The 144179-nt window shown below is 42.4% G+C and overlaps 3 protein-coding genes across 3 annotated transcripts; all 3 read left to right on the forward strand.

Annotated features, from left to right (window-relative positions):
* Nucleotides 1–2549: 2549 nt before the first annotated feature.
* Nucleotides 2550–95461, forward strand: lyst (lysosomal trafficking regulator). The gene is made up of 55 exons (XM_080741197.1): nucleotides 2550–2641; nucleotides 12391–12589; nucleotides 20001–20091; nucleotides 22360–23843; nucleotides 24291–24571; nucleotides 24987–25346; nucleotides 29441–30425; nucleotides 30901–31065; nucleotides 35314–35473; nucleotides 37955–38169; nucleotides 39779–39845; nucleotides 40628–40737; nucleotides 43785–44166; nucleotides 44787–44943; nucleotides 45495–45668; nucleotides 46198–46358; nucleotides 50128–50318; nucleotides 50633–50878; nucleotides 51564–51737; nucleotides 55487–55636; nucleotides 56499–56636; nucleotides 57227–57425; nucleotides 58757–58888; nucleotides 60121–60544; nucleotides 60722–60967; nucleotides 61510–61690; nucleotides 64074–64243; nucleotides 64597–64827; nucleotides 65399–65565; nucleotides 65887–66039; nucleotides 68851–69042; nucleotides 69863–70092; nucleotides 71121–71330; nucleotides 72200–72376; nucleotides 73028–73104; nucleotides 73252–73440; nucleotides 73919–74064; nucleotides 74186–74282; nucleotides 74692–74753; nucleotides 75360–75415; nucleotides 75695–75847; nucleotides 76794–77038; nucleotides 78597–78663; nucleotides 79082–79238; nucleotides 81121–81261; nucleotides 81572–81789; nucleotides 82478–82708; nucleotides 85133–85322; nucleotides 85922–86058; nucleotides 86693–86791; nucleotides 88714–88853; nucleotides 89304–89401; nucleotides 89802–89958; nucleotides 90775–90846; nucleotides 92201–95461. Exons 2-55 carry the CDS (start codon nucleotides 12398–12400, stop codon nucleotides 92337–92339), a joined length of 11466 nt encoding a protein of 3821 aa, XP_080597323.1. The 5' UTR covers nucleotides 2550–2641; nucleotides 12391–12397; the 3' UTR covers nucleotides 92340–95461.
* A 4637-nt stretch (nucleotides 95462–100098) lies between these two features.
* gng4 (G protein subunit gamma 4) lies at nucleotides 100099–113764 on the forward strand (the record flags this gene model as incomplete). The annotated part of the gene is made up of 2 exons (XM_080740394.1): nucleotides 100099–100197; nucleotides 113636–113764. The coding sequence occupies 2 exons, from the start codon at nucleotides 100099–100101 to the stop codon at nucleotides 113762–113764; spliced, it is 228 nt and encodes a 75-aa protein (XP_080596520.1).
* A 5264-nt stretch (nucleotides 113765–119028) lies between these two features.
* b3galnt2 (beta-1,3-N-acetylgalactosaminyltransferase 2) lies at nucleotides 119029–133406 on the forward strand. Its single transcript, XM_080739975.1, has 12 exons — nucleotides 119029–119319; nucleotides 120238–120352; nucleotides 120906–121006; nucleotides 124156–124355; nucleotides 124889–124984; nucleotides 125584–125694; nucleotides 125803–125881; nucleotides 126603–126786; nucleotides 127120–127245; nucleotides 127425–127584; nucleotides 128963–129019; nucleotides 131836–133406. The coding sequence occupies exons 1-12, from the start codon at nucleotides 119193–119195 to the stop codon at nucleotides 131962–131964; spliced, it is 1485 nt and encodes a 494-aa protein (XP_080596101.1). The 5' UTR covers nucleotides 119029–119192; the 3' UTR covers nucleotides 131965–133406.
* The last annotated feature ends 10773 nt before the right edge of the window (nucleotides 133407–144179 follow it).

The raw sequence follows: 144179 nt of genomic DNA on the forward strand, positions 1-144179 counted from the left end.
GTATTAACAAGAGTTTGTTGTGACTAAATATTAACTACATTGGATCCATTTGAAGCTCAACACATGCAGGTTAGTTTTTCCATTTTTTTTAAAACGATTTTACTTAATGTAAGGTATCCACCCCAAGGCCAATGATGTAAAATGCATCGGAGTTGGTAACCCTGGTTAGTAATGTTACTGGGTCTGGGTGTCTATATTTGTTTGAACTAGGCAAATACACCAAAGAAAAGAACAGCATCACACATACAGTACACACACAAAGCCTGTATAAAACTCATTTGGATGTATTGATTTTACAGCCCAACGCTAACGCTGAATTGCCATACAAACACAGGAAATCAAATTAGTTGATCTTCCACCGTGTGTGGTTACACAGAGGAAGGAAGCTGACTCACTCAAACTCACTCAAATGCTAAACAGTTCTGACATGAGAGCTGTTGTGCCCTTATAGTCCAGTCAATCTGAGGTTTGACCCAAAAGAAATTGCAATAGTAATGGTTCAAGGTTTTTTATGATCCTTAGGGTCATCCAAAACACAAAATCTTCCAAAATATTCTTAGTGGATCAAGGTAAATTCAGGGGGTTCAAGTTTGGGTCCCTTCACTTACTATACAGGAAAACGATGCCTAAAACAAATCTTCTTTAAGTAGCATGTGAGGGGTCTAACTAGGGGTTTTTCATGATCCTGAATCCATTGCAAGCATTTGTTTTGCACGAAAAACATTCCTCGGGCTAAAAATGGACCCACAAAAGTGTGAAAAGTGATGACTCGTCACTAAACCATGACTATACCATAGTGTTGTGGGTCCGTTTTTGGCCAGAGGAATGTTTTTCGTGCAAAACAAATGCTTGCAATGGATTCAGGATCATGAAAACCCCCTAGTTAGACCCCTCACATGCTACTTAAAGAAGATTTCTGGGGGGGTATTTTTTCCTGTATAGTAAGTGAAGGGACCCAAACCTGAACCCCCTGAATTTACCTTGATCCACTAAGAATATTTTGGAAGATTTTTAATATGTGCTCATCAATATGTACTCATCACTGTGATGACTGTGAAAAGTGATGACTCATCACTTTTCACACTTTTGTTGGTTAGTTTTCTTGCCCAAGGAATGTTTTTTTGTGCAAAACAAATGCTTGCAATGGATTCACAATCATGAAAACTCTCCATTTTGACCCCTCACATGCTACTTAAAGCAGAATTCTTCTTTTTTATAATATATTTCCTTTCCTGTGTAGTGGAGTCAATGGGACAGTGAATATACAAATGGCCATAACTTTTTTTCGCGATGTTTCCGGCAGAGCAGGCCTCTCATTCTGTGGACCTTAATGACCAAACTAATAGATAAAACAGAAATAAAAAGTGCGGCAGAACATCACAGGTTCAACCCTATTCCTTGAGCTTTAGGGCATGTGGATCCCCGACTATTGTATTTTTGTATTTGTTTTACTGAATATAAGGTTAGAAATAACTTCAGGGTTAGCCTAGGCATAGTTTACTTTCTGGTATTCTGACCATAATCTCCTGTTTCTGTAGCGTGAGGCAGCTTGATGTAGAAGTGCACCCGCTGGACATGACGCTAATATGTCTCAGGGACTTACCCCCATTCCAACCCTTGATGCTGAGTGCCAATCTGGGAAGCATTGGGTCCCTTTATTTGTTTGAATAGTTTTTGGTATGACCCAGATGGGTCTTTTTGGTTTTTGCTTTGCATTTATTTTAATATACCTAGGTGATGTCACCTGTGTTGCAGCCAGCCTGCCTTGACTGGCCACACGTTTTTGGTTACCTACATATACTGTACATAACTCCATGAATGATGGGGTTATTGTAGAACAGACTACGTCCGTGTAACGTGTCTGGTAGTATTGTCTCCTCTCCTCCTCGACTTTGTGACCCAGACGGACAATGCAGACGGATCAGCGAGGGAGAGGCGTGGGTTGAATGAATCCAGTCAGTGGTGTCAGATTAGCAGTGACACAGAGCTCAGTAGACCCTCCTGTCCAGCATATCTCTAGGGGATAAGGGGAAGGGATGGCTGGACAAGGGCTTGTCACTGACTCGAGATCCCATTATGCCCCCGGGAAGGTATTAACTATTGCACTTAAAAGGGCTTTCCCCAATGTTCAGGGAAGGCCCTAACTAAGCACGTGTTTGTGTTGGGGAAGTTTTGTGTGTGATCTAGAAATTAAGGACATTTGAATCGTTAGCCTGGGGTCATTAGACAGCAGGGACTTTCTAGATCTCAGAAAGGTGAAGAAATGAAAACATGCCATCATAATTTTGCTTTCACATTTAATATATTGCGCAAGGTCAGAAATTATGTATGTATTTTCCTCTTGAATTATTTGTATATAAGACTGTGTGTGTGTGTGTGTGTGTGTGTGTGTGTGTGTGTGTGTGTGTGTGTGTGTGTGTGTGTGTGTGTGTGTGTGTGTGTGTGTGTGTGTGTGTGTGTGTGTGTGTGTGTGTGTGTACACTGTATATTTCATAGATTTTTCTGCTACTCCTCGTGTAACATTGCTGTGGTTCCTTGTCTCTCATCAGGTCAGCTTGCAGTGTCTGGAGAACTTTCTCTGTCTCTTCCACTGCGTGCGGCAGCTCCACGGCCATGGCAGTAAGGCCACTCTGAAGTTCTGGTAGGTGTTCACTTCAATTGATACCTTAGGGACCTCTGTGCTCTTTAACTCATTCGTAGTTTACGGCCGTAAAGCCCGTTAATTTCTCTATGTCTTTCACTGCCGGCTTCTCCAAGTCCTACCTGTTAACGTGGGCGCTCGTCCAGTTCCCATCGTGCGTGATCGGACACTGCTCGTGTGTTCGCGTATTCCATCAGCTTCTCAAATCCGTTGAAACTTTTTCAATTGATCAATAACTTCTCCATCTGTAAGCCGCTGAGCTCAGACAGTAAGCTGGGCCAAAATAGAGGACGGACTTCCGCTTCCGGTTCAGGGACTCCAATGTTAAAGTGGTCCGCTCAATAATGTGTCCGTGTAGAAACCGATCACGGAGCATTAGTTCCGGCCTATTTTAGTTGCGCTTCGATAAAAAAAAATGTTTTAATTAATTTTTATTACATTTACGGGTTCTACGGGCATGGCAGAGAAGGGGTACAAAGGGGTATTTTGATGGCAGAGTTTGTGTTAAGGTTATTGATAAAGCACAATTTTATTACGATTATTTATAAAGAACTTTAGAATGTTATTAGACCGTACAGCGGATAACCACGCCTACATTTTAGATTTCTTTTCATCTCTGAATTCTGATCAAATAAATAAATAGGCGGGTGTCCTGACGCTTTCAGTTCAGTAAATGCAATAAATTAATTTGATTGGCTAATATGATTGATTGATGTAAAGTTAGGAATAGGCCCAACATCAATAATATTAGCTAATCAGATTGCCTGATTTACTCTTTTTTTTTTTTGGATGACATACGGTCTTAAAAGTATTGAAAACTGCATTGCGAATATCATTCAGTATACCACATGTTTTCCAGGGGAGTTGATTGGAAGAGAGAAAAATGTAAAATACATTTGTAAACTAGAAAGAAATTGCAAGTGTGGTTGTGTAACGGAGGTGATCCAAACCTCCCCACCCGGCCTCGAACCCGGGTCTCCCGCGTGAAAGTCCAATATCTTAACCATTACTCCAAAGGGACATCCCTATGGAACGAGAGCAGATACTAGACTTTTGAGGCTTCAGGCTGGGGTTGCGACTCTCTCCGCCACACTTGCATTGACTCGAGTCGTGAGGAATCCACTGGAAAATGAATTCCGTCTTACCATTTATATTATATATTGTGATTTCCTTTTTGGGAGACTCCTCTGAGTACCATCAGAGGGGGGCTCAAGTACCACCAGTGGTACATGTACCACAGGTTGAGAATCATTGACCTATAGCAACCACACTAATAATAATATTCACATCTAGAGATCATTATGTTGCAGCAGTGATCCCACTAATATATGGTGATCTGTATCTATCAGTCCAACCTCTCCAAGTTCCCACATGTCCCTAGTGGCCAGTTGTCCAGGTGCCCAGCTCTCCAAGTGCCCACACGTCCCTAGTGCACAGATGGTTTTGATGCCCAGTTGTCCAGGTGCCCACTTCTCCAAGTGCCCCCATGTCCCTTGTGCCCAGATGGTTTTGGTGGCCAGTTGTCCAGGTGGCTACTTCTCCAAGTGCCCAGGTCCTTAGTGGCCAGTTGTCCAGGTGCCCACATGACCCTAGTGGCATGGTGCCCACATGTCCCTAGTTGTCCAGGTGCCCACATGTCCCTAGTTGTCCAGGTGCCCACATGTCCCTAGTTGTCCAGGTGGCCACCTCTCCAAGTGCCCACATGTCCCTTGTGCCCAGTTGTCCAGATGCCCACGTCTCCAAGTGCCCACATGTCTCTAGTGCCCAGTTGTCCAGGTGCCCACCTCTCAAAGTGCCGATTGTCCCTAGTTCACAGTTGTCCAGGTGCCCACCTATTTAAAAAAATCAAACCTCGGTTCGAAGTGGAGCGGTGAATCTGAGCAGCTTGCTAAATGCCTAAACTGTAAACTGTGCCTGTGAGTGAGTGGTGACTGGTGAGTGTGCCTGGCCTGCACAAAACAGCGCCCCTCCTTTAACTAGTGTGTTGTGTGTGGCCACTCAAGGTATTGCCAGGCTACGGACACGGCCAGCCAGCCACCCACCCACCCACCCACGGACATACCCACGGACATACCTGTCTATTGGGAGCGCTTTCACCGCTCCAAAAATTGGGGTGAAACTAATATTTGTTGGTCTGTGTTTCCACCAGACGTTTATAACAGACGTACCTGACCTCAAATGTTGCGAATATAAAATGTTGTTTGGTACAACTGTACATCGTGCAAGTACAGTAACGGCAGGCGAAGCAGCTAGGAATATAGGCAAAAAACTGAGCTACCGGTATCCGTGTGCAAAGGTTGGAGTCTGTAGAACCAGCCGTGCACGGTCATACCTCATCCATGCTGACTCCATAGTGAGCCCAGTGGCCTCCAACTAAAGGGACAATTACATGTTTAATGACATGTCCTTACATTAGTTGTGTTGATTGGTTCAATGGTTTAAACATTTGAGCTTCTGTCAATAGAGATGCACATGGGACCGGGCCTGGAGGGAAGGTCATCTCCTCACCTGTGACATCTGTCTGTCAATGTTGTGTTGTGATCTGACAATCTTTTTCTGGTGTTGGGAACCACAAGATCTGGAATTCATAATCAAGGTTGCTTCTCTAAATCAGTGGTACCCAAATATTTTCAGCTGAGACACAAAATACAATCACACAAAGTGATGTCATCAACATGGATCTGTCCCATTTCCCATATATCTTCCTGATTCGCTACGACTGCCTTCTAAAGTTTGTGTATGCAACATATTTTTGGTTGCTTATCTCCCGATTAGGGAGTCTTACTGGTTTTCTAACTATCACAATACAGTCTTTTGTCTTGACAATGCATATGAGGCGGGTCCCCTTATTCAATGCTCTGGCACTGTAATGTTATTAACAATTGGCTTGTGAGTGGACAGTGTGGTGAGCTTCACAAACATAACATCCAGATTTGATTGGACGAATCTGGTAACAAACTTGACATTCAGGATTTGATTGGTCAAGCGTTAGAAATTCCGTTTCAGGATAGCACAGAATCTCCTTTAGATATTTGGTTCCCTTTTGTTTCCTACACAGAAAAGAGAGGCATTGTGCAACATAACTGAGAAATTGTAGCTCTGTGGAAGAGAGATTCCTTGGTGTGATTGCCTTTTAATCATCATCTCGATCACAGTCATACCTGTGTGTGATTATTGCACAGCAGAGCGTGCTGCAAGGTATTTTCTATTAAATAGTTACATAACGACGCCTTCCAAAATATCTTCATGCACAAAATATAAACCTACCGGTAGCCTGCTGCCTTCTTTTGGTGTTTGTCTGCATATTTTATTTTTCAAGTGCAACATTTCTCAAAAACCTCATTAGCTGATCAAGTGTGTGGTTGAGACTCTAGGCGTAGCACAGCTATTTGAATGATCAAAGCTTATCTGTTGATAGTGGTTTGTGTGGGTGGCTCATGAAATATTCTATGGACAACACACACCCTAGTTCTACCTTTAAGCGGGCACCAGATAGCTTTTTATGTTTTTTGAAAAAAAAAATGTTTTTTGAAAAAAAACGTTTTGTTTTTTTGAAAAAAAAAATGTTTTTTGAAAAAAAAAAAGGTTTTTTTGGGGGGAAACTATTGTGGCGGAACTATTGTGCCGCAGCACGTTTCCGGTCGGACATATTTGACGGCCGGACGCACTTCCGGTTAAGAACTCCGCGAATTAAAAAGACTAACGTTACGTTGCTGTAATGGGATACATACATGAAGATTATGTAAATGTGATCGGGACTTGCCTAAATCATGGAATGTACTGGAATGTGGACAGTAGTGCTATTGACTATGCAAACGTGAGTACATCATTTGTTTAGCTAACTGTTAGCCTTGTGTTGACTTTACGTCTGCACGTATGGCGCTGGTGTGACGTGAGGACGTCGGCACGTGTGCCACGTGATCAGTCCTAGCCAATTGGACTGCATCCAGAGGGTCGGTCGTATGCACCGCTGCAGCCAGTTTTCGTTTGTAATAGTTAGGATGTAAAAGGAAAATATATTTTGAAAATAGCAGAACTACAAGCTCACAATGCTTCCCATCGAGACACATTGTGAGCTTGTAGATCAGCTATTTCCAAATGGCCGAAATGTATATAGGGCTCAAGTGGGCTCAAGTTATGTTTTGTAATACTAAAAGAAATCTACAAAGTAATAGTAACTAAGGTTTTCAAATAATTGTAAAAGTAAAAGTATGATATTTGCCTCTGAGATGTAGTGGAGTAGAAGTAAAAGTATTGAAAATTGTAAAGTAAATATGCCTGAAAATGTTACTTACTGTAAGTACAGTACTTGAGTAAATGTACTTAGTTACTTTACACCACTTGTCAGAACATGGGATATTGGGATTACATCAAGATAATGAGTAATCGTTGTGGTCACAGTGTTGCTCAACCTTGGACACAATGCTGCCTGCTTAAAACTCGGTTGGGCTTTTTACCAAGTATCTCTAAACTTTGTCTGTCCCACAACTTTCTCTCACAAATTTTCATAAAGTGTAAATATGTAAGAGGGATTGAAAATTAGGGATACACAGAAACGTGTAGCTTTGCTACTATGTGGTAGCATGTCTAAGCCTCTTAGCTGTGCCTCTGAACTCTTTAAGTGTGAACTGTGAACAAAAATATGTTCATTCAATTCAAGCATGTGGGACATATTTTGTTAAGTGAAAAGACTATGTAAGATTCAATGGATACACATTTATGGATGTACATGAGGTTAATGTCTATATTGTTATTGACGCCTTCCTGGAAGGTGCTACTGTAACTATTTTTGTGGATACTAGCTTAGTATTGCTTGGAGCTCCATGTAGTCTATTTAAAGAAGTTAATACTAATGTATTTGTTGACTGGGGATCTGGTGTAACGTACTCAGATCCACAAATGATAACAACTGTGGAATCAATATGCATAATAAAATGAAATTTACAGTTCACACACAGGTACACGGTCACCTAAAAGGATAAGAAAAACACAAGAAAGCTTTTGGTTTGTTTAAATTCACAGTCAGGAGCCATGCTTCTGTTGAGATCTGGGATCTCATCCTATGATTTTCAAAGTATGGTTCAGGGTCCTTGAGTTCATCACAAGAAGGCTCAAAGAAGGAGAAGACAGCATAAGTCACGCCCACACCACGGTCCATGCACCATGACACTTTGGGTGGCGGAAGTGGCACCGGAGGTTCGGTGAATAACATTAGCGTCTATGAGCTTCGGCTGGGACAGCTCATGAACAAAAAATAATTCTGAACGATAGAGACCTTTGTTGTATAATCGCTCCAGGAATATAAAAGAAGACATATCACAGGTATTTTTACAATCACTTGCTTTTCGATGTGCACAGTACATAATGTTATTGAGGCACCTAAACAGCGGCAAGTATAGTTTCTGTCTCGGAGCTATCGCGAGATTTGGATTCCAGACAGGGAATGGTGGAGAGTCTCGCGATACTATCTAGTTCAGAAACGTAAATTGTGCTCTTTAGATGCCTCTATAATGTTATACAGTGTACTCACCGAAAAGCAACACAGCACAAAACAATGTGTGACATGTTTTCTTTTATATTCCTGAGCTGAGTGTTTTATAAAGGTCTCTATCGTTCAGAATTATTTTTTGTTCATGAGCTGTCCCAGCCGAAGCTCATAGACGCTAATGTTATTCACCGAACCTCCGGTGCCACTTCCGCCACCCAAAGTGTCATGGCGGATGGCCATGGAGCCTAAAATGACGTCGGTGTCCATTCCTTCTTTGATCTTCCTTGGTTCATCACAGGAAGTCTCCATAAAAGGAAGAACTTGCACCCTTAGCACAGCCCTAGCCCTTGGTATTAAGGTGCCCAGCAGACATGGTTGTCACCAGTGGTGTAAAGTAACTAAGTACATTTACTTAAGTACTGTACTCAGTACTTTTTTTTACTTGAGTATTTCCAATTTCCCTTACTTTTACTTCTACTCCACTACGTCTCAGAGGCAAATATTGTACTTTCACTCCACTACAATGGAAACTTTATTTACTTGTTACTTTACAGATATAAATTATAATATTATAAAACTTTAGCCCTATTTTATACATAGGATATTTGAATATAGCCGATCTACAATCATTGTGATGCTTTGTGAGCTTGTATATTTTGATGCCAATACTTTCGTACTTTTACTCAAGTAAATTTTGTTCCAGACTTGTACTTTTAACAGAGTACTTCTACATTGCAGACAGTATTTATACTTTTTTTTAAGTACAAAATGTGAGTACGTTTTCCACCACTGGGTGTCCATATTTTTTATAGAAAGGCCATTGTTGTGGTGTTGGAGTGTGGAGGTCTTGTTGTGGTGTTGGAATGTGGAGGTCTTGTTGTGGTGTTGGAGTGTTAGTGGGTTGGCTTAACACAATTATCGAGACGAAGCGGATAAAAGCGCCAAACTTTTTTTGAGGCTTCTTTAGGACCTAATGATGGATCTTAGCCTTGGGTTCCAAACTTTATTTTGAAAATTACCCATAGAATTATCCATATCAAGTCGGGCTCCCATCGACTTTCTATAAAGGAGGAAAATACCCAGAAAAGATCTGCTTTAAGTAGCATGTGAGGGGTCTAACTAGGGGTTTGTCATGATTTTGAATCCATTGCAAGCATTTGTTTTGCACAAAAAAACTTTCCTTGGGCTAGAAATGGCCACACAAACGATGGTTTAGTGATGAGTCATCACTTTTCACAGTTTTTTGGGTGTTTTGGGGGGCCATTTCTAGCCCAAGGAAAGTTTTTTGTGCAAAACAAATGCTTGCAATGGATTCAGAATCATGACAAACCCCTAGTTAGACCCCTCACATGCTACTTAAAGCAGATTTATTTTCTGGGTATTTTCCTCCTTTATAGAAAGTCGATGGGAGCCCAACTTGATATGGATAATTCTATGGGTAATTTTCAAAATAAAGTTTGGTATCCAAGGCTAAAATCCATCGTTAGGTCCTAAAGAAGCCTCAAACTAGTTTGGCGCTTTTATCCGCTTCGTTTCAATAATGTCAATTACCAGGGTTAAGCAACCACACTATGTGGAGGTCTTGTTGTGGTGTTTGAGTGAGGAGGTCTTGCAGAGGGCAATGGGGGCTTGTCCATAACGCCCGAGGCCAGTCCCAGTTAAACATGTGACATCACATGCTTTCATGTGATACGCTGATCAACTCCGAAGCTGGAAAGCTTCCATTTGAAATTCCAATTTAATGGAATTTGTGCTGCAGAACAGCAAATGCAGTCATCGCTCTTGTGAGGAGGTATGCGGACAACACAGCCAGTAGAGCTACAGTTAAACTTGGACTGTACACAGCAAAATGAATGGAATAAAAGTGCTGGTGGTTCCAATATTTGGTGAGATGATGATAACTGTATTATAGAGGAACTATTGTTGTGTTTTGCTGATTATGGCCTATGGTTTGTACTGTTTTTAAAGTCTTAATTAATTCCTGTTACACTGGCAATGAAATGTAGCTTTTTCTATTTTAGGAAGGCTTGTTTATCATTGGGCAATGCTAGAGATGTAAATGTATTGTGTGTTTATTCTTAGTAGCCACTGTGTGACTTGGGTATCTTGTTTTGTAATAAAGGGGTGTGTGTAAGCAAACCAATAAACCCTTTTGCAAATCCCGCCCCATTCTGCCCTGTTACTATGATGGGACATTAACCCTGGGCAGATTGTTTTTATAGTGGAAGTGGATGGGATTTTTTTTCCCTTCATAGCCTCATTACAGCTATATAAAGTACCAAAGGAAAAACACCTAGGTGATATTAATAAAAAGGGAAGACAAAGGTACAGTAGTTACATTGCAAAACAGGGGATTTACCCGAAAATATATGTTTTAATTTGTTTAATCCCAGTGGGACAGAATCCTCTTTGCAGATTCTTTTATAGTGGTAGTGGATGCGATTTTTTTTCCCTTCATAGCCTCATTACAGCTATATAAAGTACCACAAAAAACACATCTACGTGATATTAATAAAAAGGGAAGAAAAAGGTACAGTAATTACATAGCAAAACAGTAGTTTTCCCCCGAAAAATAAATGTTTTAATTAGTTTAATCCTCTGGATCAGAGATAGAAAGAGAAGCGCATTGCATCTTGGGTACTAGGAAGAGGACAGAGAGAATGTTTCTCCTCACATAATAGGCTGGCTTTTCGTAATTCTGCCCATTTAAATTATATGTACCCAATCGTGACTCTTAGACCATTGATAAGGTACATGTGAACTAGTTTGTTGAAGCTTATTCGTTATGATGAGCGAGATCGCTTGACGCTTGCCGTCGCTATCACCGTACCGGCCGATCTCCGTGTCGCGCACTGCGGACAGTTTTTGAAAGGCTGAAGCAACATTCTCCACTGCACAAACTCCACCCCCGATAGCAAAAAGTGAATGTTTTTTTCTGGTTGGCCAGTCAGGGAGTCTCAGGGACCAATCAGAAGGCTGACAAACGGTCTATTGAAAGGGGACTGGGGAGGTGACTGAGGCGTGTGTAACACATGATTATGTTTCAAATACTCTAAGCCTTTGCTCGGATGGTTTAGATATGGATAAATGAACACTGAGGAGGATTTTACTGTACATTAGTAAATTCAGGACTTAGTTTTTCTTGACATTGTTCATACTACAATACATCTCTGCACAATATAGGCTGCAGTAATTTCTTGTTTAGCCCACATGATTGGTGTAAGATTGGTGTCGGGTCTTTTATGTAGTCACCTCACAAATTCCAAAACCATTCCTTAAAATGTTTCTTTCTTTCTAGATAGCCGATCTGCAAGGTCGCGATGTGTTACGTTGTGCGTATGAGCTTGTAGATCGGCTACCTTTCACACTTTTCTGCCCCACAGCGACGATATACTCTCAAACTATTTGTGTACTTGTTAGTGTCCTAGCATGTCCAAAACATTGGCCCGTACTGGAACATCAAGCGTAATTATCTTCACATGGTCCAACTTTGTACGTTTCTAAATGAACTTAAATGAAATGGGCCGTGGAACACTGCGTCGTTTGCAGGACATTTGGGAATGATGAATCCCAGCATAGGCCAGATTTGGTGCTGATAATGTACGTCAGAAGAATAACTGTTTTAATCCCCAATTTGCATGCAAATTAAAGGGATTGTTCACCCCCAAAATGAATTTATATCTATTGATTATTTCCCAGTAATTTGAGAGATTCATAGGGGCTCAGCGTCTTGCTCAAGGACACTTCAACACTAACTCTGGGGGAGCCCGGGATCGAACTGGGAACCTTCCCAAGTGGCCACTCTATCTCCTGAGTCATTGCCGCCCCACATCTTAATGCTTTTGTTTCTTTTTTTAGTTTTTAGTTTTTAGTTTTTTTTTTTGCTCAGACATGAGTGGTGCCAGTGTTGCTGGCACCACTCATGTCTGAGCAAAAAATGTTAAAGGGATGGATTAGATAAGGTTACATTTTCATCATTCAGCCCGAGATGGTTAACCACTTAACCCTTTAAAACCTGGAACGCATCCGTGTCGCTCAAGATTTTAACCACTTCAACCATTATTTGATGCTTTAACTATTAGAAAATAGCAGATATGATCTGCTCTTTTTGAAAAATCGTTAAAACTTGTGCAAGTCTTTGAATATTTTTGACCCCATTCCATAAATGTCTTGTAAATCCTTTCTAAGGTTTTTGAAAAATGCATGTGTTTTTCTCCTCAACTCTTTGTTTTGTTTTTTCCTTTCTCTTTTTTTTTTTTAGCTCAGACATGAGTGGTGCCAGCAACACCCTGGCCAGGGAGTTCCTGACGGACGTCCACCAGCTGTGCAGCGCGGTGGCCCAGAGGGCCGAGGCGCGAGAGGAGGACGAGGAGGAGAGTCACATGGTGGCCCTGGGGGAGTACCTGGTCCGGGGGCGGGGCTTCCTGCTGCTCAGCACCCTGGACTCCATCATTGACCAGGTCAGAGGAAGGGCTGTGTAGGGCAGGGGTTCCCAAAGCTTTTTGTCTCAGGGCACCCCATAAATATGTTTTTTAATCCGAGGCACCCCTACATTATAATAATTTTCACTCCCAGCACCTTATATTTATAGCATATCGTCATTGTTGGGTGGAAACCTTGTATGTCCAAAACTGTTCATTTTGTATTTATCATCTATAAAATGTACTAAACTAGCAGATCTACAAGCACACAACACCTCGCATCGCGAGGCGTTGTGTGCTTGTAGATCGGCTGTTTTCACTAGTTTTGTGAGACAGAGGTTTCTGCCCGACAGTGACGATATTTTAGTGATTATGTTGCGAGGAAAACGTTGAGATAATAGCCATTTTGGTTAGAACTTACTGAAAATTACTTTGTACTTCAAGTTTAAAATGATACTAAATATTTTTTCAAGTGTCCAAATAAATTCCAAATATTATCAAATTATCTCGCGGCACCCCTGGAAAACCCTCCACTTTGAAAACCCCTGGTGTAGGGATGGGAAAATATGAAAATTTCATATCAAGATTATTGTGACCACAAACATTTTGATTTATGATATGATGATAATCCATTATCCTGGGGCAGAACATTTGCCAAACAAAATTGCAGATCTACAAGCTCACAACGCATCGCAGCATGCGTTGTGAGCTTGTAGATTGGCTATTTTTTTGCAAAGTTTTGGTAGAGAGTGAAAATAAATCAAGTATAAATCGTATCAAGTACGTTATTTACAGGTCAGTTTTACCATTTATAGAGGGTTTAAGTGGTACTGGATATGCAGCTCAGCAAATGAAAGGTGAATTGATGACGGAGGATGATTTCACGATAAATTAAATCTCCATGATACGATTATCATGAGTGTTTTTTATCACGATAAACGATAATGGGGATTATCGTCCCATCCCTAGGGCTGTGTCACAGATCATGACATCTCAGTTGTGATTTTAGTCACAATTAGCTATTTTTAAATTGTGTTTTTGTTTTTGTTATCAAATTTAGATTTGCATTTACGTTCACATATTAGGCTCACAGTGACTGGTACTAATGTACTGTGGCCAAAACCGGCCATGCATTGAATCATTTTTCACTTTAAAAAATGTTGAATTTAGGGCTGTCACAATATGCATAATCCACGATTGGATTCAACTTTAGATTCTAAGGTCACGATTCGTTCCGATTCGATTTCTTTATACAATATAGGACATTCTATTTTTGAACCTCCTTTTCAGCACTGAGAGCTATTTAGGCTATCGTCTTGAAAAACACTTTGACAATAAGTCATTTCATTTGAATAATAACAAATGAGATTGAGAATAACAAAAGGTTTAGCATAAACAATATAAACTTTGGGTTGTATGCCCTAACAACTGACATTTTCATGCGCAGAAGTGAATCGCGATTCGGGTTGTGATTTCGATTCCCTGAATCGAGCGTCAGTTTCGGTTTGATTAGAAATCGTGACAACCCTAGTAGAATTTAGGCATTTACTTAGCCTAAATTGTACGTCGCTCTTATCGTCGTTATAGAACGATTTACAATAAACAAGGTAAACAATCACATGAATAGTCAGTCTAACACCACATGTTGTGATCTGTACAAGCTCACAACGGTTCAATTTGTGACATTGTTATTATTTTAGATCGACTATCTTCGCTATTTTTCAACAGATTATTTCTGTACAGATACATACAGATGAGTGGAAACAATTCTGACGATTATGCAAACATAATTGCGATTAATTACCGCAACTAACTGTGATCTGGCAATTTTGTAATAATTGTGACAAGCCTAGTCGGATGCTCCAGAAATCTGTACTACTATGACAGTTTTACAGTTTTCTTTCTTGGTGCTCTGTCAATACTGAAGTCATAGTTAAATGTGCTCTACTGAAGCACCAGGGCTGCTGCTGCCGTAAATTAAAAAAATAAATGTTCATTTTGTGAGTGCGGACTGTTCCTTAAGACTGCTGTCAAACAGTCCTTGGGAACAGATACTGATTCATTTATAATCTGAGGAAGAATTATGCCGAAATGCTTAATAAGTCTTATGTGGCTGTAATAATAAATGAAGTCAGTAAAGACTGAGATCTTGCATTGTTTTAAGTTTTATCTTTTTACAGCACCTCCACTAAGTATTCCATAGACTGTTTCAATGACTGCTATCAACTCTATATCTGAAAGGCTCTCCATGGCAATCATCCAAGCTTAACAGATTGATTCTTCACACTTATGGTCTTATGCACATTAAAGGGATGGATTACATAAGGTTACATTTTCATCATTCAATCTGCGATGGTCAGCCACTTAAACCCCATATGCTTCATTGACCGGTGTCCCCCAGGGCTCTGTCTATATATGCATGGCCCAACTCCTCTACACCAAATCTCTTTGCCGAAAATAGTCGTATCTACAAGCTCACAATGAGTCACATTGCAGCGCTTTGCGAGCCTGTAGACCTGCTATTTCTGCAGAATGTTTGCCTATTATGACACGCCAAAGAAAAGGGACACTATGGTTAATGTGGATAATGCATTTACAGTATTTCCTTCTTGCTGGTACAGTAGCTAGTCATTGCGTGGGGGAATTTACTCCTGGGACTGATGCCAACAGTTCCAGTTAACGTGATACAAAGCTACAGTATTAGTGACCGTCCTTACCAGACAAGGGCTGCCTCACATGCAAGAGGAGGTGATAGACAGGCTGTGGCCATCTGTGCAAACATTGACCTTTGCACCAAATACAGAGAGTTAGGGAGGGCTAGGTAATATATAGATATTGTATCGATATCGTGACGTGAGACTTGATATCGTGTGGACTGGGAATTTTGGATGTTGTCATATCTTGCTTGCTATGTCAAAAGTGTATTTTCCTTGAGCCCTATTTTATGCTTTCAAAACAAAACTTAAACTAAAACAGGCAAGTCTACAAGTTCTGTAAGCGTTGTGAGCTTGTTTGAAAAAAATATTACGATATTATCCCCACAATATCGCTATCAAGTGCAGATCTGCAAAAAATATATAAATTAGGGGGAGGTGTGCTGCGGCGTGAATGACAAAGTCCGCAAAACGCTAGTCAAGTGATCTCCAAACTAAAAAGCAGTTATAATTTCAACATATGAGTATTTGAATTGGCCAGACTCGTATTAGAATACAACAGAACTTCAGAAGATACTTCTATAAAATGAAGCATGGCTTAGCAACACACACATTTCAGTGAAGGCAGTTCAGAACTTCAGGAAAACACCCCAAATATTGGTGTGCACTGCACGTGCCATGTTTCTAAAATCACATATTGGGACATGGTCTGAAAATAAATTTCAGTCATGGGATTCTTTTTGACTTTTCTTTTTGACCCCTGTATTCAAAGCACATGGCACGTTGTTTTTTTCTTCCATGATAGCAACATTCTTGTACACTGTACAGTATATTTTGCGCTTGTTTTACCAGGAATTGAAACGACTATGTAGGGCAAAAAGGCAGCCATTAATTATTATTATTTTTTATTTTTTTTAACATTTGTTTTGGGGCTTTTTATGCCTTTATTTGATAGGACAGTAGACTGACAGGAAATGGGGAGAGAAATGGGGAATGACATGTGGAAAAGGTTGTCCGGATTGGGAATCGAACTGGCGACGCCAGCAGGCATCATAGCCTAGTATGTGGTATGCGCCTTGACCACTAGGCCAGCGGGCGCCCCGCCATTACATTTCTTAACATTCATTTCTATTTGTCCGTCTGTGACATTGTGTTGTAAAAAGCATGCTATTTAGGTGACCATCTTAACTGGTAGGCATGGGTTCATCCACAGAGGCAGGTATTGTTCCATGTCTTAATTGGGGACAGGCTCTGACTGACCCCAGTGTTACGCAGACAGATCTCTGTCTACTCCACATACTGACACCGACGCCTCTGCCTACACAGCTTCACCAGCACAGCACACACCAAAGCCTGTGTGCACGGCCTGCTTGTAGGGCTGCAACTGTCCTTTATCTTCTTAGTAATTATTCTGTTGGTTACTTTTTCTGATCAATCAAATAGTTAAGAACCACGATTTTTGTTTCTGATAGTATTTTATTTTTTATTTTTTTTATTGCTTTTATGCTTTATTGATAGGGATTGGCTGTAGGCTGACAGGAAACAAATCAGCAAATCAACTTTAAGAAAATCTTGTTGATTTTGTTTAAATCGACTAAATTGATTAGTCTGGCTATTCACTTAAGTTCTTTTTAGTTGGATTAACCGTTACACTACCCTAACTGTCATGTGTCTAACCATGCCAATTAGCTTGTACATTTTGGTATAAATCTGAGTCTAATCCGATCAGACAGCTAATGTAAGGAAGATGGATGTTTGGGCGAGGAATCAGTCCTGCTGCCTGCCTGCCTGCCAGCACTTAAAAGCATATATCATTAATATATGTATAATTAATTCTAAGCATTCTCTTGAGAGTGTACAGTTTTAACCATTTTGTTAAATTTAATTCTCAAATGGATTAATGAAGACTGATTTTACTGTGTAGCTTCCAGGGGGAAACAAGCACTTTTTAACCATCAAGTATTATTATGACCTTGTGAGTTTAAAACGAAATGGAGGGATTTTCCTCAGACCTGATGCCAAGGCTTAAACATGCTGTCTCTAAGGGTTTTCATCATTTCTCAAACTTTGTTAGACATGCTGGTAATTGTGGCAGTTAGTACAACCCAAAGTTACAAATGTCAGTTACTTACATGTGTGACTGAAATATACAGTATATAGAATCAGAATATCAAAATGACAGAGTTTGTCTTTTGTTTTCTGAAACAATCTTTTAGAAGGGAATCTTGCTCGCTTCTCAGTACACACAGTGTGTCATCGTTAATGGGAACAATATATGTCACCTTCTGACAGTGGCTGACATTATGTAATTCTGTCTGTCAACTAAACTCCCACATGGCCAATAATGGTGGAATAGCTTAATTTATTTATGTAGAGCTGAGTTTGCACAAAGCTCCAATTATGTGTCATTACAGCTGTGATTTGAATAAAGACTTCGTCCTTTGTACAGTGTTTGAACAAGTATCAGGGTCAGTTCACTTTAAACTGAACCAATTGAAATTGTAAGTAACAAATACTTTAATTTATCGTGTGGGGATCTTTCATTGCATAAGATATGAGTGGAAAGAAAATAATCTCACAGCAAATATATCCTCACAAGGGATTATTTTCCCCACTCATCTGTGGACCACTATTGTATTATATAATTGTATTCTGTATTGTATATTGTAGAGCACTCACAGATGGATGGATGTGCATAATCTACGGCTATGCTGTACATTTCAGCAGCATTAAAGCATGAATCCAGTCAATCCACATGCTCATGAGTGAGCTTGTTATATAGGGTTTTAGTCCAGGGTTTCATGCCATTGTGGTGAGGAGTCCTTGTGCTTCCTGTCTGGCAGCCATGTGTCTGACCACGGCTGGCTGTGATTGGATGACTAAGGGCCGCCTGTCTCTTTACGGTTTCCCGTCAGTAAGGGGTGACATGACACTTCATCATTTCATCAGCCTCGCGACACACAGTAAACTCTGGAGTGTTAGATTTAATTTGGAACGTGTCAAAATGAACCCGTATGGGAACATCTTTTTACTCCCGAGTTCTGGTTAATTCATACTCTTGTCACACTGACTCACACAATGATGTCCTGTGCCGAAAATAGGGGATCATCTACAAGCTAGAGCTTGTAAATTTGCCTATTTTCAGCAGGCGAGACACCATCATACGACTTGAGTATAAATTAAGGCTTTAAAGAACACTCTGGATTTGAATGTGTATCAGACACTTGAGGGTCATGGCCCATGGAGCAGCTGGTTCCGCGTTGCATTTCAATACACACGTTTTGCACACGCATGCAGTGATGGAAAAAGTACTCACTTTTTACTTAAGTAAAAGTATCAATGCTGCATTGTAGAAATACTATGTTACAAGTAAAAGTCTGGAATAAAAAATGTACTTGAGTAAAAGTACAAAAGTATTGGTATCAAAATGTACCAAATGTCGAAATGACTCGTCAAACTGTACTTTACATTAATCCTGAACAAACAGTCAACCGATCAGCCATGACGCATGATTCATCACCATCATGGATTAATTTGGCATGTGTGTTGTTGTTGTGTGGATACAGGACATACGTTATGGCGATAAAGTTTATTTTTAATTCACGCGTGAAGGAACAAATTGTCTCTCCCGTGTGAGGAATGCCCTGGACCACAGCGGTGTCCTGAAGGACGTTAGAAGTTGATTCAGGGAAGCGCTGTGTCGTGTAGATGTTACATTGAACACACAGTGCTCGCTGACACAGCTCTTTTCATTTGCATATGGGGTAAATCCAGGAAACCGTATTTTGTGTAGAGCAGCAAGGGTCACAGAAGGCCGGGAAATTGACAAACTATATATATATATATATTTTTTTTTTAGGTCTCGAGCAAATCTCGAAAAATGATTAAAAAAAAGTATTTTTAAAGCTCAATCCATAACTTTAATGTCCTACCTGAAATGTCTCCCGCTCTTCCAAGACGTCATCCCTGCTTTGGTCAGGGGAGATGTTTCACTGTGAGCTTCAGGCTGTGCCAAAACCAGTAGGTTTCCCATAACAATACAACACCAGGGTCGAACCTCCATGGAAGCATATCGAGACCACTCCCAACCACTGCAGATGTACCACATAATTATATTACCACACAGATTGATTAAAATGTTTTATTCATTGAAATGGGTTCCTGATTTGCAGCTTTATACAAACATGTAACCACTCGACCTCACCAGCATCCATATTCTGGCGGAGAACATTGGCCAAAAATAACAGATATATAAGCCCCGCAGCACATCTCTAAACGATGCCTTGTTAACTTGTGGATCAGTTATTTTTGGCGAAGAGATTTGTTGTAGATGGAAATAAGCCTGTCCCAGAGGGCCAACTGGGGCCCAGTTTACTAGGTCTAGAAGAGGGAAATAAGCCTGTCCCAGTAGAGGGCCAACTGGGGCCCAGTTTACTAGGTCTAGAAGAGGGTTTAAGTGGTTAAAATGACTGATGTGTTCTACTGTAGATGGCGGTAGCAAAACACTAAGTGAAGTTTGTATTGCGAACGGTCTTGGTGTCTGGGGGCTATAAACGGTCAAATTCCTCAGTGTTAATTGAACTCTGAGCGTATACAAGTGGAACCAAATGGACCCATAAAGGGTTCCATTTGCATTACTCTCAGACTTAGAGCGTGTGTGCTGAGTGGGAGTGGTGTGCGCGGCGTGACGCGGGAGTGTGACTAGAGAGAGAGAGTGAAGCCGGGGGTATGGGATGGAAAGGGTGTGTGTGGGCATTCTAGAGATAACGTCAGTATGTTTTGAACCCATTCTTCAGGAGCTGACCTGCAGGGAGGAGCTGCTTACCTTGCTGCTGTCTCTACTGCCGCTGGTGTGGAAGATCCCCGTACAGGAGGAGAAAGCCCCAGGTAAAGGACGCTTCACCCACCACAACATCATTATACTGTATCGGAAATAGCTCGATTTTAATGTGTTTAGTAACACAGGGTGTCTTATCCCATTAAAACTGGGAAAGCATCAGTGTAATTTTAGATTTTTACGTTGGCTATTCAAAAATAGCAGATATACTGCACAGAGCTCACTTTTACTTTGGCTTTTGGAGATTTTGTTTTTTAATCTTGAAAGTGTGAGAACTACTGATTTAGAAGGCATTTGTAGAATCTGCCTCAGGTCTTAATGGGTTAAGTGATGAACATGACTTTTGCAGTGGTTCATAATAACATGAGCACTGCAGCCCAGACCCTAGGCAAGAATAACATAAACCTTTGTCACATCCCTATCATTCTATTGAGCTTTTATCACACTCTGTTTTTTAGTTCTTTGTTCTTTTTCTTTTTGAATGTTAAAATAATCAACATCATTTACAACGTCTTTGACAAAATGATTACAGTCGAGCAACTTCCCTTCCCACTATTAAGATTGATACGAATGCTGCAACTGTGTTGTTGGCAGTGATGTTGTTTTTTTTTCTCCGCCTTGGCTGAACAGTGCATGTGATGCTCCTTATCAAACGACTCTCACTTAATGAAATCCCACTGTTTAATTCAGCGTGGAAATTTAATTAACACCATGAACAACATACATAGTTAAATCAGTCAGTGTTAATTTAAGGCTTCTTTTCGTTCCGTTTGTAGGATGGTCAGCTGTAGTGTTTTTGTGAATCCCGATTTAATTGAAGATGTGTAGTTCAATTGAAGATTTGTAGTTTAACTGAATAAATGATCTTTGGTTTAATTGAAGCTCTGTTCTTGCAAAACAGAATAAGACCCTTGGTTGCAGTTCTCTGTGACCTTAGGATGACACCGGCATTTAGTGTAGAAGTGTTAATCCTTTCTAACACGGACCCTAGACATTTCTACCTTTATTAATTTGTATATGTGTGTACTGATTGTGTTTTTAACAAGCTGGGAATAGCTACTCTTATGTAAATGAACCTTACAATACTCCTCTAGCATACTCACATGTTTTACTTAAGTAAAAGTATCAATACTGCAGTGTAGAAATACTCTTGTTACAAGTAAAAGTCCGGAGTTAAAAATTTAGGAAAAGTACAAAAGTATTGGTGTCAAAATGTACTTAAAGGAGTAGTTCACATGTTTTTTTTCCCTATCGATTACTCACCCCATGGAGACTTGAGTTCAATAATATTTTTTGGTTCATGTCGAGTTCCTAAGCCAATAATTTGATTTTAATAAATGTACCCCCATTGAATCCGGAATCAATGGGCCTACAAAGAGTCTCAAATTATTGGCTTCGGAATGCGGCAAAAAAACAAAAAATATTATTTAACTCAAGTCAAAGTCAATAGAAAAAAAGTAATTTTGGGGGTGAAGTTTTCAAATGCATAATTTGTATAAAAATTGCAGATCTACAAGCTCACAGTGCGTTGCGATGCGACACATTGTGAGCTTGTAGATCGCCTATTTTCAAATGGCTGAAACGTAGGTTTGAAGTGGTTAATGTTTTGTAATTATAATAAAAATCTACAAAGTAAATAAAGTTTTCAAATAATTGTAGTGCAGTAAAAGTGGTAGTGTTTGCCTCTGAGATGTAGTGGAGTAGAAGTAAAAGTACCTCAAGATTGTACTTATTTACAGTACTTACTGTAAGTAAATGTATTTAGTTTGAAGGTTTTGAAAATCCAGTGTCTATGAGGCCGTTGCTAATCATGCGTTAACATAAACGTGATATGACTTTACAGTGTGCTATTTAAATCTGGTGCGCTTTTTGACCAGATAATGAATAAATGTTGTGTTTGTGGAAACATCAATTGATTTAGTCAAAGGCATTGGTTTAATTTATCATTCAAATCATTTTTCTCTGGTTGGCCTTTATTCAACCGCAAATAGAAAGATTCACTTGAGAACAAACATGACATCAAGTACCTTTTAAGATAGATTTGACAGCAATGCAAGGGTTGAGAGAGATGCAATGAATTCCAGCAAAGGTCATGACTTGGACCTAAACACATTTTTACTGTCAGTTACTTATGGTCAGTACTTGCATGTACACTACTGTATAACCTGAGCTATATTTATTTGCACGTGGGTGTTGCACACAATCTACAACCTTTTTAGGTGAGCTATTTTTAGCTGCTTCCCTTCTTGAAGCACTTCTAGAGCAACATACCTTCAGGTTTTGTAATGCTGCTGACTGAAATGTTTGTTTGTCAACAGATTTCACCCTGCCGTCCTTGTTGGAAGTGTTCCTTAGCCGGGAAGTGAAGGCTATCCCTTGCAGAGAAGGACAGAAGACGGGTACAGATGCTCAGAACTCTGACAAGAGGTCACGCACCAGCAGCGGCTCATGGAAGTCACGGCGCTCGCGCCGGACTGCGCAGAAATACTCGGTGAGAGATGCACGCAAGTCCCAGCTTTCTTCTACCTCGGATTCAGACGGCAACTCTGAAGACAAAGCTGCACCAGGTCAGGGTGGGGCGCGGAACCGAAGGTCTCACGGTTCCACCATCCGTGTGAGCTGTCAGCATCATCGTTCAGAAGCAACGCAAGAACCGCCCGCCGCCCCAGAAACCATGAGCGCGCCCTATCCCCATCCACGAGCCCCGGCCGGCTCTCCGATGCTGGACACCGAAACACTGACTGACCCGGCCGCAATGTCCATTTTCAATCGGATGGAGAACTCTCCTTTTGACCTCTGTCACGTGCTGCTTTCTTTACTTGAGAAGGTCTGTAAGTTTGACATGAGCATCAACCACAACCCTGGCCTGGCAGTCAGTGTGGTGCCCACTCTGACTGAGATCCTGACTGAGTTTGGAGACTGTTGTGGGCCTGGGGCTGGAGGAGGAGGAGGTGGCGGAGGAGGTGTAGCCGGGGCAGAGGAACTGGCAGGAGGCTGGACAGAGGAGCCCATTGCCCTGGTTCAGAGGATGCTCTTGCGTACTATCTTGCACCTGATGTCTGTGGATGTTGGACAGAGTGAGACGCTGCCGGACAGCCTCAGACGCAGTCTCACGGACCTCCTCCGAGCCACCTTGAAAATCCGCAGCTGCCTAGAGAGGCAAGCCGACCCGTTCGCCCCGCGGCCCAAGAAAACCCTACAGGAGGTCCAGGACGACTTCTCCTTCTCCCGCTATCGCCACCGGGCCCTGCTGCTGCCAGAGCTGCTGGAGGGGGTGCTGCAAGTCCTGCTGGGTTGCCTGCAGGCCTCCACCCCAAACCCTTTCTTCTTCAGCCAGGCCCTGGAGCTCATCCACGAGTTCGTGCAGCACCGCGGCCTGGAGTTGTTCGAGGCAACCGCGCTGCGCCTGGAGGGGCTCGGCCGGGCCAAGGACTCAGAGGTGGGGGGCGAGGCCGCCGAGAGGCTGCGCGGCCTCATCGCCGGCGTCCTCAAGATCGTCAGCGCTGTCAAGAAGGCCAAGTCGGAGCAGCTGCACCAGTCGGTGTGCGCCCGGCGGCGCCACCGCCGCTGCGAGTACTCCCACTTCCTGCATCACCACAGAGACCTCTCCGGCCTGCCCGTCTCCGCCTTCAAGCAGGCCGCCCGACGGAACCCCTTCGAGGAGGAGGGCGAGGGGAAAGAGGGCAAGGAGGGCGACGGTACGGTGCGGTACCCCGAGCGCTGCTGCTGCCTGGCGGCGTGTGCCCACCAGTGCTTGCGACTGCTGCAGCGTCTCTCCCCAAGCGGACCGGCAGTTCTCCAGGTCAGTGATGTAAAGTAACTAAATACATTTACTTGAGTACTGGAGTATTTCCAATTTTCTGTACTTTTACTACTCCACTACATCTCAGAGGCAAATATTATTCTTTTACTCCACTACTTTATTTGAAACCTTTAGTTACTACTTAGTTACTTTGTAGATTTTGATTATAATGCCAAAACATACCACTTCAGCCCTAACAAGTCACACCAATAATAAACACAAATACCGTCAAATCAAATACAAAATAAATTAAACAAAAATTAAACAAAAATGTACGGGGGTTCAGAGTACTTAAACTTTTGCTACTTTAAGTACATTTTGATGCCAATACTTTTATACTTAACAACAATTTAGAATTCCGGACTTTTACTTGTCATAGAGTATTTCTACATTGCAGTATTGATACTGTACAAAAATCTAAGTACTTTTTCCCACCTTTTGCTTCAGGTGCTGGCCGGGGTGCAGGCGGTGGGGATCTGCTGCTGCATGGACCCCCGCTCGGTGGTGGGCCCACTGCTGCATGCCTTCCAGGCGCCGGGCCTGCGCAGCTACCAGTCCCACGTGCTGAGCGTCCTGGCCAGGCTGATCCTGGACCAGCTGGGCGGGGGGCGGCCCTCGGAGAGGGCCAAGCTGGCCTCCTGCAACATCTGCACCCTGGACAGCAGCCAGCTGCCCCCCGGCCTGGAGGAGACCCTGCAGCAGCAAGGGGAGCCCTCCTCTGCCTCAAGGTTGGATTACTTTGCGACTTTGACATTATAGTTTATGTTTGATTTTTTTTTTTTTTTTTTTCAGTTAGTTTGAATTGTTTTTTAGAGTGGGTGTGCTAATGTTAGTTTTAGTTTTTTGGGTTATTTCTCATGTGCAGGATTCAAAAAGGGTAAGTGGGCCTAAAAAATAAAAACATTTAAAAATATATATTATTCAGTTACAGTTGGTAACGAGAAATACTCAAACTAAGGGCATTTTTTCTATAATTTCAGTTCATTTCAGTTGGTAACACACAATACAGTTTCAGTTGGTTATCTTTTATCTTTTTATTATTATAGTTTTTATTTAGTTCAGTTAACTTTTGGGGTAATTTTGGGGTGAACTACTCCTTTAAGTTTCAGTTAACTAATTGCATAATGACCTTGCCTCCCTCAGCTTCTCGTACCGCTCCCAGGGCATCCTGCCGAGCGGGGGCGGCGCGGAGGACATGCTGTGGAAGTGGGACGCCCTGGAGGCGTACCAGGAGCTGGTGTTCGGCGAGGACCGCCAGCTGAGTCAGCAGATCGCCGGCCACGTGTGCCACCTGACGCTGCGGGGCAACGCCGTGGTGCAGTGGCAGCTCTACACGCACATCTTCAACCCCGTGCTGCAGAGAGGCGTGGAGCTGGCCCACCACGCGCAGCAGCTTGGCGTGTCCACCGTCTGCAGCCAGGTGTGCAGCTACCACACAGAGTGCCTGCCCGTGGAGACGCTGCTCATATACCTGCAGACGTTACCGGCGCTGCTCAAGTCAAAGTAAGTGGGTTCACACATAGTGAGTGTGCCTGTATGTGCCTGAAAAACCATCTCTCCGTGTATTAGTCATTTCCGTAGGTCATTGGAATGCTGGCTTGAGGTGGACATTTTTTCGGACGCACACAATTAGTGGACGATAATATTTCCAGAAAAGCATAAAGAGCTAGCCCTGAATGACCATAATGGGTCTGTACACTCGAGAGTTATTGCGACCTGACTATCAAAACCTTCACCGGCTGTCAGTCAGTCTGTCTTTCTGTCAGTCAGTCACGTCACACTTTTGCCCTACTCATATCTCCGCCACCGTTGCCCCTATCCATGCCAAACTTTGCACACACACTCCTTGGCTGCCAAACCATTTCAAATCATTTCTCACCTGGCCCTCTTCTAGCGCCACCATGAGGCCGATTCTTGCAAAACACATCTTTGGACACTGCTACAGATTTTGCCCTAAAATCACGCAAAGTGGTACACACTCTCTAAAGTCATGTCATCATCTTGCATCTGTCCCATTTCCCATATTCCCTCCTGATTGGCTACCATTGCCTTCTAAAGTTTGTGTATGCGACCTGACGGTCGCTTATCTCCCGATTAGGGAGTCTTACAAATAAAACGTTTGAGGACCACTTGTACTAGTGGACTCATAATGTGCCATAGTATCATAGTAAATCATTGTCATACATATTCTGAAGAAAACCTGGAGACTGACATTCAGTAATTGGGTCTTATGATCAAGTCTTTGCCACGGACAAATTTGTCCATGTACGGACATATTGATGACCCAGCTGGTCACTTCATCCAATTTTACTTACTGTAACTACCTCCGACCATTTGGCAGTTACGTTCCCATCAACTTTGTTAATACTTTGTTAACGTTAACACTTTAACGTTTAAAATAATGATGATGAAATTGAGTGTATTTGCACTTTTCTAAACAAAGTTACAAAGCGCCTTACAGACATGTTTAAAATGACAAACAACTAAGCAATACAAACAGCAACACATTATCAACACTTAACAGAATAAACAATTTACAGCAATAGAGGTGCCAATTAAAGGCAAATAGTCCTAAGGTGTTTATAAAGGTGTTTGTAGGAACTCAATTGCTGGTCCCTGGTTAGCCAGCACAAACACATCCTACAACTACAATATTTTCTCAGAATTATTTGGAACTAATAAGTAACTGGGCAGTGTCAACTCAAGGCAGACATTTACAAGCAGCCTGATTTAGCCTCTGTGTATGAACGGCAAGTAGCATGTGAGCTAAGAATGGTGATGTGCAGTCGTGGAAGTGGAAAAACTACTTTTACTTAAGTAAAAGTATCAATACTGCAATTTAGAAATACTTTATTACAAGTAAAAGTTTTTAATTAAAAATGTACTGAGTAAAAGTACAAAAGTATTGGTATACTTTACCAAAAGTAGAAAGTACTCATTATGCAGAATGTCCCATTTCAAGTCTTTTGAAAATAGCAGGCCCATTGTGAGCTTATCCACAACTTTCCAACATCCCATCGTGCATTGCGCAGAAGTTGAACGGAGCTTCCGGCGCCGCAGCCGAGTGTGATCTACAAGCTCACAACGGTTGCATCTGCGACGCGACGTGATGTCTGCTGTTAACCGGAAGTGTGATGCAAAGAATTCTCCAGTAAATTCCCGCGGAAAGAGGTGGATAGATTGTCTATTTTCAAATGGCCGACATGTATAGTATATAGTAGTGTTTACTATATGTTTTGTAATAATAATCAACATCTACAAATGAACTAGTAACTAAACATTTCAAATAATTGTAGTGGTGTAAAGATACAATATTTGCCTCTGAGATGTAGTGGAGTAGAAGTAAAAGTATTGAAAGCTGGAAATACTAAGTAAAGTTGTCTCAAATTCGCCTGAGGCTAAAACACACCTTCATATGATTTCTTGTAGAACAAGTCAAAGTGAATGTCGACTAGTCTATAATATACTGTCACCACTGAATTAATAATGACATGTCACTTTAGTCTAATCATTGTTTGAGTTTCATACCGTGTAGCCAGAAAAGGCAGTTGAAGAATGTTGGATACTACTGCTGATGTGCTCTCACATGAGCCAAGTGTATAATTAGCCAGGCCAGGGTCAGTCTTGTCCACACTGACATTGCTTGTCATCAGATATGTCTCTCTGAGTCATTGCTAATTGATGCTGTTAAATTATTGATCACAAACTTTTGTCAAGTAGGCGAGACAGAACATTATTTGACGGTTTATGTGACTGACTTTGATCATGGATAGTCTGTCGCAAAGGGATATACTTAGTTTATAATGTGCGTCTCTTTATGACCCTTTAAAGTTGGCTGATTATAGCAAACTTTCTTTCCTCAGGAAATAATTAATGCCTTATTAATTTGATCTGGGATTGGTGGTAGTGGAATTGGTTGAGTCTTTTGAGTTAATTTTGTCACAAGGCATATTATCTTTAGCTGGCCATTTGCTTTTTTTCAGCTCTCCTGGCTTGGACAAGCTTTCAAGCTCTTCATAGCTAAATGTTACATTAGGGACCTTTTTGAAGAGGCACTCATTTCCCTTTTAAACTGCCTGTGACTAAGCAGAGGGAAATATCATATAACTAGCCCATTTCTCGTATGAACACTGGAAAATTTCTGGGCATCGGGCAATCAGGTCGGGATATTTCAGGTGCTGTGCTCATCATAAACGATTGGTAGATGACAGTTGAGTTTTCCTGTGGCCTACTTTAAATGCAGTTTGGTTCTGCTATCCCAGTCTGCATGCTTCCTTTGAGCGTACTCAGCAAATTGTATCCATAATGTTTATAGACTGACAGTTATGTAGTCACATACTTGTGGAAAGGCTTTATTAATGTAGCTTTTCATTTTAATTAAGAAAGTGTGCATTTACATTGATTAAGCCTCAGGTATGATTTTAAAAAGAGATTTAAAGCATTTAAATACATTTCCCAGCAAGCGATTTGAATCGATTCTTCCAACAAAGTGTTCTTAATTTTAGTGCATCGATGTCTCGCAGCACACAGACCTAAAAGCTTATTACCAGTTAATGAGAAAGGCATGAAATATAAGCTGAAGCCACATGAATGACAGGTGAACAGAGAGCCAAAAGAAGAAGTGGCATAACAGACTATACGCTGATCAAATTGCAACATGTGACTGATAATTCCAAAACAGTAAAGTGGTCACAGGGAGCACCAATAGGAAACAAATGTTGTTTTCAGTTGCTACCATGGTAACCCTGGGCACAATAGAGCATCAATTCCTTGCTGCATATGGTTCTCTTTATCTGCTTCACGCAATTCCACCACATTTTCATGTAACTTAGAGAATGCAAGCACAACAACAAGTAGTCTCTTTACCGATTGCGCGGTTCAGAAGAGTCCATTCAAACAGCAGAATCTCCAGCACTCCCAGAAATGTCCTTTATGCACCTTTTATTTAAGTACGTATTCTGCCTGCGCCTATTTAAGTAAAAGGTACTTACAGTAAAGGACATTTGGTTGAGTGCTGGTGATTCATTCTGCTGTTAGCATTAATTATCTAGGTATAATGGTTTCTTCTTCATGCTGCACTTCTGTTCCTCTGATAAAGGGAAAAGAATGACAATTATGGATTATCCTGGAAAACTCAGACATGATTATAATTTTTTTCTGGATGTAATATACTGTAGCAAAATAAGAGAAAGGGTGAGAGAAATTCAGTGGGAAAAGCATTAATTGAGGTAAAAAGGGGAAAACTATCCCATTTATTGTTGTGCCATAATTATGAAATACAATGAGATCAAATTTGAGCCAACATTTATTTTGACTGAAGATCAGGTAGTAGATCAGATTGAAGTGAACCATTTCAGCCACCAATATTCTACAATTTTGGGAGGGTAGCTTTCTAACCATAGTAGTTCAGACTACACAACAATATTCCTTTGAAGTGATTATTTTCTAAACAAAAGATGTCTGCTTGGCTTTTATGTTATTGGGAATAGTTGAAAATTAATTCATTATTTCAAGCTGAGTGCTTGTAGTGCTACCTGATATCTACGTAGCCATCTTCAGCTTAGCTTCTAATTAGTCTTTTGATGTTTGTGTTGCAGGGTGATCAGAGACCTTTTCATCAGCTGTAATGGGCTGAACCAAGTGACGGAGCTCATCTACCTAGACCAGACACGCTCTTGGGCTCTGAAGGTGTTCGAGACACTGATACTTGGTGTCAGCGACCAGCAGGCCGATGGAATACTCCAAGAACTGGACAGCGCCGATGCCCAGGAGAGGGAGGCCATCCTGGGCCTGGCTGAGGAACTGGGGTCCCGGAGTAGCGGAGATGGCCCGCAGAGTCTCAGCAAGTTCTACGAAGGCCTGAAGGAGGCGTGCCCCCGTCAGAGAGGCAGGAGCGGGACGGGGGCTGCGCCAGGGCGCGGGGGCCGGGCGGAGACGCACCTTAACACCATCAACCTGTTCCTGTGTGTGGCCTTCCTCTGTGTCAGCAAGGAGGCCGACTCAGACCGTGACTCAGCCAACGACTCCGAGGACACGTCCGGTTACGACAGCACGGCTAGTGAGCCGCTGGGCGGGCGGTTGCCTTGTCTGTCGCCGGACAGCGTGGCTCTGCCCTCCAAAGAACAAGTGCGCCGGTCAGCGGATGTCTGGTCGGTGTGCCGCTGGATCTACCTGGCCAGTCCCATGTTCCAGAGGCAGTTCTTCAGGCTCGGCGGCCTGGACGTTTGCTCGCGCCTCATGACCATGGTTATTCAGAAACTGACCTCTAAGACCAAGGACGGGAAGGCCAAGAAGAAGAGAGACGGCAAGGGCAAGGCCAGCCCGTCTATTCCTGAATCCCCTGCACCAGTCATGACTCCAACTGAGCCTGGCACTACCTCACAGGGGTTGGAGGAGACCAACCTCGACGCAGCCGACAATCTCAGCACTGGCCCGGCAGAGGGAAAGACCAAAGATCCAGCAAAGAAGCTAGAGGAGGAATGGCCCCTGCAAAGCATTCGTCTCCTTGAGGCCCTGTTGGCCATTTGTCTGCACAGCGCTAACTCGGCCCTGCAGAGGATTGAGCCTGAACTATCCTTCCAGGTAGAATTCTTTAATTCTTTATGAAGCTCACGTTGAGCTCTCACACTATTTTAGTCTGTTTCAAACTGAACACAGTGAATGTCCAACCCATATAGAAATTTCCCTTCTTCTTCCTGGATACTAAATGAAAATAGCTTTTTTTGGTTAGTTGTTAGCTTAACGTCTGGTAGTTACTATGGTGAGGGGGAAAAAAACATAATGGGAGAAGTGATATCGTGGGCTTCTCTCTCCCCTGACCCCTTTTCAATTTGTACGCTAATTTGATAGCTAATGTGTTTAACCACAAGATAATAATCACAAGATAATATTAACCAACCAAACAGCTGACCACGGGTCCCAGTGTTTGCCTCCTAGCAACATGAGAACGTTTGGATGAAACTGTCTATTGTACGCTCCTGTTCGACCTCTGAGTAACACTTTGACTCCAGTATGATTTTGGGAATGCCTCTGTCCTCCCCTGTCCCCTCCCTCACAGCTCCAGTCAGTGGAGGAGACCCTGTGTGAAGTCAGAGACCAGCTCTCTCGCTCTGGAGTGGTGAACTCTGACCTGGCCGTGCCTCTGTTTGACTCTCTGTTGAGAGTAGCCCTGGCTGAGGTGTCCCCTTGCCCCGATCTCCCCCCAGAGGACAAGCAGGACAGGGTAAGCTCTGACTTGATTTGGGAGAGGCAGCGGCACGCATATACATGGGCTAAACATTTCATGTAGATCGGATATTTTCAAAAGATTCGTATACATTTGAAGACTTGTGGTACTTTTGCTACTTAAAGTACATTTTGATGTCAATACTTTTGTACTCAAGTACATTTTGAATTGTGGACTTTTATTTAGAACAGAGTAACTGAGTATTTCTATATTGCAATATTGATACTTTTACTTAATGTAGGACTGGCATCTAAAGGGGTACTGTCACTTTAAAAAGTAATCTTAAAATATTAGTTAATATGTTTATGATGTCATTGTGGGAATGCACAATTATAAGCGAATCAAATTAATTGACTGTACTTAGCCCTATTTCGCCGTATGTATCATATATGATACACCGTTTAAATTATGCAATGTGGTGTCAGTGTAACCAATAATTGGTACAAAACCCTGTTGTATCATATCTGATACATCCCTGAATGCACCTGGTCCATACCATTTGCACTGCAAGCACTTACAGAGGCTCAGATGGTATGACCCAAAATGCCTGCCACCATCTAATTAGCAACAGCTGACTGCACAGGCCAAACATTTTGCTTTGGAGGATTTTCTGGTAGGTTTTCCTTGTATATCTGTCCTAATATTTCGAAATAAGGGTTGTATAACTTGAATGAACTAAGGAGTTTTCAAAATTTTGCGTTTTAGTTTGTTGTTTACCGAAACGTATAACGTATGTATCATATTTGATACAACAGGCACATGACTCTGCATTTTGGCATTTTGGGTCACATCTGCCATTAAACAAATGGCATTTTGGGTCATACCATCTGAGCCTCTGTAAGTGCTTGCAGTGCAAATGGTATGGTCCAGGTGCATTCTGGGAAGGCATTCTGGGTGAGTTAGAGGGAATATCATTGTTACAAATAGTTTTAATTTGTTGGTTTTGTTTTAATTGTAGTGAATGGTATGTATCATATTTTATACAACAGGCACTTGTTTTTCCGACTTGTATAACCCTATAGTATCAAATGTGATACAATAAAAAAAATCATATAAAGGCAGGTTTTTTGAAAAAAACTTTTTTGGATTTTGTTTTGGGGCCTAATAAAGTGTTCAAATTCAAAGAATTGGAATTTTCTGACTAGTCCTTCATGGGTCAGGTTCTATAGGGTTAGACTACTTACTGTACTGGTCAGCTGTTGTTGGGGGCGAGGGGCAGATTACACTGTGACAGGAGTTTCAGACTATTTCAGACCGTTTTCACTTTTCAGAGAGACCACGTGACCTATTGTATCATACTATTATAATTTCGGGGTGTGTCAGCGGGCCAAACATTTGAGTACTTTTTCCACCACTGCTATTTGGAGGGTGTAGATGAGTGCCAAAGTCTCAAACAACCAACAACCAGGCCGCTTATGTAGGATGTCTGGGCCTTGAGGTGTTTGAACAGCAGCGTTCCAACTAGTTTGAAGCTCGGAGTCTATTTATTTTTCATTTAGAAGCCCACTTTCAAAGGAAGAAAACTGGTTTTGTGGGGAAGAAAGGTTGACATTTTGGTTGAAATTGCTTGCTTTTATCCGTGAGAATCATAATAGCGTAGTGGACAACATAAATGAAATGATCTTTTTTATTTTCTGGGTTGAAGTCATCTGACGTTTTGGCTGAAGGTCAACACTGCAATTATTGTCAGCCTTTTAGTGGGTGACTCCTGCCTTGTCTTTAGATGGGTTTTCCACAAATCATTTGTAATTGCCTGTGTAATTATATGCCAACATTGAGGATTGAGGTATAACAGATTTATGCTTCACCGAATAATTCTTGGAAGCTTAGTTCTCTCTCAGTTAGCGATTTGGACTATGAGTTTACTTGATTATTATTAGTACATACCTTGTTGCTCCTTACTTAGTGTGTGTACAGAACGTGTACAGTATATTTTGCGGACTGGGTCTCAACTGTAATTTTCATATCTCAAATGCTATTCCAAAAAGGGGAGATTACGTGCTAAACCTGGGATATTTTCCTCCATTTCCTCCAACCCTTCAATTCTGTGCGAGCACACGTTTGCACATTTTGTCCCCATGTTTACAGTATATGTGTACGTGTTTGTGCACACTGCACACACACAGATGACTGACTACACAGTGCTGGGAATGGGTGATTCAATGTGTGTGAATGCCTCGCAAGTCAGCTGATAGCCTGATACCGTCTTATGACTAAAATCTTGTAACTTTTTATTCATTCAAAACATTGTTTTGCCATTCTTCTGCTGCAACTGGGGAACCTACTGTAACTGTTGCTTGTTCCTGCTGAATGTAATGTAGCAAAAGATTTTTGTTCAAGTTTTAGATACATTCTAACTGTACGGTTAAAAGAAAAAAGGATAGTTAGCACTGCGTTGGGGTGTGTGTGAGACAGTTTGTCTTGCGCTTTACAGAATGAGGTAAGCTCTTATCTATACTATAATTTTGCGAATGTCTGAGTGAGTGTCTGTCTGTCTGTCTGTCACAGCGTTTCTCCTCGGTGGCTGGAGCAATTGATCTGAAATCGCATCACCATAAGCATATGAACACACCTGACATAACTGTGAAGCCCGTTTGTCACTTTCACAAATCGTATGCTGTATATTCGCATTTTTATGGTGTATCTACTATCTATTCTGCATCTAGCATGAGGCACATCTATTCTGCATCTAGCTTGAGGCAAAATGTTTAACCAGCTGTGTGTGTGTGTGTGTGTGTGTGTGTGTGTGTGTGTGTGTGTGTGTGTGTGTGTGTGTGTGTGTGTGTGTGTGTGTGTGTGTGTGTGTGTGTGTGTGTGTGTGTGTGTGTGTGTGTGTGTGTGTGTGTGTGTGTGTGTGTGTGTGTGTGTGTGTGTGTGTGCTCTGCCCTGCCATAACTTGTGACACCCAATGTGCGTTAGCCCACTCAACTTGTGACATCCGTTTGACTTGTGACACCCAAAATTTGGATGCCACAAGTTTTCTTTGTTTAAATCAAGGTATTTTACTCCCATGGTGCTCTGGTGTGATTTTTAGGGTTGGATGTCATAAGTGACATTTTCTTAGATTTGTGTGTGTGTGGGTTTGTGCTCGTGGACTCCCCTTGGAGGCTGGACCATGCTACTTTTAAAAATGTGGATTTTCCATCATTTAAACAGATTTTCGTCAAATCTGATAGTTAATAATGACACCTGATTTTTTTTGGAGCTGTACGAGCCCTGGAAAGGGTTTTAAAAATGTGGATTTTCCATCATTTAAACAGATTTTTGTCAAATCTGATAGTTGCTAATGACACCTGATTTTTGATTGGAGCTGTACGAGCCCTGGAAAGGGTGGTTGCCGAAAGTGAGTATACAGCCTCGCATGCAATTTATCGGATGTCGGATGTCACAAGTCATCTCAAGGCAGTATGCGTGTGTGTGTGTGTGTGTGTGTGTGTGTGTGTGTGTAGGCAGGCGGGTGTGTGTGCAGGCGGGTGGGCGGGCGGGCGGGCTGGGGGGGGGGGGAGGGGGGACAGTATCTCTGTAGCCATTAAACGAAACGGGTTTCTTACATTGATGCTCCTACATCATGCAAGCACCAGTTAAAGTTACTTTCCATCCCTCATATACTGTGTGCACAGTGCACATCCCATAACCCACACACTGCACATCATTTTGGAGCTCATATCTTTGAACGGGTAAGGGCTAGTTAAATGTATTCAGTGGATCGTATTGTGTTTGAAATTCACAGCAAACTACAAGTAGGGCTGTCACGATTATTTTACATAACGATTTAATTGTGTTTTTGTCGCTGACAATCACATTTCTGTTTGGCTTGTAGGCTTTGAAGTTGCACATGGCAGATATGACACATAACCTAAATATACAAAGAAATGACTGACATATTTGCCAAATTTATACTTAAAAAAGAACTGACATACAACGTGGAAATAGCCGATCTACAAGCTCACAATGCGTCGCAACGCGCTGTGAGCTTTTAGGTCTTTCCACTATTTCTGAAAATATAAATACGGTATATGAAAATGTTTCAACATGGGAACGATTATGACGATAATGACAAAATAATTGCGACTATGTCAAATAATTACGATTATTTCAAATAATTGTGATAGACGATTATGTAATAATTGTGACAGGCCTAACTACAAGTACTTCTGCTTAATTCAGACAGCTGTCATCTTACTTATTGCCTCTGTGCTTCTCCCTCCCTCCCTCCCTCCCTCCCTCCCTCCCTCCATCTGTTAGAAGCTGCAGGTGTTGGTGGAGAGCGTGGCCCCAGCGGGGGACCTGTCTGAGGAGGTAGACGAGGGGCAGGGCTGTAGCATCAAGCCCCCTGGGGAGGAGGAAGGAGGCTACGACGCAGACAGCGAGAGCAACCCTGAGGACATGGCCAAACAGGAAGAAGGTAGGGTGCACTCCTTCACCACACACACACACACACACACACACGCACACGCACACGCACACGCACACACACCCACACACACAGGCCTGACACAATTATTACATAATCGTCTAATCGCAATTATTTGACATAATTTGCAATAATCATTTCCATGTTGAAATACGTTCATATATTTTTCAGAAATAGTGGAAATAGCTGATCTTCAAGCTCACAAGCTTATTCCACTATCGATGTTCTTTTTTAAGTATAAAGTTGTCAGATATGTCAGTCAATTCTTTCTATATTTATGTGTCATATCTGCCATGTGCAAATTCAAAGCCTAAAAGCCAAACTGAAATGTAATTGTCAACAACAAAAAAAACACAATTAAATTATTTGAGTGACAAATGTAAAATGTCATAATCGTGAGAGCCCTACACACACACACACACACACACACACACACACACGCACGCACTTTGGTAATAGTAGTAATACCTTTATTTGTATATGACAATAACAATATATATAGCATTAAAACACATTAGAATGCAGCATAATAATATAATGTGCCGTGCTGGATTATAATGTGTTGTTCTTGTTATTTAATGGAGTTTATTTTATAAACTACACACACACACACACACACACACACACACACACACACACACACACACACCTGTATTTACTCATTCCTGAGTATCCCCGCCGTAGCTATACACCTCACTGCTCTTATTAAATCCACTTTATACTGGTGTCATATAGTGACAGATATTATTGTTCTCTGTACCATTTTAGTTTTTTCCCCCTTACGTCTTAAGTCTTACGCTTTCACAGTTTGAATTGTGTCATAGTTTTTTCCTGTTTTATTTACTTCCCTAAGGCTATGTTTTTCCTGTTTTATTTTCTTCCCTAAGGCTATTTTCTCACATTTGCTTCATACTGTCGACCCCTGTCTGCAATAGTTGTACAGAGTGCAGCGGTCTTGGAGATTGATGGATTGCAATGCTGTGTATTTGACTCAACCCCTTCAGCAGCTAATGATTTAGCTCTGGGAAACCGTTAAAAGTACATTCTCTCCCACCACTGAGATGACCTGTCAACCTATCTGTACTCCAAGGACTGAGATTCACTATCGGTTGTTTGTTGTTTTTAGTTTTTCGGAAATAATACCAGTCGGGAGGTACAGCACAGTATGAGGCTTAAAAAACTCTGAACCGGCAAATATGAGTAACTTCCTGGACGACATGGCATGATCTAGCATTCCTTTGCCTGCTTCGGAGGACACGTGGCATTGACCACGAGCGGATACTTTTACAGTTTGTGCGAATGACAGGGCAGAAAATGCACAGTGTGGTTTCGTCTGGCGGCCAGTGACCCCTTCTCTGGTCAGCTCTGTTCTCCTTTCTGCTCCTTTCTCCTTTCTGTGGGTTTGGTTAAGACTCCTGTCCTTATAACCCCCTCTATTATGTTTTAATCTCCTCAGAATGGACTCTTTGTTTTCCCCCTTAGATGATGTAAGTTTGCTGCACTCCACAGCCTCATGAGCTGAATCTTGTGACTTAAGTAGTATTCTTGCATGCGCACACAGACGCACATACAGTGCACCTCTCATATCTTCTTTCCCCTTCACTCTGATTCTAAACATTGATTGTGCATCTGTCAGCCTCAGTCAGTGTTCATTGATCCCCAGTGTAGCCAACAGTTAATTTTGTCGAGTACGTTGCAGATGAGTAGCTACAGTAGGTTGACATTTTCAGAATGTCTTTATCCCTGGTGTTTCGCAATAGTCATGTGTTCAAATGACTGTATTCGCTTGGATAACCCCCTGTACTGTAAGTGGTGCATTGGATTGATTTGTGGAATCCCCGGACAGAACGCAGGGCCATTTCAATCGACTACAAAAATGAGAGCTGCTCTAAGGCGGATAACCACAGTACGTTGGGCGTTGTTGAACTTCTTCTTAGAATTTACTCAGTGCATTATATATTTGAATGCGTGCAACATGGAAGGTAGCTCTGTGAGAGTACACAGGATGGGGGACGGAGAGGGAGGTAGAGAGAGAGAGAGGGAGAGGGAGACCAAGCAAGCAAGCAAGCAAGCTTCATTAATAAAGGCACGTCCCAGAAGCCGCGTGAGAGCCAACCGGGTCGGCTCTCCTGTAAATCATGAGGGGACTCCCATGCTGCCGCTGGAAAGGCACAGGACGGAAACTAAATCATTTGTATGCGCCGCGCTCCGACATTGAAGCTTTTGGCTTGCGCAGGGGAGGCCCCTAACCGCGGGAAGACACACATGCGTACGTGTACATTTTGTGTTTTCACTGTGCTACTGTGCTTGGTGGGGGTGGGGGGTGGGGGGTTATCACGTGTGTGTGTGTGTGTGTCATCACGTGTGTGTGTGTGTGTGTCCGTTTCAAGTTTTTGTTTTTAGGGGGGATTTGTTTTCCATTTTTTTGTCACATGGACGTCAACTCTGTGGTGTCTGTGGTTCCCGTGGCAGGAGTGAAGGCGGAATCGGACGTGTTGCACGGGGAGTTCGGAGTGGCGGGGCAGGGCCCCGGGCGCGGCATGCTGCTCTTCCCGGAGATCTGCACCATGGAGCTGCAGCTGCTCGCCGCCGGCTCGCCTGACCTGGAGGTCCTGAAGCACGTGTTCCACAGCCTGCTGGGGGCGGTGCGCGCCAACCCGCACAACGCCTCCCTCCTCTACGACCAGGTCTTTAACCTTCTCCTTCTTTTTTGGAGCTGTGTGAAACACAGGCTCCCTATACGTGGCTGTGTGGGTCTGTGTGTGTGTCTGTCTGTCTGTCTGTGTGTCTGTGTGTGTGTATGTAGCCTGAACTTCCTAAACTTCGGCACGCCACTAGTCCCACAGTTTTGCCACCACACACTCGCGCCATATGTCAAATCGACCGGCTTACTTGGGAATCGTGGGCTATTACTTTTCTAAGAGAAAGGTTCTATAGTTTAATTGATATTAATTTATTAGTGAATTAATTTTCCCCATTGACTTATAATGGGAATCGCAAAAACTCACATTCAATTATTTGTCTCTCGCAAACCATAGGGGCTAGAGTTTCAAGACTTGGAGAGGAGGTTCATAATGATTTCAAGGATTAAATAAAAAATAATTGTGTCATTTGGCCGCATGGTGGCGCCATAACACCCCACTTTACGTTTTGGCCTGTAACTCTTGAACCGTAGGTCGGAAAATTAAAAATATTTTTTCCCTGGATTCCTTGGGTCATGACGCATCTCCCCATATAGGCCACGCCCATTTGCGCCATGATAGATTTTCCGCCATCTTGAATTTTCTCCAAAACACACTTTTTGCTCCTTTTCCTACATATTTTCTTCAAATGTCACAAAAATCGGTACACATGATCCACACACACACACACACACACACACACACACACACACACACACACACACACACACACACACACACAGCTCCACTTCACACGGGTGTGATTTTTTATTCTTCTTCTTGTTCTCGTTATCTTCCTCCTCCTCCTCCTTCTTGTCCTCGCCCTTCTTCTCAGCTCCTCACTGCGCTACTCAGTGGTGTAAAGTAACTAAGTACGATTACTTAAGTACTGTACTTAAGTACAATTTTGAGGTATTTGTATTTTACTTTTGTGTTTCCGATGTCCAGCACTTTTACTTTTACTCCACTGCATCTCAGATCCAAATATTTTACTCCACTAAATTTATTTTAACACTTTAGTTACTTGTTACTTTGCAGATATAAATTATAATCTTATAAAACATACATTAACCACCTAATTTATACTGTGGCTATTTGAAAATAGCCGATCTACAGTGTAGATCGGCTATTTCCAAAAAATGTTGTACTTTTACTTTTGGTACTTTAAGTTCATTTTCATACCAATACTTGTTGTGTACTTGTATTCAAGTACATTTTGAATTCCAGACTTTTACTTGTAACAAGGTATTTCTAAATTACAGTATTGATACTAATAAGAAATGTGAGTACTTTTTCCACCACTGCTGCTACATCATTATGTTTTGTTTTTTTTATAATTTCTTTTTTTGGCTTTTATGCCTTTATTGATAGTATACAGTAGACTGACAGGAAATGGGGAGAGAGTGAGATGGGGAGTGACATGCGGCAAAGGTCGTCCGGATCGGGAATCGAACCGGCGACGCCGCGGCAACCATGCCTATGTGGCGGTGCCTATGTGGTATGCGCCTTGACCAGTAGGCCACCGGACGCTCCTACATCATTTATGTTTTTACTTGCACGTCTCCTCCCAGCTGTGTTGTGAGTGTATGGATGACACATGTTCTGGTCCACACAGGGCGGAGTCAAAAGCATCCTCTCTGGTTTCCACAACATCCTCAGCCAAACAGACCCCTCCTTGACAGGTTTGTCTTATTTGTTGTAGTTGTTTTTTTTTCTTCTGCAGGACAGAAAGCCAGAATACGTTGTCCACCAGCCACAGTTACTGGTGGACTTTATAAAAAATAGAGCTGGCCCTGTCAACGAGTACTGGTTCCCTGTAAAAGTGGCTGGTTTGGTATAGAAATGTACTAGCATCTATTAGCATTTGTCTATTGGCCAGTGTTAGTTTTACACTCTGGTTGTATGTTATTGAAGGATGTCATTATTCACCAGTTCTATGGGAATAAACTTGAATGTGAACGGCAAAAGACTAAAAAAAAACATGTTTCGTTCTGGGTAGCATTTGATAAACAGTAAGGAAACAAAATGTTTTTGATCCATATTGATCTCCTCTGTTTTAGTTAACTTTTATTCAATTAAAAGGCTTCACCAGGGTGAAGCCAAAGAGACATTTCTAGCAGTGGATAATAAAGTTATCTTGCTCTCTCTCTCCTCTCTCTCTCTCTCTCTCTCTCTCTCTCTCTCTCTCTCTCTCTCTCTCTCTCTCTCTCTCTCTCTCTCTCTCTCTCTCATCTGTGTGGTGGTCCATTGTGAATTGCATTTAGTTTTGTTTAGTTTTTCTACCCACAACATGGGCTCCTGCTGGCTCTACTGGCTGTGGGAGATTTAATAGTTTAGAAGGAACACTCCGTCTGACTGGGAGTAGAAAGTTCCATTCTGTTTGTTAGTATTTCTGTATGTGTTGCGTGCCTGCCTGACTGAGTGAAGTGTTATTGCGTAATCATCTTTTCATTGGTCTGTGCAGATTGCCAGACCGTCCTAGTGGAGCTGCTGGTTGCCATGGTGATCCGGCGAATCACGGCGGAGGAACTGGCCCTGTTGATTTTGCTCTTCCTGGAGAAATCCCCTCCTACGGTAAATGGCAAACCTTATCGTTCACCAAACAATCAACACTGTTGGCTTTAATGCTGACCCATTCATATTGTTGGCTTTCTGTCGTCACTTTGTTGACATTGTTGGCTTACCACCTTCACTGTTAATTGAAATTCTTTTAATGGGAATAACCCCCTGAGATGTACCATCTAGTTTTCATACATTTAGACTAAACAGTTGACACCATAGTAGTGTATGAAGTTCAAAATATCTGCACCTTTCATATTTTAACCCATTAAGACCTGAGGCTTATCTAGGCTCCAAAGTAGCATGACAGTGTGTGCCTTTGCTGCATGTCACCCCCATCTCCCTCTACCTATTTCCTGTCAGACTACTGTCCTATCTATAAAGGCATAAAAGCCAAATAACGTTAATGTTTAGTTATTTTTATTCAAAAATAGCGGATGTACAAGCACGCCGCACTATGTGCTATTTTTGAATAGCCTAAAGCAAAAATCTAAAATGAACAAATGCTTTCTCGGTTGTGATGGGTTGTAAAGAATCTTGAACATAATGTGAGCTGCTGTACTGATTAGATGCTCAGACAGCCACTCTCTGCCTCTGCCTCAGCTCCTGAGAAGCCATCAACACATGCAGCAGTGCTCCTTCTCTCTCCTGGGCTGTCTTCACTTCATAATTAGCACCCATGTGTCAGGAACCAATGTGATGCTAACTAGTTATTACCACAGACCTGTTGTTAATTGGAATCCGACAAGCAGCCAACTGTTTTTAGAAATGAGGTCCTTTAGTTGCAACAGGGGTGGTAGGCAGCACACATGATACTTCTGAATATGTTTTACTCGTCTACCTAAGCACTATTATATACTTTCATAATGACAACTTGTGAAAATAGACAAATAGAAGTTCACAACACAGAAGTAGTACCCCATTTTTTCAAAATCCTGGAGTTTACAGTTTGATCATAGGATCATAAAGCCTGATTTATACTGTACTTGGTTCTGCCAGATTTAAAACGTTGTCTATAGCTGTAGCTGCCCTTGCCAGCAAATCCTAGTGTTTTCACGTACGTACCTTTGAAAAATCATAGGATATTATTTATCGCAGCGATACGCCTGCGGGCGGTCTCCTAGTGTTGGGAAAAGAGTTATAGCCAGTTGACTGTGGCTTGTTTTCACCAAAAAGCAGCACAAAGCTGAGACTCGTCTAACCTAATGTTTTTCTGAAAAAACATATGTTACTTTATCTGTCAAGGACCCCTAGAATTATATGTATTTGACCATGGACCCCCATCACAAAATATTTTGTTCCAGGCAGGGACCCCCAGAAGCAAAGATTTGAGTTAAAAATATATTGAGTTAAAAAGAATATATTTTCAAAGATTTGCACAAAATGTTCCAAGTTTTTTCAAAAATAGCGCTATGAGCTTGTATATCTGCTATTTTTGAATAGCCCAAGTATAAAAAATAAAGTTGAAGTGGTTTGTTTTTGTTGAGATCGTGTGATTTTTGGCTGTATTCTTCTTCAGTGATGCTAGCATCATTCACAGATTTGACCTCTAACATAAACCTCCCAAATAAAGGCTTTGACAAGCGCTCCTCTTTGACGCTATGGACATCAGACGATTTGACGGACGTCCTCGTCCACGGTAGTAAAAGAGTTGGTGGCTCACTGGTGTCGCGCACAGAAAATTGTAGATCTGATCTACAAGCTCGCAACGCTACGACACATTGCGAGTTTGTAGATCCGTTACGGGAGACACGATACACAACCAAGTACAAATGGGATTTAACGTAGGCTGTGATAGTGTTGTATCGTGCCTGCGCTGTCTCCTAGATGCCTGTATATATTTGTTTGTAAATAATGCATATAGTAGCATGTCTTCATGCCAAGGCCTCTGTAATATTTACTTCTTGTTGATCTCTATGCTATGGAGTCTCTCTGGGTTACTTGAGGTTTGATGCCGAGCTGTGGATGGTCCAATATACAGTACATTTTAACACTTAAGTGGGACCGCGGGCTGCGGAGAGCACACGTCAGCGTGCATACACACACGCGCAAGCACACGCACATGCCTCGTACACAAGATAGTTCTTTATTCCCTTTGACTGAAAAATAGGATCCCCCAAAGTCGACTCTCTTCATAAGTTGAGTAAAAAAAAAAAAAATTATGATAGGATAACATTTTGTATCTGACCTTTACAGGTCCGTTCTTACACTCGCTCAGAGTTAGATTATTACTGTGGATTTGATCGTGTGTAGACCCTCAGCTCATTCACATTTAATAAATAATTAAAAAAATGAATAAATGACTGGCCAGCCGGGGCGCCCCGGAGGGGAACAGAACTGGTTGGAATAATATGTTTCTTCCGTGCGCTACGTCCAACCGAGGAAATAAGTGATAAGAGGTGATAAGAAGCGGCCTGCTCACTCCTCATGCGTTGAAGGCAGCTCAGTTCGGGGCTCTCCCCAGGTTGGCAGAGGGAGAGCAGTACCCAGGATTACTGTTTAGGCAATTGGCGCTGGGTGAAATATTGTGGGATAAATAAAAATAATAATAACTAGAAATACTGTTCCTACAAAGCAGTGTGGTCTCGCATGGAACACCATGTATGGGCACAAAGATCTACCCAACAGGCACTCCAACATACTGTATATGGGATGAAAGTCTGCCCAACAGGCACTCCAAGTCTCCAACATTACTTCTGAGACTCCTGGCTACATTTTATATAGATAGATAGATACCTTGGGATAATAAAGGTATCTATCTATCTATCTATATAATTTATATACTTATTCTAAAGTTTTGGGAGAACATATACGACAAAAGATTTCATGGGGGTGTTGTTATTTATATCAGGTTGCACTTGTTGGTGGTAATGTCACCAAGAACACTGCTCCTCATTGGCTAAAGGCTCTGCCTTTGTACTGTTGGTAATTATTTTGAGGAGAATAACCTTGGTCTATAAAGTTTTTATATAACATACTGATCTCGCCTTTCAGCCCACAATAATAAATGACAGTCTGCTGTTTCCGACTAACCTCCCCGTCTTTCCTCGTTGTGCTGCCAGGAGATCCTACTGAAGGGCATCCTGCAGATCGTGGAAGCCAACATGCAGATGGAGCCACTTCACTTCCTGTCCTTTCCCATAATCCTCGGGGCCTCCACGCCGGGCGGGACGTCCCCAGGCTCCAGACAGAGCAGCAGCGCTGCGGGAGGGGGAAAAGGTGGTGTGGGGCTACTGTGGAGGGGAAAGCTGTCCCCCGGCCGTAGGGATGGTGACGGCGAGACGCGGCGACCCAGCCACCTGCGCACCTCTCCCTGGCATGTGGCCCCGCTCCAGCTGCCTCTGCTGGGGCAGAACTGCTGGCCACACATGGCCAGCGGCTTCAGCGCCTCCATGTGGATGAGGGTGGAAGAGCCCGAGGACAAGGATGCAGATAAAGACAAAGGTGAGACAACACAGTCTTTGTGAGACACTTCTTTGGCCCACGTTTGATGCACAGAACTTATTGACAGATAGTAGCTCATAACATACGTGGATGGTGGATTTTTATGAAACAAAAACTTTGCGGATAGAAAGAGGATAATTCAAGCTTTCCGCACAGCTACAATTTTGGTGAGTTTAACATGTTTAATACAACCAGTAGTTTTTGCCACTCAGTAGGCGTTCCTGCATAACTCCCGGGTACGATGATGTCACACGAATAGCCTCTATACAGTATATATTGTCGCTATCGGGGAGAAATCTTCTATGTTCAAAACTGATACTTTTCAGGAAATGGAAAAAAGAACCTGTGTTCCAATGCATCCAGTGTAGTTATTTAGTCACAAGCTCATAATACTTTTCATTGGTTAAATATGTTTTAAACCCTCAGACGGCCGTAACCACTTTTCACTTTGAAAATAGCGGAAATGGACAATCTACATTCTACAAGGTCACAACGGGTCACCATGTGACATTTTGTGAGCTTGTAGATCTGCTATTTTCCGCTACTCTAATTTATAAATACGCTGATGGCAGGTTTCTGCATGGCAGCAACAATATGAATCCATGTTTTTGACTCTCCAGAGGAGGGGAAGGCCGCTACAGCTGAAGCCCATCACGGTACCTCCCAGGCCGGGCAGAGGAGAGTGGACGAGAGCCTCATTCACATTCTCTCCATGGGCTCCAAGGCTCTGATGCTGCAAGTGTGGGCTGACTTCTCCACAGGATCACTCACATTCAGGTAAGAGCCAGAGTGGGGTGAAATGTCAATAAGAAGTGCACTGTATAAAAATAAAACAAGAGTTATAAGGTGCTGTACAATGAAAACACTTCTAAATATAGAAAAGAAAACAAATGACTGCTTTCTTTATCGCCAAGAGAAGGATCAAGGTTGTTACATAGATTGGGCTCTGTGAACAATCGGTCACCCTTTGTTGTTTTTTGCATTGATTTTTGGATAGAAGGCTTTAGTCAGAAGACATGAGAGATCTCACACTCACAGTGTCCTGAGGGCACAATAATTCAGATATGTAAATTAGGGCCAGCCAGCCCCTGTAGGGCTTTATGTGATTAAAACCACAAAAGCAGATGCTTTTTGTACCAGATGGAGTGGATACACAGACTTGGTCGTGAATATTGCATATTACAGTTATGAAAAGTGTATAGGAAGTGATCAATAGTTCATAGTATTCATAGTAGAGCACAGAGTGCACTATTCAAGGTTCAAGGTTGTACTTTATTGTATTATATCTTGTGTACAAGTACATAAGGGCAAAACTATTTTTCCTTCAGGATTTGTATAGATCCGAATGATGAGATCAAAGCGGGTCTGTTGGCCCAGGCCCAGTCTGGTGAGGGTGTGCTGAAGCCAGGGCCGTGGCAGCACCTGGGCCTGACCTACACCCAGCAACCTGAGGGCAAGAAGAACATCCATGGATGTCTGGTGGTCTGGGTGTGTGGAGTCAAGTAAGAGATTAATGATATTAATAACAATGGTCAATAATAATAATGAATAATTAATAGAGCCATGACCAATACAACATGTTTTAATCCATCCCGATTTTGGAGGCCACCTTTACCGATGTTTTCACTGACTCTTTTGGTCAAAAAGTACAAAATTCTTGTAATAAATTTGAAAAACTTGGATTTAATTTAAGAAGAATTAACCTATTATAATATCAAGAAATAAAAATAACCTCTTAATAACCAAGCCGAAATGTTCAAAAATAACTGATTTACAAGCTCACAGCACATCATTTTTAACACCTTTTTCATCTATAATCATTGGGACACATCGACTGCACAATTACCGATACCGATGCCAATAATGACCTATCGGCCAAACCATACATCGGTCATAATAATAATAATAATAGAGTGCTTTATAACAGTGTTGTGAAGTCGTTCTTAAACAAAAAAACTAAAGTCAGTAACATGTACAATGAACTAACTGCAATTCTATTTATTCTAACGTGTGTGTTGGGGACTGTACCAGGAGGTGTGAGGTGTCTCTGGACTACACGCTGCCCAGGAAGTCCAGTCTGTCGTCGGACAGCAACAAGACCTTCTGCATGCTGGGCCACTGCATGGCGTCCTCTGAGGAGCTGCTGAAGCAGGGAGGTCACTGGAACATGGGCACTGTTCTGCTCTTCAACGGTAAGGCACTGGAACATGGGCACTGTTCTGCTCTTCAACGGTACCAGTCCTATGGTGGTCTTCTAGTCCAGTGGTTTTCAACCTTTCAGGCCGTGACCCCCAAAATAATCACATTTTAACTGGGGAGCCCCCACCCTACGAGCACTAAGAGTCGAGGCATTACATTTTGTATAACACGGTTCTATTGTTCACAATTTCTGCCTCTAATATTTGACAATTTGACCAATGTTTAATTTGTCATTTTAGAGGTATTAAAAAGTCCTTTACACTTTTGAAAAGTGCAGATACCCTCTATACACTTAAATGTATGTTGGTTTGTTTACTGTTGTGAGAGAAAACAATGTTGCACATTAAGTTAATCATCTGGGGACTGGGGACCCCCCCAAAATCATTTGGGAACCCCCCCTGGGGGTCCTGACCCACAGGTTGAAAACCACTGTTCTAGTCAGAAGTAGACTTCTCTAACCCAACCTGGCATTTTTGGGGCGGGCCCAAAATGTATGCTAATTTGTCGGGCTGGTCAAGCCTAAGTTTCTATGACAAAAGAAATATATATATATACAGATATATATATGTATTCTACCCCAAAAGACATTTCTAGTGGCCTAACGGCTAATGGGAATGGCAGTGGGTGTGTTGGATGCAGCTCAAAGTGAACTTTACTCTGCTATCTAGTTTGTTGCTTGTCCTAGCCCGAGTTATTAAAAAATATATATATAATACAATAAAAAATTACACCCGTGTGAACTGAGCTGTGTGTGTGTGTGTGTGTGTGTGTGTGTGTGTGTGTGTGTGTGTGTGTGTGTGTGTGTGTGTGTGTGTGTGTGTGTGTGTGTGTGTGTGTGTGTGTGTGTGTGTGTGTGTGTGTGTGTGTGTGTGTGTGTGTGTGTGTGTGTGTGCGAGAGAGAGAGAGAATATTGCAGTTGATGCTCAGACTAGACTCAAGAGCACTCTCTCTGGTCACTGAGTGGTAGTTCAGGCTACATACACACATACATACACGGATACACGGATACATACACGGATACACACACGGCCATGCTATGGAACGGCCGACAATGGACAAAACTCAATAGAAAACCAGTGATCGGCCAAAGTAGCCATTTTCAAGATGTTTTGTCCATTATCTCTGTAAAGGAAAGTCCAATCTGCTCCGTTAAAAGCTTGTTGGATACGTTACTTTGAGGACATTAAGTGCACAATGACACCCTTTTCAGGTCTAAAAGTATGGTAATTGTTCAGGCCGGGCCTTGGGCCGGCCCACTTAGGGCCGGGCCTTAATTTTCAGGCCCGTTGAGAACTCTAACTGGAAGCATGCCTATGATAAGCCCTCCCACTCTTAATCCGCCCCTCAGGCCCAGCTTCGACATCACCTTCATGATCTATCCCCATTTTATACCTTTTAAGTGCATTCTCGCCATCTGGCTCAAATCCCCTAAGTTATTTTGCAATGGGGCCTCAATGGTGCGCTCTACCGGTAAATGGAATGCCTCTGGCTTATTTTAAATCTTTCATTTCAACATGCCTCATCGGTATCTAAACTCTTTTTTCCAGTATTAATTCAGAGGTGATGGCCATGATACGGTATGTTCGCCCCTTTAGTTTAATGAAGAAGACTCTGTGTCGAAACGTCAATCTATCATAAAGCCTGCACTGGGAGCTTGCAATGTTACAGTGTGCGGACTTCTATTTTGTATCTTGCTTTATCCACTGTACCTGCCCTCCAGTGGATCTGACAGTTATATGCTTTCTGTAATGATAGATACAGTAGGTTCTGAAGATAGATAGATAGATAGATAGATAGATAGATGGATAGATAGATAGATAGATAGATGGATGGATAGATGGATAGATGGATAGATGGATAGATGGATAGATGGATAGATGGATAGATGGATAGATAGATGGATAGATAGATGGATAGATAGATAGATAGCTTTATTGTCATTCAACATATACATTAAATGTATAAATGAACAGAATTTGGGTTCACTGGCCTCCTATGATCAAAAACACCATTTAATAAATATAATCACAGTCAGTTCATGAAGAGGCAATGATATAGCACAACAGGATTCTTCAGCCACATAGTTCACAAGTCTGATGGCTTGGGAAAAAAACTCTTGCTAAATCTGTCCGTTCTGCTCCCGATGCTGCGGTTAACTCTTGCAAGAAGGCAGCAGATTGAACAGTCCATGTTAGCCACTTAACTCATTGCATGCCAGGCCCGATAGTCCCGGGATTATTTCAATGTCTTTCCCTGCCAGGCCCGATAGTCCCGAGAATTTCCGCCATTTTGAAAAAAATAAAAAATAAATTTTCAAAAAAGATTTTTTTTCAAAAAAAAAATCTGACCCCAAAAAATGTAGTAGGCATGATAGAAATCGCGAAATTGCATGTTTAACCCCCATAGCAACCCCATCTATCAAACATGGCAGCCATCTTTGTTTACATTTTAGGAAAACATAATGGCTTCTATCTCATGAATGCCTGAACGGATTTCCATTCGGATTTTTTTGTTTGAAAGCTGTGAGCAATGTGGACACACGTGGTGCATTATCTAGGCATGGGTGTGCATGATCCGTGCACTATGAATTACATGGAAGTCTATGGAGACTGGAGGCATGGTAGAGTACGAAGGTATTGTTAAATGGCGGGGAATGTGTTAAGCCCTATTTTATATTTAATTGTGTGATGATGGTGTCACACAAAAATAGCCGATCTACAGTATGTGGTGAGCTTGTAGAGCTTTTGAAGATTTTTTGCCTATAATGATATTTCCAAAATAAGAGATGCCCGGTTTTAAGTGGATAAACATGCTGCTGGCCTACGTACATGGTGACGCTTTGTTTTGTAAGTCGATCAGCGCTGTGCGTCTCTTTGCGAGGCTGTTGCCAATGTGGCATGCATGCATGCGGCGTGCTGTGGATTCTCAGCATTCCCCAGGCAGGCATACAGAACACTTCCCTTGTTGCCTCTAATTGGCCGTGAACAGCCTGGCGGCCAGGCATTCTCAACCTGTGAACCTCTCGTTGTCGTTGGAACACACATAACTCCTGGAGAAAAAACACAAGGACTGCTAATTGCACCAGAGGATCATCAACACTTAACAGATTTGTCTCAACTCCTTGAAGCTGTTTTGACACGCAAACAAAAAAAGCTAAATCAGGCTATCTGTCTGGCTAATATTGTTGATGACGTCACCCAGCGCAGTCTGATAACAATATTATCCACAACAATATCATGATAAGAGGGCCAATAGGAAGGAACCAGGAACCTGGAAGTGAGTTCCTTGCACTGGTTTCCCTCTCTACATTTCCAATATGATTTACCATTGGGTTTTTCGATTTATACTGAAAATGTCTTTACATACAGTAAGCTTAACTGTTTTCCGTTTTGTTCTACAACAATTATTATCTTAACTATGAATGTGTTTTTTAATATACATGAATTGTCTGTGTTGTAAAAAATAAACAGAAATCTTGATGATTTGTGAAGATTATCTTGTGGAACAAAACGTGTTAATGCCATAAGCCGTTGTTTACTTCAGAGATTATTTTCTTATCCAAAACCCAATGCAAAAAATTCCATTGCCAGTCTGCAGTGCTAAATTCTGCTTTGGCCTACAAAGAGCACTCTTTATCGCCTACTTTTCTGTGGGAGAAAAGAGAATGATGATCCCAATAGTTTTCTCTTCTCTGTGTATGTGTGTGTGTGTGTGTGTGTGTGTGTGTGTGTGTGTGTGTGTGTGTGTGTACTTCTTATTCAGGTTCTCGAATAGGATCCGAGGAGGCCTTCTACCTTTACGCCAGCGGGCCTGACCTCACCTCCATTATGCCCTGCAAATATGGCACACCTAGCGCCACATTCTCCAAATATGTCACCCTGGACGGACTGAAGTGTGAACACGTACGAGAGCTGCTGATGAAGAACAAAGACGTGGATACGACAGCACTCGTTGTAAGGATGACGATGATGATGGAGTAATTGCCTTGACTTTTATCTAGATGTGCACTTCACTGCACATTGAAAACATAACATCCTTTAACGTCATTAGAAATGTGTTCTTGAAAAAGGAATTTACCCAGAGAAATATATCATTAAGGAAGCAAGTTATTTTTATTATGTATGCATATTACACCCACTAACCACATGTAGCGGTCAATAATTATCTTAATTTAAAGTCATTTCTTTCTGCTGCTACCCATATTGGCTTATACGTTTGCTTAATATCTCATCGTTAAACATTGTCAAACTATTTGTGTGTTGGACAGGAGTGTTTGGCGGTGGTCTATGCTCCCAGCAGCCCCAGGCTCTACACCATCTATGAGCCTGTGATCAGACTGAAGGGCCAGGCAAAGACGGTGGTCACCCAGCGTCCCTTCAGCTCCAAGGAGGTGCAGTGTGGTGCCCTGGAGCCCCACTCTCTCAGGACGCTGCTCCCCACCGAAACCCAGGGACTGCAGAGCGTCCTGCACAAGATCGGAGGCACCGGAACTTTTGTCTACCTCTTTGCACAGGCAAGGATATACTGTAAAATTGTTTTCCACCTGTCAAATCTGTATCCTGTAGCAGTGGTGATGTCGTTGACATCAAAATAAAAACGAAATAAAAACAACAATGCTACTACGATGACCAAAACTAAGACTAAATATATTGATGATTTTGTCTACAAATAAAAACTAGACTAAAATGTTAGGGAGGGACTAGTGGAGAAGAGATCCAGTAGAACTACAAGTCATTTCATGTTTGGCTGCGCTCGGGGGATCTACAAGCTCACAACATGTGCCGCTGCGACGCGTTGTGAGCTTGTGAGCTTTTACGAGTCTTTACGACGCCATCAAGACGACAAAAATCAACTGCACATTTAGTCGACCAAAGTCGTATGATATTTAGTCAACTAAAACTAGACTAAAACTAAAACATTTCAGATGACTAAAACGTGACTGCTGTGAAAATCAACACTGCCCTTAAGTTGTTGTTTTTTCATGTCCAGGCTGTGCTGCTTCAAACAAATATCAATAAAAATCTCCATTTCTTGCCAGAGAACCGGTTGAGTTGCCAGGAACACTGTGTGACTCACTGTTTGTTTTTTAAAGACGTGAAGTTATTACAAACTCTAATTGCTGGCATGCGGCGTTCTTCCTAGTTAGCCTGAACTGAATGTGTTTTGGTGTGTTGTGTGTGGACCCTCCCTCCCTCCAGGCGGTGGAGCTCAGTGACAGTGAGCAGACTCAGGCCCTGGCCCTGCAGGTGCTGCTGTCCCTGTCCAAGATCAACCAGCACCGCATCCACGAGATGGACCGTTACCACGGATACTCCATGATCCACCAGGTCCTCATCAAGTCCAAGTGCGTCGTGGGATATCACATGCTGAAAGTGAGTCACTCACAGCGCGAGCACTTTGTTTCCTTCTGCGCTGTTTGAGTGCGCGCGCACACACACACACACACACACACACACACACACACACACACACACACACACACACACACAAACACAACCTTTGTGGATTGGTGTTGTGGTGTTGCTTTTTAACGTTGTTTTAATAATACAAATAATAATAATACATTTTATTTGTACCACACTTTATATTTGAAGCAAAGTGCTATATACCACACTTTATATTTGAAGCAAAGTGCTATAAGGATTAAAAAAAAAGGAAAAACTGAAATGAATAAATTCAGATAAGAAAAGGTTTAAAAACGCATAAGGCATCAATGAGTCCATCTAGGAAAAGGCCTTGTTAAAAAGAAAGGATTTTAGTCCCCTCTTAAAAGCATCAACGGACTGTGGTGCTCTCAGGCGGTCAGGAAGGGCATTCCACAGCAGCTGAGCCGAAGGCCCAGTCTCCCTCCCCACAAGATATATTTAAATCTAACACAATATGTCAACATTCTGGCTGGACTGCCATGGAATGTGTCCTCTGCTGGGTCACATGGCGAATAGGAGGAGCACTGCCTCACGGTGCTTTTAAACTCTTAACCACTTTCAACCACCTGGTGTCCTTATTTTAGGGCTTGTCATGATGATTGACTAGATTCTTTTCCACGTTTTCCAAACATTCTAAAATAGCCGATGTGATGCTTTGTGAGCTTGTAGATCGGCTATGGGATACCCCTAGGGATACCCTCAAAATGTATTTTTCTTTGTGACTTAAACCAATAATTTGATGACCAGCAGTGGTTCCCTATGGAGACACAAAGAGCCTGCTTTATTCCCTATGGAGACAAAGATTATGCTTATGAATGCGACAAAAACAAACAAATATCCATGAATTCAAGTGTCCATGGGGCGAGTAATCGATACGAAAAAAATGCATTTTGGGGGTGAACTATCTCTTAAGTGGCTAAGCCTAAACTGTATAAGACGAGCTGTGGCTCTTAGCTCTGGTCATTTATACTCAGTAGATGGGCTCACTGATAGTGCTGTGAGTCATTAATGATGTGGTGTAAGCTGTTCGAAATGTTAGGAGGTCTGAGCCAAGTGATTCTCTGAGAGACGTTCCAAATTACGACCACGTGAGCCAAACAATCTGGCGCACAGCGGTTGTCTTACACGGTATAAAGTATAAAGTTTCGACATCAATGTTTATCGGCAGTGCGATTGATGGGTTCCTAAGTTTGACTCGCTGAAGCGGTGCTGTGTACGGCTGGCGCCAACCAACAGGCGCGGTTAGTGTACTGTACTTGAACTTTGAAATGTGCCATGGGTGAAATCCAGACCAATGGAAATAATTTAAGTAAGAGATAAATATTTAATACAGGATAAACTCGTCTTGGAAGTTTCTGAATGTGAATTTTATGTCTTTGAGGTGTAAAATAAAAACGCCTGCAGACTGTCTTCAAATGCAATGAAAAGGTTTTAATGGGAAATCACTGTGAAATCACACAAGTGATTTCCCATTAATCCCCACTTTGTATTGCATTTGAAGACGGTGTGCACAGGTTTTTTTTGGACCCTCGCTTGGTCTTCTACGCACTTGTTGCCTTTGTAGGTGTGCAAGAGACTTGCTTTTATGTTTTTGAGGTGGAGAATTCTCTGATGGAAACAGGTATAGTGGGGACTGGGGATTCCAGGCTTGTTGTTTTTGAAGTGGAGATTAGTAGAGTATTTATTTTCACAAATAATATTTAACTTCTGCAAGTTGCCTCCCCATTTCCAGCAAAAAAATTGCAACCTCTTACTTTATTAAGTATTAATCCCTGTGTTTGCTTGAATAAAGTGTACTGTATATATTCATGTATGTCAGCGACTGTTTGTACAGTGTACCAGTGCAGTACCCGTTGTCAGAGTACTTGAATGACACAAACTTGGGGGAAAGTTTGGGCATGTCCATGTTTTGGGCAAGTGTTAACTTTCAACCAATCTGCAAAGCCAATTGAGAAAGAAGCACACATACCCTCCCAGACAGACCGAGGTTTGTGGATTTATGGATATTAAAAAGATATTGTACTGTAGCCTATGTTTACGATCAAAACCACATTTATTTTTGGGTGCCGAGCAACATGTCAGAAACCACCTCAGCTTCCCTGGCATTGTGCCGAGCAGCAGCGCTGCACACAAGCGCTATGGTGGGTTCACATCTCCTCCAACCTCACTTTTATTTTTAAGGTATTTTAGTTTAGTTGGAGAGGAGGCGAACGATGCAATACAAGTATTGAACTGGGCTAGGTGTTCGGCACATTAACTGGCCTGTGTACCATGAAATTATTCCATCTCTGAGACCGTGGTGCCACTAGGCGGCAGTTTTCTGACCCAGCTGTTATTTGAACCCAGAGGCTGTGGTTGCAATCGAGCTGTTTGATGGTTGTTTTGCTGAAATGGAATCTGTCTGATTGGATTTAAGACAGACACACGGCACCTCTGGTTTAGTTCGTTTTGTGTTGGGTTTTTCAGAACCAGTACACAGGGCCACAACATCAATCTACAGAGCACACCGATCCACAGAAAAACGCATACCGATACGTATACTTGCGCAATTATACTTATTACTTATTATTATATTAATTCTAATTATATTATACATTAATCCATTTTCCCTACTGTATATACTGTACTTCGTTGACCAGTGTACCCCAGGGGTCTATGCTTTCTTCCCTCCTTTTTTTGCTCTACACCAAATATTTTTGCCAAAAATAGCTGATCTACAACTCGAGCTCACAACATATCATGTTGTAACGTGATCTTGTAGCTCTGCTATTTTCTACAAATTTGCATCTATTGTTACATGCCCCAGAACAGAGATACTAGGGTTCAGACAGTGTACACTGCCACACACATTCATACTGAAAACATGGAAAGCTACTTGCACTTCTAAAGGCTGTGACTATTTGCATATTTTAATTGCTTTCACTACAAAATAAATAACATTTTCAAGTAGATCGACATTGGATATGAAAAGTCAGCGTTGTCATCACTTTAAATTGACTATCACTTACAGTAATGTTTATCTCATCAAAACAAATTTTTATTGTGTAAGACCTGAATGTCAATGCAAACAGAGCTGTAAGATCTGTAGGGCTGCTCTCCTACGTCATTCCCGAAGGAACACAAGATTTATGTCTTACCGCAGTGGAGCTGGTCAGTTTAACAAATGGCAGAGCTTGATCAATAGAGACAGGATCTCTCGGGGGGAATGAAGGGCATTGGTCTTGACAGAGCATTAAGTAGCGCTCCATAAAGTATAGAGATAATGACTATCGGCATGTTTGGGGCTTGGCGTTTTTGATTAAGTTTGACACGTTTAATAGTAGAACGTATACAACTAGAAAGTGCAAATCTGAGAAATTGCAAGTGTGGTTGCATTGACACGAGTCGTGAGGAATCTGCTGGAATTCTTTTTTTTACTGTTCCCGATGAATTCCATCTTAGCATTTATATTACATATTGTGATGTCACGTGAAGCGTGACCAATCCTGTCTTATTAGACATTATATTGTCCAATCAGAAAAGTGACAGAAAACTCAATGGACATTTAGTGGTTACAGAAACAAGGTTTGCTACAGCAAAAAGTGCACAGAAAAAAAGGTTTACTCTAGGTGAAATAAAAATGGACAAGAACTGGTTTTCTACAGCAACCACAATAAAAATAATAAATTACTGTGCATTTGCGGTGTCCCTCCTAGACTCTGCTGGATGGGTGTTGCAGTGCGCCTATCCTGACTCTGGGAGAGGACGGCCAGTTTCGTTTGGATGCCGACTCCAGTGCCGTGGTGCAAGACATCAGGCTCCTCTCAGAGGTCCTGCTGGACTGGAAGATCTGGGCCAAAGCTGAGGTAACCACCATACATCTGTGAATACCCAAGGCCCCGTTCAGACTGGCAACCCAAATCCAGCCTCATTATGAAGTTGGTGTCAGATTGTTTGCATGTACTGTAGTCTGAAAAAAAAAAGAAAACACATAGAAACAGATTTTTACACATCAGATTTGAATCACGTTCCTTAAAGGAGTAGTTCACCCTCAAAATGACTTTTTTCCCCCGATTGATTATTGAATTGAATGGGTTTCCGCCCGAACAAACAACGATTTGTTATAATCATTTTGTTTTGTGATTGATGGACAGTGTGAGGGCGTTCCAGGGGGTCCCCAGCTAAATGTTAGATAGATAGGAACCAAATGGACCCTTATGGGTCTGCACCTCTAGAGTATACAAATGGAACCAAATGGACCCTTAGGGTCTATAACTCTGAGTGTACAAATGGAACCAAATACCCATTCCATTGGTAAACTCTTAATATGAGTTTTTAATATAAATTGGGGTCCCAGCGATATATAAATGCTATTAAATGGGGGTCAGTAGCCTAATGCATTTCAAACTGGGAGTCCTTGAAATTCAAATGGTTGAGAATCACTGCTAGATATTATATCAGCATATATCGGTATCGGTTAATATCGGTATCGGAAATTAAGAGTTGGATAAAAAAAGTCAATATTGGACATCCCTACTGTACTTTTATTCATGTAAACTTAGAATTCTGGACTTTTATTGTAACAGAGTATTTCTACATTGCTGTATTGATTCTTTTACTTAAGTAAAAAAATATGAGTATTTTTTTCCACCACTGTTTGTGATTGATGGACAGCAGTGCATGGCTGTGGACTAGGAATGATTGTGCTCTGTGTTGTGTTGCTGTCAGTGTGGAGTGTGGGAGACGCTGCTGGCTGCCTTAGAGATCCTCATCAGGGTGCACCACCCTCAGCAGGTCTTCAACATCCGCCAGTTCCTCAAGGCCCAGGTGGTGCATCGTTTCCTGCTCACCTGCCAGGTGTTACAGGTCAGCCAACGTCCTTCAAAAACTGTTCTGTGTGAATTATATATTCATGTGTGTGTTTATCCGGGTGTCTGACTGTCCGTCCCTCTGTGTACAGCACAGCTACTGTAATCTCCGGCACCCTTGGTTAGATTGGCCTGAAACTGTGCACACACTCCCTGGAGGCCAGAGCAGAACCTCTGCCCCAAATCTTTCACATTGGCCTGTTATAGCGCCACCGGGTGTCAGATTTTTTTAAATATTGCGTCTACAGATTTTGTCCAAACATCACACCGATAGGTGTACATTATCTCTTTCATATTACACCCTGATCAAAATTATTTTTACACATTATCTCTGGGCTCATGTGATCAAGGTGTTTAAGTTGGATTTTTCAGATCCCATTCCAATTGGCTATAACCGAAGTTTGCCGGCCCTGGGTAGACAATACTGCCTGGTGGAGACTTGTACACTTTTCTAGTTACTGTATTGCTGTTTCAACGTTGCGGACCTCAAGCCAAAGAATGTTACTCTTCTGTACTCATATAAGTAACGATAAAACAATCTTGGATCTCATGACTTCTACTGAGACTTTTCTTATGCATGTCTTTCAGGAGCACAAGGACACACATCTGACCTCCATCCCGCAGGAAGTCTGTCTGTCTTTCGTCAAAATCATACAGGAAGTGTTGGGTTCTCCGCCAGACCTGGAACTGCTGCGATTGGTCTACAACTTCCTGCTGGCTGTCCACCCGCCCACCAACACCTACGTCTGCCACACACCCACCAGCTTCTACTTTTCCCTGCACATAGGTGGGTTGGCGAGTATATGCATTTATTTTAATCAATTCGACCAAAGCTCGGGAAACTCGGGATATGGCAGGGAATATGTTAATAATGTGTTAATAATCTGTAATTTCAATTTCAAGATAATTGATTAAATATCTATAAAAACATCAAAACCGTTGCGATGCAAGGCTACTTTAACCATGCACAAAGGAATGCACCTTGCACAACATCTTTGTGTGACAAAGTTTAAAATAGTGCTTAAAGGAGTAGTTTTTTTTTCCCCCCTATTGATTACTCACAACATGGAGACTGGAGTACAATAATATCTTTTTGTATTTGTCGCATTCCTAAGACAAAAAAATGATTTTAGTTAATTTACCCCGTTGATTCCGGATGGGGACCAAAATGCATTTGGGTTCCCATCCGGAATCAATAGGGGTACATTTATTGTAATCAAATTATTATTAAGCTGTACAATAGACCGTTTGTCAGCCTTCTGATTGGTCCCTGAGACTCCCTGACTGGCCAACCAGAAAAAATCATTCACTTTTTGCTATCGGGGGTGGAGTTTGTGCAGTGGAGAATGTTGCTTCAGGCTTTCAAAAACTGTCCGCACTGCGCGACACGGAGATCGGCCGGTACGGTGATAGCGACGGCAAGCGTCAAGCGATCTCGCTCATCATAACGAATAAGCTTCAACAAACTAGTTCACATGTACCTTATCAATGGTCTAAGAGTCACGATTGGGTACATATAATTTAAATGGGCAGAATTACGAAAAGCCAGCCTATTATGTGAGGAGAAACATTCTCTCTGTCCTCTTCCTAGTACCCAAGATGCAATGCGCTTCTCTTTCTATCTCTGATCCAGAGGATTAAACTAATTAAAACATTTATTTTTCGGGGGAAAACTACTGTTTTGCTATGTAATTACTGTACCTTTTTCTTCCCTTTTTATTAATATCACGTAGATGTGTTTTTTGTGGTACTTTATATAGCTGTAATGAGGCTATGAAGGGAAAAAAAATCGCATCCACTACCACTATAAAAGAATCTGCAAAGAGGATTCTGTCCCACTGGGATTAAACAAATTAAAACATATATTTTCGGGTAAATCCCCTGTTTTGCAATGTAACTACTGTACCTTTGTCTTCCCTTTTTATTAATATCACCTAGGTGTTTTTCCTTTGGTACTTTATATAGCTGTAATGAGGCTATGAAGGGGGGAATAAATCCCATCCACTTCCACTATAAAAACAATCTGCCCAGGGTTAATGTCCCATCATAGTAACAGGGCAGAATGGGGCGGGATTTGCAAAAGGGTTTATTGGTTTAACTGGTTTCTCTGTGTTTCAGATGGTAAGCTGTACCAGGAGAAGGTCCAGTCCATTATGTACCTCAGACACTCCAACAGCGGAGGAGGAAAGTCTGCCTGCAGCTCTGTGATGTCTCTCTCCCCCACCGTCTTCACTGAGGCTCCCTCTGAAGGTACTGGGCTTGCAAATGTAATTCCGCAGTTCTGTAGAGCATGTAAAACTGAGTACAATCTTTTGTTTGTTTACACTTACTGCATTATTTCTAAAGCCTGATTTATACTTTGTCATACGATAGTGTCTCATTTACTGCCCCAACACGAGGATCCTGAGAAAAAGCCGTTGGTCCAGGGCGCTTCGCCCGACAAGCCAGAGAATTTAATTTGATTTAATTTATAAAAAAGAATACAAAATTGGATCGCCGCTAGTAGGTTGTGCTTCCGTTCTGGGCCGGTAGAAGCCGTTTATCTGTTCTCTCTGTTTCTGTTTGTTTACTTTGTAAACACTGCTGAGGCTGAACTCATTTCAAGATTTTAGCTGTGAAAGTGAATAAATAAAAAACCCTGTAGGCGTTGAGTGAACTCAGCACATTCCTTACAACAGCCAAGAGCAACGCAAGGACTTCTGACTGTCCCCATCTACCCCCTCTTCTCTCTCACACACACATTTTTTCTCCCTCTGCTTTGAAAATGCTGTCTTGTTTTGACTTTTTACATTTGGATCTCTTTATTAGCCCATTTGGGCTATTCTTCCAAGATTAAGAAAAGAAGTGTGAAGTGAGCGGTAACTTTTGAGCTAAGTGCCCCACGAAGCTTGGCCAATGCGGGACGGCGCGGGAAGGACATACTGTACATGCATACATACAGACAAAGCCAGATGTATTAGCGGTTAGCGCCACTCAAAAACTAAAAGCACTTACTACAGTTATCTACAATACATGATCATTCTAGGGACCTACATCTGTTGTCAAGACATTTGGGGTGTCTATTTTGAGGTTGGTACACTGGTGCATTTCAATGATAACGCAGCACAATGTTTAGTTGGTACTAAACATTGTGCTGCGTTATTTTTACAGGCGCTAAAGTATTGTGAGACAAAACCGTGGTTGTGGCATTCCTGATGCGGTTTGGACCACAATGGAAACAAGTCCTCAGGACTTTTTTGTGTTATCCTTTTAGCTTTAATGTCTCACTGACTCATAAAGTATATTCAATAAATCAAAAGAGACTTCTGATTTCCAGCGAGTTAGCTCTGACCGGAGAGGGGTCTAGCCGCAGTTTGCCTCTTTAGGGTGCATCCATTCCACATATCAAGAGCTATAATGAGTGGAACTCCACTGGAATTCTCCTTTAACCAGACCAGTACCAAGTTTCTTCTAAAGGTTAAATAATGTTTTACCATCACCAGGCCACCTGCGCGGCCCTTCCCCAGAACACGGGGCTGACGATCACCACACTCTACTACGACCGCCCAGCCTGGCAGCGTCTCCGTACTCCTCCCCAGCGCTGACGCCTCGACACGGCCCACACGGCAGCTCCGGCGAGACGGGGACGGGGGACGGAGGAGACGGCGGGGTCTCCCTCTCCCTGGCCACGCAGCAGCAGGCCCTGGGCAGCACAGAGACGCTGAAGAGGGGCGGCGGCGGGACGGACGAGCAGCTCCTCAGCAGCTGCGAGTCGGCCAAGACCATCTGTGACTCGAAAGAGGGCGGTGGCGAGGTGACGGTGGGCCGGAGCACCCCTTCCATCAGCGTGGAGGAGGAGCGGGACGAGGCCACCGAGGTGGACAGCCTGGCCGAGGGCAGCGTAGGGGTGGCCGAGTCCGAGGACAGGTTCGAGTCTAGTGTTGATTTAATAGACTGCAAACTGTGACAGAAAATGTTTGTCGACTGCAACAAGATATTTAGTCGATTTCAGATGATTTAGAATGTGACTAAAACTAAATGGAATTTTATTCAAAAGACTACGGCTAAAACGAAATGTCCCGTTAAAATCTACCAACACTGCAGGTTCGACTGGGCCAGTGACGAGGCAGCACCGCGGCGTCCCGACAGCCTGAAGGGCATCCAGTCCTTCCAGAGGAGCCAGAGCAACCTGGCCAGCCTGGGCCTGGCCTTCCCACATCCCAACGGATCCCTGGCCATGGGCCGGTGGCCCTCCGCTGCCGACCGGGGCTCCCTGCCCGAGGACTGGGAGAGCTACACCTACTCCCCCGGGTACGACAGGACACACAGCAAGTGCGACTCCAACGACAGGTATTCATCCAGTCACTTGCTTTCTTTGGTTGTCCAGTACGAGTTACAGACTTGAGTTACAGACTTTGAGAACCACTGAGTTAGCATGCTACAAACTTGTAGATCTGTTGTTTTGGGGGCGAATGTTCACCTACTGTACACGGCATTGCCGGAAAGATTCCAAATTATTCCAACCTTGTCAGTGGTGGAAAGTAACTAAGTATACTTACTCAAGTACTGTACTTGAGGTATTTGTATTTTGCTTGAGCGTTTCCAATATTTTTACTTCTACTCCACCTCAGATCCAAATATTGTACTTTTACTCCACTGCATTTATTTTGAACACTTTTGATTATTATTACAAAACATGCATTAACGACTTCAGCCCTATATACATTTCCTGGACACTTGACTTCCAGCAATTGATCTTATTATTAGAAATTCATAGCGGTGTTTAAAAAAGAAAATCTAGAATTTGCCACGGACAAAACCAAGTCTTGTCATGGACACATGTGTCAGTGCACGGACGCATTGATGACCCCTGTATTCCAACCTTGTTGCAGGTCCAGCACGGAGGACTGCCTGGTGCTGATCTGCTGCGGGCTCTATGACCTTCTGAGAGGCGTTCTGCTGCTGATGCCAGACCTGATGCTGGAGGAGGTGATGGACAAGCTCATCCAGCCCGAGGCGCTCATCGTCCTCGTCAATCACTCCTCACCTCTCATCCAGCAAGGGGTCATGAAGGTACGGCAGCCTGAATATTGCATTGCATCAGGTTGTTTTGGCTTTTTTTTTTTGCAGATAATTTGGGTTTGGCTTTACTTGGACAGCGGTTTAGAGTTGTGGACCCATGTTTTATACCAGGGGTCTTCAACGTTTTCAGGCCAAGGACCCCTTGAGAGAGAGAGAGAGAGAGAGAGAGAGAGAGAGAGATAGAGAGAGAGATGAGCAGGGACCCCCACTGCACTGAGATATATGGAATCTCATAGATTCCTGAGGGCCCCCTAGGGGTCCCGGACCCCCTGTTGAAGACCCCTGTTTTATACTTTTTTAAATATTTAACTTTAATTTGATAATGGGGGTCAAAAGGGCTGTGATTGCTGTGCCCAGATTTGGAGTCATACATACATCCTATACAAAGGAAGTTAATTCATAGATGATGACAAAGGATGGTTACAAGAAGTCCGAGGTCAACATTGTTTTTCAAATAGATTGGATGCTCAACATTTCAGTTACATCAGGAAGAGCTAGAGGTAAGAGAGAGATTAATAATGGAGAGTAGGTTAGGGCCCAGGGTACAGCATCTCTTAAATAACTTTACAATCTTAAGGGGCAAGAGAACGGGTGTATATGGGACAGGGGAGAAATCAGACAAGAGAATGACAGTTTACTGATGAACCAGTCTAAACAGTAGCATTGTTAAAATGAGATTGATTGATTTGAATGTTATGGATTTTGTCAACAAAGGAAAAATATTTCAGTCTGGGGAAGAGGTAGTTACAGTAGTATGGGGAAGAGCGGATACAGTAGGATGTGCAGAGTTTACAAGCCGGTCAATAGTTTTAAATGGGATACCTATTCGTCAGTAATTAGGACTGCAAAGTAGGCAGCTCTCGCCTCTTTGTTGTTCTGTTGAACATGGACTGTAACTCTTTCAGATGGAGAAGAGATAGAGCTTTAATCTGGATTTCCTCCAGCTACACTACTACAGTATGCTCCACTCTTCTAACTCCCCTTTTCAGATGTCTAATGTTGTCATTGATCCTTCCAGGAGCATAGATTTAGCTGAAGCAAACGGCCTGTGGTGCAGTGAGCTATGGAATCTATCTAGCGCAGAAGCACAGTGATCATTAAATCAGCTTAGTGTCAGCCAGGGCCAGGGAGGCCAAGAATCATAAAAGCAGAATTAACTAGAAAAATGTTTCTTCTCAGTGCACTCCGCCAGGCCAGGTAGTACAGTAGTATCAGTTTTGATGATGTGACTGCAGAGATGATGTGCACCAATTTGCGTGATGTTTGGACAACATTGGTTTGGAGCAATAGCAAAAATGTTTGAATGATTTGAGACATTTTCTTCAAAACGGACAATAATAACGGACAATAAGGTGCCAATCTAAAGGCAATCGGGGTGGAATATGAACATGAAAATCGGCCTGCTCGTGGTGCTATAATAGGCCTATGTGAAAAGGGTACCATTTCTGCTGCATTCATGATTAGAGGCATTTTGTAAACGGGCCACTCCTGCAAACTTTGGACGTCAAGCTTAGCCAAGCAGGATGGAATATGAAAAATCGGACAGATTGGTCTTGATCGCATGACTATAGATATGGTGTGTGCCGATTTGCGTGATGTTTGGACAGAAATATATAATGCAAAGAATTATCGCAAACATCGGCCTCCTGGTGGTACAAGCCAATGTGAAAAACAGTGCTGGATATTTGATGTACACAGACGGACACACACACACACACACACACACACACACACACACTCTCTCACAGTGTCTCAGGGGTAGAGTGGCCGGTAGAGCGGATGGAGAACCTCAAGATTCCCAGTTTGATCCCGGGCTTGGTGTTTAAGTGTCCTTGAGCAAGACACTGAACCCCTAATTGCTCCTGATGTGCAGGTTGCTGCCTTGCATGGTTTCCACCACCATTGGTGTATGAATGTGTATGTGAATGGGTGAATGTAATGCACAATCTATGTAAAGCGCTTTGGAATAAAGAGCTATATAAATGCACCATTTACCATTCAGCATTTACACACACAACACGCACACAGAGGCCAACACACAAGTCCCCTCTGAGTGAGCATTGTGGATTGGAAGTGAGAGTGTAACACATGCTTCTTTGAGCGCGAGGCAGAACAATACATTTGTGGTCAGAGACAAAAAAAAAACAACAGAGTTCAATATCAGGGCAAGGGTAAAAACTGTGTCACCAAATCGCCTATAAAAAGGAATTATTCACTGTGCTTACAGGAACTATTTTGATGTAGTAAGGTACAGTAGTAGGCTTTCATATGACGATTACAATGCACATTTAAAAAACATCCTCAACCATGGGTAAAAACAAACCACACGCTAGAGAAAACGACTAATTTATTCTCTCTGTCCTTCTCACTTTAGCTGCTGGATGCCTATTTCAGCAGAGCCTTCAAGGAGCAGAAGGAGAAGTTCCTGAAGAACCATGGCTTCTCCCTGCTGGCCAACCAGCTGTACCTGCACCAAGGCAGCCAGGGGCTGCTGGAGTGCTTCCTGGAGATGCTGTTTGGAAGACCAGTGGGCCTCGAGGACGAGTGAGTCACTGGGGTCTGCTGTATGATGTCGGGGGGGTCTAAGCCAGTGGTTCTCAAAAAGTGGGGTCTGGGGACCCCCAGGGGTCCTTGGACGGGTTACAGGGGTTCTCCCCAGCTACATTTGTTAATATAGCATCACAATCATTTGAACTACTTCAACCTCATTTTATTGGCTATTTAAGAATGGCCGATCTACAAGCTCACAGCATAGTTTCTATCTGCTATTTATGAACATTTTTTAAAACGCAAATTTTCATCTGCCTGCAACAATGAATAATTGATTGTTTATCTGAGTTTGAGTTTTGAGTTTGAATGCTGAAGTTGTGATTAATGTTTGTCGTTTCTGTCAACAGTCTGGACCTGGAGGACATGGAGAACATCTCTCCCTTCAGGAAGCGCTGCATCATTCCCGTGCTGGGTCTGATCGAGAACTCTCTGTACGAGAACGCCCTGGTGCACAACATCCTGTGCATGCTGCTGCAGCTCATCAACGCCTGTCCCAAGCTGGCAGACATCCTGCTGGACCACGGCCTCCTCTACGTCCTCTTCAACACCCTGTCCACCCTCAACGGCATGGAGAACGGGTAAGGCTGCCCAGCGGTGGATGTTTATTTGTTAAATACAGGGTTTCCCCACAGTCATGATATTCCTGGAAATATTTTGAAATTAGAAAAACTGTTTTCCAGGCCTGGAAAAGTTTTGGAATTAATCAAATGTTACAAACGAATATGGAGGTTTCTGCCTGATGGCAACAAAATACATGTTTTTGTCCAAAATTACCGTATGTGAAAGATAAAACGTGGTAAAATGCAGTGCTACGTCATATGTTAGCTAATAGATCTGTTCTTTTTGGCACGTGACACCGTTGCTCAAGTCTTTGTTGGTGCATTGATAACACACTGGGTTAAGAGTTTCATTATTGCAACGTATGATTGCTAAAGGCCTGGAAATGGGGTAAAATACTATGGATTTCTTTTTCTGGACTGTCTGTAGTTAATAATATGAAATATATTCTATCAGTAAATTCAAGTATAATGCATGAATATATATAACCCCTTGAGCCGTGAATTAAATCATGAATCTTATTAGTTGGGTCTGTTCATTGATCTGTGGAATAGAAGGGGCTGACTCCCTGGGCTTAATGTTCCCTTGCAGGATCCCCCTGAACGACTACAAGCTGCTGGTGTGTGACATCCAGCAGCTGTTGGTGGCGGTGACCATCCACTCCTGCAGCTCCTCGGGTTCCCAGTACTTCCGCATCATCGAAGACCTCATCACCCTGCTGGGCTACATGCAGAGCAGCAAGATGCGCCGCACCAGAGGTGTGAGGGAGGGGCTGGAAATATGTATTCACACTGAACAAACATTGATCGATTGTCCCCTTACTGTACTAGCATGCACTGTAACTGTGTATTGACTCATTCACTTGACTGCCCCAGTAAATGCATACATAATACAACCTCTGCAGCCGATTTTCTATGTTGTGCGATGGATCGAAAAAATTGGCGTCCTTCAAGCTGAAGCATTTGTAATGTTTGAAAATGTTCACCTATAATATCATGCCCAAAATTAACTTAGTTACTAATTAAGGGTAAAAATGGACCCTGATTTCTCCACTTCCTTTCTTGTTTTTCTTTCTCCAGAGATGGCCGTGGCTCTGCAGTTCCGGGTCCTCCAGTCAGCCATAGAGTTCATTAAGACCACGGCCAATCAGGACCCGCAGAAGCTGAGCAGCTCTGTCAATGTGCCCAGCTCTCCGCATCACGCCATCTACCAGAAACGCAAGAGCATCGCAGGTAAACGGCGATTCAAAACTACTTTGGTACTTGAGTGTCTGACGATTATGCTTTTCCAAGTGCAGTTGTCCATTAATGGAGCGTCTTGTGAACAGTGGTGGAAAAAGTACTTTATTTTACCTAAGTAAAAGTATCAATACCGCAATGTAGAAATACTCTGTTACAAGTAAAAGTCCAGAATTAAAAATGTACTTGAATAAAAGTACAAAAGTATTGGCATCAAACTGTACTTGAGTACAAAAAATAGAAAGTTCTCTTCATGAAGAATCTCCCATTTCACAAGTCTTCCAATGTATAAAATGTATAGAAATATTTTGAAAATAGCAGATCTACAAGCTCACAATGCGTCGCAAAAATGCGACGCATTGTGAGCTTGTGGATCGGCAATTTCTTCGGCTATTTTCAAATGGACGAAATTTATATCGATGAAGTGGTAAATGTATGTTTTGTAATGACAATCTAAATCTACAAGGTAACTAGAAACTAAAGTTTTCAAATAATTGTATTGGAGTAAAAGTACAATATTTTCCTCTCTGATGTAGTGGAGTAGAAGTGCTGACAATTGGAAATACTCCAGGAAAGTAAAGATGCCTCAAAATTATACTTAAGTACAGTGCTTGTAGTGAATGTACTTAGTTACTATACACCACTGCTTGTCAAAGTGTCTCACCGCTGTGTCTTCATCCAACCCCATTCATTCCTTGACTTGAAGGTTCCATGGCCCTGAAAGACTCCATAATCCCCCGCCTCCCCAGGCAGCACTACTGCTCCTATGGCCAGATCCCCCTGTCCCCTCCCTTCAGCTTCCTGTCCGCGCAGGACTCCCCCCTCCCCTCCCCCTCCGGATCTCCGTCCTACATGTCAGGTAGCCGTGGGACATCCCTCCATGGAGGAGGAAGGGAAAACATCTTCCCTTCGAACGGGACATGATTGTTATTCCCTTTTTTTTGCAGTGAACTCACCCTTTGCCCCGGTCCTCAACTGGGGGTTAATCTGCCCAGTACAGTACCTCCTGTGCATTACTGGTGCCCGTGTTTGCATGTGTGTGTGTGTGAGTGTGTGTGTTCATCTGCTAATTAACTGTTGAGATATTTCAACGGCACAGATGTTGTTTTGATTAGTGAATCTTTCTAATCATCCAAGCCTGACGATAATGATTTATGAGATAGCTTGCATGACTGCTCCCTTGAACTTTTGAAAGAAAGACGCGCGCGCCCTGTCGTTATATGAAAACAACACCCACGTTCCTCGAAGCGAAATGACTGTCTCCTTGACTGTAATGTGGCGTTAATTACGTGAAACTGTTTGTCGACTACCTTTTTTTTTCACTGATGAAAATGAAAGAAAAACTAGAAAAGAAAATTTCTAAGAAATTTTAAGTGTGCCTGCAGCTCGCTAAGTCTGTGCAACCTTGTGTAGCGGTTGGTGTTAGTGTTTCGTTTTGAGAGGGTCGTTCCCCCTGAAAAACACGTTTTGGCATGAAACGGTTACGTTTTGCGCGTTTGTGGTGCCCCCTATGGGTCGAAGTGGAAATGCTTTTGGGTATATGTTCAGTATAGCGCCCCCCACTTGTGGTTAAAATTTGGTGTTGACTGGATGTTTCGTTTGTGATTTATGGCGACTTCTTACCAAACGGGCTCCTCCCGCTAACTTTGTAACCCTGTTACGGAAGAACGGTATGGACTATCGAAATATCGTTTGAATATGTTTATCGCATGAGTCCATAGATCATGTGTACCGATTTTTGTGACATTTGGAGAAAATATGTAGGAAAAGGAGCAAAAAGTGTGTTTTGAAGAAAATTCAAAATGGCGGAAAATCTATCCTGACGCAAATGGGCGTGGCCTATATATGAGGAGAAGGAATCCAGGGAAAAAGGAATTTTAATTTTCCGACCGGTTCAAGAGTTACAGGCCGAAACGTAAAGTGGACTGTTATAGCGCCACCATGAGGCCAACTGACAAAATTATTTTTTATTTAATCCTTGATATCATTATAAATCTCCTCTCCAAGTTTTGAAACTGTAGCCCCTATGGTTTGGGAGAAAAAAAATATTGAATGTGAGTTTTTGCGATTCCCATTATAAGTCAATGGGGCAAATTAATTAACTAATAAATTAATATCAATTAAACGATACAACTTTTCTCTTAGAAAAGTAATAGCACACCATTCCCGGCCGAGCCGCACGTTTTGATGTATATATTGCGGCGGTGGCGTAAATTGTGCGGCAGTTATTACGGCTCCAAATTTGCAAGAACGTTACTTACTTAATTACTTACTTAAGTATGGCGGATTACAATAAGTGTTTTGCCATTGCATGGCAGGCACACTTAACTAAGCTATGATGACTGAAACGGAGACTGAATGTATTGACAATTTAAGTCAACAAATAAAAACTAGACTCGAATGTTAGGAAGGGACTAGTGGAGAAGAAATCCAGTTGAACTGAGAGACAAGTCATTTTATGTTTGGTTGCGCTCTGAAAATAGCAGATCTACAAGCTCACAATGAGTCACGCTGCAACATGTTGTGAGCTTGTAGATCGTCTATTTTCAACTTCCAACCAAGTGTAAAATCAGCCATTACGATGCCATCAAGGCACATTTTTGTAGACGAAATCAACTGTAGATTTAGTCGACTAAAATCTTATATTTTGTCGATTATAACTAGACTAAATCTAAAACTTTTCAGGTGACTAAGATATGACTAAAACTAAACAGGATTTTATTCAAAAGACTATGACTAAAACCAAATCAACACTACTTTCTCCTTGACTGTAATGCACTTCCTTCATTGTGCACCTTTTTTCAGGCCGACGTCGGTTCTCCCTGGCCCAGTCTGACTCTCTCCTCACCCGCATGCGGTCTGTGGCCAGCGACGAGCTGAACCAGATGATGCAGAGGAGGATGAGCCAGGAGAACCCCATCAGAGCCAGCGAGACAGAGTTTGTACAACGCCTGCAGAGGCTTGTGGTCCTGGCTGTCAACAGACTCATCTACCACGGTAAACATTGACAGTGTCATGTGTATACAGTATTCACACATACTCTGCAATGTAGGGGTCTAGGGCCCAGTGTTTCCCAAACACTGGGTCAGGATCCATTTGTGGTTCCCGGACACATTTGTATGGGTCAGCGAAAAAAATATTTCAAACTATTTTCCCCCCAAAAACCCTTTTCAGGAAGAAATTCTAACATTTTTCAAATCATATTCATATAAGCAATATTTTTCAGGAAGAAAATCTAATATTTTTCAGAGAGAAAATCTATTTTTTTTCTAAAGAAATTCATAAAATCAAATTAATCCCATAAAACAACACAATAAAATTAGGAAGTAGTGAAAATAGCTGATCTATAAGCTCGAAGCATCGCGTTGTGAGCTTTTCTCTAGTTTGGGTCTCAAGCTTAAAAGTTTGGGAACCACTGGTCTAGAGCAGTGGCTCTCAAAGTGGGGTCCGGGGACCACCAGGGTCCTTGAGACGGTTCGAGGGCCCAGAGGCCCCCAGAAATGTGCAAATATAGCATCAAATCAGTAGTCACTGTAGTTTTGAAACATTTTAACAACATAACGTAAATCTTGATACAATTTATTGCGGGGTTCCGCTGCCTAACACAAATATTTTCTGGGGTGACTTGGCCATGATGACCATCACGTTCGGTCCCAGGTTGAACCCCTCCAAAAGTACTGTTAGTCGGGTGTCTTTTGAGCAAGATACAGGGCCAGTGCCAAGGTTGATAACGGCGTCCACGAAGAACCCAGAAATGCACACTTTGCTTAAATTTCTTTTGTTTAGCTCAGCATCGTTTTTGTGTTTCTCGTTCTAGACGTGAGCGAGGACTTCTATGACCTGCTGAACATTCCCGACTCCCCGGACCAGGCGTCGGGCTATCAGCTCACGCCTGATCCAGGTGAACAACAGGCCCAGGACGAGAGCTCTACGGGCTCCACGCCTGCAGCACACTCCCCCATCCCCTTCCCCCTGCCCCCGGCCAGCAAGAAGAGCTTCCAGAAGGACATCCTCAAACTCATGATGGAGGGAATAAAGATTAGCCTGGTAGGATTTAGTTTCTTTCTTTTATCTTTTTTTTCCAGTCGTTTTTGATTGATTGATTACTTTATTTGCAGTTTGCATAGGAAACGACACGACAGTACAATTTGGATACAAGGTCTACTAATAGGATTTAAACCCAAGAAAGCACTATGGCTTGTTTACTTTGGGGTCCTTTGTACTCAGTTCATTGAGGTTCTGCTTAGTATTTTGGTTCAGTTTGACTACCCTTTGTTTCATTAACCACATGAACCCTAGCATCTGAAATGTCTACAAGCTTGCATTGTGAGCTTACAGTACAGTACAGTACATCTGCTGTTTTCGGTGAACATGTTATTGATGTCAAGGCAAAAAAGGAGGTTAATTTTAGGCCGAGAATTATTGAATGCTTTAACCAGTGAAAAATAGCAGATATACAAGCTCACAGCGCGGCACCGAGTGCCGCGCTGCGAGCTTGTAGATCTGCTATTTTTGAAAATGTCGTGAAAATGTGTGCAAATCTTTGAATAGATGTATTTTCAAAGCGAATGTTTGTAACTCAAATTTTGCTTCTGGGTGGTCCCTGGAACTAAATATTTTGAGATGGGGGTCTGTGGCCAAATACATATCATTTTGGGGGTCCTTCACATGAAAAGGTTTGAGAACCACTGACATAGTAGTCTCTCAAGAACAGACAAACTGAGCGATGGACTGAGGATGAAACGATGGCTGGCCAAGATTGCTGACATAGAAACATAGGTTTTTCAAAAAAACCTTAGAAGGATTCAAAAGACACTTCTAGAATCGAGTCAAAATTCTAATTTTCACAATTTTTCAAAAAATAGCAGATCTACAAGCTCGCAGCGCGCTGTGAGCTTGTATATCTGCTATTTTTCAATATCTAAAGCATAAAATAATGATACACAATAATGTGTACCCGTTCTAAATGGGTCATATCATGGACCTTGATATGAAAAAGGTTGAAAACCACTGCATAAGCAGTGGAACCGCTATAGGGCTGACGTGGTGTGTTGCTGGTTGTTGTGGCTCCGCAGGGCAGCACTGGTCGGGGGGGAGCGCCGCACCAGCAGTGGCGGCGGATCCTGTGGTCGTGTCGGGACACCTTCAGGGTGCAGATCGGCCGCCTGCTGGTCCACACGCTGAGCCCTGCACTACCGCTGTCCGACAGGAAGGAGGCGCTGGAGTTTGTGTTTGACGCCAAACACTCAGAGATCCTCAGGGAGAGTCTCAGTCCAGGTCTAGAGGTGAGAGAAACAAACTCTGATCGAATAATTCATTGTTTTCGTGACCGCATGTTGGTCATGTCACGGACCCAATGTGAGTGTTTGTAAATATCCTTTTTTTTACGTTTCCTACACAAAAACAATAATACAAAAAAATTCCAAAACTTCTATTTATCAGAATAATAACTAACTATATATATTTTGGGCCCGGGGTAGACGCCAAATTTATATTTTGGGTCTTGAGATCTTCTGTCACTCTTGTCCGTATGCAAGCTGAAGAGTGTGTGTGTGTGTGTGTGTGTGTGTGTGTGTGTGTGTGTGTGTGTGTGTGTGTGTGTGTGTGTGTGTGTGTGTGTGTGTGTGTGTGTGTGTGTGTGTGTGTGTGTGTGTGTGTGTGTGTGTGTGTGTGTGTGTGTGTGTGTGTGTGTGTGTGTGTGTGTGTGTGCGCGTGCGTGCGTGCGTGTGCACCTCATCGGGAGCTTGACTGATGGTCGGCTGCCTGCAAGGGACTTGTCTCTGGTCCATCACTGCCTGGCTCAGCTCAAATACAGCTCAAACTTACAGCTCAAATACAGCTTACATTGCTGTTGCTGTCGATCAGAAACCAAGCATTAAAACCCTACTCTGTCATACAAGAGTGTCATGGAAAAGAAGCAAAAAATAGCCGATCCACAAGGCACAAGCTCACAACCCGACTTGCTACGCGCTTGCAGATCTGTAGTTTTTTTTGCTATTTCTGAAGAGATTTTAAAGTAAAAGTGTAAAGTTTAAGTCTGTCTGTGGATTTTATACATATTTAACCATAACAATTGGAACACAGGTTATTTTTTCCTTATTCATCCACGAACGGATAACAATATTGATCATTGTTTTTGTCTGTTCTCTCTCAGCACGGCCCTAAGCTGGCTCTCTACCTGCACGAGATGCTGCACGACCACAAGGACAACCTCTCCAAAGAAGAGCAGAGCGCTGTGGGCATCTTCATGACCTCGCTCAAGCTGTGTGGTCATCGATGCATCCCCCCCAACGCGCCACACAAACCCGAAATGCTCAAGGCTATCAAAGAGGTAAATTCTATACGCCGTAGGAAAAAAAAGTCCTTTTGCACACCTACAGAGGGACGGGTGTGTCAGAGTAATTAACTTGAAAAGTAGAAGAAGGAGGGGATCCCGCACTTATTGGTACAATGTTTCGGTCACTCGGACCTTCATCAGGATGCCTAACTAATAAAAAGTGTTACTAATAAAAGTGTTATAAGTGAAGACAGTGTGCTTTTCAAATTCTATACAGCAAAATCCTGTTACTAGGCTGCAATGCAGCCTAGCAATTCTTGTTCGAATCCCGATCCCTGCGTCTCTCCCTCCCCATTTCTGTCTATCCACTGTATACTACCAATAAAGGTAGAAGAAGACCCCAAAAATTTAAATCTTTAAATTCACGTTACTTTAACTCTCAGAGTGCCTGTAAGTGAGCAGGTACACACAAAGATGAACACTCCTCATTAGGCGAGCCTCTAAGCATTCTGCAGCGAACCAATTTTTAACAGTATGCCAAATTAACATTTTCAGTGTGCCTGAAATACTGTGTGATCTTCCCTCTAAATGCCACAGCCCAAAGCCAGTCGCTTTTCTAACTATCCCAGAAAAACAATAATTACGCCTTGTGCATTTCAGGACGACGTCCTCGAGAATTCAACTTGTGATTTTCATTCATTTTAGGAAAATTTCAAGTATGAGGCAGAAGAGAAAACGAGCAAAGCGGCATGGGAAAAGAAAATGTCCAACACGCAGAGAGGGTGAGTGACTTTGTCTTTCTTTACCTGCTGTGTGGGTTTTTCTCACAGTGCAGATAGCAGCACAGTATTGGTTGTTATCTGCTTATTCTTATTTTATTTTGATGCTCCGTTACATCCATTTCTTTCTGTCCTCTGCTGCTGACGCAGCCTCATGCAGCGGCTGGATGGAAAGTCAAAGGACATTTCCAAGATCGCTGCGGATATCACCCAGAACGTGTCTCTGCGGCAAGGCATGGAGCGAAAGAAAGTCATCCAGCACATCAGAGGCCTCTACAAGATCGACCTGAGTGCCAGCCGCCACTGGCAGGAGCTGGTGCAGCAACTCACACATGACCGGTGAGCGGGAAGGCAGGGCTGTGTAATAAGAAAAGTGGCGTAAGCCATGTCGGAAAAAAGTATGTTCTGTTAGCTGCAGTCATTCTTTATACATATTCTTTTTTACAGTTTTTTAGACATTGCTGAGACATGTGAAATAATGTTTTTTTGCGTACCGCTTGCCCACAGCGGTTCCTGTATTTGTTTTACTGAGGTTAATGTTATGAATAAGTTTAGGAGGATTAGGTATAGTTTCATCTGAGGTTGAGATTAGCAATAAGGTTAGGTTTTGGGATAGTTTCCTGAGGTTTACGTTTAGGAATAAAGTTTATTTATTAAAGGTTTAGGCATAGATTGACAGGTTTAGGAATGCCTGGTGGCAAACGTTCTGAGATCGCTGGGATTGATCCAGGGGCGAGCGTGTTTTTTGGGGGCGGGCGTTCTTATTTTCTTTTCTTTGTTTCTTGTTTTCTATTGTGTTGAACTTTGTGTGTTTTAGTGCCGTCTGGTACGACCACACCTCCTACCCAACATCCTGGCAGCTGGACCCCACCGAAGGACCCAACCGGGAACGACGGCGGCTGCAGCGATGCTACCTCACCATCCCCAACAAATACCTGCTCAAAGACAGACGCAAGGCCGAGGGTAAATACACAAATAAAGCTTCCAGCAAGTTGGCCAAATGTTATCGTGTCAGTCCTCCATATACTCCGGTACCGTGTCTGGTTCATTGTCCTAAAATGTGCCTCCTCCTGTGGCTGTCTAGACGGTCCCAAGCCTCCGCTGTCCTTCCTCTTTGAAGATAAAACTCACTCCTCCTTCTCGTCCACTGTGAAGGACAAGGCCACCAGCGAGCCCATCAGGTACGAGTTGACTCTGCCTCTCAGTATCTCTATTCCTGCTAAACACGGTGACGAGGCGATGACATAAGGGAAATTCAATTCAATTCAATCTTTATTAGCGGACTCAGGTCCATAGACATCTGGAATCTGGATGTATAGCGTGAACTGCTCATAATGGGTCTTGAGAGCACCACAATGATGCTTTTAGAGATGCATCCAACCGTTGCATGAATTTGAACATTACATTTCTTAAAAGTGCTCTGAAAGTCCTCACTCCAGCAGTGACAAACATCTGACAAGCACTGCCCCCAAGCACTCTGCAAGATAATGTGAATATGATTATTACTCCACTGTCACTGTACTGTGACAATACCAGGTCTCTGCTCGGGTTAATCCATTTCCTCCATGGCCGATGTATTTTTACCCTCAGGTTCACCCGACGATGCGTCAGCGTCGCCCCCTCCAGAGAAACAGCAGGGGAACTCCTTCTGGGTAAGACACTGGCAATTGGTTACATGTTGTACTCTCCGAGTTCAATTATAGTGTAGAGAATATAAAATATGATAATATCTAGTATTTGTTTGTGTATGTCAGGGGTCTTCAACGTTTTCAGGCCAAGGACCCCTTAGTTGAGAGAGAGATGAAGCAGGGACCCCCACAACCTGTTCATAGATTCCATATACCGTAGTTTCATTGTTTGACAGCACAATCATCAGCGTATTTTGGATTCATGTCAATTTGTGTTTTCAGATATTTAACCACTTGAATCGTCAATACCTAATAAACTTGACCTTTCACTGTATTTAGTCTGCTCTTTTTCCCCTCTACACCAAAGCTCTTTGCCGAAAATAGCCGATCTACAAGCTCACAGCGCCTTGCAGTGCGAGATCTGCTATTCTAGGGTTCAAGTGGTTAATATAAAAAAGGAGAAAAAAAAGGTTTCTATCACTCAAAGATTTGGAGGACCCCCTGCAGTAACTCTGAGGACCCCCTAGGGGTCCCGGACACCCTGTTGAAGACCCATGGTGTACAGTATGTGATCATATTTTTTGCAAAGTTGCACCAAATCCCACTCAGCCTCTACTGTGTGTCTTACAGGGAAGTCTGGGATGTACTTTGTGGAAGACAACGCGGCTGATGCTCAGGACAGCCAGGTAAAGAAGCCACTCAGGACAGGGCTGTGTAAATGCTTATTGTGTGCAATGTGAGCACAGCAGCACTGCCAGCCAAGAGGGATGCTGTTTCATATTAAAGGTCCTCACTAATGTTCATTGTAAAATAGCAACAAAAAGAATCTACTCGGTCCAAGTCTCTTAGGAGAGCACTGTTCTCTATTTTCTGAAAAACGTATGGTACAGTATGTTGCTATATAGCTAAAATCTAAAATAAAATGATGCCTTCCCGGGTTTTAATGGGTCAATATCTTTGGACAGAGCCTTCACGGCGAGACGGAGGCGGCTTCGTTCTCCTGGACGTACGAGGAGATTAAAGAGGTCCACAAGCGCTGGTGGCAGCTGAGAGACAACGCTGTGGAGATCTTCCTCACCAACGGCAGGACTCTGCTGCTGGCCTTTGACACCACCAAGGTACGGCATGGTCAGAATAAGTCAAAAGCAAGTGGCTGGACATGAAGCCACTTTCGGGTTCTCTTTGAGGCTGCTGTTCAAATTAATTGCCCAGCAGATGTCGCTATTTCACCTTCTACCGGTGTCAAGAAACTTTAAGCTCAATGTTCTGTTCTCTCAAAGTCTGTGAGGATTTGGCAAACTTAACACTTGATTTTATTATCTTAGTAAACACTAAACACTTTGTTTTCAATCTTATTTTTTTTTAAATCATGGTCACATTAATTGTAAAATTAATGATAAAGTAGGCTATGTTATATGAATGCTATAGCATTCATTTCTGGCTTCGTTTTCTGGAGCGGATTTAGAAATAGGCTTCATTTACGGTCCGTAGCAGGCACGTGCACACGTAGACATCAAAGGGGGCTTGAGCCCCTGCCCTTTTACCTGTCAGTAAAAAGTGCCCTCTCCAGACCTGCACATGCCCACTCTCCATGCCATAACTGAAGGCAGTGCTCAAGAGAATTGCCTTGTTCAAACTCTCCTGAACTTGAATGCAGCATCTTATGTTGAAAGAATTGCCCTTTCCGTTTAGAAATCCATGCAGTACGCTACATCTCCAGTAATGACTTGATTTTTCTTAGTTCAGTGTGGTATCAAGCAGCAAAAATAGCCAACCTCCAAGCTCACAACGCGTCTGTGAGCTTGGAGGTCTGCTATTTTCGATATTTCCACCAAAAGGCCCTTTTAGAAATTTCAGCCCCTGCGCCTCTAACATTCTCTGCACGTCCCTGGTCTGTAGAAACCAATGGCGTGAGGCTGTCCATTTCTTTCTTCAAAAGGCACACACACACACACACACACACACACACACACACACACACACACACACACACACAAAAACTGTAAAAACACACACATCTGATCACTCATTCATGTTTCTGGCCCCGTGTGTGTGCGCGTGCAGTTCCGCGACGACGTCTACCACAACATCCTGACCTCTGACCTCCCCAACCTGCTGGAGCACGGCAACATCACGGCGCTCACGCAGCTGTGGGGCTCGGGACAGATCTCCAACTTCGAGTACCTCACCCACCTCAACAAGCACGCCGGCCGCTCCTTCAACGACCTCATGCAGTACCCCGTGTTCCCCTTCATCCTGAGGGACTACTGCAGCGAGACACTGGACCTGCAGGACGCCTCCATATACAGGTCAGCAGTAGGGATGGGACAATAGAAATTTTCATATCACGGTTATTGTGACCAAAGAAATAGTGATTTACGATATTATCAAAATCCATGATCCTGGGGCGGAATATTTGCCAAAAAATAGCAGATCTACAAGCTCATAACGCGTCGTAACGCAACGTGTTGTGAGCTTGTAGATCGGCTATTTTTTGGCAAAGACATTTGATAGAGTGAAAAAAAGACTATCAATTACGTATATTATAAGTACCTTTTACCACTGTAGAGGGTTTAAATGGTACCAGATATGCAGCTCGGCAAATAAAAGGTGAATTGATCCCAGTGCATGACGGAGGACGATATCACAATAAATGAAATCTCCACGATACGATTAGTGTTTTTTATCATGATAAGCAATAATATCGCTTATCGTCCCATCCCTAGTCAGCACCAGGGGTGGAAACTGGAAAGTACTGTAACTTAAGTATATTTACTCTAGTACTGTACATTTCTAGTATTGTACTTGTAAGTAAAACATTTTGTATTTCCAGTTTTTCAGTACCTTTATTACTTGTACTCCACTTCATCAAATATTGTACTTTTACTCCAGTACAGTTATTTGACAACTTTAGTTACTAGTTACTTTGTAGATTTGGATTATTATTACAACACAATGAAAACGTACATTAACCACTTCAACCCTCCAGTATAATGTATACATTTCCGCCACTTAAAAATAGCAGATCTACAAGCTCACTTGTCACATCGTGACACGTTGTGAGCTTGTAGATCGGCTATTTGCAAATGATTTTTATGCATTACATACATTTGAAAACTTGTATAATGCGTACTTTCTGTTTTGGTACAAGACCTGTTGGCTGTTGCCACCTATACGTTGTTTGTTATACCTTTCAAACCAGGAGGCACCTCTGTGTCTCATAAATATTTAGTATACATATAGCAACGTAATTTAGAAACCTTAGCGTTAGGTTCTTCCACCATTGGTCAGCACAGGACTAAATATTTCCACACGCGCACACTGCTCAACTCTGTGCTGGTTTGCCTTTCATAGTTGTCCCGGATGTTTCTCACCTGTGTTTTTTTATATTCATCACAGTGTTTCAACCACACAGTATTTGAATGTAGAATGAAGTGCATTTTAAGATTTGCTCTCATCATGAATTATGCATGAAAAGGAAAAGTGTTAGCACATGGGCACAGTATGGAGAATGTATATTTCGAGTATACAGTATTGAGTTTTCCCCAAATTCTCGCTTGAAGGTTTTGTACGAGACTCGAGTGTTTTTCAGAAATGTCATCTTAAATGTTATTGCTGCGTGGCCATGCTGTTTTGTTTCATGGGCTTTCAGACTATCATGATAAATCAGGTCAGATGTGGTTAATTGACACATTGTCTGTTCTACGTTGATTAATTGGATGCTCTACACAAGACAAATGGATCTCCTCTGGAGTCAAACTCATGACTGCGAAATTAAAAAACCACCATCATTCATCAGTGTAACACGAGACAGCATCCATCCGTTATTTACTGCTGTTCTATCTTTCTTTTGTGCTCGTGGCGCAGGAACCTGATCAAACCCATCGCCGTCCAGTCAAAGGAGAAAGAGGATCGCTACGTGGACAATTACAAAGTACGCCTCAGACAGTATAGTAGTACTATGAAGTGAAGTGAGAGCTCTCAGAGAGACGATGGGTGTGTGTGTGTGTGTGTGTGTGTGTGTGTGTGTGTGTTGATTTTGACAGCACATTTGGTTTAGTTTTAGTTTCTAAATGTAAATCTGCCTCCTGATTTTACATGGGTGTTGCGATCTGAAAATGGCCAATCCACATGCTCACAACGTGTCGCGCTGAGCTTGTAGATCTGCTATTTTCAGATTTACAAAATCAGTCTTACTGTCGTTCATCATAGCTTAGTTTTTATTACGTTTTTGTCATTGAAAAGAAGGTAGTCGACGGACATTTTTCCATCATAGTTTTAGTCTACGAAATTAACTTGTGTGCGTGTGCGTGTGCGTGCGTGTGCGTGTGCGTGTGTGCGTTCCCCTGCAGTACCTGGAGGAGGAGTACAGGAAGGGGGTGCGAGAGGACGACCCCATGCCTCCGGTGCAGCCCTACCACTATGGCTCTCACTACTCCAACAGTGGCACCGTGCTTCACTTCCTGGTCCGCATGCCCCCCTTCACCAAGATGTTCCTGGCCTATCAGGGTGACCTGCCTACTTTAAGCCCCTTAAACCACTGTTTTGCCATTTGTGGGTCACGGGCACATTTTTATGCGTCACAAGTTAAAAAAGGTTTCATGAACAACAAAGAATCCATATGATTTTTCAAAATAATTCCATAAATTAGAAAACAAATGCTTAAGAAGTAGTGAAAATTTTAGTTCTCAACAGGCCCTAACTGGGCCCGACTACTTAGCATACGTTTTGGGGTCGGGTTCGGGAAGAATTTGATAACTCTATCACAGAGTAAAAGTAATAAAATAATTAAAAAAATATATTTTATTTTTTCATTGAGCCCGAGGCCTGGCCCAGCCAGACAAATTAGCATACATTTTAGGCCCTACCTGGCCCGAAAATGTCGGTTAGGGTCTGGTTCGGGCAGAATTTGAGAACTCCAGTGAAAATAGCCAATCTACAAGCTTACAACGCGGTGCGAAGCGTCGCGTTGTGAGCTTGTAGGTCTGCTATTTTCACTAGTTTAGGTTCCGGGCAAACGTCAAGTCTCTCGACCTGAAAGGTTTGGGAACCACTGCCTTAAACCCTCTATACTTCGTACAAGTGACCCAAGTTGGCTTTGTTCTTGGTCCTCTCTTTTTTCCCTTCCTCTATCTACAGTACACCAAATCTCTTGGCCAAAAAGAGCCGATCTACAAGCTCACAACCCATCATGTTTCAACACGTTGTGAGCTTGTAGACCTAGGATCTTCGGCAAATAGGAATGCTAGGGTTCTGTTCACCACAAAATAAAACCTAAGACATTAAAGATATCGTCTTTGTTTGTAATTTTACATTCTACTGATAACCCATGTGTTTCTTTGACAAAAGATAACTTGTACTTTGTATGGCTCTCTGGATAAGAGCGTCTGCTAAATGCCTAAATTGTAGGTTGATCATTGTCGTTTATCTTTCGGAAAAAGGCTTTTAGCGGCATTGAGTTCCACCTGTCTTGCTTCATGTCGGTAGCTCCATCTTGGAAGCCTTAATGTGCTATGCTTTTAGCGCTAGGCCTAATGGAGGAACTCAGATTTGACAGTGTGATACAGCGCTGTGGTGGATCATATGTATGAGCCATGAAAGCCATGTTCTGCTACCCATTATGGACAGGAAAACATTTTTGTGCTTTTACCCCTCAGGCCGGAACACCTTTTGTCTAGTACAGTACATGTACAGTATGCAGCAACACATTTGTTTTTTTAATTTTTAATTCTATTTGAAGATTTTCAGAAAAACTTAAGTCAGGCTTTTGAAGGGTTTTTTGAAATCGGCCTCAGGCCTAAATGGGTTAAAAGACAACTTTATTGTTTTTTTAGTTTTTTTAAACAAGGGTTCCTATTTTAGATTGTAATTAGAGAAAAGAAGAAAAGATCAATATTAAAATAATGAATTTACTGCTTTCTTCCTTAGCAATTTTAGCGATTTTGATTTCAGTGGGTGGGGGCAAGCCCACAAGTGGCTAAATATGTATTTTTAGACACAGTAAGCCGGCAATTATTTATTACGATTTACACACTACTAGCCCAGGAAAGATTGCAGTACATCTTGGGAATGGGCTTATTGTGTCAAAATAATAAATTACAATCTAAAATATTAACCCTTAAAAAAAAAAGTTGTCCTTTAACACTGAACCCTCTTTCTTTTGTCAAGATACTGACCAGCTCCTTGTCCACTTCCTCTTCTCTCTTTCTAGTCATCTAATTTGCCCTTCATCTCGTCTCTCCTCTTTGAGCCTCTGAAGTGAATCTATTATTGTGGTGGCAAATGAATGCGGCGAGCGAACAAGCTTTATTCTATGAGGCCATGAAAGGGGAATCCTTTCAATCAGTCAGCCGAATCTCTAATTAGTGTTGTTGTGTTTGGCCCTCATCAGACCAGAGCTTTGATATCCCGGACCGGACCTTTCATTCCATGAACACCACGTGGCGTCTCTCCTCCTACGAGTCCATGACCGACGTCAAGGAGCTCATCCCGGAGTTCTTCTATCTCCCCGAGTTCCTGGTGAACAGAGAGGGTAGGAGTTTATATGTTCTGTAGTTTTACGTGATCCGTTTATGTGCTAGGTATTTAATTTATCTTTCAATCCATAATTCTGTCTTTAACCAATCTTAAACCCTGTTTCAAAAAGAGCAAAAAAAAAAAATACAATGTGAGCTTCTAAATTGGCAATTTATTTTGAAGGCTTTGAATTTTTTTAAAGTAAAAGAAAATAGCTCAATATAGGGATACCAGGTTCAAAGAGGTAACGTGTATCTTTTATTCTTTATTTAATTTCAATGTTTTATTTTATTGTATTTATTTTATTCCTCATTGTGCCTGTGAAGGCTTTGACTTTGGGGTGCGTCAGAACAGCGAGCGGGTCAACCACGTCAACCTGCCCCCCTGGGCCCGCAATGACCCACGCCTCTTCATCCTGATCCACCGCCAGGCCCTGGAGTCGGACCAGGTCTCCCAGACACTGTGCCAGTGGATCGACCTGGTGTTTGGGCTCAAGCAGAAAGGCAAGGCGGCCGTCCAAGCTATCAACGTCTTCCACCCAGCGGTAAGTATACTCTAAAGCGCTCGTCCGGAATTCTCCTTTTCTTACCATAATCTGATGTTTTTCATACATTAACCAATCGTAGAGGCCACGAAAGAAAAAAAGGCTATATCTAGTGCATGTTCTCCGCCATTATGAAAGACATATCGTCGTTGTCGGGCGGAAACCTTGCATCTCCAAGTTTCAAATGTGTCCGTTCTTTCGCAAAGTAAAGCCCTGCTTCATCATACAAGGCCGTCGCACAAAAGTAGTGAAAACAGCAGATCTACAAGCACACAATGCCTCACGGTACGAGGCGTTGTGTGCTTGTAGATCGGCTGTTTTCACTAGTTTAAATCATTTTTAAAATGTTAAATGCAAAATGAACGGTTTTGGACATACAAGGTTTTCACCCGACAACGACGATATGTAAACAAGAAAAAGCAATTGTCGAGTGATACAAATAAGCCATTTACAGTAAAATCCCACCGCTCGCGGTCGGAGCTGCTGAGGACTCGAGATGAAATTATTATTATTATTAGATTGTTCTTGGATATCATAACATCGGATTAACGTAATAAAACGTCTCGTCCTGAATTCTCCTTTGAACACGTTGCTCGTTTTCTACTCTGTGGTGGGCGGTGGGAGGCTAAATATCCTTGCATTATGGTTGGCTAATGTTGTAGTTTCACTCCCCCCTCTTCTTCCCAAGACCTACTTCGGCATGGATGTTTCGGCTGTGGAGGACCCGGTCCAGCGACGTGCCCTGGAGACCATGATCAAGACGTACGGACAGACGCCCAGGCAGCTGTTCAACGCCACCCACGTCAGCAGGGCCGGACCCAGGCTCCTGATGGAGGGGGAGCTGCCCGCAGCCATGGGTCTCCTGGTGCAGCTGGCCTTCAGGGAGAACAGAGAACAGGCCAAGGAAATAATCTTCCCAGTAAGAGTTAAACTTAACTTGTGTTTAGTCAGGAACACTCATGTCAAAGTAGATTTAACCATTTATTGCAACAAATGGAATACAGTTAAACTTTGCGTTAAAGGGCTCCGTGTTCGGAGATGTTCCCTGAATTTTGTACGCATGCTTGCTAAGCAAAATCAGGGAACTTTAAGCAAAACCGGACTCTGATCAAAAGGTGGTGGCTGGGGTGGAGGAGGTAGCTAGGCAGCAGCAGATCCGAAGCTTCGGATCAAAGACGAGCAGAACTATAGTGAATGCAAGCCGTATTTAAAGGAGCCTCCCTTACTGAGCGAGAGCTCTGATTGGATTAGACGGTGTGATGTAATGATCAGCAGATCTGTGACTGAGGAGTAGGAAAGGATCTGACTGACAGCTGATTACAGCTGAGGCGGGCGAGACTCGCATGTCCTGCATAGACTGACGCTATGCTTCATTTATAGGTTTTAGCGTTGGTTCTCAAACTTTTTTTTATTTCAAAGAGCCCTCAGTTTGAGTTTCATTAGGTCACAGATCCACATATCTCTTGAGCGTGTACAAACTCAGAGAGTGAACCAAAATGGACCCACAGGGGTCCATTTGGAGGTGAGAGACATCTCTCATCTGAGGTGAGAGATGTCTGCAGTGCAGTAATTGGAGTTTGGTGCCTTGTTCAAAGGCACCTCAGCAGTGTTGATGAGCACCATTAGATGATAACACCAGCCATTCCCTAGGAGTCACATGACAACTGGATTACGCACTGCTTTTCTCTGCTGGGTATTGACCAAGACTGAAATAGCAAGACATGCAACTATTCCTTTGTCCCTCTCCCTACCCATCTCCCCTGCCATTGCCTGTTTATAGCCATTTATATGCAATGGACTGTAATGGAATACACCCTCTTATTTACGTTGCAATTATTTAATAGCTTAGATCAGGGGTCAGCAACCTTTTTGAAATTAAGTGCCAGGTTTTTATTTTCTAGAGTGTCAGTGTGCCATGTCAACATACATTTTAACTCATTCTGTGCCAATGACTGCTTATGACGTTTTTTTTCCAATAGCCCTGTGTGCCAATGACGGCTTATGACGGTTTTTGTGTTTTTTTACATAGAAAAAAAAGAAGAAAAAAAAACATTTTTTTTTCTTTTTTTTTTCTAAAGATGTCAAAATGACCTGAGATCAGAGAGATGCTTTTCTCTGTTTGTGTGTTCGCTCCCTCGTTTAGCTGATTGAGAAAATGTGTGTTCATGTGTGTCCATTCTAGTGGATGGACACTTTTTTTCATTCAAACAGCTCTATCTCTGGAACCATTTGTCCGATTGCCAAAATTCTTTTTGCCACTGAATCACAAAAACTGTGTCTGTTTCTGTGGGGAAAAGAATTGTAAAAAAAAAACTTTTTTTTTCATTGCATAGTAAAGAAAAACATACAAAATCTCGGCACAGCTACCTTGGAGCCATTTTGGCATCTGGCACAGAATGAGTTAATGACAAATATTTTGACATTATTTTAATTAGCAGGACATTGATATAACGATAATTAGACTCAGAGCAATAATCCACCTATCTCCCCGACTCCCTCCTCAGTCAGAGTTCAGAGTTTTAATGAATGTAGAATTTTGTGCAAGATTAGATTTGCTATAAATTAGCTAACTTCATTTAATTGACCACATTTCAAAATAATAATGACAAATATTTTTGACATATTTTGACTGGCAGGACATTGTTATAACGATCATTAGACTCTGAGTAATAATCCACCTATCTCAACCAACTCCCTCCCCAGTCAGAGTTCAGAGTTTTAATGAACGTAGAATTTTGTGCAAGATGTAATTTGCTATAAATTAGCTAACTTCATTTAATTGACCACGTTTGAAAACAAATCCTCTCTCTCACACTTCTGCCAGTGTGCCGGTAATCACCCTCCTCTGTGCCAATTTTGGCACCCGTGCCTAAGGTTGCCTACCCCTGGCTTAGATATTCAAATTAGATTATCCAAATAGGCAAGGAAGCCATAGCCATTAGTGTTCATGTGTGCCTTTTTGTTAATGATAAATCTTGGAGGGAGAGGGAGAGAATATTCACAGAATCCAACATTTGCTGCTCATGATCTGGATGCCTTAATTCTAGCCTTAAAATAATGAATATAAATATTTTTGAACATCTCTGTGGCAAAAAAGAACGGCACATAGAGATTTCCATATATGGCCATATCAGTTTGATCGCTGGTGTAGTGTGAGGGCCCCCCGAAGGCGGCCCGAGCTCTAGATTTGAGCCCAAAATTATTGTGGCTCCAATTGGGACGTCGGATCTTCCTAAATTAACAATCTTTGGTATTGTGCAGCTATATAGCACAACCTACCTTGTAATGGAGTGGATATGATTTGGTGTTTTATTACATGAAGTTATCTACCTTGTGCTTACAGAGCCCACTGCCCTGGATCAAAGGACTGAAGTGGGGTGAATATGTAGGCTCCCCCAGTGCTCCAGACCCAGTGGTGTGTTTCAGCCAGCCCCACGGGGAGAGGTTTGGATCTCTGCTGGCCCTGCCCACGAGAGCCATCTGTGGCCTGTCGCGCAAGTTCTGCCTCATGATGATCTACAGCAAGGAACAAGGTGACAGGGAAACCCACCTAGACTGAACTAGGGCTGAAACGGTTACATCGAACTAATCGATTGATTATTTTAAAAGTTATAACATATTTATCTCTATTAAATCTAAATTTATCTATAACGTTTCTTAACATTTAAAAAAAGCTCATACAGTAAATAGTGAAAAGGGGCGATCTGCAAAAATTATGAAAATATCTGCAAACTCACAACCTGTCGCGTGACTCGCCTTTTGTGAGCTTGTACTGTAGATATTTTCATATTTTGTTTTTGCCATTATCACTATTTTTGCACAACACAGATAAATTATAAAATGATAAAAAACACGCTTCTCGATTATTAGATGAATGGAAAGGTTTTGATTGATTGATTGAAGAATTTATTAGAAGTTTGCAATAGAAAAAAGTACAGTTTCATGACAGTACAAATCACTGGTACAAGGTCAACTAAAAGGAGATCCTAGAAAGCCGAGGCTTATTTCCACAGGAACCACACTTTAAGTATCTCATATAACATTGAAAGACAGACGGATAGGTAATGTATAGAACAAACGTTAAGACAATAATCAATAGCTGTTGGCATCACTGACTGTCTTCCTTCAACAGGCGTGAGGAGCATGCACAGCACAGACATCCAGTGGTCGGCCATCTTGAGCTGGGGCTACGCAGACAACATGCTGCGTCTCAAGAGCAAACAGAGCGAGCCGCCCATCAACTTCATCCAATGCTCACAGCTTCACCAGGTGATGATTGACTCCTCCTAACATCTCACCTATGTTTAGATCATCTAGATGCATGCAGTAGCGTGAAAATGTACTGAGTAGACTCCAATACACCATAACTGCTCATTGAAGAACTGCCCCCCCAACCCCATTTAATTCTACTAATGCAGTGGTTCTCAACCAGTGTTTTTTTGGTTTCATGTTACGCTCTCCAGAGTTAAATTGTTAAACACCTGCATTACTTAATTTATTACAAGACGTCCACACATTTTCAGAATATAGGAGAATTGTTATTTTGATTGATGTGTTCTCAACCACACCGATACGACATGGACAAAATCCTATCCATCTATGTTTTGGTTCAGAGAGGCTAAATTCAAGCGGTGGTCCGTGGCTCAAATGCCAAATTAATAAATTGTGGACCTTGATATGAAAGAGGTTGAAAGCCACCCAACTAATGTGTTCTGTCAGTGTCACTCGGCTGCATTAGTTTACTCACTGTGTGTGTGTGTGTGTGTGTGTGTGTGTGTGTGTGTGTGTGTGTGTGTGTGTGTGTGTGTGTGTGTGTGTGTGTGTGTGTGTGTGTGTGTGTGTGTGTGTGTGTGTGTGTGTGTGTCCATCCACCCTCTCACTACCAACCCCCCCTCCCCCCCAGGTGACCAGCTGTGCCTGGGTGCCCGATAGCTGCCAGCTCTTCACGGGTAGCAAGTGTGGAGTCATTACCGCCTACAGCAACCGCTTCACCACCACCACGGTGGGTTTCCATGGCAACGCAAGCCCCCCCCCCCTCCCTGCTTCCTCTAATCATCCACCTCCACACGGCACCCACCCACCTTCCATTATCCCCCCCTCCACCCACCCAACACCTCCACCAACACCAGACTGCCACTCTCTGCTCTCTGTGCCGACTTCCTTATCGTCCCTGTCGGGCAGAAAGCTCGCCTTTCTATATTTCACCTTTTTTTTTTTTTTTTGTAAATTAATGCCCTACTTTGAACATGCGACTGTGTTGCAACAAAAGTAGCGAAAATAGACGAGCTGTAGATCTTGTATATTGAGCTTCTAGATTGGCTATTTTTCTCTTCTTTTTTTTTGCTAGTTTTGAAATGTTTTGAAAGTGAAAGTGGTTAAAGGCATATTTCAGTTTCAAATAAAATGGACATTAAATTTCCTTCTAATGTGTGAGGGGGCTATGATTTTTCTATGTATTTTGCGAGGCGTTGTGAGCATGCAGATCTGCTATTTTCACAATATTTATCTGCGGAACCGAGTCACATTAAATGTAATACCTACAATTCCAAGTGCTTGTCAGGGTGGGGGTCCCCAGTTCAAATGTGTTATCTTGGGGGTCATGGCCTCAAAAGGTTTGAGAACCATTGACAACTCATTCTTATGACTTCCTATCTAGCCAAGCTTTATAAACTATATATTTTTTTAAAGAGAAAACAATGAAAACATAAAAATAAGCGAATATTCGACTTCGGTGAACAACGTTGAATAGTGACTTTGATATTCGAATATTCGAATATTTGATGAACGCACGCACGCACGCACGCACGCACGCACGCACACACGCACATCCATTGAGCCTCTACAAGTAGTGGTTATTATTGGTCAGGGAGTTTCAGTCATCAAAGCTTTATGAAGCTTCCAAGGCTTCCTATCTGCAGATGGCCAGGCTCCCACTCCGCAGCCATTGATTTGATTAACAACCCTTTTCCTGTGAAATTTCTATGACTCATTTGTGAACACAAGAGTGTGTGAGTTAGCTCCCCCTAAGCACTTAATTATTTTAACGCAAGGCTTCTATTCTGTCTTCTAAATGCTAGCGGGTTTTCTGAAAAACCTATTAGCCAGGGAGCCACAGGCCCAACATTTTAGAGGACCTGTGATGTCATAACATACTTTTTATAATAGTTTTTTCTATTCATTTGGTCAATAAGGTACACAGAATGAGAGGCCTGCTCTGCTGGAAACATTGCGAAAAGAAAAAAAAGTCCCATCGACGTCACTATACAGGAAAATAATACAAAAAAAATCTGCTATAAGTAGCCTGTGAGGGGTCAAACTAGTGGTTCTTCGTGATTCTGAATCCATTGCAAGCATTTGTTTTGCATGAAAAACATTCCTTGGGCTAGATTTCAGCCCCACAAAACAGTGAAAAGGGATGAGTCATCAAATATCACAGTTTTGAGGAATGTTTTTCATGCAAAACAAATGCTTCACGAAGAACCCCTAGTTTGACCCCTCACATGCTACTTAAAGCAGATTTATTTTTTCCTGTATAGTGACGATGGAGTGAATATACGAAAAAACTAAAATAAAAAGTACGTCATGACGTCACAGGTAAAACCCTATTATTTGAGCTTTTGGGCTTGTGGCTCCCCGACTATATGTTGCTATATATTGTGTTACTCAAACCTTGGGACGGGACCCCCCCCCCCCCCCCCCCCCCGATATGTATTTGGCTGCCATAACGCCATCTCTAAAAATGTGCTCACAATGGATGCATGTAGATCTTCTATTTTCAAAAGATTTTTAGACATTTTGATACCAATACTTTTGTACTTTTACTCAAGTAAATTTAGAATGTGGGCGTCTTACTGGTAACAAGAGTATATCTACATTGTAGTATCGATACTTTAGTATTGAATGCTTTTTCCTTTGTGTTTGTAGCCATCAGAGATGGAGGTGGAATCTCAGGTACACCTGTATGGACACACAGGGGAGGTCACCAGCCTGTTTGTCTGTAAGCCTTACAGTATCCTCATCAGTGTAAGCCAGGACGGAACCTGCATCCTCTGGGACCTCAACAGGTATGTGTGTGTGTGTGTGTGTGTGTGTGTGCCAGTGGTCCTTGAGGAGGTTCCAGGTGGTCCCCAGCTAAATTATGGAGAGTTGCTAACCAAATGGACCCTTTAACTCTTGAGAGTGGAAGAGGTTCACACAATTAGAGAATGTAGAAGAATTGTTATTTTGGTGAATGTTTGCCTTTTATCTCTCCTATGGTACCAAATCAATAGGGCACAGCATGGAATTGTGGACAAAATCTTCTATGTTTTGGATCTGAGAGGCTATATTTCATCAAATGGTCGTCTGTGACTCAAATGCCGAACAAATATACTGATATACAGTATGCTGTGTGTGCACAATAACAAGTGTGTTTGTGTCACTGTCAGTGTGTTTTGCTTCTCAGTTTTGTGTTATTCTTTTGCCTTGTATATAATGTCTGTGGTGTATCCCTGAACTGTTACATGTCATTACAGGCTGTGTTATGTGCAAAGTCTGACAGGACACAAGAGTCCTGTGACATCAGTGTCAGCCAGTGAGACCACAGGTGACATTGCCACAGTTTGTGACTCAGGTGAGGAACACATTGTGCTGTGGGATCTTTTAATCCGTATTCTCCTGTGTATTGAAAGGACCATACCGGTGGTCTGGTATGTTTAGCCTATTGACTACGTTGCATGGTATACTCCATTTTTACTGCCAATCATTTTCCAAAATGTGTTTGTTTAATTTACAAGGAAGCTATTGTATGAAATACATTTCAATGCATTTTACTACACTACGAAACTCTACTTGCAGACACTTTATACAGGTCATCTTTAATAGTACAGAATTGATTGTATTATAATGATTTTTTCTCTTGTGGGATCAATACACTTTATTGATAGACCTTTTGAAAGGTCTACCTATCTGGTACATTTTAAAGTACTGAATGATTTTAAAAATAATCCCTTTTTCTGATTGGACGTACACAGTGGGCGGAGGCAGTGACCTGCGTCTGTGGACGGTGAACGGCGATCTGATTGGCCACGTCCACTGCAGAGAGATCATCTGCTCCGTGGCCTTCTCCAATCAGGCGGAGGGCGTGTCCGTCAACGTCATTGCCGGAGGCCTGGAGAACGGTGTGGTCAGGTGAGTTTTTGATTGATTGATTATTTTATTAGACAAAAAAAATGGAGAACAGTACAATCATAGTCAATACAATAGAAATGTAGTACAGTACAAGTACAGTTAAACACCCTGCCTAAAAGGAACATCCCAAATAAGTCCTTTTACAGTCTTTTTTACGTTGGAGCTCCTTGTATTCAATTCACGGACATAACAAATAGCAAGCAAAGAAAACATTCAATAATATCGCAGTTAAAGGACAACTTTACAACAAGGGTTCATATTTTAGATTGTCACTTAACTGTCCATGGGAGAAGTGATAACTACCTCAGTCTCTGGCCTCCTGAAAGGTGAGTTTTCATGGCCGTTTTGAAGGATGCCAGCGAGCTAAATGTTTTAAGGGAGGTAGTCAAGGAACTTCACACCTGGGTAGCAGTGTTGTAGAACACTGCCCTGGGTTTATGTGTGGTGAGACTCCCTCTTTGCCAGGTGTTTTGACCAGGTAGGTGTGGTTTTGAGGCTAGTTTTAGGCATCATTTCTGTTAGAGTTGGGGTTAGGCATAGTGTTTGAGGAGAGATAACGGGAAATGTTGATCAAAATAACAATTCTCTTATTCTCTAATTGTGTAGACTTCTTGTAGATTAAGTAATGCAAATGTTTTAATGTTAGGGTTAGACTTTAGAGTTGGGGTTAGGCATATAACCACGCCCAACTGGTCGAAACACCGGGGAAAGAGGGAATGCCGTGTCTGTGCAGTGCTTTCATGTTTAAATCGGTTCTCGCCTCAAGATGTTGAAATACTCCCAACGGATTACCTTGTTTATTTCCCTCGTGTTCAGGCTTTGGAGCACCTGGGATTTGAAACCAGTGAGAGAAATCACCTTCCCCAAGTCCAGCAAACCTATCATCAGGTAAAATTAATTTATATTTGTGCTCCTTTCACACAGGCCTTTGTTTTAATTCCATGTCTACAGTCTATACCTGTCTGCTGCCATGTCTTCAGGCTTGTAGAACTTTCTTTGGTGTATGAATCTGTCTTTAGGGATAGATTCAGAGTTGATACAAACACAAGGAGCTGTTTATAGGGATTTTTGTGCAGAGATAGAGAAGCCCTATTCAGTGCCATATGGACCTAAATATGTGTGGTATGGGGTTTGCCCACAAAACAATGGAAGCATTTTTGTAAGAGGATCTGATTCTACTTCAAAGAAAAAAGAATGGTGGATTAACTGACCATTCTGTATTCTTGCTTCCAAATGAGTTTTTCTTGTCCAAATGTAGCCTATTTTAATTAAACCGAAAGATGTTAATCCTGTACAATAAAATTCATAATTGCATAATGAAACGTCATTAATCCTAGAGTACACATTCTGATTCTGAAGACCTTCATAAGGCTACATTTGATTATTGTAAACTAAGCCAACCTTTGCTGTCACTCCACGTCTCTCTCCCCATCAGTATTCTATCAATAAAAGTAGAAAGGGGCACAAAATATATCTTTAAATAAATGCTGTTATGCAGACAGTTAAATGTCACTGCAGAACTCTGCTCACAAACCATAAAGAGCTTATCATTTATAGATGCATGAAGCCCCTCCCTGCACCAGAGATAAGCACCAGTGCAGTGCTTATCAAAAGTACAGGTGTCTCTTGGATTATGCTGTGACTCATGCACATACAATACTGTATGGAAGTGACAACCAACTCAGAATTGAGCTCTTACTTAGTAAGCATTCGTGTTAGTTCTGTCATTGATGCTACTGTAAATGGTTTGCGTGTAGGGATGGGATGATATTAAAATGTCATGTTACGATTATATATTGTGACCCAAAAAATCGCAATAATCAAAATATCCCCAACATCCATTATCCTGAGGTGGAACATTTGCCAGAAAATAGCGTTGCAACGCGTTGTGAGCTTGTAGATCGGCTATTTTTGGGAAAAGAGATTTGGTAGAAAGTGAAAAAAAAAAAAAGATCTAGTATGTTATTTCTAGGTCCGTTTAACCAATTCTAGAGCATTTAAATGGTACCGGATATGCAGCTTGGCAAATAAAAAGTAATTGATCCCAGTGCATGACGGAGGACAATTTCACGATACATTTAAATCTCCACGGCACGATATGATTATTGTTTCTTATCACGCTAAACGATAATAACGATTATCGTCCCATCCCTATTTACGCGAAAGTGCAACTCATTTTTCATTCGGGCTCGTGGTGGCCATTACGTTTTTCTGACATCCCGTGCTCTCGTCCTCTCCTCAGCCTGACGTACTCGTGCGACGGGCACCACCTGTACACGGCCAACAGCGAGGGCACCGTGATGGCCTGGTGCCGACGGGACCAACAGCGGATGAAGTTGCCCATGTTCTACTCCTTCCTAAGCAGCTACGCTGCAGGCTGATGCCTCCCTGAGGCGGTACACTGTGCTGTACCTGGACTTCTACTGCTCTCTCTTTCTCTCTCTCTCTCTCTCTCTGCACCAGCCTTTCCAAGAGCAATTCCTCCTCCTTCTCCTCCGCCTCCTCCCGCGGAGAGGAAGATGTGTCAGCATGACCCAAACAGACTCCTCAACACACACACGCACGCGCGCACACACACACACACACACACACACACACACACACACACACACACACACACACACCCTGAACTCTGAACTCTGCCCCGACCTCGACCTAAAGCCATTCCCCATCTAATCAAACTCTACCAGAGCCACTCCCAGAATAAAGCAATGATATGAAAATAGTATTATATGTATATATATTTATAGACGTACTGAAACAGAATGGGTGGATAAGATGGATGAATTTTTGGCTGAGGTTGCAACAGACACTTTATACAACATGGATCTTTTTGGATGTTTTCTTTTTGTTTGTTTGTTTGTGTTTTTGCTTGATCTGTCTTTTTCTCCTCCCCCCTTGTGTGGTTTGTGCATTCTAAGTCCTTTGTGTTTCCCTGTCATGCGACCATCCATGCCTGATTATTGATTGACTGTGGGTGTTCCTGGTATAAGCTGCTATAATAAGACTGGCCCAGGCTGGACGTTCGCGTCAGATTGTGATTGAAGTATGAAGACCCATGTCTCTGACCTCCACAGTGCACGCGTCTCCTGCTGCATGCGTTGCCTGACAGATTGATGCCGAGGCTCGGAAAGGACCTCTTGCTGAGACGGCAGTATGTGAAGAGAGCGAATCCCTTCGTTGAGTCCCTTGTGGGAGTGAGACACCATCGTCTGTGTCACTCAAACACAAACACTAGTCTGTTTATTCAAGTCCTGTGACCCTTGAATCTCTCGCCTATAACAAGCTTAGGCAGAGGAAATGGGGAGTTTGGATGTTGCTGGTTTTGATTGAATGACTTGCTTCGGGTGTTTTGTTTTGTTCTGTTTCTGTGCATGGCAGAATGATGTTGAGCTTGTGCGATTGTGAAAACTACAGCTGTTCCATTCCTCATCATAAGGCCAGCTTTGTCCTCAATTATGATTGTCGTTTATATTTGAGAAACTGTGACAGTCATGAATTCATTAACGGAACCAAGGAGTCTCATCTTTGCTCCTTTTATCTTACTCCTCTCGTGTCCTACTGTCTTAAATTGTCTCCCAAATGCACTACACAACATTAACCAACTTCTTGAAGCTCACTAAAACTCATTGTCGACAGCAGAGAATAAAGCAATGATTGAATAACTAGCGTTGTCCACACTGTATATGACCCGGCATTCCTTGTTGCATGAGCTTATCTAACCTCAGACGCTGTATCAGCTGAGCCCGAGGTTGGATAATGACAGTAACGATGATTATCGGGTGATATTTTGTTTGTCACATGCCCATATCCTTGTCTATCCACATAGAAAATGGCATTTGATTGACACTTTAATTTAACAAATAGATTAGCATTATTGTCAGTGAGGGATCACCCTGGCTAATGAAATGGTAGTCCTGCTGTGATTGTCTGGCAGTGTGGGGAGGGAGTTGGCAGAGACCATTATAGCATAATGCTGCTCGCTTGCCTCGCCCCTTGTTTGTACGCAGCCGTTCTGTGAACCATTAGTGGTCCGCTAGCGTTTTTCCGCTCTGAGTTTTGGTTATTTTTGCGCCCGGATGAAGCTTATGCCGATTGGGCATGTATGTATCACCCTACCACCCTCACCCAGGGTAAATAAGGGCTGGGAATGTGATAAAGCATGTTGTACCACACAAAGACATTCCTATGAGAACCTGAACACAGTTGCACAAGAATATGAGGGGATTTTAGGAGCTAGGCGACTTAAAGGACACACTGTCCTGTCCTGCCACTCAGAAGATCTTTGAGGTTGAGCCTGAGCTGAGAGGAGTTGGTTGAGCGTCTGGTCTCCCCTTCCTTGCTTCAGGCAATACAATTACTGATCAATAAGAGGAAAGGGCTTTCCTGACCTTTTTAAGGGGTTAGTAACATCAACACAATGGCTATGTACCACATTCATTACATTTCCCACTCAACCTTCTGCACATTCAATGTGTTTGATATTGGCTGTGGTCATTAACTGAAATGGAAGGATGCAAAGCACTTTTTTTTATTTACTACTTTTGCCACGAACCTGTTAAATCGTAGATTAGCCAGTGAACCGTGGTTCGACAATGAGAGCATCGCTTTCAGATTTCATTCCATTGACACATGCACATCACAACACAACATATACCGTAACTTAAGGCATAGACAATATATAAAATCATCGTCCTTAAATGGTAGTGAAGTATTCAAGTTTGTTTTGCCTTTGTGGTTGTTGCAAGAATTCCACTTGCAATGAAAACACGTGTGTTCAACAACGGCAGGGTCCTTGAAGAAAGTCCTCTGTAATGAAAACGTCTTGCATTTCAAAACCTGTGTTCAACTCGAAATGTGTTTACAAGAAAAAGGGAAAACGTCTTATCATTTCTGGACTATACTTAATTCATTGTTTGTTTGTTTACTTGATTATAAATCCTTCTGATCCAGCAGCGCCCTGAACTAATGCTGTGTAGTGCGACACACCTGTTTTAAGGAAAAAAAGCAGGGGTGCAAGGATGTTACTGTTTGATTACTCCAAGGATGTTTACAGTGCTCTTATAATACTTGCTTATGTACATACATGTGCTCCTGTACATGTGCTCCTATGCCTTTTTCCGCTCTCAAAGTTGCATCTCCAGACTGTTGTATGATCTCCTCGAGCATCAGCAGGTATAGAAGATATTGTATGAATGATATTTTGAGAAAATGACAAGATTGCAGGGAGGAAATGGCCTACGAAAAGATTTGTCTTGTGCTTTCCAAACAGAAGGAAATATTGAGTGTTATATTTCTGTTGATAAATTAAGCTATGCATAATTTAAGGTAATTGTCTTATGTTACTTCAAATGTGTATTGATCCCAACCCCCCTCTCCCCGCCCATTGTTTGCCTTTCTGGACTGGTTTGTGATTTGGCTTCCAGGAATTTAAGTCCTGATGCCATTTTCGGTTTGTTTTTCTTTTTTGGATGTATGGCTAAACCAAGTGATCAATATTATAAATACATATATAATATTTAAGAAACTTTAGTTGATCTGTTTTCATTCTGCTTTGCCTTTCCTAGGCTATTTGTACATTATTTCATCTGGAGTAAAGAAAAAAAATATTAAAAAAATATTCAAGTTGATTATATTTTTATATGAATACTAGTGTTGGGCAGTAACAAGTTACTTTTAATAATTAAATAATTAATTTATTGTATTGCCTGTATGGCTGATTGGTGACATTATTCAAAAAGGAGCTGGTTAAACAGATTGTGCTGATGTACATCTCTTTTTTTTGTGAGGGGTGGGGAAAAAGTAATTTGTAATATATTTTTAAAGGAGTAATATGTAATAAATAAATAACATTACTCTCCTCTCGAGTAATATATTGCCCAACACTGTACAACCCTCTGCCCAGGCAAGACTCCTCCATTACCTGCATCATGGACTAATCAGGGGGACCCAGTGATGTCAATGCTGATGTCAAAACTGAAATGGGGAAACCTAAATCCCAGGCTGTTGCGCTCTGTCTGCGACTCTGCATGCAAGAAGAAGACGGATTGAAATGTGCTTCGCTTGGAGGAGGCAGGAGACTGTTTAGTTGGGGTGTGATTGCGTTTCTCACAACCAGACAGTGGTGGTAAGTACATTTACTCAAGTACTGTACTTAAGTATTAGGTCTACAATTTTGAGTTATTTGTAGTTTGTACTTTACTTGAGTGTTTCCAAATTTCTGTAGGCCTACTTTTATTTCTACTCCACTACATCTCGGATCCAAATAGTGTAGGCTACTTTTACTTTTCAAAAGATTTTTGTACAATTGAAACTTGTGAAAATGGGACATTCTGCCTAATGAGTAGGCCTACATTTCGATGCCAACATTTTCATACTTTTACTCAAGTAGCCTTCATTTTGAATTCCAGAGGGTAGCCTGTAACAGAGAGTGTTTCTACATGATCGCGGTATTGATATTTTACTTAAGTAAAAAAATGCGAGTACTTTATCCACCACTGTGTCGTAACGCCTGCATGTGTTGCTCTCTTGGCTCCCGGTCTTGTGATTGAGTCAGTCAGTGGTCCCTCCCTGCCCCATATTCCTCCGTCACAGAGCGAGGTTCCCCTGCTACTGCTCTCTGCTCTGCTGCATGCGTAACCATCATCTAAGTCCAGTATACTTAAGTAAATGTACTTAGTTACTTTCCACCACCGGTCCCTGCCCCATATTCCACCGTCATAGAGCGAGGTTCCCCCCCTGCTCTCTCTGCTGCATGCGTAATCATCATTCTCCAAGTCCATTTGGATTGATCATCCATCTGAACACTGGAATATGCGTAAACGCACCATACCTTTTGGGGCGATCAGACACGGCAGCAGAGCAACACGATATAGCTGTTGAAAACGAATGAAAACGCCCGTAGGTTCTATAGCCTACTGCCTATAATCATCCGATCTGTGCCAACAGTAGCGGGGGGTTCTCTTCTCTATCATTCTCCCCGTTTTTGACATTTTTGACAGATCTCTTTGTTGGGTGGAGTCAACCCAGGAATCCTCAAGATTGGAACCGTTGGGACGCACATTATTTCAGGTAGGTGGCGTGTAGCCAACATCTGCGCATAGGTATAGCCTAATGAAACCGAGGCTGAAAGATATATGTTTGCTTTAATATTAGGACTAGCCTACACAATTATTTGATCATGCGAAAGAGCCGTTTTGTGTAAAAAGACGTGTTAAACTCTGACGTTTGGTTTCTGTGTTTCTGTTCTGTAAATAACACTCAAGAAAAGGGCCGCACAATCGCAATTAAGTGCTATGTCTCGAATTGAACCCTTAGATTATATGATTCCTATTATTCAACATATGACGAATTCGCAGCCAGCTGCGAATGGTCATACATATAGGAATCATGTGTACACATGTGTAGGCTATACACGGCTGTCCCGTTATATGTGGGTATTAAACACCTTATAAATTGCTCGATTACAGCCGTTACAGGCTGATGAAGTGAAAGTGGGCCTGGAGGTTTGGTTTACGAGGGAGAGGTGATCAAACATTGTTTATAATATTATATATAGCTCTTTAGGGTTTAATTTGCTATAGGAATCTTCTCGCCGCCCACCATCCTTTTGCATATAGCATCTGTAATGAATGGGTTTATCATTTGAATGCAGCTTAATGCCGATGCAATAAACATCGTATACGTTGCAATACCGGTGATTAATTGATGCGAGTGTAGCCTACTGTACATATGTTTCATTATGCATTTAACATGTTTTGGGTGATTCGTTTTTATTATTGATTATTGGGGAAAAGGCCTATGCTGCTGGGCTGGGGTTGCTTGCACTCCAGTAGCCACTGCCTACCACAGTTCCCAATATCTGCCAGCCTCATCATAATGTGTGTTTATTTTCAGATAAGAATTAGGACTCTAGCCTATATCCATCTGCCATTTCAAACAGAGTTCCAGATAGTTCCAAGATCTGTCAGCCCCATCATATGTGATTATTTTCAGATATGAATTGGGACTCCGACTAGCCTATATCCACCTGTCATTTTCAAACAGAGAGTTCCAGACAGTTCTCACATCTGTCAGCCCCATGTATGTGTGTTTGTTTTCAGATATGAATTAGGACTAGCCTATTAGCCTAGTATCCACCTGTCATTTTTTCAATCGGATAAGAGATCATCTCTCTCAACAGAGAACTCTTTGTAGGCCTGGTTCAGAATTTGACAATTTGGCCCAGCATTGGGCTATATAGGGCTATGACATGAGAACTCATGTAGGGTTTTTGATTGATTGAAGAATTTATTAGAAGTTTGCAATAGAAAAAAGTACAGTTTCATGACAGTACAAATCACTGGTACAAGGTCAACTAAAAGGAGATCCTAGAAAGCCGAGGCTTATTTCCACAGGAACCACACTTTAAGTATCTCATATAACATTGAAAGACAGACGGATAGAACATAGTACTTTATCTAGGATAATATCAGTTTCAAAAGCATAACATCAAATACAAAGGCAGAAAAAAAAGAAAAGGGGGGGGGGGGAGCATGGGGACTTAGTCTATTTACAAGTCACGGGTAGCAGCTGTCTGAAGGTGACTTTTCATATACCAATTTTGAAGGAGGCTAGGGATTTGCTCTCCTTTAGGGCTTGTGGAAGGGTTTAATGGCCCTTGCATGGATAGTTCGACTTTTAACAGCTAGAACCAGCTGGGTGCAATGCAATGGATAAGACAAAAACACATATACTGTTAAATTTAATAATAAAGTGGTCTACATTACAGTGTGGCAGGTCCTGATTGCCTCAATCAGGACGTGGTAGACCAGTGGTAGACCAGTGGTAGACCAGTGGTCCTCACAGTCAAAGTGGAGTCCAGGTTTCCTTGATGGGGTTACAGCCAGGGGGTCCTCCTTGAATTAAAAAAGTCTGAAAACCAGAATAATATTCCCCAATTTGTGGAGTGAGTGTATAGGTTGTGGTGGACATTGGAGGTGAGCAAGCCAAGACAATCTCCCTTTTCTTGAGAACCATGTTGAGGTGCCTTTAGTTTGCACAGTAAAATCCTCAATTTTAATTTAACAGAGAGTTAAAACATAATATTTACAATATCACTAACCTACCGCAGCCCTTGTGGAACTATTCACTGACCACAAACTACCGCTGTGAGCCTGTGATTATACTTGGCAGCAACCAGGTGTTGGTGGTATGACTGTAACACTCCCTCCTCCTCACTGTTGCTGTGAGTAAAAATGAACAAATGGGCCAAGCTCACCTGCTTGCATTAATGCTTGAACAAGCACACATTAAATATTAACTTTAGATTCTCGATTGAAATAATGTCCATATAGGCATTAGGCGGTGAATGGCTTCAAAACATCATTCTGTAAAATAAATAGGTGCTTAGCTGCTTTTAAAAGCAGGTTCCACTGTCAGAGAGCACAGCAGAACCTAAATGGTTGTGGCTTGGAACCAAAGGTCTAATCAAATATTTTTAATATAAGTAGATTGGGTGATATACTAGATACACCATCCCAATTGGAGCCACTGGAGGCGAAATGATACAAAAATCCTACAAATGGTCTCCTAAGTGGACACTGGCGTCTGACAGCAAATTTCGCCTAAACGTCCTATGTTTTAGTCAGGAACACTCACGTCAAAGTAGATATAACCATTTATTGCAACAAATGTAATACAGTTAAACTTGGTGTTAAAGTGCTTATGTGTCCTGCATAAACTACTGTAGTGCTATGCTTCATTTACTGGTGCCCAGATCCCGCAAGATCTGGGCGTGTGTTGTTGGGATAGAGAAAGGTTGATAATAAAGTACATTCTTTTCTCTCTGAAAAAAGCCATTGTAGTCTGTAGTCACTCTCCCATTGGAATGAATAGACTCCAACCTGCTTCTCGTCTCCTAAAAGGTCCACCCAGGCGCCCACTACACACAAATAGGTGAGAGTAAACTGGACATGGCGTGTCTTGCTATTTCCATCTTGGGCCTAATGCGGTTCTTCTCAAACTTTTACTGGATCAGGGCCCACCTGGAAATCCCAAAAGCCCCAGTGGGGCCACAGGTTGAGAACCAGTGACCTAACATGACCTCTGTTGGCTTCATGTGTGCTTTTGTGCTTCCATTGAACTGACAGGAGTGGCAGCATGAAGGACAGCATCACTAACAACAGCACAGCCAGCATCTCCCAGGCCAGGAAAGCAGTAGAGCAGCTGAAAATGGAGGCCTGCATGGATAGAATAAAGGTACGCTTGACTTTACATCTCCTTGCTCTCTCTTGTATGTCCACAACCGCTTGTTTTTAATTGTTATTTTCAACCCATTCAGACCTGAGGCAGATTATAAATGTCTTCTAAATCCTAACAGTTTTCTGAAAAACGTACATGTTTCTTTGTCAGTGCTTCTCAAACATTTTAATGTCAAGGACCCCCAGAATTATATGTATTTGGCCGCCGACCCCATCTGAAAATAATTTCTTCCAGGGGACCCTGGAAGAAATTTCAAGATTTTCAAAAATAGCAGATCTACAAACTCATAGCGCGGCACCGAGTGCCACACTATGAGCTTGTATATCTGCTAATTTTTAATAGCTAAAGTATAAAATAATTGTTCAAGTGACACACAGATGTTTTCCAGGTCATAAATGGGTTAAAACATTTGAAAATGGCAATCTTTCACTGCTTCTATGCAGCAATCTTTCTTGTATGATGATGAAGCATTAATAATGTATGAAAAAACATTAACAAGTTTAAATATGGAGATACAGAGGTATCTGCCACGACCAAGACAATCTACAATGTAAAATGTGGAGTGTTAATTTAACTCTTCCACAGTTAATTTAACTCCCTCTGTACCTGTACCTGAATATGTGTGCGTATGTGTGTGTGTGTGTGTGTGTGTGTGTGTGTGTGTGTGTGTGTGTGTGTGTGTGTGTGTGTGTGTGTGTGTGTGTGTGTGTGTGTGTGTACGCGCATAATATTCTTCAATGTCACTAGCAATCTAACACTCCATGTCACTCCATGTTTTAGAATTTAAAACAAAATAGTCATCTATCTAAAATGTAGATGACCTGAGTAAATACTATTTTTTCTAACTGTCTTATGTCTGTATTGTGTCCGGTGGTAGAATATGGAACAGTTTTATGTCAAACTGAATTATGTATCATCCTCCTAAATGACATTAGCCTGTCTCTTAAGGGGGACTGCCCCATAGGTCGAACTCCCGTTTGGTCGAACAGCGTCGGCAGGTTAGATAATCACCCGCGAGCGTCGGCAGGTTATTTAGATAATCACCCGCGTCACGTTTACTGAGGTTAGGTTTAGGGTTAGGGTTAGAGTTAGGCATAGTTTTACTGAGGTTAGGATTAGGGTTTGGGTTAGAGTTTGGTGGTCGATCCAAAGGCTGTTCGACCTAATGACATGTTACCCTCTTAAGAGCATCCAGTTTAGCACAAAGCCAGGTATCTAGAACAGGGTTAAAGGTCTTATGACATCAAATGTTAGCCTTACATTAAGACGAGTCTGCCGAGACTTCCGCATTGTGACGTTGGGGCGACGGCAGAATCGTCTTACAGACTTGTCAGACAGTTCAGGGGCATGGTCGGCAAAACTGCAATAGCAGCTCTACACATGCACACTTGCGAAATATAGGACTCCGTAGCAGTTCTGCAAAATGTATGTGACTTCTTAGGAAGCCTTGTTTAATGTATTAGTCCATAATTCTAAATACAAATAGTTTTTAACTAAATTGTAGATTGACCAGAATTTAAATAGCATTTATTATCTTAAAGCTATACTGTGTAAGTTGCTCAACTAGTGGTCAGTAGCGCTATAGCAAACCGCGGTCGCGTCTGCTTTTTTCGGCCGTTTTTTGCCGCGGCCCGGGCCTTCAGACCCCCGCGTCCGCCTCGCCCGCCTCGCCAAGTCGCCACGCATCCGTAGTGTCCCTCTGCGGACCGGCGTTGGGGAGGTTTACAGGCTAGACTTCTAGACCAGTGTAAACAAAGCTGTTGAAGCAAGCTATTTCCTGAAGAGACCTCAAGATGCACTGTCATTGGCCGGTAGTGTATCATGTGTGTATGATCTGCAATGTGATTGGCCAACGTATACACAACGTATACGGATGATGCAGATGACGTCATTTTGCCGCGAAATCCCGCCCCTGTCACGGCTAAGTAGAAAACATATAAAGAAAAGGCTTTTGGGGCTGAAATTAACGGAGTGGGGGTTCTAAAACTTTAGCGATTTAATAGTTAGGACAATTTTAAGATATGTTTTATAAAAAAAAGTTACATAGTATAACTTTAAAGTTAGAGTTTTTAAAAAATATATATTATTACCATCAGCAAGTTAACAAAAATGGTAAATGGATTTTTATATAGCTTCTTTATACAATTTGCATTACATTCACCCATTCACACACTGATGGCAGAAGCTACCATGCAAGGCACCAACCTGCTGACTGGGAGTAGTTATGGGTTCAGTTTTTGCTCAAGAACACTTCGACACTAACCCAGGTGTGACTAAAACTAAATTACATTTTATTCAAAAGACTATGACTGTCAAAATCAACACTGAGATACTACAGTGCGACAGAGACCACCATTTTTATTTTTTGCCTAGCCTCCGTCATTCAGCAGCTAGGCGGGGCAAGAGCTCAATAGACCATATTCACCTGGTCGCCATGTTTGAAATTTGCATTGAAACCGGGTGGCAACTGGGGTGGCATTGCATTAACTTTAATGGCAAGATGGCCGCCGTGTGAATATGGTCAATGGCATAGAGTTATAATAAGAATAGAGAGGACACCAGATAACTCTGCCCGTCCACGTGCATTGAGTTGCTCACTCAGCGCATGAAGCGTACTTCCGCGCTTGGAAACGCCTCAGAAACGTGACGTAGTGGGGCTTCTGTTGGCTTCTGTGACGCATTTTGCGTCATAGTTTGTGTTCATAGACGCGCCGGGGCTCCAATTCATGAACGAGCACTTCCTGTATGAACGCGCGTCAATACAAAGAAGCCTAGATGTGCGTTCATGATTTGAAGCCCCAACTGCAGTACCTAAAACGGCCACCATGTCCATGGCGCTTCAAAGCTCCCCCTCGGTCCTGGGGGCTTGGTCAATGGGCTGTAAGCACAGCAGCCATATTGTAAAGACATTGGGCCCCTTCCTTACTTCCTTCACAGGTGTTACCAATGATAATGATTAAGGCTCTGTTCCATTCTGGTCAAACAGAGTCAGGGTGTTGATAGAGTGTTGATATTGTGCTTTTTGATACACCAATGGGTGTCAAAGTGTCCTTGAGGGCATTCCAAATGGCCCATTATGGGTATGTAACTCTGAGAGTGTCCAAATGGAACCAAATGGACCCGTACGGGTCCATTTGGTTCCATTTGTACACTCTTATGGTGGTCCTTGAAATCAAAACGAAGAACCACTGTGCTACACTAAACGGAACAGAGCCTTAATCAGAATCATTAGTAACATGTGACGGAAGTAAGGACGAGGCACAATTTCTCTCCTCAATTGGAGGGGCACTGCTTCTGCTCAAGACGAGATGTAGATCTCCCAAAACTTTCCACAGCTGCTTGTAGGGAGAGGTAATTTTGTATATTTTAGTTAATTTCAGTTTTCAGGTCTCATTGCGACCGTCAGGTCGCAGTTTAGTATCAAAACCTCCACCGGCCGTCCGTCCGTCGGTCGGTCACACGTCACACCTTTGCCCTGCTCATATCTCCGCATCAGTATGACATCACACTGCTGACATCAGTATGACATCACACCGTACACAAATGACCCTTATATAAGACCGGCATTATCTACCGACAGATTAGTAACAAGATGTCAAAATCGTCTAGGAAGGATGGTGTGAGTCATGCTGGCACCCTTCGCGGCAGGAGGAAGCTGGTGCAATCGACCCCTTGGCTTGTCGGGACCCCTGCCTACTAACGGGGTGGCAGGCTATCACCTCAGACTAGAACCCGTACGGGGTGGCCGACACCAGCCCATTGACAAGCGAGAGTCCTTGATGTCCCTTTACTCTTTGATGGGGTGGCCAGTTGACTAAGAGTTTCCGTTCGGGCCTTCTCGATATTGTACAGATTTCCACGGGAAATCTGGGGGTGGCTGTTACAAAGACCCTCACTCACCTTCACGTCATGTGGCTAGTCGTTAGGTAGCCATAGTTACACGTTGAAGGTTGAATCTCCAGATATGGAGATAACCAACACATCCCTCCATATATGGAGATAACCGACGAATCTCACTAAGTCTGACCTCACAAGCCCCATATTTGGACACGAACAACATATAACTCCATATATAGAGACATAGCTGCTGACATCAGTATGACATCACACTGCTGACATCAGTATGACATCACACCGTACACAAATGACCCTTATATAAGACCGGCATTATCTACCGACAGATTGTGGAGATAAGCGACCAACGGTCGCTTATCTCCCGATTAGGGAGTCTTACTGGTAATAATACTTCGACAAGATGTGCAATATAATGACAGTGGTTGTCAGAAGCTACAAATATTGGCTTGTGAACAAAGGGTTACTTGTTCATATTGCTGAGGAGAAAAAAAAGAAATGTATTTGCTGGGCAAATGAATGAATAATGCCCTCAATGATTGCCATAGCTGGGCCTCTGTGCAAGACACTCAACTCCAAATAGGCTCTATGCACAGCAGCCATTTTGGAAATAAATTGGGCCTCTACTTCCTTCGATATTACCAATGACACTAATGAAGGCTCTGTTCCATTCTGGTCAAACAGAGTGCAGGTGCTGATATTGTGCATACACCGGTGGGTCTCAAAGTGGGGGTTCCAAATGGACCCTTACAAGTTGTGTAACTCTGAGAGAGTACTCTCTCAGAGTTATGAGAGGGTCCTTGAAACAACAATGTTTGAGAACCGCACTACACTAAACTACACAATTTCTGTCCAATATGGCTGGTGTTCCATTGTTCCAATGCAGCTACTAAATCCCCAATAGAAGACTCGTTGTTTGGGGGCAGAGTAAGCCTGTAAAGGTGAACGTGAGCTCATCAAACCCTTGGAGAAAACCTAAAATAACAAATTAGTAAGTATACAATCTTGAAAAGCAGAAGTAACTATTCATTTAATATGTTATGCATACAACATGTTTTGTTAACACAATATCGGGTGCCAACACAAGCATACTGCCACTGTTTAATACATCACAAAATGAAAAGAACCTGTCGTTTTGTCTGATTGCCAGTGTGAAAGATAGCATTCCCAACCTGGCTATACTGTAGCTATCACAAAGGACCAATTCATTATGTCACTCTGCTCTGGGTTTGACATCAGTGCTCACCTGTGTGACAGTCACGACATGTCTGTCACACTCTGTCTCAGCGCCTGAAAAAAGGCAACGGAAACGTTGAGATGGTTTGTTATTTAGTTATACCAGTAAGAAGAGCTTCTCTTGCACTATTTCTGCTGACTAGTTAGTGTATTTGTCTTCCACAATTTAGTGTGTGTGTGTGTGTGTGTGTGTGTGTGTGTGTGTGTGTGTGTGTGTGTGTGTGTGTGTGTGTGTGTGTGTGTGTGTGTGTGTGTGTGTGTGTGTGTGTGTGTGTGTGTGTGTGTGTGTGTGTGTGCGCGCGCGCGCGCGTGTGTGGGCATGGGCATGGGCATGGGCGTGTCTGTGTGCCTGCAATGCGTGGTGTGTCCCGTTCATGCGTGTTTGTTGTACACTTCAGAAATCTGCTTCACCCTCCCAATGGCTACTGTGGGGATTAGCAGGGATAGGTCAAACGTAGAGTATGGGGATGGGGGAATTGGCTTGACTAAATTGGGTATATGGGGAAAAAATGTTTTCTTTTATTATCTCTTATGGGCAGGGTTTCTCTTCCTTACAACTGAATGTGTACGTACCGTGATCGCCTCAGATCCTGTGCTATTTTGTATCAATGATTGTTGTGATTGGAATGTGATTTGGGGTGCCATCACTATACCTGCCTCATTGTGACATTGTACCTTAATAAAAAAGATTTGAAAAGAAATCTGTATTGTGGATCTGTATGTATGTATGTATGTATGTATGTATGTACGTACGTACGTACGTACAGTACATACACATACTGTATGTCACTCATATTACAAATACCGGTATGTTATTGTCACATTATATTTATAGGTGCAAAAGAGTGGGTGAAATTCTTAGTGCAAGCCTCCCACGAATTTCAGTTACATTTAAAAAAATATATAGAATACATCAAAATAAATGTTAAATATACAGTGTGCAATAAAGGCAGAGTTCCTCAGTCTATTGTGCAAATAAAAATCACACCCAGTGTGAAGTACAGTAAGCTGTGCCCTTTATGAACACTTATATACATCTCAAAACGTCCTGCGAAGCTTGGCCAATGCCAAGCTGTGCGGAACATACGGACGGACATACACACATACACACAAAGCCAGACGTAGGAGCCGTTAGCACTGCTCGAAAAGAACATACCAAATAGCAGCAGATTTGTAATATGCATGAAATGCATGGGAAGGGGTGTGTCTCTATACAGTCATACATGATATCCATGATAGCACCGCTGTAATTGGAGCCTTTATGACTGACATGGCAATAGGGCTCAGTGCCTACTCAGCATCCTGATGGTCTGGCTGGAGAAACACTCCCCAGTCTGTTTGTCTGCATTTGATACTGCGGTATTGCTTGCCTGGCGATTGTAAAAACGGAATATATGTATAGTAGATGGATAGATATGTATGTATAAATAGTGTATAGATATCATATGCATATGTATAGTTTCAGTGTATTGTATGCTGTTTATTGCAGTTAAATGACCCAGCATATTACACATAAACTTTATTGTCTCACAAAAATTAGTTTATTTCTCTTGTTTAACTTTAATTTTCAAAATAGCATTTATTTTTAATTATGGCACATATTTGCTTCCATGGTGAAACTCTAGCTGATATATTAGTGAAGGACCAAGTGACCAACATGAGTATTTGCAGATTCTGAATCTGTGATTAAGTCAGAGAGTTCATATAAACAGAAATATTCTGCATATCTCCTATCAAGATACACACATAAACACTAGTTGAGTCAAATCCCGAAACTAAGATATCTGCCTCCATACCTCCAGTGTCTGCCGGTGAAATTGATGACCTGCCTCGGAAGATGGAAATGCAGTTAGTACACAAACACACAGACTACAACAAATACAAATACCAAAGTTACTTAGCAGGTCAGCGTTTCGTGACAGGCATCAAGATGAAGGCGGTTAACCTTGAAATAAAATCACACCCAGACTGTGAAGTGAGTGCAGAGCGGTGTCTTTTATGAGTTAATTTCATGAAGTGTCCCACGAAGCTTGGCCAATGGGGGACGGAGCAGGATGACCATACAGACAGGCAAAGCCAGATGTAGGAGCAGTTTAGCACCGCTCAAAAAACAGGTACCCGGAGCCACACCTGCCAGACAGAGCATGCTGCATGTGTATGTACTTAACACATGGGAAGCCAAGGTTTCTAATATTTCTAGCTGTTGCTGCTGCCGTCGTTCACTTACGCTTTAATTTTGAAGAGCCTCGGAAGCTTCGTGCGTGTGCACGTGAGTGTCCACTGACGATTGAGGAAGATAATCCATTTGTTTACAAACGCTCGCGAAACTAAAATCCAAACCGGGGCCGACCATCGCGGTAAAGTGTCGCCGTGAAAACAAGCAGATCTCTGCTTCCCTGGCGTTCTTTGCACCTTATTCATAGATAAAGCTGTTTTTATGTTTCAGCCTAGAATGGAAGTCAATGCAGCCTAGACCATCTATTCTGTGTCTCTGCAAGCCACGGTGTGACGTATGGACCAGGGTCATTTACAGACAACACAACATGCGCGCAGCACGCTGCACAGTTAACCCTTTGTTGTCTCAACGAGACAACTCCTTTTGGCAGAGCGACCTCTAGTGGCCTTATCTCGTTACTGAACGAGTTTGGCCCCTTGGGTGTTAATCTTAATCTTAATGTATATGCATTACCCAGTTCATGTGGGATGGTGTCGCTTGGCAAAAAGAACGGATCTACAAAGCTAACGATGCATCTGTTAGCTTGTATTTCCCTTCTTTTTAACAAGCGACACCCTCGTGCAGTGAGTATGAATTAATACGCTTTAGGTACGGTGCGAGAGCAAAGGTGGGGCTACCGAGACGTTGCAGGCTACAGCAGGAGTCGATTTTCCGAGAGAAGGAAGGGATGCTGAATGAATGGTGACTCGACTTGAGTGTCACAAAGAGAAAGACAAGATCTCTTGGTACTGATAGAGTGGAGGTACTGTAGGTGGAAGGGATATTGCTGCTGGCCATCACTCTCTCTGACTGTGTGTGTGTGTGTGTGTGTGTGTGTGTGTGTGTGTGTGTGTGTGTGTGTGTGTGTGTGTGTGTGTGTGTGTGTGTGTGTGTGTGTGTGTGTGTGTGTGTCAGTGGTGTCAGTTCAGAAAAAGTTAAGGTATGGCAACATGACTGGTGTCTTGCACGCGCGCGAAGGCGCGCGTGCAAGACACCAGTCATGTTGCCATACCTTAGCAACAGGCATGATATATTTATTTTAAGAAGTACATTCTAATTTTTTCCCACAAAATGTCTATGGTTTCTTGGGCTGGATATGGCAATAATGAATTGCACCTGTGCAGCTGCATGGCCTGTGGAACCTGGGAATATATCATTCTGTCAAGATGGGGAGAATACAAGTGTGGAGAATATAATTATAATACCTTGTTAAATTTTGCATTTGTAGTTATTTTAACAACATAACCAGCAGATAGACAATGAGACATTCGTGGATTTATATTTTAAAGTAACTTATATTCTCCCCCCTGGACCCAGGGTATATGGCAGCTGCATACCCCTGCCATACCCAATTGACGCCCCTGGTGTGTGTGTGTGTGTGTGTGTGTGTGTGTGTGTGCGTGCGTGCGTGCGTGCTTGCGCGGGTGTGTGTCTTTCTGCCTCTCTGTCTCTCTTTGAATCCCATCTCTCTTTCCCAAAAAGACAATTGGTCTGCGTCAGACATTTTCCTCTGCCCTCTATCATTTGTCTTCCACACCGTGTTGGATCATTGTCAATTGTCTGAGATTGTCTAGGATCTGCAGTTTTCTTCCTGCAGCAGTCAGTATATATTCTTGGGAGTGGCAGTAATATTAGTGTGATCTGAAGCTATTTGGTTCAAGTGCCTGGAAGGTCTAGGAAGAAGAAATTGAAGAACCAGTTATCAACAGTATGTCATGACACGTTCCTGATTCCTTTGCTTATTAACAGCCGTGTTGAAGTCTCCTGGTTCAAGTCTTGTACAACTACTACGATATCCTATGTCAGAAAGAAAGCTGGATGTGCGATTGTGAGGCAGCATGCTGGAACAAAAGTAAACAAAGCTCGAAAGAATATATTGTAGAATTGGCATCAATTGGGGTCAGTTACCTCAGCTTTAATGCCTCTAAATGGTTACTCATTCATGTATTGTCAGTCACACTGGCTCAATCAATATGGGGCATCCACTGGAAGGGCTTCCTTCAATAACCATTACACTGAAATACGGTATTCCCAAAAGCCATTAACTACAACACATTCCCTCCATATCAAATGAACCTATTTGATATCATTTTGTGTGTCAGAAGGAGTGAGTGCCCCCCCTTGCCTTGAACTGTTTCCATGCACAGCCTACTATTTGTGCAGCAGCCAGAGGGGAGGTTTCATCATTTGATTGGATATGCTGCTCATGTGCTCGGGAGTGATTGCCTCTGGGCCCCGAAGCTCTTCTCTCAGCAGTATACGCTGGGCTGGATACTTGCCACACTCTATCATCCCTACTCGGCACAACAAAAGGTTGTGTACACGGAAACCCTCCTAAGTAGATCGAAAGAAGTGATTATTCCCCCAACTTCAGATCGGTGGGGTTAGGGCAGCGCCATTACAACAATGACCTCAGATTTGGTCTGTTTTTGTCTACTTGACACAATCACTCTTCCTATAAACATATACTACATAACATACATAACAACATAACACACGTGCATATCTCCTTGTATGGGCTGTTCTGCCTGTGTCACGTCAGTCATCTCCATACATAGAGATCCGTGCTCATATACACAAAGCCATACGTAGGAGTGGTTAGCACCGCTCAAAAGGCAGGGGCCAGCACAAGTTAACCACTTCCAACCTGGTGTCCCTATTTTGGGCATGTCATTATATACAAATAATTTGTGAGGTAAACATTTCCCTAACTAGTGAAAATAGCAGATCTACAAACTCATCGCTCACGTTGTGAGCATGTACAGTAAGTAGATTGGCAATTTTTGCTATTCATTGTGCAACAAAGTACATATCGTCGTTGTCGGGTGGAAACCTTGTATGTCCAAAACCGTTCCTTTTTTTATTGTTTTAAAAACGAGTTAAAGTAGTGAAAATAGCCGATCTACAAGCACACGTTGTAGATCTGTGCTTGTAGATGCTTGTAGATCTGCTATCTTCACTACTTTTGTGTGACACTTTTGTATGATGAAGTAGGGCTTTAATTTACGAAAAGAACATACACATTTGAAACTTGGAGATACGAGGTTTCCGCTCGACAACGACGATATTCTTAACTATAAGTGGTTAAAAGGGCAGAGGAGGAAGCTGGCTCCCCTCGGCCGATTCTCCAAATTTAATTAAGAGATCTGACGAGAGGAAGAGACAAGAGCAGTCTCTGTGTGGCTGACTGAGGGATCACCATATTCTCATTAATTGCTCAATCAGCCAAAGGAATGTGATCTGCTAATTAGAAGGCCCTCTCCTTCCATCATGAGGCTGCACAGTAATTACAGCCGGTCTGCTCTCCTAATGACACACCATGCACTACTACTTTACTCCTGTGGAGTCCTCATTTCCTCTTCCACACACCGACTACGTCTACATGCACTTGATCATCTAATTGTTGTCCTTACTTTTACTACGACGATAATTCAATTAGGCTGTTTGTGTTGTGTAACGAGAGAGGGTGTTGTTAATGTTTCTTGTTTGCATAGAGTCTTGTATATCGTCTCTGTCGGGCAGAAACCTTGTATCTCCAAGTTTCAAATTTGTATGTTTTTTCGCAAAGTAAAGCCCTGCTTCATCAGGCAAGGCCGTCGCACAAAAGTAGTGAAAACAGCAGATCTACAAGCACACAACGCCTCGCGGTGCGAGGCGTTGTGTGCTTGTAGATCGGCTGTTTTCACTAGTTTAGTTCGTTTTTTTAAATGATAAAAAAACGAATGGTTTTGGACATACAAGGTTTTCACCCGACAACGACGATATACACCCCGATTATTGATTGAATATGCGTCCTGCTCTGTTGGGCTCAACATCAGTTATCCTCTTTCTAGGATTAATTTCACTGCTATTTAAATATTTTAGACCTTTTATGCAGTTATGATGGATGAATTATAAATATTTCTGTCTTAAAAGCAATCAGCTTAAGTTGGTATTTTGCGACACTTCTGTTGAACATGCTTACTTCTACAGTATTTGTACGCCACTTAATAATTAGTTTGTAAATACATGCAAACCCTCTAGTAATCCGACCAATATTTCACGTTCATTTACGTCTAATATATTCACATGTTATTATAGTTGTACTCACGCACGCACGCTCGCACGCATGTATGCACGCACACGCACGTACGCACGCACGCACGCACATACACGTGCACGCACACACACACACACACACACACACACACACACACACACACACACACACACACACACACACACACTCCGTAGCGCTGAGTGTTACAACAATCCCAACACTCAAGAGTGTTTTGCAAGTCCTTTCAAAAATGACAAAGTGATAAAAGCAACTTGCCAATGAAACATTTGCATGACTGTCCAAATGTGTGAGACATTGCACAGTGAAATCCTGAGTGTAGCTCTACAGAGTGTAAACACATTTCGTACACACTTGGAGTTAAATCAACACTCATTTCACTGTGTATACTATAAACCCTATATACCAGGGGTGGGCAACTTTGATGATGGAGACTGGAGAGGTCCACAGGCCACTATATTTCCACACTCACTCCAGAGGGCCACATTGCATATTATTACTGTCGAGCAAAAACCTCTTATCTCCAGTAAGAGTAGCAAAAAATAGCCCATCTGCAAGCTCAAAATGCGTCGCAGCGTGACACGTTTTGAGCTTGTAGATCGGCTATTTTTACTACTTTTGAATAACAGTGCAGTGCATTTCATGTGCATTTACTTTATGAACTTAAATACAAATAGATTGGACAAAAAAAGACTAACATTTGAATACTACTTTACTAGTCATTAAAGCAGGTCATGTTTGGAATTGTAACAGCTGAAATCAATAATCGGTGTGTCCCCCAGGACTCTATACTAGGCCTCCTACTTTTTTCCATCTATACCAAATCCTTTGCCGAAAACAGCTGATCTACGACTGCTGTGATCTTTTAGATCAGCTGTTGTTCGCCCCCATAAATAGGGACGCTAGGATTAATTTGTGAGGTTAATGGGGCTTCATTCTCTTGAGAGAAAGCCAGTGGGTGAATAGAACAGGCAGGCTGGACATCAGATGGCCTACGCCACCGCACGCATCCCTGAACTCTGCCGTTTCCTCCCACACAGCTGCTCCCCTCCATAACCTCCCAGTTCAGACCACAGGGGAAACCCACAGGCAGAGCGACGTCTAAATGTGTGTATTTATCACATGTCTCCCCCCTTCTCCAGTGGCTCCCAGTTACTGCCCGCGTACAAAACACGGATGTCGGCCTTCACAGCAACCAAATGGCATGGCACCCCCTTACCCGATTGAACCCTATACAAACCCTCCCGCCCACTCAGATCAGCTAACAGAGTGAAATCTCCCTAAAACATCCGGGACAGTCACAGCGCTCCACGCCGTCGCCAGACTCTTCTCCCTTCTGGCTCCCAAACTGTGTAACAAACTCCCCATTGCAGTGAACCTGCAGACTCACTCCCAAATTTCACACCGTAGTGAATCTGAAGACTCGCCTCTTCAAACTCCTCCTTCAATTCAATCCAATCCAACTTTAGCCCGTAGCACTTGCCGTAGCACTAGCCCTAGCCTTGACGACCATATCGTCGTTTTCGGGTGAAAACCTTGTATGTCCAAAACCATTCGTTTTTTATATCATTTAAAAAAATGAACCAAACTAGTGAAAACAGACGATCTACAAGCACACAACGCCTCGCAACACAAGGCGTTGTGTGCTTGTAGATCTGCTGTTTTCACTACTTTTGTGCGATGGCCTTGCCTGATGAAGCAGGGCTTTACTTTGCGAAAAAACATACAAATTTGAAACTTGGAGATACGAGGTTTCTGCCCGACAGCGACGATATGCAAGGGTTAACATTCATTTGACAGATTCATTTGTTGACCTGGCATCCTATAGTTTGTAGTTCAATGTATACATATTATTTACTTTTTTGATATTATAATGTTTGGTTCTTGGTTTACTCATGATCCTAGATTACTGAGGCACTACACTGTCTCTATTACATTGTAACTAACTTGCTTACTGTAAGTCGCTCTGGGTCACGAACGTCTGCTAAAATGCCTAGATTGTAATTGGTAAAATCCCGGTATCCTTGCAGATGGAGCCTGGTGATCAATCCTCCGTACCTTTTCTTTTAACGCAGGTATCCAAGGCGGCTGCGGACCTGATGGCGTACTGCGACGCCCACACGCGTGAGGACCCCCTGATAGTGCCCGTCCCCGCCTCCGAGAACCCCTTCCGAGAGAAGAAGTTCTTCTGCAACATCCTCTGATAGACCTGCTGGTCAAGAAGTGCAGGATCAGGCACGCCGTTGCCTGGCTTCTCTCGTCTTCACCACTACCTGACGCTACTGGCCAATAGGCGTTGAGTTAGATGTTGCCAGGTTGGACACTGTTGTTGGTCAGCTTCTGTCCTGGTGGCTGAAGGTTTTCGTGGGGGAGTCTAGCTACCAAACTGGCAACCCATTGAAGCGTGTCATGTCTTGTTAAATAGGTTTGTTATTGCTTTGTTATTAGAGAAACAGCCTTGCTCAGTGCTTAATGAGATAAGAGATGTTTTTGTTTTGTTTCCTTTTTCTTTCATCGTGCTAGACTTTACATGCCTCAGGAAACAGTGATCTGCCCAATCTTTTATAGTTTTAAAGATTTTCCCCTCTATCCTTTATCTAAAGAAAATAGTGTTAATATTTAACATCACTCTCAAATGTTACCTTGTGCTTTATGTTGTTCATTATTATTATTATTATTATTATTACTATGAACTAGCAGTTCTGTCTATTCTTAGCAGAACTGTTATTGGTATGATAGAAACTACATTTGTCTGTCGAACTATTCGTCTAATTCATTTGATATTCTATTTTAATTTGGTTTTAAATTCATCTGAAATGGATCCATGCTGCACTTCCGTTGTGCAAACATTCAAATTATAAATGAGGGAAAAGAATAGAAGAAGTCTCTGGAAGGCAGCGTTACCTCACATTAAGTATTTCAGTGAATGCAAACAGAGAGAGAGAAAGATGAATGCAAATAGAGAGAGAGAGAGAGAGAGAGAGAGAGAGAGAGAGAGAGTTGATGGCCATACACAGGATCTTGTACAAAAGTATGTTCTACTTATTGAGGAAAAGGCATCCAGTGATTGAGCTGCAAGCTGCACTCTTCAGGGTTATCAACCGTGCACAACCCTCAAGTCGAGAATAATTCTTACTGTGCCTCCCCTCTTCCCCCACTCTAATGTGTTTCTTCATTCAGACATGGCACAACCGCCGTTCATCCACGACTAACCACGCGCTAGATCGACAAATAATTAGAGGTGCCGGGGCGATATCTTGTTCTTCCCCTCCCATATTATCTTCTAACACTCCGTAGTTTGTTTTCTGGGCATGTTTCCTGAGCCTGATTCTTTTTGCCTGTCCTAGAGTGAATGGCAAGGCCTTTGACCATAAATGCCAAACCGGAGGCCTGCATGTTTCTCTGCTCCTCGCTGACAGCCCCCGTCTGTTCCTTCCTATGACGCCGTCAGTCTTTTAAGCCTGATTCTAATACTTCGCCGTGCGAAGGCGTTGCATGCTGGAAATCGCTGGTCTACAAGCTCGCGCTTTGAGCTTGTAGATTGGCTATTTTTTGACGCGCGACACCTTCAAAGGAGAGTCTATAAATTAAGCATTAGAGTGTACAGTATGTTACAGTGCCAATTCATGTGAGAACAGTGTATTCTTTACACTGGCATCCCGCAGCCTTTTTGTTTGTTTGACAAGAGAAAAAAGAAGAAGAAAAAGAACAGAAAAAAGCACACTCAAATATTTCCTTTAAAATCATAGTTAAATAGCATTTGCTAATTTTTACAATGAATTGTTATGATCCTAATAATAAATAATATTGTTATTACCAGTAGTACTATTGAATAATCGTTGCACAGCACGGACGTGTAGTGCTGCTACTTAAGCTTGTATGATACTAAGGAAGAAGAAGTTAAAAAACCCATTTATAAATCATGCAACTATTGATACTATCCTGAGTATTTTTTAAACAATGACAAGGGTCGGTTTACATGTTATGATCCCTTCTGTGGTTCAGGTTTTCTGCATCATTAAGAGTTCTTTGATTTCTATAACAGTTAAGAAGAAACAAACATCTCCTGGTACTTGAATAGCCATCTCTCATTAGGAATCATTGCTCCTTTTCCTATACCGTGACAGTGACACAGAGACAAGATATTGGATTCTGCTCAACCTGTTTTCAGGTCAATAATTGTGTCTTTATTTCCTGTCTTACAAAAAAGAAGAACAAGAAAGAAAGAAAAAATATATATACAACAACCTGAGACTGACCTCAGGACCCACACTGACCTCGTCTCCAAGATGGTGCCAAATCTAAACAAGAAATATGAAGTTCATGGCTAGAGATGAATATTGCATGGATTTATTTCTATTAAACAGAGGGAACTGAAAGAAGTATGAGAAGTATTATGATATGAAATATTGCCTCTTTGTAGTCTCCTGGGTGCTATCCTGCACATAATTCTCATAGGGGTCCAGATATGTTGACCTGTGCAGCTGTATTGATGAATGATATTAACCCTTTTTTGGTGGGGTGGGCTGGGGGGGCTTTGTCAACCCTTTGATGGATCAAACAAATTAAAGGAAACAGCAACCCAAAACGTTTTGCGTCTTAATTCTGTAACATTGCACCAGCATCATGCCTTGTCTCACCAAGATATCCTGTGCACCACCCATCAAACGAAACACCGCAGAAGCTTTGCGGTGTACATTGGAGACCTCTTGTGGTTAAACTGAAATCCAAATGGACAGTGGACTGGACACCACCCACACACAGTTTGCTTGGTAGTTAAACCCAGATGTACTGTAGTATTGTATTAATAGGTCTTCTGATGCATTCATGTGTCTATCTCTCCATAAATACTTTTGAGCCTAGTTTCATGTATTGCAGTGGTTTTCAACCCTTTTCATATCAAAAGACCCATTGTTTATTCTGCATTTGAGCCATGGATGACCATTTGATGATGATTAGCCTCTCAGACCCAAGACCTTTGTTTGTTATGTTATGTTGGATAAGCTTTTGTCCACAATTCTATACGTTATTGATGTTGGTACCATAGGAGAGATAACTGCTCAAACAAAATAGCAATTCTTCTATATTCTTATTAATTAAGTATTGCAGGTGTTTAACAATAATTTAACTCTTCGGAGAACAACTTTGGTTTCATTTTACACTGTCAAGAAATAAGATCTAATAGGGGTCCATAATGTCCATTTGGTTTTTACACTGTAAAAGAGTTAAAGATCTATAAAGGTCCATTTGGTTATCAACTGTCCATCATTTAGCTGGAGACCACCTGGCACCCCCTCAAGGACCACTGGTGGTTCCCGGACCACTGGTTGAGAACATCGGTTGAGTCATAACATAGGCCTACTCCTATCTACTATATTACTTTTTCGGAGAAGATGGAACAATATAAATTATTTATTCTGATTTTACTAGGCCTATCAAAGTATTCTGTGGTCATTCTGATCAAAAACTCAACCAAAAATGTAATATAGGCTAATATTGTCGCATTGTCGGATATGCCCAATCATATTCCAATGTAAAGTTAGTCATGCTTCCCCTTGAATTAATTATTTCCCACCAGGCCACCACCGTTATAAAAGAGTAGGCCTACATTGTGCAATGTGCATATTGTGTTCACCTGTCTATCATTTGACTCCATGTAATGATCTGCATACACTAAAGTTGTCAAATAGTGGAGTAAACGTACAATATTGTCATATGAGAGTTAGTGGAGACTGTGGAACAAAAGTAAAAGTATCATTTGGAAATACTCAATTAAAGTAGGCTATGTGTGTTTGAGAGAGAGAGAGGGAGGGAGATAGAGAGAGAGAGAGAGACACACACACACACACACACACACACACACACACACACACACACACACACACACACACATAATTAGTGCTCTGACGAAGGCTCTTAGCCGCCGCTTTGGAGCCGCCTTCGCCGCCTTCCGAAGACCTGCCTGCCGCCGCACGCAGCACCGACAGCAGGGGCCGAGGCAGCCTGCTTCCCGGACACAGAACCAGGCTCAAGCGGCAGCAACTCACCGACAGCAGCGGGGAATACACTGCATGCTTTTATGACAGGCTGCAGCCGACATGCTACTTTTATTGACCTTCAGAAAGAGAAATATCCACACAAGAGAGAAGAGACCCCTTGAACTTGAACGTGGTTGTGACACAAGGTGGAGTTCAAGAGCTAATGCTGTTACTAAAGTGCACGAACTTTATGACGTTATACTAGACCTTTTGAGTAATTATGTCACGAATCTAGGTCCATCATGTGAAGAAGCAAATGCATTGTTAACTAGGATACAAACAAGGAAGTTTGTTTTCCTTCTCGTTCTCTTTAAAAACCTGTTTTCTAGTTCTGATGCAGCAACCAATGGCCTGCAGTCTAAAAAGACTACTGTACCAGACGCTATAGATTTAATTGATGGTCTCAAAAGACAGCTGTCAGCGATTAGGTGTGATGAAAATAGCTTGAAAGGATATAAAAGCATCCTGACCGAAACAAATGCTTTATGTGCCGAACATGCTATTGTAAAGTGTGATAGATATGCAGTTAGTACAGCTCGAAAATGCTTTGTTCCCTCTAAATTCAAAGATAGTATCATTACCACTACCCTGGGAAAACAATCAAGAGTCCAATGTGAAAAGGATTTACGCATCATTTTAAACCAGATCGTAGGCTCTTATGGTGTCATGACGTCTGCTAGTGTATTCTTAGCAACTCCCCGTGCTGCTAATGTAACTGATGCTGATGTAACTGAAATGGTAGAAACTCTCAATGTCTCTGGCAGTGTTTTGGGTGTTGCTGCAGTTAAAGAACATGAGCTTGCTTTATTTATGACTCACCTTGATATCAAAGAAAGCAAGGGAGCCAAATGTAACACACTGCTTAAGGTTTTAATTTGGATGTGTGCCCTGCAAATTGAAACGTGTCACTATTTGGGCATATTGTTTGCCTTGTTTGTAATGCTGTGCTTTTTGAGAATAAAAATCCATGCATTAAATATACTTGAATATTGTTTTTATTTATTTATTCACTTTAACGTATTTAAAATGGAAAATGTGTTTTTTATGGGCGCCCCCCCCCCCTCCCCTCCCCTGGGGGGTGGGCTTCTCGATGGGGGGGGGGTAGGGGGGGGGGGGCACCTCGTTGGCATTTCGGCTGGCATTTCGCCTATCCTGACCCTCATTCCTGGGTACGCCCCTGACACACACACACACACACACACACACACACACACACACACACACACACACACACACACACACACACACACACACATGCACGCACGCACAAGCCTTTGGATCTGATTGGCCTATCGAATCGGTACTACATATCCCAGAGGCCATAGCGTGTCTAAGCCGCTCCGCTCCCATTGGTCCAAATCCCTCCAACAACACAAGAGGCAGACATGAGACGGTGTTGTTCTATTCAGTGTTCAGATACACAGAGCAGAGCAGCAGAAATGTGTTGCTCACAGCCTCACACACTGCTCTTCACTTCACTCTCGTCCCGCCCAGGAGCAGAAGGACTTCTACAGTGCGAGCAGAGTAGTCGTCCGATGTCAGGTTGTTGCTGTTGAAGGCTGGGATGTTTGCTTGAAGGAGTCCTCTGTCCTCCATGCAGCGTAGTCTAGTGTGCATTCTGATCCCGTGTGCTGTGGCTGTGCTGGGGCACTATGTGTGGTTGACATACCGAACCACTGGAACCACAACCACCAAGGAGGAGCAGGAGACACAACATTCTGGTACTATCTGTCTCTGTGTGTGTGTGTTGGGAGTGGTGGAAGAAAGTGCTCACCTTCTATCGTTAAGTAAAAGTGTCAATATAGGTCTACTTTGTTACAAGCTAAAGTCCAGTATTCCAAATTTACTTGAGTAAAAGTGTTGGCATCAAAATGTACTTCAAAGTACCAAAAGTAAGAGTACTAACATGTTTGAAAATAGCAGATATACATTCTTGTAGATCTGCTAGATTCAAACAGACTATGTACAAAATTGGGCTAGAGTGGTTCATGACTGTAGACCTACAGTATGTTTTATAATATAATAATTTATATTTGAAAAGTGACTAGTAACTAATTTTCAAATAAATGTAGTTGAGTAAAAGTACAATATTTGCCTCTGAGATGTTAGTGGAGTAGAAGTAAAAATATTGGAAATTGGAAATACTCAAGTAAAGTAAATACCTCAATGTTAAGTACAGTAAAGTAAATGTACTTAGTTACTTTACACCACTGGCTTTATCATGATCATCGCCCTCACACGCATCCTGGATCCAAGGAGTTGACTTTGCTTTCGATAACGGTCTTTGGATCTTTGGGTTTTAGTTGTGAACAGTAAATGCAATGCAATGTTAGCCTTCCATCCACAAAGATTACTGTAAGAAATGTTGTTCTTTCAATAGTTAATGCTGGGCCCTGGGGCGTTGCTGGTCAATTGCTTTGGCTTCTCTTACAACCAAAATTAGACTAGCCTACTGTCTTGTCTATAAAGCCATTATAACATATAGGTATATAAATATATGACACATTATCCTACCTTTTGATAAAATTCATTATTTGCTATGACCCGTTAATAGCATGCCTGCTTGAGAAGATGCACAACAGATATTTACATCTCACCAGTGTGTTTTGGCGGATCTTTGGTTTTGTTCATATTTTCAGATAACTATGACGTTTTGGTGGGAGTGCTGTCAGCCCGACATCACCATGACCTCCGACAAGCGATAAGAGAGACCTGGCTGGGATATCTGAAAAACCACCCTCACTTCCAACACAGGTCATAGCCTGCTTACTACACTGCAGTACCTTTTCCTCTTTGTACATAAGAACATTTGCCAAAAAATAGCAGATCTACAAGCTCACAACGCGTTGCGTTGCGACACGTTGTAAGTTTTTTAGATCGGCTATTTTTTGGCAAAGACATTTGATAGAGAGTGAAAAAAGAATGTATCGAGTATGTATATTATAGTACCTTTTACCAATTATAGAGGGTTTAAGTGGTATATGCAGCTCGGCAAATAAAAGGTGAATTGATCCCAGTGCATGACGGAGGACGATATCACAATAAATTAAATCTCCACGATACGATTATCATGTGTGTTTTCTATCGCGATAAATGATAATATCGCTTATCGTCCCATCCCTACAGATATGATGGCGTGATGGCGTTTAAGCAACCTCCCGTAACCATAGCAACGGGGTGTATGTAGCTGGATGGACAACAAGCTTTTTTGGGGAATAAGCCTCATCTCTTGTAATGCGATGTAACCTGAAGCCTGCAAAAGCTAGACGTGAATGGAATTGTTTTACTGCTTACGTATGTCGTCCAGGGTGGGGGTGAAGTTTATCGTGGGTGAGCATGGATGCCCCGTCCCAGAGGAGGACCGACTGGACCCGTACTCCTGCTCTTTGCTGAACCTCACAGAACCAGGTAATGACCAGGTCTGATTTCTCTCTCTCTCTCCGTCGCAGCAAACAGCTGTCGACATCACATTGCACAAGTACTGATATTCAAGCTGAGAAAAAAAAACATGTCACATCGTTGCAGTGTTTTCTCAAACATTTTCATGTCAACGACCCCCACATTGTACGTATTTGTCTGTGGCAGTGTTAATTTTGACAGCAAATTCAGATTTAGTCTTCTTAGTCTTTTGAATAACACACATTTAGTTTCAGTCTTACTACAATAGTATTTAGTCTTTTGAAATAGTTTAGTCTTAGTCTAGTCTTTGTCGACTAAATATTATCACAATCTCAATCTTGGTCAACTAAATTAACACTGGTCTGTGGACTCCCATCTGAAAATATTTTGTGCCATGGACCCCCATACAAAAAACTAAAAAACAAAAAGATCTTCGGTCATTCAACCGATTTTGATGCTACATTATTCTAATTTTGTGTTTTTGGAAACGCCTCAAGGACCCCTGGGGGTCACCAGACCCCACTGTGAGAACCACTGCGCATTGAGCCGTAACAATATGTGTTCAACAACAAGATAGACCAGCGTTCACTGCACTTGGTGATCCTAAAATGTAATAGCTTTGAGAGAGAGAGCTGCTGCTTATAGAATGGTTTTCCTGGGTGTACATACAGTACATACATCAATACTGCAGAGAGCGTAGTCTATAACAGGAGAGGAGTCAAGAGAATGAAAATAATGGAGGTTCGGAGAAGAGAAAAAAGGAACCTTATTCATGCTCGCCCACAACTCAAGGACACTGTTCAGTTCCCATTGATACCCAAGGCCACAGAAAAAACATCTTTCTCCCATGACGCTTGTGCTGCTAACATAACGGTTGATTTGCAGTTTCCAGTCATTTCTGATTTCTTAATTAAAACAGCATGCAGTTTAATGTGGACAACCGCTTTAACTGGCCCTAATATTCTCTTCCATACATGAACAGCTTATCCATTACAAAACAATGTGTATTTTAACACTTTGGTTGGACAATTAATTCTGCTGCCTACATGTAAAGCAAATCATTGTTCATCCAAATAGGTGTCTTTTTGGAGTTACTTTGCTATTATTTTCCCCAAAGCCCTTTTTTCTATACTGCACCGTTAACCCATTTAGGCCTAGAATTATTGACTGCTTTAACTATTGAAAAATAGCAGATCTACAAGTGCGAGCTTGTAGATCTGCTATTTTAGAAAAATCATGAAAATGTGTGCACATTTTTGAATATCTAATTTTTAAAGTGAACATTTGTAACTCAAATATTTGCCTCTGAGGGGTCCCTGATAAAAAATATTTTGAGACGGGGGTCGGCGGTCAAATACATATAATTCTAGGGGTCCTTGACATGAAAGAGTTTGAGAACCACTGAAGTAGAAACATGTGTTTTTTAAAAAACATTAGAAGGATTTAGAAGGCACTTATAGAATCGGAATTTTGGGAGGATTAGTATAAGGTGTTATACTGTATGTCTTATGAGACTATCTCTCTCAACCTCTTGAACCCTAGCATACCTATTCTGGGCATGTCGTAATAAGCCAAATCTACAAGCTCACGGTGCTGTGAGAGATCTGGTGCCGAATTAAAAAGGACCCCTGGGGGGACCACGGTTGACAAAGTATAAGACGATAAAATGTAGCTAAGGTCTTAATTCTAGATTGAGGTCAACAGATGATAAATACATCAATTGTAATGTATTGAATACAAATTTGACTGCAGATAATTTCATAGCTTTGTATAGATATCCATCGAAAATGATGGGGACCGACAAGGCATCACTCCAAGAATTGTCAAAACAAAGTACAAAAAACATCTAATTTCCTTGCTGAAGTGTTTATTTTACAGACACAAGAAAAGACATGCTTGCTGATTGATTAGTTTCAGGCAGCGTAGATTAGCTTTTTGCGGGCTGTGTCAATAAGCTAATTGGTTTTTCTGATTTAGTTTTTCATATTATAAATATTTGGGTAGTGGTGTGTGTGTTATTCATCTGAGAGTGACATCTTTATTTATATTTATCAGTGAAGAACTGAATAAAGCCCAAGTTTGTGTTGGTGTCTGATCATTTTAAGTGCTGTTTTTGCTACCCAAAATTGAGTACACGTTTAATTTGCCTCTGTCAGTTATTGAATGAATTGGTATAATCAAAATGGCCTATGCCAAGAAAAGCACTCAGAGATTCCATACTTGGTAAGCAAAAAGGAAAAACAGCACTTCAGTAAAAGCATCTCCATGATTATCAGTGAATGCACTGAAAGAAACATTTGATGGCCTCTTGCTGTCTCTTCCAATTATTCTCCCTCCCTCCCTTTCTGTAATTGTCTTTTTGTTTAGGAGTGAACAGTAGAAAGGATCTTGTGAGGAAAGCTCACTTTTAACAGCCCTGTACTTTCCATTGATCTCCTGGGTAATAAACTGCTCTTTTGTAATTAAGAAAGTAAAGAAACCACGCTGACAAATGGAGGCAGGCTTTGAAGACTTGCATCCCCAAGAACCAGCTTCCCAAAATGCTGATGATGTAGCTTCTTTAATAGAGCATGCAAAAAAATAAGAATGCATGCCTTTGTCTTCTGAGAATGGTGTCTCGTCTCCCACTCCTCTCATCAGCTAATCATTTCTGCTGTCAGCATGTTGGGATAACATTGAATTTGGTGCTTGTTGTTCAGTAAACCTCCACCGCTGCAGTGTTTTCGTTGACTAAAACTATGTTCGTCGACTACCTTTTTTCAGTGACAAACTAAATAAGAACTAAATAAAAACTAAGCTATGATGACTAATTTAGTCAACAAATAAAAACTAGACTAAAATGTTGGAGAGGGAATAGTGGAGAAGAGATGCAGTAGGCCATTTTACAGTATACGCTATTACGGTATATGTTTGGTTGCGCTCTGAAAATAGCAAATCTATAAGCTCACATCGGCTATTTTCAGCATGCAACCAAGTGTAAAATCAGCCATTACGAAGCAATCAAAGCGCACCAAAATAAAAATTTGACGACAAAATCAACTGTAGATTTAGTTGACTTAAATCTTATGATATTTAGTCGACTAAAACTAAAACATTTCAGATGACTAAAATGTGACTAAAAGAATTTCCTGTCGAAATCAACACTGCTCTCTTGTCAGTGGCAGAGCAGAGGACGGAGATTGAAGTGGTGAATGTGAGCGACCCGACGTGGCTGACCCCTGCCGAGGTGTCCTCCTTGGCCCTTGACTTCAAGGTCCTCCATCCGGTTGTGATCACCAGGCTGGGAGTGTTCCCCAGCGGCCCCGGACACGAGCTGCGGGGAAATGTGACGGTGAAGCTGCACCAACTGGACCAAGAGGTGACTGTTGCTCTTATTCCATTTCTCATAAGACACACGGCATGAATCGGCCCGGAGGTACTTTACGGAATGGCAATGCGCTTGTTCTGTTTACTGTTTATATCCAATTAGAGACAATGCCCTGCTCGGACTGTTGTTATTTAAAAGACGAATTGCTTGCGGTAAAACGACTCTCACCAAAGTGATTGGATGCAGTCCAGTGGGTTACAGTGTACTGTAGGTAGATCTAACAAGAGAAAATAAAACCTTGGCCAGTTTCACACCTCTCTGAGTGAAGACTGAGATACATATCCCTATGTGACATCGCCTTGTTTCACACCTCAGGTTTGTGCGAGCAAAGGCTCTGAGAGATGCAGTATACCCATATGTCAGTGGTTCCCAAACTTTTACAAGTCTGTAACTCCGACAGTGTACACAACATGGAACCAAATGACCCCGTAAGGGTACACTGTCAGAGTTAAGTGGAGACCTTAAAATTTGAAAGTTTGAGAAACACTGCCTTATGTGACACCAGAGACTGTGTTGTGTTGCAGGAGGCTGTGGTCACTGCCCGCTTCAGTGGCTCCAGCACAGGGACCATGGTGAACGGGGTGTGGTACAAGCCAGTGGAGCAGTTCATCTTACCCAAGGTCAGTTCTCCACATCAGGGGTCCTCAATGTTTTCAGGCCAAGGACCCCTTACTTGAAAGAGAGATCATGAAGCAGGGACCCCCACAACCTTTTCATAGATTCCATATAGTTTCATTGTTTGACGGCACAATCATCAGTGTATTTTGGGTTCATGTCAATTTGTGTTTTCAGATATGGGGGTCTGGGGGTCCTCCCCCAGAAAAAAATGTACATGGTAGATGTAATTTCCTGTGTACAATACCACTTGAACCGTCAATACTTAATAAACTTGACCTTTCACTCTGTACTTAGTCTGCTCTTTTTCCCCTCTACACCAAACCTCTTTGCCGAAAATAGCCGCTCTACAAGCTCGAGCTTGTAGATCTGCTATTTTTGGCTAAAGTTCTCAGAATATGGACACTAGGGTTCAAGTGTGCATGCATATAAAAAGGAGAAAAAAATGTTCTGTCACACAAAGATTTGGAGGACCCCCTGTAGTAACTATGAGGACCCCCTAGGGGTCCCAGACCCCCAGTTGAAGACCCTTGCTCCACATCCAGGTCATCTTTAATTGGGCAGGATGGCGCGACACACAACTCACCTCTCTCTTCTTTTCCAGGGCTTCGAGGGGACGCTGGTCTGGGAGAGTTTGGACACTGCTGGACTGACCACGGTCAACTCCTCCTGTGTGCAGCTCAATGACGGAGGAGGGGTTCTACAGATGTCCTCTGTGAGTGTTGTGGAGTTGGAATATAAAATATAAAGAGAATAATACAATTGAATTGAAATTTGTTTTCAAAAAGAGAGAAGAGCCATGGTTTTGTTTTTCAACCCACAGATCGAAGAAGGTATATTGCCTCACAGAAGTGCCCTTGGCTTTCCTGGTTTGGCTGGAGGGTTCACCTTCACTATCTATGGTCAGTTGAATTGAATGTTTTATTAGACAGAAATGCAAACAACACGAGTACAGTCACTTGTATATTATATTACACCAAAAACGTCCTTGTGGTCTTGTTTCCATTTGGGTCCTATGTATTCAATTCATCAACATAACATTAAAAAAATACCTTTTTATAAGAGTCCTGTGTCCGTTCTGAAAGTGATTCACTGTAAGAGAACATTAAAACAAGGACATTTTGTAATTTCCGAGATCATTTCTGTTTTTGCTCAGAGCACTTGCTTTCATGCCAAGTGGATTTATTTCCAACCCTCTGCCTGCTTCTGCAGTATTATTCTTTTAATGCCCCTTCAACTTCTATATTTCTGTGTTTGAGTTCATGTACAAAATGCAATCAGATAAAAAAAAAGGACCCAGTCCCAGACTGTAACCTTGTATCATTTTGTCAACTTTAGGTCTAGTGTTCAACTGCAATATAATAAATACCTTTAAAGTATTTTACAGATATTTTCCAACAATCACTTCAGTTACAACTGAGCTCCAGTGAAAAGGATCGACCTTTTCTTTGACGATGGCTAGCCAGAATTTACAAAATGAAATCCCTCAACTCTTAGTGCTCGTCAGGGTGGTGGGTTTCCCCAGTTAAAATATGATTATTTTGGGGGTTGCGGCCTGAAAAGGTTGAGAACCACTGATCTATCTGTCTGTGTGACCACCTCCTCCTTGTCCCTGTGTCCCAGACGTAGAGGGTCTTTCTGGGCTGCTAAAGGGCCGTGCCGCCCGGATGGAGCTCCACGCCTCCAGGCTGAAGCAGGAGAACCTGTCTCTGCAGCAGGAGAGCCTCCGGCACGGGGACATGGTGTTTGTAGACGTGGTGGACACCTACAGGAATGTGCCTTCCAAACTGCTCCAGTTCTATAAATGGTACACCCAACACAGCTTAATGAATCTTACCCGGCGACTCGAACGAACATTGCCTGGGCCTCGCAGGAAATCACCGAACCTGAAATGAAAATGTGCTGTTCATTTTAAAATGACTTGTCGGTCGCCTGAATAATTTGGCCAGAGAAATGGTACGGTCGTGGTTCATCAGGCAGCAAGTATGAAAACGATTGGAAGTGTATTATTTATTCTCTTAACACCTACCATTCTGTCTCACTGGCATTTGATAGTAAATCCTCCTATGAGTTGCTAGAGAGAAAGAAGAGGAGAAAAAAAAGGCTATTAATTAAGGTTGCAAATTCCTTCTCTTGGTAGGGCTGTGGGAAATGCTGACTTTAACCTTCTCCTGAAGACAGATGATGATTGTTATATCGATGTGGACGCTGTATTAATGAAGATAGACCACAAGGGCCTCAAGCGCAGCAATTTCTGGTGGGGGAAGTAAGTACAGCGTACAGTATCTCATTGACCCATCTGTCTGAACATGTTGACGTTGTGTATTGCAGTTCCTCCATTCAGTTTGTTGCTGTCCAAAAGTTCTGAACACATGTGCATGCTGTGCCTGGTTAAAATAAACATGGGCTGTAGTGATGATGACACAGGATTTCCCCTGTAACTAGTTTCAGACAGAGCTGGGCGGTGGATCGCATAGGGAAGTGGCAGGAACTGGAGTATGCCAGTCCGGCCTATCCAGCGTTTGCGTGTGGCTCGGGGTATGTGGTTTCCCGTGACCTGATCCAGTGGCTGGCCACCAATGCAGAGAAACTCAAGGCCTATCAGGTAAGGATGGTACCCGCTATCAGGGACGTGCTGGCCATTGGGAAAAGTGGGACAACTCCCGAACGGCCGGTTCATTCCCGGCCGGTCCAGGCCGGCCATTAGGAAAAAATTAAACTGTTTGCACAAAAGTAAAAATTAAACTGTTTTCACTAAAGTAGTGAAAACAGCAGATCTACAAGCACACAACGCCTCGCACCCGCGAGGCGTGTGCTTGTAGATCGGCTGTTTTCACTAGTTTAAATCATTTTTAAAATGATAAATAAGGACATACAAGGTTTCCACCCGACAACGATGAAATATAACTCTGTTATTGGCCCACTGGCCTGTCACTTTGTCACAAATCTTTGAGTAGCAGCAGCGCTATAGATAGAGATCTCTCTCTATAGCGCGCAATGAGGGCCTCTCCAGCTCGTTTTCCCGGGCTGAATCAGGGGCCCAGCACGTCCCTGCCCACTATTTAACAGTGGTGTAAAGTATCCAATCCAATCCAATTCAAACAAAGTACACTCAAGTACTGTACTTGAGTACAATTTTGAGTTACCTTTACTTTACTGGAGTATTTCCAATTTTCTATAAGAGTACTTTTACTTCTAACCCACTACATCTCAGAGGCAAATATTGTACTTTTACTCCAGAACAAATAGATCTGCCATTTTCAAAATATTTTCTATGCATTTTAGACATTTGAAAACTTGTGAAATGGGACATTCTGCATAATGAGTGCTTTCTACTTTTGGTACTTTAATTAAATACATTCTGATAACAATAACTTTTGTATGTTTACTTGAGTAAAAATGTAATTCCGGACTTTTACTTGTAACAGAGTATTTCTACAATGCAGTATTGATCCTTTTACTTAAAGATGCAGTGCCATGATTTATTCCCCCCCTAAAACAGGTATTGTGATTATACTAGGAGGATTTTTTCCAAAAGACGGTACAGAAAGAGTTAAAATTAGGTTTTTATGTGGCCACACCCACCAGTTCTTTAAGTATGCCTGGTTGTTCAGGTGGGTGGTGACCCAGCTGAAGTTAGCCACACCCACAGTGTTGGCTGAATGGTAAAAGGGGAGGGGATGATTATATGATGTCATTTAATCACTGTTTTTGGATCGGCGCTTTTGACCCACAACGTGTCAGCCTCCAGGAAGATATACAAAATACAAAGGGAATACATAATTGCTCATAACAACCACACCGTCGAATGAAGTACTGTCAACCTCATAGACACATGAAAACCAGAAAAAGAACAAAACTATGGCACCACCTCTTTAAGTAAAACATTTGAGTACTTTTTTCACCACTGCTATTAAATAATGATGACGCAAAACAGACCACATAAATGTCAGAGTGATAACTGGGTACCTTGGTTGTCGCAGGGGGAAGATGTGAGCATGGGCATATGGATGGCTGCTGTTGGACCACACAAATATCAGGTAAAGGAAGCCCAGGAAAAATAAATCACCTGTTGGACTAGCAGTTCTGACAGTGATCTTCCATAATCATAGGTGATAATACGAAGCACTTGGAACATTGTGGCCAATTTGGAATGACTGTTACACTGTGTGAGTTATTACGCATTATTGGTTGCATGACCATTGTGCTATATGCACATTTAAAATCCTGTGTAAAAACGAACCAATAGCGCAAGGGTCTTCAACGGACCCCAAGGGGGTCCTCAGAGGTACTACATCGGATCCTCCAAATCTTTGTGTGATAGAAACTTTGTTCCCCTTTTTTATATGCATGCACTTGAACCCTATAATCCGTAGTCTGAGAACTTTAGCCAAAAATAGCAGATCTACAAGCTCACAACGCCTTGCGCTATTTTCGGCAAAGAGGTGTGGTGTAGAGGGGAAAAAGAGCAGAGCAAGTACAGAGTGAAAGGTCAAGTTTATTAATTGACGGTTGAAGTGGTTAAATATCTGAAAACACAAATTGACATGAATCCAAAATACACTGATGACTGTGCTATCAAACGATGAAACTATATGGAATCTATGAAAAGGTTGCGGGGGTCCCTTCATCTCTCTCTCAACTAAGGGTTCCTTTGCCTGAAAACCCTTGCAATAGTGAATAGGCCTTCCAGGTTGAGTGCAGAGTGAGATAACAGCCTGAGTGTTTTGCTCCCCTGAGGTGGCGTGTTTAAAACCTTCAGAAATCCAATTCATACTGTAGTTATCAAAGTTGATTTAATTAAGAACATAAACAGCGGAAATAATGATAGATAGAAAGAATATACACTGGGGAAGGATTCAAAATCATGCCGAACTAGAAGCAGTGCTCTTCCGAGCACAGGTCTCCACCAGGCCGTGTGTCCTGGTGGTGCTACTTTATAATAGGCCAATGTAAAAAGGGTGGCATATGTTCTTCACCATAGATCTTTCATGGAAATCGGACGCTGCATGCATGATTTGAAGCATTGTGTTCCAAAAATGTGTTTTGCTAAAGTCTACCTGCTGGTGGCGCTATAACAGGCCAATGTGAAAAAAGGTAGCATTTGTTCCTTGACCTAGTGGGAATTTCTGTGGCAAATTTCACTGTAATCGCAAGCTGCGTTGATGATTTGAAGCATTTTGTTCAAAAACGGAGCAATCCTGCAAACTTTGGAAGCTAATATTAGCCAATCAGGATGGAATATGAAATATCAGACGGATCGGACTTGATCACATGACTATAGAGATACTGTGTACCGATTTGTGTGATTTTTGCATAAAATCTCAAGGAGTAATATCCAAAAATGTGTTTTACATAAGTCGGCCCAAAGGTGGCGCTATAAAAGGCTGATGTGAAAAATGCAGGGCAAAGGTTTATCCTTAGCCTCTAGGGAGTGCGCTTACAAAGTTTGAAACTGATCGGTGGAGTTATAGGTAAAACCACAAATCGGCCTGTTATAGCGCCACCATGAGGCTGATTTAAAAAAAATTAAGTGGCATTTCTTCCTCGGCCTAGTGGGAACGTATGTGCGCGATTTCATGATAATTGCACTTTGCGTTTGGGATTTGAGGCATTTTGTTCAAAACGTCTCAATCCTACAAACTTTGGAAGCCAATCTTAGCCAATCAGGATGGAATATGCAAAATCGGACAGATCCGTGTCGATCACATGACTGTCGAGATACTGCCTACCGATTTGTAGGATTTTTGGACAAAATCTGTAAGAGTAGTGCACAGAAATGTGTCTTGCGAACATCGGCCACTAGGTGGCGCTAGAAAAAGCCCATTTGAAAGATTTAGGGCAGAGGTTCTAGATTGGCATCCAGGGAATGTGTGTGCTCACTTTGGCAGCGACCGGGACAACGGTGACTGTGATTAGCTGCACACAAACTGCGAGGACGCACGGACGGACGCACGGACGGACGGACACACGGACGGACGGACACACGGACGGACGGAGGGGAAAACATACTCTCCCCCAAGCCTTTGGCTGGTGGAGACAACAACCCGAAGATGGCGTGCAGGGACTATGGGAGCACAATGACAGCATGGAGGATGACAGGAACAGCACACATTGTAGATTAGCGAACTAAAGCAATAATTCAAAACGTTCAAAGAAGAAATCAAATGTGATACGAGGGGAGAGTTAGTCAAAACGTGAATAAGCAGCTTATGAACAATATGCAAGCTATACAGCCAAGAGAAAATGGATGAGATGGCAACACAAATCGATAATATAGAAAGGTGTAGTGCAGAGGCTAATGTTGCCATTCACTGTACAGGATCAGCAGAAACTAGAGGACAAGTTGAATGACTTGGAATCAAGAGCCAGACAAAATAATCTTTGTATTGATGGTGTGGCAGAGGGCACAGAGTCCATATCAGTGACAGTTTGTGGATCAGTTGTTCTGAACTGAACCTACACGCTCCAGTGACATTGATCTACAGATACAATGCGCCCACACACAGAGTCCTGGCACAGAAGCCGAGCCCTAACCTCCCGTCTGAGATCTATTCTAGTCAACTTTCAGCAATTAGAAGTGATTATACAAAAATCACTTGGATTTGAGAAACCTCTCCCAGAATTAATTGATGAAGAAGACCTAGCAGAATTAAAAAGGCAGAAGCAGATGCATTACCTAGACAAATTAAGAGGTCCCTGTCTCTGAAAGTAACTACTGAACCTTATTATTTTGCCCTCCTACAACCTCCTTTCTGTTCAATTAGTTAGTTATTAATTTCATTCATGAATGTGTTTTCTTTGATGTAACATGACAATACAGTGAATTTTCTTATGCTCTGTACTATTATTCTAGGATGCTGGCTGGCTGTGTGAAAAGGAGTGTTACCTAGACATGCTGTCATCCCCTCAGCACACTGCTGAAGAGCTGCGGATCCTCTGGGCCAGGAAGAGGGCTTGTGGAGACCCATGTGGCTGTCATTAAGACACATTGTTTCAACAGCTAGCCCAGACAATTGCGGGTAAAACACAATGGACACTGGTTAACTTCTTTGTTTATCTGGTTCTTTTAATCACCTAAAACGTAGTGTATACTTCATTGACTGGTGTCCCCCCAGGGGTCTATACCCCCAACCCTTTTCCCTCTACTTGAAATATTTTTGCCGAAAATAGCCAATCTACAAGCTTATAGATCTGCTATTTTCATCGAATGGTCACCTATTTTTGCTGAATGTTGGCATATATGACATACCCAGAATGGGTTTTATGTGGTTAAAGTCTCAATCTGAGATGCTTTTGGAGATGATCAACATTGTTAAACACAGACAAATAGATTTTTGAAGATTAGGTCTAGTTTTAAAATCGAAAGTCTTCAAGAAGTTCATATTACACCTCCACTCCCAATGCAGGTCCCTTTTGCAATGATAACAAAATAACACCACGGTCATGAAACATAATAACGTTTTTTTGCCAATCAGTGGCACAGGCAGAGCTAACGGCATTGTCAAGCCTTATGCCGGAACCGACAATGTTATAGACAAAACAGATGTCGGTGAGGTTGTTCTAAATCGATTAAAAGTACCAATTACTTTGAACAAATGCCTTCAAAGCAGAGTGCTGTTCGGATTTCAAAGGGGAGATGGTTTTGCATCTGTGTTGACTTAAAAGGATGTTAGATTCAGGCAGATATGTTGGACTCTAGCGATTGATTAGGGAAAATCAAATCCCCTATCCCCATGGAAATAAGTTGGTGTGGAGACGGTGTCAGTCACTGAAGATGAAAAAGCTATGTAATGAGTTGACAGTTCTGCCTGATATGAAACACTTTTTTAACCACTTATGCCCTATAAATGTAAAATAGACGATTTACAAGCTCAAAGTGTTTGTAGAGCTTGTACAGCTTGCCATCTTTAAAACATGTTCAGCTGTCACATACTGTCTGTCCTTGAATCATCTGCGCAGTCAATAAATATGGGAATGAAAAAATACCACTGTCTATCTGAAATAAACATCAGGCAAACACATTCAGAAGACAGTCCTCTCAGCGATAAACTTGAATTTTGATTGTGGATTGTGTGCTTTTTTTAATAGTGTTTTAGCAGTTATTTGAATATACTGTGACAGGAATGGAAGAGGGGTGGGCTTAGGTGCAATATCATTGTAAATGTTGTTCACGCTTGGTGAAACAAGGAAGACAGAAATATATGACTAAGCAAACTCGATGCCATGGTTAGTGAAGTGTGGTAATGCCAAAAGATATATGGCTTGAAAGTGAGATGCTGGCATTTTAAAGATTGATGACATTTTACATTTGGTCTTTGCTGTATTTTGTAAATTGTTCTCTTACGCTTTCCATCCTCTTCACTGTTTGTATGTAGATTTATGACAAGTTTTCACACCAACACAGGGTTTGTAAAATGTACTGTAACTATCATTGTGGAAATAGTGGCTTTGCCTTAATGTACTTGTTAGGTGTGTGATACATCATGTTAACAATTTGTGATATCAAGACACATTTTGAGAGTGGTGGACAAATCATTGTATTTCCAACATGAGGTTTTTGAACACAACTGAACGGTGCACAAGTCCTCGACTATTAGCACTGGTTTTATGAAACCCCTTCAAGGGGCAATAAAAGACACCTCGCAGAGACTAAATGTTCCTTTTGATACTTATTTTCTGACAAGGTTATCTAAAGTGAAACTGTGTTTATGTTTATTAGACAGACTTGCATCTACTGCTGATTTCTATTCTGTGTGCTGCCGTTTTATTCTAGCTGCACTTTGAGAGTCGGCTACTTTCTCAGTCAGATGGTGTTGTGCAGTCTGCAATGCACTACCACAGGAACACAGTCAGCAAAGAGAACACGATCACACTCTGTTAGAAATGTCAGTTTTTCTCTACTTCAAAGGTAAGCCAGAGCACTTTGATGTCTGTTAGTGATAGTTTTATTAAGACTGTGGGTTGGACACCTTTGGAATGTTAAGCGGGAGCCAAATTGATCCGTGACTCCATATCAATCACTGGGTACAAAGAAGTCTTGCCATTGGTTACATACCAAGTAGCAGTTCTATTGAAAGGTTTATGTGCGGCAAATATAACCAGTATTATAACAAGCTTTTCCCATTTTCATTCACTGCTGCAAAGGTCTGTTTTATTATGGGCCGTGGGAAATGATGAAAGATTATGCAGAGTCTGATCACAAATATAAAAGTATACAAGTAATTGGTCCACTTAGAAAAACAAAAAAGTTTGGCATTCTCCCAGGGTTATAGTTGAAATGCCTTCATTTTAAATTACCATGTTCAAGGTTGAACAAGCACTTGTTCAACCTTGTTTTTGTTTTGTTTTTTTAACTGGATTCATTATTTTTCTCCTTCCAAAGTGCACCTCCCACCACCTTTTTATCACCTTATGGTTTACTGTGTGGACAGGCAGTTCTCTTCTCACCCTTTTCCGTAATCTCTGCATATAATTTGTTTTTATTTAGGGGATTGTGACCTCAACAAATGTAAGCAATCCTTCCCTGTAGTTAACCTGACATCCATGCACACACCTGACTCTCTGTCTCTCTCTCTCCCTCTTACTTTATCACATCCTCTGTCATCCTCTCTTTCACTGAACAGCATGATAATAAGGCCATATCCTAATCTGTGTCACTTGTATAGATAAGGAAGGAAAGCAGTTTGCTCCCTGTCAGCCATTTTCTATGATTTGTCTGAAATCGATGCTTTCCGTTACGCCTTTGAAAGAAAAGCATGAACACACCAGAATTTCATCTTTTTTGCCATGTCAGGTGTCTTTGATAACTAAGTGCTGTAAAGGTATTGTCACACACTGTAAACCCTTGCTGAAAATGATGCTAATATTTGCAGTTCCAGATCCAAATCCTCTGCCTCTTCTCATCTAACTCGAGCCGATTCTATACATTCTGTAGGCTACATATACTGTATGTATGTATATAATCACATACACATGCACACACTATACACAGAATATCAAACATACCGTAGCCTACTTTTCCACACAAGTGCAAACTTTTTGTTTGTTTTTACGAGACCCTGTTTTCGTTTGCCATGTAGGTGTGAGCCTCGGAACGCAGCAGTGCATAAAGATTCATTTTGATAAAGGCGAGGTTGATGAGATGTGAAAAATATCAAAAACGGTTTGAGATAGATATTATTATTATGCTGTCTGACTTTGAGAGAGTGGTCAAGGTTCATGAATACCGATTGAACTGTCCTGGACCATAAGTTGTTACATGAAATTATTGTTGTTGCCTTCAGCAAGGCTCTATCTGATAGATTACATTGATCTCCTCTATTGTAGCCGTGTATAATGGCCATTTATTGTCTCCACCAGCCGAAGGCTGAGGGAGAGTATGTTTTCCCCTCCGTCCGTCCGTCCGTCCGTCCGTCCGTCCGTCCGTGCGTCCGTGCGTCCGTCCGTGCGTCCGTGCGTGCGTCCTCGCAGTTTGTGAACAGCTAATCTCAGTCACCGTTGGCCCGATCGCTGCCAAACTGAGCACACACACTCCCTGGATGCCAATCTAGAACCTCTGCCCCACATTTTTCAAATCAGCCTCATGGTGGCGCTATAACAGGCCGATTTGTGTGGCCTGGTTGTTACCAGCTAATCTCCGGCGCCGTTGGCCCGATCGCTGCCAAACTGAGCACACACACTCCCTGGATGCTAATTCAGAAACTCTGCCCCACATTTTTTAAATCAGCCTCATGGTGGCGCTATAACAGGCCGATTTGTGTGGCCTGGTGGAGACCTGTGCTCGGAAGAGCACTGCTTCTAGTTTTTCTTTGTTTTCTTATCGACAAAGCAAGTGTTCCAAATCTGTGCAATATTACTCTGTCTCATCCATTGTCTTTCTTCACTACGGATGCTATCAGTGCCTCCCTGGTCTGTTTATTGTATTTACACATTGATAAAACACTGACAAAATGAGGAAAATATGACACTTTTTAGAAAAGGCTCAAGGTTGGTGACAGGTGCGTACGAGTGCATATATTCAGAAGGAGATCTCTGATAGTGACATCAAAGAAATGGACCTGCACAAAAGATGTCAATATTTTACAAATTTCTGACAGTGTGCAGGTACTTTTCTTTGATGTCACTATCAGAGATCTCCTTCTGAAAATATGACACTGAAATGGTACAACACATACACACATGCAGGAAGACTCAATCTAAGCGACACGTGCAGTGAGTACATTAGGTTTCAGAGTAGATAGTACTGGCCCAGATCCTTGAAACAGGAGCTCCAGTTTAGAGTTTGCTCATCACTGAACATTACGGGCTGCTGTCAATCATCTCTCATTCTCAACGTGTGTGTGTGTGTGTGTGTGTGTGTGTGTGTGTGTGTGTGTGTGTGTGTGTGTGTGTGTGTGTGTGTGTGTGTGTGTGTGTGTATGTGTGTGTGTGTGTGTGTGTGTGAGAGAGAGAGAGAGAGCTAAAACGAGAAGGGAATCATTTATTCATGAAAACTAGGATCCCTGTCTGATTATGATTCATAGGAATGAGTTATTATTATAAGCATTCAGCTATTGTACTGGTGTGGCAGCATTTTGATTCCCAGTTTTAAACCACACCACAACTTTTTCTGATTTACATGCAAATCACAATATTTTTACTGGGGTATGTGGCATGACCTCTGTATTCTAACATTTGCAAAACAAATCTGTTTAGCATCTGAAACGGTTATTCAGATAAAGGTCAAGTGCAAGATTGTTGGCTGGGTCTGGTCTCCGCTGATAGATGGTATTATAATTGCACTCTTACAGACCACTCTTTGAGAAAGGTGATGGTAGGACAAAGACAAGTGATGAGAATGCCAAATGAGTTATATTGAGTTTCATAAGGCCACTTGAACCGTGTTGCCCTCTTTGATGCGGTAACATGGGACAGAATTACTGCAGTAGTGCTTGTGAGGCGATAATGACCTCATATTATTGAACCATAACTATACCGACTTTCTGCTGCAACTGTGGCATGAACCTGATCATCTGTTCAATAATGAGATGCTCATAGACCACTCAACCACTTGATGTAACTTGACCCAATTCTCTGTATGACAATGTTGTAGTCATTTAAAATTTCGCTTTGTATGGTTGGTTGGCCTTGGAGAAGTCAATTTTATGCACAATTACTTGTTTCTGGAAGTCTGTCAAAACAGTTCCATGTAAAGAATTTACTGTTATTTAGGAAGTCATAATGGCAGAGGTATTCATTGTCCCAGGAGCTCTAAGGGACAATGTCGTTTTTGAGCGGTGGTCACAACGCTCCTATACGTGGCCGTGTGTGTGGGTCTGTCTGTCTGTCTGCGTGTCTGTCTGTCTGTCTGTCTGTCTGTAGCCTGCAGTAACCTTTTCTGACCACACATGTTAAGGGAGGGGCGCTGTTGTTCAGGCCAGGCCAGACCAGGCACACACACACACACACACACGCACACACACACACACACACACACACACACACACACACACACAGGGGGGGGGGGGGGAACCACCGCTCAGTTCACACGGGTGTGATTTTTAAAGAAGGGTACCCCTGGAGAAAAATAGGGGAGGGTCATGCCTTTCTAATTTTAGTCCAAGGGAGGGTCAGCAGATTTTTTTCGAGTCCAAGGGGAGGGTCATACCATTTTTTATGGTATGAAATAGTCCGTTTTTATATGCAGATAATATCGACCATCCCTAATAACTGCTATTTTCCCCCCCAATTATCATCAACAAGGGCCATCATCTTTGGCCTATTTGACAATTAGCTGGGAGGGAATTTGGCCGAAATCGTGGTCGCGATTTCGGCCAAAGGTTAGCATATTCAGAATCCATATTAGTCCAGTCATTATATGAAAAAACCTCAAACAAATTGCAATAGTAGCAAACTCAACTGATTTTGTATCCTCATTATGTCCTTAGTGAGGGAAAAAAAGTCCCAAGGAATCCCATCGGGGCAAAGTTTTGAAAACGACCTACCTACCTTCACTTACTATACACTACAATATAAAGGAAAAAATGACTGAAAAAAAATCTGCTTTAAGTGGGATGTGAGGGGTCAAACTAGGGGTTTTTAATTATTCTGAATCCATTGCAAGCATTTGTTTTGCATGAAAAACATTCCTTGGGCTAAAAACGGACCCCAAAAGACTGTGAAAATTGATGACTCATCACTAAACCATCGTTTTGAGTGGCCATTTCTTGCCCAAGGAATGTTTTTCGTGCAAAACAAATGATTGCAATGGATTCAGAATAATTAAAAACCCCTAGTTTGACCCCTCATATCCCACTTAAAGCAGATTGTTTTTTCAGTCATTTTTTCCTTTATCCACGAGTTTCCTACGCCCCATAGTGCATTGCGCAAACGTCTGCATCGATCTTCCGCCGCCCATTTACAAGCTCACAACGGGTTGCATCTGCGACGCGACGTGAGCTTGTATGTCTGCTGTTAAACCCGGAAGTTTGGTCCTGATAGTCTCCAGTAAACTCCCGCGGAAACTTGTGGATATTGTAGTGTACTAGAAGTTTGCGGCCCTTCGGGCCGCAAAAGTCTAGAGTTCAGGCCGCTGCGCGGCCTTCACCGCCATGTTGCGGCAAAAAAAATTTTTTGGAGAAAAAAATTTAAGTTTGGGCCTAATTGTGTTATTATTATTACTATAATAGGCCTGCCAATGTTTTATTTTCATTACCGTAAATCACCAATTAATCGCCCGGTGGCAAACTGCCGCCGGGTCCCATATATCCGCCCGGGGTCTGACCCCATTTTGCGCAATAAACACCTGTTTCAAATAAGCGCAAGGTTCATATAAGCGCCAGGGCCGTTATTTGCAATTAATATTATCCTTATTATGTTTTATGTAAGAGCCCGGGCTATTATTTGTTTGGTTGTTTGGTATTATTTGCTATTTATTTAACTTAACTGGTCATTTATGTTGCATGGCAGTGGTGCGCTGAAAACAGCAAATCTACAAGCTCACAGCAGTGCTGTGACAGCACGTTGCAACGCACCGCACTCGCTGTGCGTTGCTACGGGTCATATGTTGCATGACGGTCACGGTGGAGTGCGCCGAAAACAGCAAATCTACAAGCTCACAGCCCTGTGGACAGACACTTCTAAGCCAAATGTATAGGCTATATATGGTGCCCAGCCCAGTGCTGCGCTCCCATGACGCGCAGGACGCACTGTGCGTCGGGGAACAGATTGTAAAGGACACCAAAAAAAGAGAGAGGAAAAAAAGAAAAGGAGTCTGCTGCTCTCTGCGTACTGACCATCATTCATTACTGTCTAAAACGTTGCTACAATGCAAAGTTTGCGTGAGTATAGGCTACTTTAAACGTTGTGATGGAGAAAGACTGGCCAATATAAAGACCAGCTGGATCAGAATGACTCATTACCTACTGTTGCTGCCTCTTGTTATCCAGTCCGCATTTTGAAGAAGTAATCCATTATTTTGAGGTGCAAGGGGAATGCAGAAAGCTTAATCATAATGCAATACCATAATGGTTTAATGTGAGGATGGAGCTGTTCAGTGGTCATGTCAGCGAGTCCAGTCCAGCACCAGCTGCTAGGACTTCTGCGCTAATTGGGACCTAGATGGTCTTTGCTGGCATGCGGTAATAGATTATTTTGGAGAAAGATTCCCTTAGTATAAATATAGTATATATATTTTTTAAAAAGGCTTTCATACACTCTTGATATTTTTTAAATGAGGTTTGGTCTAATAGATCGCAATGTGCTATTTTCTGGGTGTTCATAACAATTATAATAATAATTATTATTATTATAACATTTATTATAACATTTAGATTATTATTACTATTATATAGTTTGAGAAAGAAAAATTTACCAAATAATGGCCCAGTGCTGGCCAGTGCCAAAATAAATAAAAGCCTGTTACCAATAGCCGCCTGGTCCCTTTTAAGCGCCCGGGGTCCGACCCCATTTTGCGAAATAAACGCCCGGGCTACTAATTGGTGATTTACGGTATTTCTGTAATGTTACATGCTTTTCTTTTCATGTCTAATGCCTTTTACAGGCTTAACAAGGTATTGTGACCTTATGTCTTTGAACTCTAGGTTAGATTGACCCAGGTCCTGTTGACCTAGGTCACCATCTTTTCAACCTGCTGTACAGCTTTGATCAGGGCTCATACGCCACACCTTTGTGATTTAGCAGTGTATAAAAGGAGCTGCTTTTGCCAGTGGACTTTCTTTTACCTGTTGGGACCTTGTGGAAGCTTTGTGTGTGAGTACACTTAGACTGTATTTCATTTCATGTTTATGTGATGATGTTTGGTTAAAAAGAAAACATTTCATGTAACTTTATTATTTCATTGTAAGCTTTGCAAGTTAAAAACACTTTGTATCGTGCTGGTTAAAAACATTTGTGTTTGATAACAAATAATTGTAGATCGGCTATTTTTGCATTATGTCATTTGAGAATCTGATTTTCTCTTTTTTGATTCTTTTCAGTTTCACACTTCTGCCTTTATTAAACGGGCATACCGTGTATGTTCAAAATGAAGAGGAGTGTTTGTGCTATGTGTCGATGAGTATACGCATACGTACTTAGGTGCCATAATAGTGAAAACACAGCATCTCATCGGGGTCTACACACATCGGGGTCTTCCTCGCAATCAAGACAACTACTCTTCATCAGTTTTCCAACTCAACCCAAGCTATAAGATGGATGCTACTCCACACACAGAGGAACAGCAGACAGCTCCTGGAGCAAACGAGACACTTGTTACAAGGTCAGTAGCCAGCATTTCAAGCTCAAGGAAATCATCTGCTTCTGTGGCAGCAGCTAAAGCACGGGCTAAAGTATTGGCCGCACGCGCCCGCACATCTTATGTTGAGGAAGAAAACAAGCTGTTATTAGAGAAAGCTCGGATTGATTTACAGAAAGCTCGAATAGATGCAGATATTAAAAGACTGAACCACAACAAAGACATTGCTGCAGCAGAAGCGGAGGCTGAAGTTCTTGAGGAATTGGACAGATCCTCCAGACACTCAGGAGGCTCTAGAGCATCAGGCATTTCTGCGCTTCCATCCCAATCTGCACAAGAAAGAACCAGTGATTACGTTGAATGTCATTCCAAGGTTACCGATAGCGAAGTCATTGAAGAAAATGTATTCTCAGAGAATGAGTTCTCTGATTCTGTGCATCTACAGCTTCAGCAGCACAGTTCTGCTCCATTCAATAGTCCTTCTCAGCAACTCAGTTCTTCTGCATTCAATACTGCTCCTCAGCAACTTGGTTATTCTGCATTCGATGGTGCTCTTCAGCAACACAGCTCTGCTGTATTCAACAGTGCTTCACAGCAGCACAACTCTGCTGCTTTCAACAGCGCACCTCAGCAACACAGCTCTGCTGTATTGAGCAGTGCTCCTCAACAGCGCAGTTCTGCTGTGGTCAACAGCGCACCTCGGCAACACAGCTCTGCTGTAATCAACAGTGCACCTCAACAGCGCAGTTCTGCTGTGTCCAACAGCGCACCTCAGCAACACAGCTCTGCTGTATTCAACAGCACCCCTCAGCAGCGCAATCCTGTTGTGTCCAACAGTGCCCCTCAGCAAGATAATCCTGCGATCGATGGTGCCACTGCCCGTTTCACCAACAGGCGCATTGACAGCATTCAACCGCAAAACTCACCCAGTCGGCAAACGAACCCATTCTACTCCGCTCACAACAATCAAGCTACTCATACTCACACTGGTGACAATACAGGGTTTGGCGACATTGCTAAATTCCTCGCTCGACGTGAACTGCTGAGCTCCAGTCTTACCAAGTTTGACGACCGTCCTGAAGGCTACGGGGCGTGGAAGTCAAGCTTTCTGAACTCCATTCAAGGAACAGGACTTAGCTGCAGTGAAGAGCTCGATCTGCTAACTAAGTGGTTAGGTCCACAGTCGTCAGCACACGTCAAGAGGATTCGAGCTGTTCACGTCAACGACCCAGCTGTAGGCCTGAGAAAGGCATGGTCTCGGCTTTCTTGGACAGAGTAGAGAAGTTCCCGAAGATCACTAATAAGGATCCTCAGAAGCTCCGAGAGCTTGGTGATCTGCTACAGGAAATAGTATCAGCGGCGCATATGGGCACCCTACCAGGGCTGACTTACCTGGACACCGCTAAAGGCCTGAATCCCATTGTGGAGAAGTTGCCATTTAACCTCCAGGAAAAATGGATCTCACAAGGGAGTGATTACAAGCTGCGCTACCAGGCACAGTTTCCACCTTTCACATACTTTGCAGACTTCGTTTCTAAAGAGGCTTACATCCGCAACGACCCAAGTTTCACTCTTTTCTCTTCAGCTGCTACATCTGTGAAGCCAGACAACGCAGTGAAGAAGATGAGTAGTTCCAGAAATGTAGTCACCTCGCACAAGACAGAGGTCTCTTCTACGTCTGAATCCGACACTACAGAGACTCCCAGTGCTAAACCGGATGTCAATAAGCAATGTCCGATCCATAAAAAGCCTCACCCCCTTAAACACTGTAGAGGCTTCAGGTCCAAGGCCATCGAAGATCGCAAGGCTTTTCTCAAAGAAGCTGGCATATGCTTTAAGTGTTGCTCAACAAGCAAGCATGTTGCCAAAGACTGCAAAGTTGCTGTTCAATGCAAGGAGTGCAGCAGTGACAAGCATATAACAGCCCTTCACCCTGGACCAGCTCCATGGGATAACCAGATCCCTGAGTCAGAGAATGGCGGGGAGGAGAAGGCTGAGCCATCTCCCACTGTGAACTCCAAGTGCACAGAAGTTTGCGGAGAAAACAACAGCCCACGCTCCTGCTCTAAAATATGCCTCATTACAGTGCATCCCAATGGACAACCAGAAAGGTCAGTGAAACTCTATGCTATTCTCGACGACCAGAGCAACCGGTCTCTCGCCAGATCGGAGTTCTTTGACCGCTTTGGTCTTAACGGCACAGATTCTCTCTACACGCTCCGGACGTGTTCCGGTATCACTGAGATGTCTGGAAGGAGAGCCACGAGCTTCATCGCTCAACCTTTGGATGGAAGTCTCAGCATCAATCTCCCGACTCTCATAGAGTGCAACTACATCCCTGAAGACAGGTCAGAGATTCCTACGCCGGAAATAGCAAAGCATCACAGTCACCTCCAGTCCATTGTGAAGCACATTCCACCACTTGATCCAGAGGCTCAGATCCTACTCCTGCTTGGGCGTGACGTTCTACAGGTCCACAAGGTGAGAGACCAACGCAACGGACCTAATAACGCGCCTTATGCCCAACGCTTGGATCTTGGCTGGGTTATTGTCGGGGAAGCCTGTCTAGGAGCAGCTCACAAACCCAAGGATGCAAGTGTGTTCCGCACTCACATTCTTGAGAACGGACGCCACTCTTACTTCACACCCTGCACTAACCATCTCACTGTGAAAGAGAAGCTCACTGTGAACAATCAGAGGTCTCACAGTTCTTACGACCTGCAAAGCCCGCAGCTCATTTCTGTTCCAGCTCCATGTAGCGAAGGTGACTCCTTGGGAAGCGATATCTTCCAGCGTACAGAGGATGACAACAAGGTTGCTCCCTCTATCGAGGACAAGCAGTTCATCGAGCTAATGGATAGGGAGGTTTTCATTGATGAAGGAAACAACTGGGTAGCTCCCCTCCCCTTCCGCACATCAAGATCACGTCTGCCTAATAACAGAGAGCAAGCTTTGAGTCGGTTTAACTCTCTTTGTCGCACCCTTGAAAGGAAGGCTGAGATGAAGCAGCACTTCGTCAGCTTCATGCAACGGATCTTCGATCTAGAACATGCAGAGCTGGCTCCACCATTGGCAGAGGGAGAAGAGTGCTGGTACCTCCCCTCATTTGGAGTGTATCACCCCCGCAAACCAGGTCAAATCCGAGTTGTGTTTGACTCCAGCGCAAAACATCTTGGAGTGTCTCTCAACGATGTGTTGCTGACCGGACCAGATCTGAACAACGGTTTGCTGGGAGTTCTTATGCGCTTTAGGCGTGAACAGATTGCCGTTACTGTGGACATTGAACAGATGTTCCATAGTTTCATTGTGAGGGAAGATCATAGGAACTTCCTCCGATTCTTATGGTTCAAGAACAACAACCCCATGGATAAAGTTGTCGAATACCGAATGCGTGTCCACGTATTTGGCAACAGCCCCTCTCCGGCCGTAGCGACCTATGGCCTCAGGCGAGCTGCTCTGCTTGG

The sequence above is a fragment of the Nannobrachium achirus genome, assembly GCF_963921795.1.
Source record: "Nannobrachium achirus genome assembly, chromosome: 13".
Lineage (NCBI taxonomy): Eukaryota > Metazoa > Chordata > Actinopteri > Myctophiformes > Myctophidae > Nannobrachium > Nannobrachium achirus.

Bases quoted from the DNA above. Each gene is read 5' to 3' on its own strand.
- lyst (XM_080741197.1), top strand. From the start codon at position 12,398: ATGAGTGGTGCCAGCAACACCCTGGCCAGGGAGTTCCTGACGGACGTC. The intron at 64,244-64,596 runs GTGAGTCACTGG...TTCTGTCAACAG, and splicing joins CCAGTGGGCCTCGAGGACGA to TCTGGACCTGGAGGACATGG. The intron at 90,847-92,200 runs GTAAAATTAATT...TCCTCTCCTCAG, and splicing joins TCCAGCAAACCTATCATCAG to CCTGACGTACTCGTGCGACG.
- b3galnt2 (XM_080739975.1), top strand. From the start codon at position 119,193: ATGCAGCGTAGTCTAGTGTGCATTCTGATCCCGTGTGCTGTGGCTGTG. The intron at 120,353-120,905 runs GTCATAGCCTGC...TATGTCGTCCAG, and splicing joins CACCCTCACTTCCAACACAG to GGTGGGGGTGAAGTTTATCG. The intron at 125,695-125,802 runs GTGAGTGTTGTG...TTCAACCCACAG, and splicing joins GGGTTCTACAGATGTCCTCT to ATCGAAGAAGGTATATTGCC.